Source organism: Myxocyprinus asiaticus, chromosome 27, assembly GCF_019703515.2.
Source record: "Myxocyprinus asiaticus isolate MX2 ecotype Aquarium Trade chromosome 27, UBuf_Myxa_2, whole genome shotgun sequence".
Lineage (NCBI taxonomy): Eukaryota > Metazoa > Chordata > Actinopteri > Cypriniformes > Catostomidae > Myxocyprinus > Myxocyprinus asiaticus.
This window is the reverse complement of record NC_059370.1, coordinates 13,015,543-13,151,467: the sequence shown is the minus strand read 5'-3', so window position 1 is coordinate 13,151,467 and position 135,925 is coordinate 13,015,543. Positions and strand designations below refer to the sequence as shown.

At 39.1% G+C, this 135,925-nt stretch overlaps 9 protein-coding genes and 1 long non-coding RNA gene across 23 annotated transcripts; 6 read left to right on the top strand and 4 right to left on the bottom strand.

Moving 5' to 3' along the window:
- Positions 1-17,273: 17,273 nt before the first annotated feature.
- mmp17b (matrix metallopeptidase 17b) lies at positions 17,274-29,296 on the top strand. 2 transcript variants are annotated; one of them, XM_051657734.1, is made up of 13 exons: positions 17,274-17,403; positions 18,388-18,417; positions 19,007-19,340; positions 20,267-20,399; positions 21,540-21,693; positions 21,897-22,005; positions 22,868-23,045; positions 23,446-23,622; positions 23,874-24,000; positions 24,291-24,361; positions 25,575-25,724; positions 25,834-26,091; positions 28,126-29,296. In XM_051657734.1, the coding sequence occupies exons 3-13, from the start codon at positions 19,176-19,178 to the stop codon at positions 28,464-28,466; spliced, it is 1,863 nt and encodes a 620-aa protein (XP_051513694.1). In that variant the 5' UTR covers positions 17,274-17,403; positions 18,388-18,417; positions 19,007-19,175; the 3' UTR covers positions 28,467-29,296. The 2 variants fall into 2 exon arrangements, with proteins under 2 accessions (XP_051513694.1, XP_051513695.1); XM_051657735.1 differs by lacking the exon at positions 18,388-18,417 and having other exon boundaries at positions 17,282-17,403.
- LOC127417664 (uncharacterized) lies at positions 22,885-28,257 on the bottom strand. Its single transcript, XR_007893304.1, has 3 exons — positions 28,133-28,257; positions 24,504-24,677; positions 22,885-23,008 (listed from the first exon to the last, which is right to left on the bottom strand). It is a non-coding gene; the product is annotated as an uncharacterized LOC127417664 (long non-coding RNA).
- A 1,762-nt stretch (positions 29,297-31,058) lies between the features above and the next one.
- Positions 31,059-33,210, top strand: LOC127417661 (saxitoxin and tetrodotoxin-binding protein 2). The gene is made up of 6 exons (XM_051657742.1): positions 31,059-31,225; positions 31,385-31,527; positions 31,744-31,808; positions 31,895-32,005; positions 32,131-32,235; positions 32,672-33,210. The coding sequence occupies exons 1-6, from the start codon at positions 31,109-31,111 to the stop codon at positions 32,737-32,739; spliced, it is 609 nt and encodes a 202-aa protein (XP_051513702.1). The 5' UTR covers positions 31,059-31,108; the 3' UTR covers positions 32,740-33,210.
- Positions 33,211-34,606: 1,396 nt separating this feature from the next.
- LOC127417658 (alpha-1,3-mannosyl-glycoprotein 4-beta-N-acetylglucosaminyltransferase B-like) lies at positions 34,607-69,532 on the top strand. 2 transcript variants are annotated; one of them, XM_051657739.1, is made up of 15 exons: positions 34,607-34,912; positions 36,204-36,371; positions 37,606-37,737; positions 42,750-42,883; positions 54,617-54,663; positions 54,780-54,893; positions 56,032-56,107; positions 56,210-56,324; positions 58,631-58,761; positions 59,325-59,432; positions 60,675-60,868; positions 63,932-64,010; positions 65,625-65,700; positions 67,075-67,187; positions 68,163-69,532. In XM_051657739.1, exons 1-15 carry the CDS (start codon positions 34,825-34,827, stop codon positions 68,178-68,180), a joined length of 1,593 nt encoding a protein of 530 aa, XP_051513699.1. In that variant the 5' UTR covers positions 34,607-34,824; the 3' UTR covers positions 68,181-69,532. The 2 variants fall into 2 exon arrangements, with proteins under 2 accessions (XP_051513699.1, XP_051513698.1); XM_051657738.1 differs by lacking the exons at positions 67,075-67,187; positions 68,163-69,532 and having other exon boundaries at positions 65,625-66,083.
- Positions 66,229-77,444, bottom strand: scocb (short coiled-coil protein b). Of its 5 annotated transcripts, XR_007893302.1 has the most exons (6): positions 77,103-77,261; positions 76,607-76,698; positions 74,424-74,504; positions 70,964-71,230; positions 69,532-70,141; positions 66,229-66,976 (listed from the first exon to the last, which is right to left on the bottom strand). XR_007893302.1 is itself a non-coding variant. In XM_051657744.1 (4 exons), exons 1-4 carry the CDS (start codon positions 77,135-77,137, stop codon positions 71,088-71,090), a joined length of 351 nt encoding a protein of 116 aa, XP_051513704.1. In that variant the 5' UTR covers positions 77,138-77,261; the 3' UTR covers positions 70,171-71,087. The 5 variants fall into 5 exon arrangements, 3 of the variants coding, with proteins under 3 accessions (XP_051513704.1, XP_051513705.1, XP_051513706.1); XR_007893303.1 differs by lacking the exon at positions 69,532-70,141; XM_051657744.1 differs by lacking the exons at positions 66,229-66,976; positions 69,532-70,141 and having other exon boundaries at positions 70,171-71,230.
- Positions 77,445-81,121: 3,677 nt separating this feature from the next.
- On the bottom strand, positions 81,122-94,253 carry si:dkeyp-121d2.7 (zinc finger protein 2). 2 transcript variants are annotated; one of them, XM_051657740.1, is made up of 4 exons: positions 93,157-94,253; positions 92,771-92,952; positions 90,743-90,824; positions 81,122-83,943 (listed from the first exon to the last, which is right to left on the bottom strand). In XM_051657740.1, the coding sequence occupies exons 1-4, from the start codon at positions 93,449-93,451 to the stop codon at positions 83,081-83,083; spliced, it is 1,422 nt and encodes a 473-aa protein (XP_051513700.1). In that variant the 5' UTR covers positions 93,452-94,253; the 3' UTR covers positions 81,122-83,080. The 2 variants fall into 2 exon arrangements, with proteins under 2 accessions (XP_051513700.1, XP_051513701.1); XM_051657741.1 differs by lacking the exons at positions 92,771-92,952; positions 93,157-94,253 and adding an exon at positions 92,093-92,749.
- Positions 94,254-95,360: 1,107 nt separating this feature from the next.
- Positions 95,361-100,096, top strand: mif (macrophage migration inhibitory factor). The gene is made up of 3 exons (XM_051657747.1): positions 95,361-95,619; positions 99,224-99,396; positions 99,860-100,096. The coding sequence occupies exons 1-3, from the start codon at positions 95,512-95,514 to the stop codon at positions 99,924-99,926; spliced, it is 348 nt and encodes a 115-aa protein (XP_051513707.1). The 5' UTR covers positions 95,361-95,511; the 3' UTR covers positions 99,927-100,096.
- Positions 100,097-102,640: 2,544 nt separating this feature from the next.
- Positions 102,641-105,940, bottom strand: LOC127417562 (selenoprotein H-like). The gene is made up of 4 exons (XM_051657563.1): positions 105,934-105,940; positions 104,970-105,093; positions 104,498-104,619; positions 102,641-104,304 (listed from the first exon to the last, which is right to left on the bottom strand). Exons 1-4 carry the CDS (start codon positions 105,938-105,940, stop codon positions 104,198-104,200), a joined length of 360 nt encoding a protein of 119 aa, XP_051513523.1. The 3' UTR covers positions 102,641-104,197.
- Positions 105,941-108,853: 2,913 nt separating this feature from the next.
- Positions 108,854-116,952, top strand: clp1 (cleavage factor polyribonucleotide kinase subunit 1). The gene is made up of 6 exons (XM_051658656.1): positions 108,854-109,141; positions 109,276-109,550; positions 109,630-109,737; positions 110,126-110,245; positions 112,376-112,513; positions 114,466-116,952. The coding sequence occupies exons 2-6, from the start codon at positions 109,278-109,280 to the stop codon at positions 115,159-115,161; spliced, it is 1,335 nt and encodes a 444-aa protein (XP_051514616.1). The 5' UTR covers positions 108,854-109,141; positions 109,276-109,277; the 3' UTR covers positions 115,162-116,952.
- A 134-nt stretch (positions 116,953-117,086) lies between these two features.
- LOC127417789 (palmitoyltransferase ZDHHC5-B) lies at positions 117,087-132,688 on the top strand. Of its 7 annotated transcripts, none has more exons than XM_051658020.1 (12): positions 117,087-117,535; positions 118,651-119,936; positions 120,559-120,680; positions 121,806-121,963; positions 122,904-123,076; positions 123,191-123,293; positions 123,407-123,498; positions 123,620-123,734; positions 124,201-124,309; positions 127,225-127,331; positions 127,899-128,647; positions 131,014-132,688. In XM_051658020.1, exons 2-12 carry the CDS (start codon positions 119,800-119,802, stop codon positions 131,123-131,125), a joined length of 1,977 nt encoding a protein of 658 aa, XP_051513980.1. In that variant the 5' UTR covers positions 117,087-117,535; positions 118,651-119,799; the 3' UTR covers positions 131,126-132,688. The 7 variants fall into 7 exon arrangements, with proteins under 7 accessions (XP_051513980.1, XP_051513978.1, XP_051513982.1 ...); XM_051658018.1 differs by having other exon boundaries at positions 117,087-117,597; XM_051658022.1 differs by lacking the exon at positions 117,087-117,535 and adding an exon at positions 117,615-118,519.
- Positions 132,689-135,925: the final 3,237 nt, after the last annotated feature.

The window sequence follows — 135,925 nt, the reverse complement described above, 5'->3', positions numbered from 1 at the left end:
CAACAGATGAAATAAGGGATTTGGATATAAAAAAAAAATCTATTCTAGAATAAATCTTATGGACTGATGAAAAAAATGTATAGTCCCTACTGGATGGGTTCAAAAGTCTCCAAATATCCAAAAGACCAAGATTTTTTACACATCCTGTGAAGCGTCAGTGTTGCTCTAGGAGGTTTACACACTTTAGCTTCACTATGATCAAGGACTGAATCCATCAAAAGATTAAAGTCTCCTCCCAATATTATATCATGAGGGGTGCCAGCGGTTTGCAACATCCCTTCAAGATCTATAAAAAAGCCCTGATCATCAACGTTAGGTGCGTAAATATTAGCCAAAATCAGACTTTGCCCCTGAATTTCAGCTAAAACAATAATGACTCTTCCTAATTTATCTTTAATCTGTTTGAGAAATTTGAATTGTAAATGTTTATTAATCAATATAATGACTCCCTTGCTCTTACTTGAGCCAACACTAAAGAAAACATGTCCACCCCATATCTTCCCAAATTTTTCAGCTTCCTGCAGGGAGAGATGTGTTTCTTGAAGAAACACTATATCATTTTTCTTACGTTTAAGAAAAGTAATAACCTTCCTTCTTTTTATGGGGTTCCCCAATCCATTTACATTCCATGTGGAGAGAGATAGTACACTATAGTAACATTTTACATATTGATATAATAAAAATAAAAAATTGTGTGTGAAAAACAAAATTATGAAGACCACATTCCCCATTAGTGAAACAATCAACCCCCGAACATCCCCTGGAACAAAACAAACAGAAAAAAGAAAAACGTGCGCATTAACCCCGCGCACGACAGCACCAACCGGCGTCAATCCCTCTAAACTCAAAAGGTCCATGAATGCCCACGAGCCCCCACGACAACTTTGCCATCGGATTGCTCAATTTTGCCTCACAAATTTGTGAGGCAAAATTCCATAACAGAAAATACTTTGTGAAATAAACCCAGTTAATAGGAAGAATGAACACAAAAAATGTGTAGATTCATTCACAGAACTATCTCAAGGATGTGATCTTCCACAAAACAAATTCCAGCTGATATAAGACCATTCAGATTCCTCGGACAGACAAACAAATGTTCAGTGAGCCGGCTGTTATGAGTTCAGCGGATGACGTAATCATTCAATGTCCCGTAAAACAAAAAAACAAAAAAACTACAGCCAGCAGGAGGAATAAGCACGAAGAACAAACAGATTAATCTACAGCTGTTCCAAATGAGTGTTATTCAGCAGAACATGCTCCAGCCGCTAGGCGGAACCAATACAAAAAGAAACAAAACCGGCATCCCGGTTCCCCGGATGGTCAAGTCAATTCACTCGGAGGCTGCATAAAAGTATATACCATGACTTACATAATCCATCAGCTTTATAAAAGACATCCTTTGTGTGAGCATGTAAATATTTTGCGGTCATCCGTAGTGTCCACTCTCAACTGGCCGGGAACTTCAATGCAAATGTAATCTTCCATCAATGCAAAAGTTTCTTTAAGGAAAAGTGTTATTCACAAAACAAGCTCCAGCCGCACGGCGGAGCCAACGCAAAAAACCCAAAATTTCATCCAGCTTCCTCAAGAGTTAGGTACAGCGAGTCAGGCCCACTCACATGAGAAACATCCAATGGTTTACTCAGCCATTGATTCTATAAAAGACATTGCCAGATTTGGACATGTGAATACTTTCCGACCATTTTTCGTTTCTATTCTCAGTTTGGCAGGAAACATCAGAGCAAACAAGATTTTTTTCTGATGTAAGAGTTTCTTACATTCCTTGAACCGATCACGTTTCTCTCTTGTCGAACTCGCAAAGTCTGGGAACAAGAAAACATTATGGTTCTTCCAAGAAAGCTTCCCTTTGCTCCTCGCCTGGCGCAACACAAGATCTTTATCGGATGATCTCAGAAATCTGGCCAGAATCGATCTGGGCCTATCTCCCTCAGCAGATCTGTGAGCTGGCACTCTGTGAGCTCGCTCGATTTCCAGCTTGTGGCCTGTTATGTCGAGCAGACTCGGGAAAAGCTCGTCCAGGAATTTCACCATATCTCTGCCCTCCTCATGCTCAGGAATTCCAACAATTCGAACGTTATTCCTGCGGTTTCTATTCTCAAGATCTTTGAGCTTATCAAGGAGATGTTCCAAATCAACTTTGGTTGCGGGCGGATTAGCGGATAATTCCCTCTCCGAAGATTCCAGAAAATCGATTCATTTTTCAACATCAGACACTCTTGTACCTAACTCAGAGAATTTTATTTCCATCGCCGTGATCGATCGACGTATTACAGCGAGATCCTCCAAGTCAGCAAGAATCTTCGTCAACATCACCGACATGCTGGACAACTGAAGCTGGATCTCCTCTCTCGCCGCGCCATCTAAATCGAGTCCCCAGTCTGTAGGCCTGTTGGGGCTTTCATCCTGAACATGTAAGTGTCTTTTAATGTCTCCAGAGCCCGAGGATTTTGACTTCTTTGCCATGTTTTGCAACAAAGGACAAATGTGTAACTGGGTGTATCAAATTTCACCAGATTATAACATGAGAATAGTCACAAATTCAGCAAAGTGTGCAGAGCTCGTCGCTCACACGTCTGCTCCTTGCATGGCGTCCATTTTCTCCTTCTGCTGTCTTTTTTTCTGACATTTTTTCTTTATGTCATGTGCTGTAACCCTCTGGAGACAGGATAAAAAATTTATCAAAGTCTCATTAAAAGCTGAAATTCTTTAAAACAAAAATATTAGCAAGAGGAGTGCAGAATAATCTTTTTTTATTGTTTCTTAAAATAAATAAATAAAAAAGGAAAAAAGCAGTGAAACAATTTTGTTTTAAAATATGATGAAACTTAAGTAAAAAATCAAAGTAATGTGGTGTAACCAACACATAGGTTGCCATTTTGCTGTCATGTGACACCAAAACAAAAAACAAACAAACATGAAAAGTCTCTGTTACTGCCGTAACCTCCGTTCCCTGATGGAGGTAACAAGACATGATGTAGTGACACTAGGGGTTGCCCTTGGGAGCCCCAAACACCTCAGATCTTTGAGAAAAGGCCAATGAGAATTGGCGAGTGGAATTTGCATGCCACACCCCCGGACATACAGGTATAAAAGGAGCTGGCTCGCAACCACTCATTCAGATTTGTCCTTCGGAGCCGAGAGGTTGTACTATCAGCGAGCTGAATACTACTGGTGTTCCATTCAACTCTTAAGAAGCGTATGTTGTTGGATATACGACGCAATTCCAGCGGCTTTCTCTCCTTCTACACAACGAGTGCAGATTTCGCCCCTGGGTGCTTCGACAATGCTAAAAGAGTGTATATTCCTGCTAAAGAGTATATTTTCAGTGAGCCTACTTGCACAGACCCTGTGCAGAGTCATGGAGGATGAGAAGCAGGTCACCCTCGTGGCCCTGTATTGGCCCACCCAGACTTGGTTTTCAGACCTCACGCTCCTCGCCTAGCCCCTCCCTGGCGAATTCCCCTGAGGAAGGACCTTCTTTCTCAGGGACGGGGCACCATCTGGCGTACCACCAGCAGTGGTAGACATGACCACTCAGGCCAGAGCTCCCTCCACGAGGCAGCTTTATACCCTGAAGTGGCGTCGGTTCGCGAATTGGTGTTCTTCCCAAGCTGAAGACCCTCAGAGATGTGCAGTCGGGTCAGTGCTTTCCTTCCTGCTGGAGAGGCTGGAGGAATGGCTGTCCCCCTCCACCTTGAAGGTGTATGTGGCCACCATAGCAGCACACCATGATACAGTGGACGGTAAGTCCTTAGGGAAGCACGACCTGATCATCAGGTTCCTGAGAGGCGCTCGGAGGCTGAATCCTCCTAGGCCACGCCTGTTCCCCTCTTGGGATCTCTCCGTGGTCCCCCTGGGCCTTCGCGGAGCCCCCTTTGAGCCGCTAGAGTCAGTCAAGTTGAAAGCCCTCTCCTTGAAGACGGCACTCCTGATTGCGCACACCTCCATCAAAAGGGTTGGGGACCTGCAAACGTTCTCTGTCAGCGATACCTGCCTGGAGTTCAGGTGATCCCCTTCAGGGATCAGGCAGTGAACCTGCAAGCGCTGCCCCAGGAGGAGGCAGACCCAGCCCTGTCGTTGCTGTGTCCGGTGCGTACTTTGCGCATCTACTTGGATTGCACGCAGAGCTTTAGACACTCTGAGCAGTTCTTTGTCTGCTTTGGCGGACAGCGGAAAGGGAATGCTGTCTCCAAACAGAGGCTTGCCCACTGGATCGTGGATGCCATCGCTATGGCATACCAGGCCCGGGCCGTGCCTGCTCCTTCGGGAATACGAGCACACTCCACAAGGAGTCTGGCATCCTCGTGGGCACTGGCCCATGGCACCTTTCTAACAGACATCTGCAGGGCAGCGGGCTGGGTGACACCCAATACCTTTGCAAGATTTTACAATCTCCGGGTTGAGCCGGTTTCGTCCCGTGTTCTGTCCGTTCGGGAATACGGACAGGTGGCCGGGTGTATCGCTTGCGTATAGCGCCTTTCTCCTCCAAGAGGCGAAGATGTGCGCTTCTTTTCCCACGCGAGTTCACGAACCCGTGAACCCTGGATGTCCTTCATCCCTAGCCCTGTGGCTTGCGAATTCAGTGGAGGAATTCACAGCTGGAACCATTATGTGTGCTAATATGCCCTTACTGAGGTAGGTGCTCCACAGGTGCCGGTTACTCTGGTAACCCCCTGTGATGTTTTTTCCCACAGTATGGTCTCCCTGTCTGCAGACCTGCGTCTCCCTTCGACAGAGCCCTCTCTGTCCCGGTCGCCATATTTGTAGAGCTCCTCCCCTTTCAGGCAGGACCTTCCACCGCGCCTCTTCCATGTGTGGCTCTGAGCCCACATGACGTGCTTGCCACATGTTACCTCCCCTCCAGGCAGGATGTGGTCTCCGCGGGGTCTTTTCCCCCTGAAAGAATAGGATAGGAAAAGAACACCTTCCCCGGCGCATATATTGAGCGTTAAAATGGCCCCAGCTGAATAACTGAATACTCTGTGGAGAGAAAACTTAGAGAGAAAAGGCCAAGGCTGGCGCAGCCTGCTTCCATACTAGATACGTCTCTTCCCCACACTAGGGATGTGGGGAACTATACAATGTTTTTTGAGGCATTGGGGGAGGCTACGTGCAGACCGGTGCACCTGCTACTATGCATGCAGCAGCTTGCTTGCACCTGCACGGGCAGTCCACGTAACACGGTTCAGCTAGTTGTGGCATTTCATATAGGGACCCCTAGTGTCACTACATCGATACAACGTTGAGTGAGTGATAGAAGGGGAACGTCTCGGTTACCATCGTAACCTCCGTTCCTTGATGGAGGAAACGAGACGTTGTGTACCCCCTGCCGCAACGCTGTACTACCCGCTGAAATGGCCGGGACCCTGTCTCGGCTCCTCAGCACAAAACCTGAATAAGTGGTTGCGAGCCAGCTCCTTTTATACCCGTATGCCTGGGGAAGTGGCATGCAAATTCCACTCGCCAATTCTCATTGGCCTTTTCTCAAAGATCTGAGGTGTTTGGGGCTCCCAAGGGCAACCCCTAGTATCACTAAATCGATACAATTTTGGACATTTTTATGAAAAGGCACATTACAGTATGTTCAGGTCATTTGGTGTAACCCTGAGAAAACGTATTGATATTCTTGACTCAAATTCATGATAAAAATGTATTCATGTATAAAAAAATACCTTGAATAATATGTTTGAAAACTTTGTTGAAATTTATGATTAAGTTGCGAACAGAAATGTATTCAAGGTGCAGGAATGTAATACCTTTTACTTGATGGTTACACAACATAATGTTTCAGGTTAAAGTCATTAAATTATTATTAATATGATTAATTATTTATTTATTTATTTGTAGAAAATGTTATAATTTTTTTAATTATTATGTGTGAAACCAACATGGACACTAAAATTTAATTTCTAAATTAGATTTTCAAACTAGATTCCTAATTTCTTTTTATCTCCTGGGACAACCTAATTTGTCAATCAGCCATATATGAAAATCACAACTGTTTATAACATCCATCCGTCCATCCATCCATCCATCCATGCATCCATCTATCTATCTATCTATCTATCTATCTATCTATCTATCTATCTATCTATCTATCTATCTGTCCGTCCGTCCGTCCGTCCATACATTTATCCATCTAGATTCAATCCAAATACATTCTTCTTCCTGAACAAAAGAATGAGTGATTCACTGGGTGTCTATATACTGTATATTGTGTTATTACAACATGATCATACCGGAAATCGGCACGTTGTTTCCGAGAGTTCTGGTACCCTAAGATCGGCCACAAATGCCGGCTCACTGACAAGCGGCATATTCCAGCATGTCTACCGTCCCCTGTGGCCAGTGGCTAATTCTCAGGGCCAGCAAAGCCTTCTCTGCTGGCCTAACATGCCAAATAAATAAATATTTTTCATCCTTTCATTCTCAATCACCTTTTTGCCTATGTATTTTTAATTGCTTTCCACTCTTAATTAATCTACAAACAAATAGAGAAAAACAAAAAGTTTATCCAGTCAGAATTTATTCCTTGATGCTTATAAGCGAAGTGTGACAACTGTTTTACAAATCGCATGCCCAAGCAGCACGTGAGTTTGAGCTCCACCCCGTCAGGCCTTCAGAATTTCCACAGAATCCCTCAACAGTGCAAATGAATGAGCAACTAAAGTCAGATCGTCAGATTCATCAGCCAGTCAGACTGGTCTGTTTGTTCTTGGTGGGTGTGAACTTTAGGATATGTCCCGGTCCAGGCCTTCAAGCTGACCTTGAGTGATGCAATCACGTTTTAAGTGACGGAATTTGAAAGCGAAGAGCACGAGATCTTGCTGACAAGTCGACTGTCATTACTGCCGCTATCACCATTGAGAAAGAGATCCTTATGGATTTACAAACGTGAGATGTTCTGCATGACCGTGTGATTGCTTAATTTATTAAACAGGAAAGGAGGGCTGATTTTCACTTCAAGTAAATTGGTAAGTGCTATTTGCATTGTTATAGCAACATCAGGAGTTTTCTAAGTGTAAATTAGGCTGCTTGAGCATTCAGTGTCGGATCAAGTTTTGAAAAGTAGTGCAACTTCCTACTAGGAAAAGTGCAATGAATGCATCTTGAAGTCAGAATTACAACTTGTAGGCTCGTGCAGAAATTCTCAACGAGATGCAGGGGCATGATGTCACACAAACATGTCGTCACTCAGGGAGATATACAAAGTAAGTGATAAACATTCACTTTATTAAGTAATATCGATAAAAATTATATTAAAGCTTGTTTAACAAATGCTTGCAGAAACAGGTGTATAAAACATTATAACCTCTTTTGATAATCGTTCATCTGAAGCACAAATGCTAGCGCTGCAGCATTGTTTATCAGTTGGGTTGCTAGGAGACATCTCTAATGAGAGTCAAACCCCTGCTAAGCTAACGGGAGCGTTGCAGTTTTGTTTTCTTAAACGTCATCTTCCGAATATCAGGGAATGGAATGCATTTATTGTCGGAGATATCAAGTAGGAATATCCCTTATCCAACTTGAATGGAACACAGCATAACCATGTACCCTGATGAAATGAAATTTATTGCAAGCAACATTTAAATCACAAATATTATTAGATAGATTTTTCCAGGTATTATAGACTTTCTTGGTAGATTCATATGAAGAATTATGATTTTTGAATGTCTGTTCAGGAGACTTTCATTTCACAAAACAGTCATGCTGCAGTTAAAATTAGGCTTGCTTGAGCATTAAGTGTCGTTTCAAGTTCTGGCTTTCGTGCGTGGACATGTTTTTAAAATGTCAATTGGTATTATTAGTTAGCTGCGATATAATATGTGATGCCCAAAGGCATAGGGTGTGTTATTCATTAAGAAACTGTGTTTTCTTAATTGCATGAATCACACTGAAGGCCTAGACTTTTAATGCATGGCCCGCCACTGCCTGTGGCGCAACCTGAAGTGTGTTGCCTTAGCAGCATTGGAGACCCAGGGTGCTTCTCATTTCTTAAATTGTGCATCATTGTTTCCTCGCTCTTCCGTCCTCGAGCTTGTGACCCGAAAACCGATCAAAGTCCGCCATTATTAAGGACGTATGAATTATCTAAATGCACTGCAATGAGGCAAGGATTGAGGATGGAGGAAGCTTACCGAGGACGCTTGAGCGAGAAAGCACAGGTGCATCCTATGCTGAAGACTTTTTGGTCGAAGCACCTGACCCACCCTTAAATTCTCCTCCCCTTTCACATCTGACGCGACAGTTTTAATTAATGTTTCACCTTTACAGTTTAAATAAACCATAATTGTCACACACTTAAACAGTGCATCTTTATTTATTTGGATTTCTTATTAATGTATTAATAAATAAACATAACGGTAAGCAGGGTTGGGGAGTAACGGAATACATGTAATGGGAATATGTATTTAAAATACAAAATATAAGTAACTGTATTCCACTACAGTTACAATTTAAATCATTGGTAATTAGAATACAGTTACATTCAAAAAGTATTTTGATTACTGAAGAGATTACTTTGCATTTTATTGTCATTTGTTTCATTTAATTATGCGATCCAAAGTGCATTTAAACAGCAGTGAAACACTTTCTTATGATGTGTTACATTCATACGAGCAGACAGAGAAGTAAGTCTGAAGTAAGTTTGGAGCAGAAGAAATAGAAATAAACCTTGTGTAAATTGTCAGCTTTACGCTAAGCTAAAATGCTATTTCTAGTCATTTTACATGCACATGTTATCAGGCATGATCCTATTTTTTCATCAAGAAAATTCATGTTGGATCATAATTTCTTTTTCTCTAGTAAGAACTTTGACATTAGGGCAAAAATCTTATTCTTGATAAAAACATTTTTTATTGTTTTCCTGTAAAAATATCTAAAAATCCTTAAATAAAAAAAGATCAGTTTGATTTATTTTGTTTTAGATACAACACTGCATAAGATATTTAGGTTTTTCAGAGAATGTATTTTTTGTAAGGACCAAGGTTCGAACTAGACTGTGAGTGCTGAATGTAGGAGAAGGCGGAGGACCCAGTTGCAGAAATGAGAGCTCAGTCAGGGAATACACTAAATGTCTTTTTAATTAGTCCAGAAAGTAACTCCAGAACAATCCATAAAGCAATTCCAAACTGAAACTTCAAAACATGCCAAGAGTCAATAGAAAAAATGATAAAGTAATTCCAACAGAAGATTCCAAAATGTTCCACAAAGTCAATGCAAAACATGATAAAGTAATTCCAAAACAGAAACTCCAAATAGTTCCAAGGAGTCAATACAAAAAGCAAAAGAGGGTTTAGAACCTCAAAGGGGAAATTAGTGTTTCCCAAAAAGGTAAATAAAAAATCCAAAAAAAAAAACTTTTTTTTTGGATTTACCAAAAGACTGGAGAGGTCAGTCTCAACATATCAAACACAGAGCATAGAACAGAGGAACAGAGCAACTTAAATACACTCACAGAAAATTAGGCACAGGTGAGGACAATATCACATAACACAATGGCGGGAAACTGAAATGAAACACAGTGAGGGCCTCTAGTGGCCAAAACTAGTCCATAAACCTAACAGGACCCCCTCCTCTAGGAACGGCTCTTGACGTTTCTTCCAGGATGATCAGGGCAACGGGCATGAAACTCCCTGATTAACTCCGGGTCCAGGATGTCCCGGGAAGGAATCCGGGGCGCTCCTTTGGACCATAGCCTGCCCAGTCCACCAGATACTGAAGAGACCTCCGTACTCGTCGAGAGTCCAGAATCCAATGGACCGTGTACGCTGGCTGACCTCCGATAATGCGAGGCGGAGGGGGAGGTTTGACTGCGGGAACAAAAGGAGAAGATACAACAGGCTTTAACAAGGAAACATGGAAAGTGGGATGAATTCTTAGAGACCTGGGCAAATATAGACGGTAAGTAACAGGGTTTACTTTCCTTGCAATACGAAATGGGCCAATGTAATGCTGGGCCAGTTTGCAGGACTCCACTCGCAAAGGCAGGTTCTTTGTCGAAAGCCACACCCGTTGGCCCGGGTGCAAGGTAGCTGCTGGTCAGCGATGATGATTGGCCTGGCGCTGATACTGCTGAGACACCTGGAGAAGTGTGTGCCAAGCCTTCCTCCAGGTTAGGTGGCAGTGCCGAACAAAGAATCGTGCCGAAGGAACCCCAACTTCCTGCTCTTGATCTGGGAACAGTGGGGGGACGAATCCAAACTGGCACTCAAATGGAGACATCCCAGTAGCAGATGAACAGAGTGTTATGAGCATACTCATCCCACATGATGAAGGATGCCCAGGTGCTAGGATTATTCGCAGCCATACACCTCAGAGTGGTCTCTAGATCCTGGTTCAACCTCTCAGTTTGGCCGTTGGACTCCAGGTGGTAGCCAGAAGACAAACTTGCCGACGTCCCTAGCAGCTGGCAGAAGGCACGCCAGAAACGAGAGGAGAACTGTGGACCTCTATCCGTGACAATGTCCTGTGGAATTCCAAAGACTCTGAACACATGGTTAATAATTATCTCTGCAGTCTCCTTGGCAGAAGGTAGCTTAGGCTAGGGGATAAATCTGGATGCCTTAGAGAACCTGTCAACTATAACAAGGATGGTAGTATTACCTTGGGACGACGGGAGGCCAGTAACAAAGTCCATAGAGAGGTGAGACCAGGGCCGTCGAGGGATGGAGAGTGGATGGAGCAATCCTTGAGTAGATTGATGAGGCACCTTTCCTTGGTTACATGTTGGGCATGCAGCCACAAATGCCCGGACATCCTCCTTGATGGTAGGCTACCAAAACTTTCTTAGGAGGAACTCAAGGGTCCGTGCAGAACCAGGATGGCAGGTAAGGCAGGAGCTGTGACCCCACTGGAGGACCTGAGAATGGACAGATCTTGGGACAAACAAACAGTTAGCAGGCCCCCTCCAGGGTCATGTTCTTGAGCTTGGGCCTTTCTTACTGTGGTTTCAATCTCCCACCTAACTGGAGCCACAACCTTAGAGCTAGGGATGATGGGCCTCACGGAATCCTCACAATTAGTGGGTGAGTAGACTCGAGACAGAGTGTCAGGTTTCAGATTCTTGGAGCCTGGGCAGTAGGACAGAGTAAACTGAAACGGTTGAAAAACAGAGACCACCGAACTTGGTGAGGATTAAGCCGTTTAGCCTGTTGGATATACTCCAATTTTTTGATCAGTGAGGACTAAAAATGGGTGTTGAGCTCCCTCAAGCCAGTGTCTCCATTCTTCAAGTGCTAGCTTGACGGCCAGAAGTTCCCGGTCTCCCACATCATAGTTTGTCTCAGCAGGTGTTAGACGTTGTGACAGCTTGTTGTCCTCTCCTCACTGAGAGAGAATAGCTCCCAACCCCATATTCAAGGCATCCACCTCAATCTCAAAAGGCCTTTCTGGTTCAGGAAGAGTCAGGATGGGGGCAGAGGTGAATGGTGCTTGAGGTCTTGGAATGCATCCTCGGCCTCAGAACTCCAAGTGAATTTGGAACTTTTACCCTTTGTTAGAGATATAAGAGGAGCTGCTACACCACTAAAGTTGCGCACAAACTTGCGGTAAAAATGTGCAAATCCTAGGAACCGTTGAATGTCCTTCACTGAGGTGGGGGTGGGCCAATCAGCAATGGCCTGGACTTTCTTAGGATCCATTTGAATGTTGCCCGGGCTGATGATGAATCCTAGGAACTGCACTGTGGACACATGAAATTCACACTTCTCTGGTATGATGAACAAATGATTATCCAGGAGGCAACTGAGAACCTTCTGAACATGCCCACTGTGTTCGTGCAAGGACCCTGAGAAGATAAGAATAACTAAGTAAACAAACACAAATTTGTTGAGCATGTCCCGAAGGACATCACTGATCAATGCCTGAAACACAGCAGGGGCGTTTGTGAGGCCGAATGGCATAACTTGGTATTCATAATGCCCTGTGGGGGTGTTAAATGCTGTTTTCTATTCATCTCTTGCCTTATGCGCACTAGGTGGTATGCGTTGCGCAGGTCGAGTTTAGTGAAGATAGAGGCTCCTTGAAGCAATTCAAAGGCAGTGGACATGAGAGGTAATGGGTAGCAGCTCCAGAAAGTGATCTTAGTGAGGCCTCTGTTATCAATACATGGGTGAAGACCACCATCTTTTTTGCCCACAAAGAAAAATCCTGCACCTGCGGGAGAGGTGGAATCCCGGATGAATCCTGTGGCAAGGAATTCCTTTATGTAACTGTCCATGGCTGCCCGCTCTAGGGGGTATAGTGCCCGGGAGCAGGTCAATAGCACAATCGTAGGGATGGTGGGGGGGTAACGTGGTGGCCCTACTTTTACTAAAGACCTCCTGGAGATTGTGATATACAGGGGGATCTCGAGAGAGATCAGGGAGTTCTTGGGACTTGGGAGTGGTGTCAGGGGAACTCGAAAAAATACAGGTGGCATGACAAATGGGACCCCATTCTAGGACTGTGTTGGTGGACCAGTCGATATGGGGATTATGCTGCAGAAGCTAGGGGTAACCAAGGACTACAGGGAAGTTTGGGGACTGAATGAGATGGAAAACCATCTCCTCCTGGTGTTGAAAAATGGAAAGGCGTAGAGGGAATGTTTGATATGTTATCTCTCCATGGCCCAAAGGTCGTCCATCCAGAGCAATAGTAGCCAGAGGAAAGGGAAAGGATTCACAGGAAATACAGAGCTTCTTAGCCAGGGAAAGATCCATGAAATTTCCAGCCGCACCTGAATCCACCCAGGCCTGCAAGGAGTGGTTATGGTCTTACCAGGAGAGTGTGAATGGAAGAAATAATCCTAAATTTGTGAGGGGAGTGGTTAGGGAAGCTCCCGTCACAGACCTCCCCTGTCTGCATGGGATGGGGCTTTTCCCAAGAGCTTGGGACAGGCAGCTCGAAAGTGCCCTGATAGGCCACAGTAAAGGCAGCACCGCTTCCTCATGCGACGGTCATGTTCAGCAGGGGAAATTCTGGTACCTCCCAGCTGCATAAGCTCAGAGAGTTCTTGGAAGTCTTGAGTCAAAGGGCATACAGGGGTTGGGCTGACAAGCTTATGGCTACACACTCTCACGCTTAGCCAGTTGTCCAAGCGGATGGCCACATCTATGAGGACCTCGAGACTGTCAGGCAGGTCTTTGGTGGCAAGCTCATCCTGGATGGCCTCTGAGAGACCGTCCTGGAAGCAAACGATAAGGGCCTCTTGGCCCCAGCCACTTGTTGCTGCGATGGTGCGGAACTGAATGGCATACTCCGCCACACTACGATTGCCTTGCTTGATGGAAAGAAGCTCCTTCGAGGCTTCTCGGCCTTGGAGAGGATGGTTGAATACTCATCTGAATTCCCCAACAAATGAGACATAACTGGAACAGAAGGGGCTGCGTGCCTCCCAGACGGCTGTGGCCCAGGACAGGGCTCTTCCAGAGAGGAGGATGATAATATAAGCAATCTTGGCTCTGTCAGAGGGAAAGGATGATGGCTGCAACTCAAAAGTAAGGGCACACTGAGTGAGGAAGCCATTACGAGCACTAGGGTCTCCTGAGAAGTGCTGAGGTGGAGGTAGTCTGGGTTCAGCCACAGGACTGGGGCTAGGTGACCCTGGCTGACGCACAGGGACTGAGGCTGGATCAGGGGTGCCGGGCAGTTGCCAAAAAATCTCCCATGGCCATCGTGTTTAGCCATCAGGGTCTCATGCTGGGCTAAGGCGGCCCCCTGAAGGGCAACTGCCCTGAGAAGATCCTGTGAACTGGATGAATCTGCTGGGTCCATTTTGTGGCTCAGTGTTTCTGTAAGAACCAAGGTTCGAACTAGACTGTGAATGCTGAATGTAGGAGTAGGCGGAGGACCCAGTTGCAGAAATGAGAGCTCAGTCAGGGAATACACTAAATATCTTTTTAATTAGTCCATAAAGTAACTCCAGAACAATCCATAAAGTAATTCCAAACTGAAACTTCAAAACATGCCAAGAGTCAATAGAAAAAATGATAAAGTAATTCCAACTGAAGATTCCAAAATGTTCCACAAAGTCAATGCAAAACATGATAAAGTAATTCCAAAATAGAAACTCCAAATAGTTCCAAGGAGTCAATACAAAAAGCAAAAGAGGGTTTAGAACCTCAAAGGGGAAATTAGTGTTTCCCAAAAAGGTAAATAAAAAATCCAAAAAAAAACTTCAAGGGAAAAAATTTGGACAACAAAAAGCAAAAGTCAGAAAATCAAACAGAGCAAAAATATCCAGAGACAAATCACAAGAGGGATTTACCAAAAGACTGGAGAGGTCAGTCTCAACATATCAAACACTGAGCATAGAACAGAGGAACAGAGCAACTTAAATACACTCACAGAAAATTAGGCACAGGTGAGGACAATAACACATAATACAATGGCGGGAAACTGAAATGAAACACAATGAGGGCCTCTAGTGGCCAAAACTAGTCCATAAACCTAACATTTTTAACGTGTATTTTGTCTTACTGTACTGGCAGAGTTTTTATAGTTAAAACAAGTGAAAAAAATCTACCAGTGCTGAAGAAGTAATCCAAATTATTTACAATACGTTACTGACCTTGAGTAATCCAAGGGAATACATTACAAATTACATTTTACAGCATGTATTCTGTAATCTGTAATGGAATACATTTCAAAAGTAACCCTCCCAACCCTGACGGTAAGCGCTCCGATGTAATGCAGCTGTGCAGAGACAGTGCTTTGAAGTGAGAAGGACATTCCATTATTCCATGTTTTAATGGATTTAAAATGTTCAGAGCCATGATATACTGGAAGTTTTTAATGCAAACATTTTATTCAGTGTGTACAATATGTAGCGTTATGTGTAAATAAAAAGTCAGAGAGTGCAATAATGATTGTATTTCCTTAAACATTTTTATGTTATTAGTATAGTATAGCGTATTAATAACTTTTGAGCTTCGGGATTTTTAGTCTTCTAATGAGTATGTGAGGTTGCTGAGTATTTGGAGTGAATTTGTTTGGAATATGAATGATGACTATTTTATATATATATATATATATATATATATATATATATTATTCATTTGATTCTGTTTCGAGAACATATGCAGTCCTATTTATTCTTTAATTTGATTTGGAATTAAAATATTATTTTTGTATAACATGTTTTTCTTATATCACAGAGGGACAGAGAAATGTAGCCTTTATTTGATTCATACATTAATGATTATTACATGCTGATGACTGCTTCTACATATCTATGAAACAATGTCTCTATAAGACAAGAGAATAATTATACAGGCACAGACATATATTTTCAGTCTCTAAATTTTACATTTTGGTTAGAAAAACATTATGGACAAATAAATATAGGCAAGTAGACTTTTATTTCCAAAACCAAGTTTTATGGATTATGGACAACACATATATTTTTATAAAATACGACTTACTTAAGATGACAAGAATAAAAAGAAGAAAACACTTATCTTTATGTATTCTGCAATGGCCGATTTCGATACATTTCGTGGAGATAAAATACAAAACAATGCATATATCCAGTATTTCAAATAAACACCAAACTTTGAAGCTGCCAGAGAGAAAATAACATTTGTTTTATGAATGAATTAAAACATTGAAGCTTGTACAGACACAGATGTCTACCAGGAGTAGATAAACTACTAACTTTTAGTAGCCACTAGGCTAATATAGCCTGTCAAACAAAATTGCGTATAGGCTATATGCCGTACTGACAACACTAAATAATATAATATTGTAAAGAGAATCTAATAATATGTAGCTGTGCACATGCACATTAAAAACACCCAGTACTTCATTGAAGTCGACTACATATCGCGCTACAGACCGCAGTGAGGACAGTCTCAGAAAATGTTGCTCATATGCCCAACAACACTTACCGCTTTGGCCTCTGGGGGCAGTGTGTCGAATTTCAGTAAGCTCAGACCGATTTCAGCTAAAGAAAAGTCAACCAACTGTTTCCGATTACACTGTTAGTCTGGTTTTTAGACAAAGGTGGCCATTTCGCCCGTCCCCAGTGTGAGCAATGCTAAGGCATGGCCTGGGTATACAATGAATGTCTGTATTGCTGAGGTCCTCAAAGGAGATCTCAGTTGTGTTGTAGTCAAGGAAGTTCACTTGGACTTTTGTGGCTGTTGACCACTCTCTGCCTAACACACACATCCATTCACACATAAACTTCCTGCCATGTGCATCATTCTAAAAATACAGTGAACACCCAGCTGCCTTTCTAGCCTGCACACTTTGACCTATCCTATACATGCGGGTCAAAATCGTCACCAGGACAACAACGCAACAATGCGCCCCTTAACTTAAGCTGTTTTCTGGATATTGGGGAGTATTAGCTGAAAAATCACTAGCAAAATGCATTTTAAAGTTATTGGAGTGTAATATCTGTAAGATCACCCAGGTGATAAAATTTCTGTCCTTTGGGGTTCCCTTGGACAGGTTTTACTCTGAGAAGTTTAACAGATCAGGGTTGGTCAAGTTACACTTTAAACATTCAGCACACGCCTCAGCTGCCCTTGTAAGTATGCTTTTCTAATCCAACCATTCCCCTGGGACTCACCCAGAATTATCCAGCGAAAAAGACAAATAGCCCATCTGGAAATGTGCTTTCTCTATCTTGCTCTCTGTCACTTATCTTATGGTAGTAAGAGCCCTTGCACAAATATCCTTACAAATATCCAAGTATCTTTATCACTAGAAATAATACATGTTTTATGTGATAACTCAATGTTTAATTTTTTTAATGAGGAGGTTAGTAGGGTAGAATGCATCTCAAAGTGATATGGCATAAGAACTCAAACAGTAACAATGCATTTAGCTAGATCTGTTCAGATCTTCAGTTTTAATTTTTTTAATCCCTTCGTTAAGAGGATTTAATCCAAATGTATCCATCCGTTGCAACAACACACAAGCCCATGAAAGATATAAAGTGAAGCACTAATCCGGCGGGTAGATTTAGGTTTCACATTAAAAGATACATATCTGTATATGCAAATATTGTGTGTTTAAAATCACTTAAATTTTGTATCCATTATGTGTTAAAGACTTTGACACGTTTTGAACTGTTTGAATGTGTAGTATGGTAAATTTTCCATGTACAAGTTAACATGATCGCTAAATCTGCACCCTGGATATAAAGAGAATTTTCCTAACACATAGAGTGAGAGTGATGCACTTAGCAGGGGCGGGTGGGTGTGTTATTGGGGGGGGTATTAGGAGCCCATTGTGCAAGCGCAGAGGCAGAATGAGAGAAAGGGGGTGAGGGGTTGAAGAGATGAGAGGAACACATCTGTTCAGGGATAGAGAAGGAGGGCAAGCAGCACGACAGAGCGAGCAAAGAGTGCAAAAGAGGAAAGAGAAAGAAGTTGCTTGAACGTGAAGAAGGTAAACAAGTCTTATTATCACTGTTTTTAATCAGATCATTCCTTTATTTTACAATACTCCTGCTTGGAAAATTATTTGAACTTTAATCAGTGTTTTTGAAAGTGAGACATGTAGTTAAAATGATGTATGATTTGATCTATTTTAAAGAAAAATATGACAGGTTGATTAAATAAAAATGACTTAAGGAAAACATTTTTACCCAGAGAAATGTCCTGGTTAAGCTTAATAGACAGCAATTGTGGCATAATGTTGATTACAACAGAAAATTATTTCGACCCGTCCCTCAGATTTTTAAAAATGAGCACGGGTCACAGTTATAGTAAAGCATTTACAATGGAAGTGAATGGGGCCAGTGCATAAACATTACAATACACACTGTTTCAAAAGTATAGCCACAAGGCTAAACATTACATGTGATAACAAGATTTTAGTGTAATAAAATATTTTCTACACTATTTTAGTGACAAAATGGCTTAGGCTACTACGTTTAGCAGCGTTGCATCATCATGGCAACGAAGCTGTAATATTGCAAATAACTTTACACAGATAATGTTAGTTATAGATTTTATTACACCACAATCATGGTAACATGTAAAATGTTTACATCTAGTGGCTATACTTTTGAAACATTGTGTACTTTTAATGTTTATGGACTGGCCCCATTCACTTCCATTGTAAAGTAAGTGCCTTACTGTATCTGCAGATTTGGCTTTTTTTAAATAAGGGACAATTCGTAATATATTTTCCGGTAATCAACATTATGCCATACATTCTGTTGCTTGAATTAAAGTTGTATTGAACATGGAACATTCCTTTAAATCACTCAAAACAAGTTTTTTATTTTTTTATGTTTGTCGATTGTTACTAAAACTGTCCTGTTATTTTGGGAGGAGATTAAATTGCACATGCACAGACCTAAAATGGCAACACTGTGTTCATTGTGTACATTATTACCAAAATTTATTGAGCATTACATTTATGCAGGTTCTCCACTATAACTATAACTTGGTGAAGGTATGATTTCTCTGACACTTGCATACTTTCAAGCCTATTCACATGTGTCTCTTCCCATTTTTCCCATTCATTCTCATCACACTAGCTCCTTTCTTACACTGTCCTCTGTCCTTGTCCCTTGAGATTAGTAGCATTTTACTTTAATTCCATTATTCCATAACTCTTTCTTTGCACGCGCCACCAACCCCTCCGCTAATTTAATTAAAGCCTCACATTCTACTTGGATGCCCTGTTCTCATCCTCTTTTCCATTCCCCTCACAATGAAACACATAAAACCTCAGCAGCCTTTTCATCCTTCTCTCTTTGACGCAAGCCATCTGCAATTCAATCATGCATCTTCACAACCACACCAATCATCAATGTAATAAATATAGTAAGCAAGAAAATGGTCTGAAAGTACTAAAACTTATGCTCAAAACATCACTTAAGTGGTGAGAATAAATTCTAGAAAATATGGTGACCAGCAGTGTTTTTGCAAACAAATACAGGGATGAACTTGCATGTCTACAATATATCTACTATACAACACAATCTTGTGTGGATGATGTATGATTATCACTAAAGGAGCTCTAAATTGTGAATTTACAGTGCTGGTATGAACCCTCCAATTCCTCAACAATCAAGGGAGGCCACTATCTCAGATTCAGCAAAGATGACGTCATTAAAATCACTTCTGGAATGAGGGGGATTGACATTTCTTAATCTCTATGAAGAGATATAGTTTAAGTAAGCAGATGATACATGCACTGTCCATAAGATGGTGATTTTTTGGACAGTAGTTGTCTTCTACATATGTGGACATACAGTGGAAGTTTACGGAACAGCTGGTAAAGATGCACTGCCAGCCAGTTTGGCCAGTACTGTGATGTCTACTGCCTTACCCACTGTGACACCCACAGAAGATGAGAGCATTAAACTTGTGGTGAGAATATGTGTTTCAATGTGAAGTTTTACTATTCAACATGAATTTTGAGCTGGAAAAGAATTCCAGTGTTGCAAGATTCCATTTAAAGTCAACATGAAATCTAAATGGACCCTATTTACTTTCTCATTGTAATACATGTTCCTGGTCTTATTGTGCATGGTTCATCTGTGCATGTTCTTCTAAATAAAACAAACGTTTGTCATTGCAATCTTTTATCAAAACCTGAAACCATTTTCTTTTACAGCTGACTTCACGAACTTACTTTAGTATTCACCTTCCCTTCCCTCCAACCCCCTAGCTCCATTCTGGTATGTAATGGCAGAGACTGTATAGACTGAGACAGGATAGAGATGTCACATGTCATTTTTTTATCAAGAACGCATGCGCATAGGCTGAAATTGTATTTGTTTAGCGCAATCTAAGCTAAAGAAGAACAATTTATGAAATGTCAGATTTGTCAGATTTTATTACTGATTTGAAAGATGTTATGTTGATATTCTTGACGCACCATTTTGGGGATGTTGGTTTTTCCCCATTCAAGTTGATAGAATCCATCTTTACTTGCATTCATTGAAAATAGCTTCCCGCAGGCTGCCCGGAGGTGTTACGAATCTGTAGTTGAATATGCTGTTTCACACTGATTACAGAATTAAACTGGGTTGCGAATGACATTTCATGTTGACTTTAAGAAAAATAAATAGAATATTCTGAAAAGAAAACTGTTTACAATTTGTGGTTGTCTTGGCCTTTGATGTATTTATAAAAGTAATGAATATTCATGCTGCAATAATGTCCCGCTGCTTTCATTTTATATTCGTTTATGACCCTGCATTGCATAACATTTTACAATGAATAATTCAAAAATTATATACAGTATATGAAGGTTTTAATTTCTTCTTAATGGTTTCATGTTATTCCTGCAGGACTGGCTCACAAAGTATGGATACCTCCCACCCCCAGATCCCTCTACAGGTCAGTTACAGGCCTGGACAGCTGTCACTCAAGCAGTTAAGAAAATGCAGAAGTTTGCTGGCTTGGACGACACTGGAGTCTTAAGTATGTTTCACTCTTTTTTTCCTTCTCACTATAAATCTTAGCAGGGGCATTGTCAGGGCCCTGTGATGAGGGGGTCCCACTAAGATCCTCTGTGTTTTAGCTTACTCATGGGGCTCATGGGAGTGGGGGCCCACCAATAAAATTGTAGTCCTTGGCCTGTGAATTGAAGCGATGACCTGGAATGTCAGTCTAATTTCTGGAAGGTGAAGAGTGTTACTTTTTCAACATTAAAATACTTCCTCATACCCTGCTTAATATGCTGAGACAACTCTAAGTAAGCCATTAATAGGTTGATTTCCACAAAAAGTTCAAACACTATGTTTCTGTTACGCTAATAAGATATTGCTCTATTTGTTTGAGCATTCTGACTAGCCCAATACACCAAAAATGTATCAACCAATGGTGTGAGTTTGGGGCAGGACTATTTGTCCAAGCAGTGGCAGGTGGGGGAAGTGTTCTGGATACCTGTTTGAAAACATTCAAATAATTGTAAAATAACATTCAAATCATGTCATCCCAGATGTGTGACTTTCTTTCTTTTGCAGAACACAGACAAACATTTTTAGAAGAATATTTCAGCTCTGTTGGTCCTTACAATGCAAGTGAATGGTGTCCAAAATGTTCAAGCTCCAAAAAGCACAAACAGACAGCATAAAAGAAATCAATTTGACTCCAGTGGTTTAAGCCATGTCTTCTGAAGGATTCAATCGGTTTTGGGTGAGAACAGATCAAAATATAAGTGTAATCGAACTTGAAATCATGAACGTACCTAGAGAATGCAATGGCAATATTTATAGTGAAAAAGGAGTTATATTTTGGTCTGTTCTCACTCAAAACCAACTGGATCACTTCAGAAAATGTGGATTAAACCACTGGAGTCTTATGGGTTAATTTATGCTGCCTTTATGTGCTTTTTTGAGGCATTAAAGTTTTGGTCACCATTCACTTGCATTGTATGGACCTACAGAGCTGAAATATTCTTCTAAAAATTTTTGTTTGTGTTCTGCAGAAGAAAGAAAGTCATACACATCTGGGATGACATGAGGATGAGTAAATGATGAGAGATTTGTAATTTTTGGTGAACTATTACTTTAACTCTTTTATTGTCCCTTCCTCTTTCCCCTCCTTTTCCTCTCATAGATGAAGAGACTCTTCAACTGATGCAGACACCCCGCTGTTCACTACCAGATGACGAAGACCAAACCATTCAGTCATCAGCACTACACAGTGAAATGCAAAGTCAGAGGACGAAAAGGGCGGTGTCTGCCTGGGCAAGGCGAAATATCAACTGGAGGTCAGACTGATATTATAAGCCCTTCACCACCACTATGTGGGAAACCTGAATGGAATAGGTCAAATTCAGAGATCAGAATCCTTTGAGGCACATACAGTATAAGAAGGCATATTTCTATGTTAGTCATTAAGAATTAAAACTTGTGATCATTAAACATCGTTCCAGTTCTTAGTCTTAACTGTGTTATTCTTTGTTTTCTTTAGACTGCGCTCTTACCCAGCATCCTCTAAACTATCCCGTGAAACGATTCGCTCCCTTGTGTACTATGCACTAAGAGTGTGGGCCGATCCAACATTGCTTGAGTTCCATGAGGTTGTTGCTAATTTTTTTAATTACCTTCACTTTGTGTTTATGTTACTACCCTGTAAAAACCTGCAACTGTTACCTTAAGGAGCTATTTAAACCTGATCAAATTAGATTTGATGGTGTAACATAATGTAGTTAAATACTATTTTGACTTGAATCAAACTGATTAATTTAGATGTTACCACACAAAGCACATTTTTAGGTTAACATATTTTTTCAGTGAATAATAATGTTGCTATCACCTTACTTTAAGGTTATACTGTACAATAAGTCAACCCATTAGATATCATGAACTAGGAAATTTTTTACAGCATTTATTTTTCTTGGTTTAATTTATAAATATACAACACTGAAAAAAATGTTAACCTAAAAATGTGCTTCATGTGGTAAAATCTTAATTAACTGGTTTGATTCAAGTCCAAAATATAACGTAACATGTCTGACCCTGAATACATTAGGTTACACCAACAACATTCATTTTTAAGTTTTATGTCAGGGAGAAATAGCTCCTTAATGTAACAATTGCAGGTTATCACTTTTTACAGTGTATTGTTCATTTTTAGATCATCTTATTTCATTTTGTATGAAGAAACATTAAAGTGTACAACTTTTAAAGTTAAAATGTATTATTATTATTACATGTTGAAATGAACATTAACCAAGTTTAATAAATGTTGTAAAAGTGTTGTTAATTATGAATGATATCTATTGAATTAACTATTGTTCCCATACTGTATAAAACCTTATTGTAAGGTGTTACCAAATTATTATAATATAGTCAGTGAATCTCTGCAAATTTGTCCATTCAGTGTCTGACTACACTGTCAAAGCTTTAGTAAGGTGTCAAATGATGCTGGATCCCCAACAGGTGAGAGGACCAGAGGGGGCAGATCTCCAAATAGATTTCTTGCTTGGATCCCATGGAGATGGATATCCCTTTGATGGGGCAGGTGGATCTGTTGGCCATGCCTTCTTTCCATCAGATCCAGACAGGGCAGGTGGAGTGCACCTGGATGCAGAGGAGGAATGGGCCTTCAGACAACCAGGTAATTCTTCAAATTACTCATAGGTAGGGAAAATATACAGTCAGACTTGGCAGGTCATTTCATATAATAATCCAAGATCAATCAGGTCTTGATTATTTTTAATTAATTATGGGCTGACTTTACATTATCCCACTTATGACATGGCTACTAACCAAATAGATGAATAAATGTATTGAATTGCATTGAAATAATTGTATTATTACGAGAGACATGAATCTATACAGCAATGTAGGAAATCGATTACCTAAGACAATTATACAGTTTAGCAGCCATTGTCCAAAAATATTTGACAGCAGAATACTGCGACTGAACAATCAGAGTGAAGTATGACAGAGAGCCATGCTGTAGATAGTCAAGTCAAGTAATTTGGTTAATTCAACATGTGTACATTTGCACACAGCAACGGAGGGTACAGATCTGTTCACAGTTCTAGTACATGAGCTTGGCCACGCCCTCGGATTGACCCATTCATCAGTGCGCCAATCTGTAATGCGGCCATACTACCAGGGGCCCCTGGGAGACCCACTACACTTCAGCCTAGGCCATCACGACCTTCAGCACGTCACAGCCCTTTACGGTAACTGTCATTACTTACCTTCATTAGAATCTTTGATTGCCAATTCATGGCAAACATAACTCAAGGAGTTCATGCTGATTACATTTGAGCAGAAATTACACAGGCTTAACCATTAGGCTGTTTTAACATGTTCACAAACATTTCAAACAGTCTGATATTTTGTAACGTTCATTCTCAGCATTACTCATTTACTGTATATAAATGAGACTCGAATCTATTCTGTATGTGCATATGTCTGTTTATGAATTCAGGTAAGAGGGGTAACCATATTCCAACTGACAGACCTCTTCTTGTAACGGAACCTGAACTCCGACAACGACATGGAGGCATACACAGACTCACACACATGTACAGACACACACACAGCCATTTTGACAGGTAGGGGGACTATCATGAAGTAAACACGAAATCAAAATTGACCCTTATTTGCTTACTTAATACACACTCCTGGTCTTATTGTGTATGATTCTTCAGTGCATGTTACTTCAAAAACATTAATATCAAAGAGTAATAACTTGATTGTGCATATCTGAATATCTTGGATAATTTTGTTTGTTATTTTTTCTTCTGAATGTTTGTGTTAAAACTATTTCAAGTTAGTTCAAAATAATGTTTTTAAGAGAAAACATTTTGAACTGCCTCTCTCTTTCATCTTTGTCTCAATCAAGTTCTGTAGATCGTTGTAACACCAGTTTTGATGCAGTTGCCAAGATTCGAGGAGAGATCTTCTTCTTCAAAGGTAGATATTTGAAGTATTAAAATATTTAGGTTAATTAATTAAACACTACTGTATGGTTCTGCAAGTAAAAATCCCATAAATTTTTTTCCATAGGGGAATTGATTATTAATGATAACTTATAAACCTTTACAGACAGACCTACCGTGAGCTTCGAGGTTCTTTATCGATGGTAGACGCTTTTGCTGAAGCCATCAGTTTGCATCATTTCAACTTCTTTTTAAACAATTCCTGGCGAAGAACTAATAGTACCCATGAATCAGGGCTATTTCTAGCTATAAGCGGTATAAGCAGCTGGTTAGGTCCTCCTAAGGGGTTCCTGCAAAAAAAAAAAAAATATATATATATATATATATATATATATATATATATATATATATATATATATATATATATGTATATATATACTAAAAGCTGCTCATGCAGCTGTTATGGCTCAACAGTTATAGTTATAGTACAGACAGTTATAGTGGGCCACCTTGTGGCCTGAGAGGGAAGGGAGAATGTAACTTCAAGCAGAGAGTTGTAGCTAGTTGTGACAGGCACACGCACGCTCAAAGGGTTTATCGTCATCATGAAGGGCTCCTACAAGGGGGGGCTCCAGGTAGGATGTCGCTCAGGGCCCCCATATGCTCAGAAACATCCCTGCCGTGAATTGTCTGAAGAAAAAATCAAACAAACACACCGCGGCAAAAGAGCTCTTCAGCGACTGTCCACTTGACATGCTGCAAATGACTCAACCGAGTTGGTATCCCTTCACCCTCAAAGTAAAACTAATTATATATTTGTATATATCTGAAAACTTTGCAAATAAACCTAAAATGTATTTTTTCTAGACTTATGATAAATAACTTCAAATCAATAGTTTTATATTTTTCCATCTTTTTTTATTTTTTATTATTCAGTTACGTCATTCACAAAAATGGCGTACATACAATTGTAGTTCACTCCATTAAAAACTTTAGAAGCACACAGTCTTTTTTTTCCACTTTTCAAATATTTTTTGGTTTAAATCAAACTTTGTAACATTGTGATTCAAGTCAGAATCTATGATCAGTTTAAGCTTATGATGCTTTTGGGAAACGCAGCCCTGGTTGGTTTGGTTCATGGCTTGGAACACGTTTATAAGGTACACTTCTAGCCAAGGATTTTCATCTTATACCATCAGTAGTATAATTTCATTATAATTTCTCCCTATCTCTCACTCATTTTGCAGGGCAGCATATGTGGCGAGTGAGCAGAGGTGGTCTCGTTTCAGTCAGAGCTGTTAGTGTGCAGAGACTTTGGTCGGCTCTTCCCTCTTCCGTGCCTCCACTGCGAGCTGTTCTGGAGAGACACTCAGATCATGCCATCATCTTTATCAGTGGTCAGTCTCAAAGCATCACAAACCCTTTCAACGTCCATTTTTACTCTGCTTTTATGCATGTGTGCATCAGTTCCACCAGTGACTTTCTTTGCATTGTACATGTGTGCAGGTTCCCAGGTTTGGCTGTTCAAGGATTTGTCACTTCAGGAGGGCTTCCCTCAGCCTCTGTCAGCTCTAGCTCCAGAGGACTCAGAAGGCTGTTGGCAAGGACTGCACTGGGACCCGACACAGGGTGTGGTGTGGGGGTCTCTGAGGGAGGACCGAGAGAGAGGAGAAATGCCAGAGGAAAGTGAGGTCTGGAGAGAGCTCATTGAAGGAGGAGTGAATGGAATCATCATGGAGAATGACGATGGTGGAGATTTTAAGGGTGGGCTTTTTCATTCTGCATTTAACTCTGGGTTAACATCTTTTAAACCCCAGGATAGCTCCATTTTTAACAGATTTCAGGTATATGTGAGTTGCTTTCATTCGTTTTTTGGTTTTGAAATGTTAAAAGAAAACCTAAATCATGCGTTCATTGTTGGTTTTTCATTTAAAAAGAAATAAGAAAATATTTTTTTTTGTTTCTAACGAATTGCTGTGCCAAAGGCATCCAGTGGGAAACCGTGTGGTCCGAGAATGTTACCACGAGTTAATTAGCAACAGACAACCAATCATAAACTAAAAAATGCTCACCTCATTAAATATTCATAAGCTGTGTACAGTCACAGAAACGTTCATGTGCACGTGTTGGGAAATGGTTAAAAATGTCGAACAGTAAGTGCTAACCTGTTAACAGTAAAGAGACAACATTATTTTCGCAATTTATTTCAGAAGGTTTAAGACAACCAGAGCATTTACTCAGGGTTTACAAAAGTACAGTGTTGGGCATAATCTGATTACAAAGTAATTATTTACAGTAATCTAATTACTTTTTAAAGGGATAGTTCACCCAAAAATGAAAATTCTGTCATCATTTACTTACCCTCATGCCATCCCAAATGTGTATGACTTTCTTTCTTCAGCAGAACACAAACAAAGATTTTTAGAAGAATATCTCAGCTCTGTAGGTCCATACAATGCAAGTGAATGGTGATCCGTCCTTTGTACCTCCAAAATTTACATAAAGGAAACATAAAGTAATCCATACAACTCCAATGTTTAAATCCATATATTCAGAAGTGATGTGATAGGTGTGGGTGAGAAACAGATTAAAATTTAAGTTATTTTTGTACTATAAATCTCCACTTTAACTTTTACATCTGAAAGTCACATGTGATGCCTGTTTAGTTTCAATTTCACATTTGAAAGTGAAAGTTACAGTGGAGATTTAGAGTGAAAAATGACTTAAAATGTTTTCTGTTTCTCACCCACACCTATTATATTGCTTCTGATTACATGGATTTAAACACTGGAGATGTATGAATTACTTTTATGTTTCCTTTATGTGATTTTTGGAGATACAAAGGTCTGATCACCATTCACTTAAAATGTATGGACCTACAGAGCTGAGATATTTTCTAAAAACCTTCATTTGTGTTCTACTGAAGAACGAAAGTCATACACATCTGGGATTGCATGAGGGTAAGTAAATGATGAGAGAATTTTCATTTTTGGGTGAACTATCCCTTTAAGTCAAAAAGTAATATATTGCATTACATTGGTGTAACTACTGGGAAGGCAGGGTGGGCAGCTGCCCTAAAGCCCCGGATGAGATGGGGCCCACAACGGCAAACCGAATGGGAATGAAAAAAATGACAGCGGGCCCTACAGGCGATGAAAAACACCAAGAGGGAATCCTCAGCAACACCCCCTCCCCGCCTGCCAGCAGGAGAAAATGGCTGAGAAGGATCCCCACCCCGAAGATGAAAAGGAGCCTGACAGGGGCTTTGCACTGGGGCCCGTACGATCAAAGTTACGCCACTGATGCATTACATTTTAAATTCTTGTAATCAACATACAGTTACTGACTTTCGTACTTTACTTGGGTTACACATTTTCCTAAATATTATTATACTACTAATATTATTTACGTAGAATACATGTCTGTTTGGGTTTCTGTGGCAACTGAAGGTTGTGCATCCCCTAACAGTCCATTGTAAGAGAGAAATGCGTGTTGCTGACTTGCATGCGACAATGAACAAGGAGGAAGTATAGACATTATTTTTGAGTTTATTAAGTGGAAAACATTTTTAAAACAGATAATTTAGTAATTAGATTACTATTCTGATGAATTACAGTAATCAGTAAAGTAGTCTGATTACAATTCTAGAAAAATAATTAGTAATTTGTAGTGGATTACTTTTGTTGAGTAACTTACTAAACCCTGCAAATGTACAGTGTGAAAGCTTTAGAGTGGGAAAAATGCCCAGGATTACGTTTCAGAACTCTACTGACTTTTGTTATCCTTTGTATCAATCAGGTTTCACCTTCGTTTTCAAAGGCAATTCCTACTGGAAATTTAATCACCCAGGCTCCGCCCCTGAAGAGGGATACCCCCGACCTCTGGCCACTGATTGGCTGGACTGCCCTCAGCCTTCCTCATACAGCCCTGGCGACATCTCTTTGATCTCTGACTTCGGTCGACAGGAGCTTCGTGAGCAGACAGGGCAAAGAACGGTTGACCAGATTAGACACAAAGACAAAATCACAGAAAGAGACAAACCCCACCACTGGGAATGTCCATGCCAAAACAGGGCAGTGGCTCATAATGGACCTCATTTACTACTGCCTGTTTTATTTCTCATGACTATGACTTATTAACTTTTAGCCTACTTTAATTTTCACTGCTTTTAAGTTCATGCTTTCACTCACAAACACAACTATGAGCTATGTTCGGAATGGAATGCTTCCTTACAACTGAACAACTATATATTGAATACTGAATGCTATTTTTAAATGGAGTATTTAACAGACTGCATCATGCTAAAACTTTCAAACAGTAATATGCCATATGTCACATGACCTCCTTACATTTGTCACATGACCTCATCTAGCATGTTTAATTCAACAAGTGGCATCCAGTTACAATCTTTGAAAAAAAAAACTGTTATTTTGCCATTATTATAAAATTGTGTGTAGTTATGTCTTCATTCGTCATTCTGGAAATGGAGTGTCAAGTCAAGAGCTTTGCATTGTGGGATACAGTGTTGTGCGCTGTGTGCTCTGTTTTAAAATGCATATTTTGGCAAATGTAGATGGTCATTCCATCAGGAATTCCATAAACAGTATTCAAACACTGTAGAAATAGGAGTATTATGGCAGTAAGCTATTCTGAACATTGACATGTTTCCTTGACTTTTAATCTCTAACCAAAGTAATAGGTAACTAAATATGTTAGTATTATAAGAATTAATTGGCAATATGATTCTAACAACCACCATACTTTTATTAGCACATTAACTCCATTGTGTTATCATATGCTGTTTTCTCTCAAAGTAATCACAGTAAATCATGTTTAAATCAAATAATTCCACTCATTGTTACTACTGCAAAAGGGCATAGGTTTGGTTTAAATGCTGGTAGGGACATATTGCAAGCATAATTTTATAAATGTTGGTATTAAGAAAATAAGAGAAAGTCAGTCTGGTCATAAAGGCAAAATAACATTATTACCTCAAATAACATGTCTCGTTTCTTATTTCTCTGCCCCACCACATTAAATATAAGCCTATTTTTATTAAATAATTTCTAAAGAATAAACAAATTAAGAACTGACCACTAGGGCTGTACGGTAAGGAGGAAAACTGGGAATTGTGATAAATTTAATTAATGTGACAACAATATGTGATGCGATAAACCTAAGATTAAAGGGTCAAAATCAAAAGTTATCTTTTTCAAGAAGATTTACCTTGAGAAAATGATATCCAAGACACATGAATTGCTGTTCTGTAAAATGTATTATCCAGCATTAAACAAATGTAAATCTAAACAAAGGATAAATTAACAATTTACATGTGCAAAATGACATCACGATATTATGGGGATTATATAAACAAATTATGGGGAGAATGGAACATTTACATTTTTCCCCCACTTTCTGCTTTTCAACTCCCATCACTCCCACATAATCGTTTCTCATATTGCTTATTTATCTGTACTTATATTTTTATCTGAAAAAGTAGGCCTCCTGAACAAAGTAGGCTTTTGTCTTAGCATACAACTAATGACTTTTTTTTTTTTTTTTTAATCACAAATGCCTTATTTTATTTACAATTTATTTTTTTATCAATCCCCATATTCTTCTCCATTGTGCAAAAATTAAACATTTATTGGGAGTTATACTGGCATCTTAAAATCCTGCACCTCTGACAAAGTCGTTCAGATTTTAAGATGTCTTCCTTAAGAGGGCGCTTACCGGCCGAAAAAGCAGAATCCTTCATTGGGCTGCATGCAAAACTCAGGACATTTTGTACACGAAAAGTATGCTGGCAAAAATCTATTAATTTCAAGGATTGGACTTGAAATCCAAAACCAATGGAAATCCGCCCGTGTAATCTCCAGAAAATATTTTTTTGAAATCTAACAAAAGTTTGTGAATGGTGCATCCTGAACAGCGCTGAGAAAAGTAACATGTGCCACGTGGCAACACCATTTATGAGCTGCTTCAGAAGAGATAATTTACAAGTTAATTATACTTATACTAAGGACCTTTAATAGATGTTCAAATGAAAATAAAATCATAGTATAAAGTTAAAGTATTTTCTGTGTGGTAAAACTGCCCAAATGTTGGTCAGGACATTTCCAATTTTTCTGAAAGTTGGTAGGAACACGTCCCTGTCATCCCTACCTAAATCCACACCTATGCTACCGCATAAGAGCACCTTTCTTAGGTAAGTTATACTTCAGTATATTCCTTTCTTCTTCAAGAAGTTTAATACAAATATTAACAAATTACCTATTGCTAATGATTTACAGTTTAGTGTGTCTGTCAGCTAAATAAAGCTTATGAGAAAGGCAATAATATTATGTGCTGTGTTTCAAAGAATAATAAGATATCCATGTAATTTATTGCACATTTGCAAACTGTGGAAATGTCCAAACTCTTATTAATAAATAAATAATAAATGCTATGTAAATTTAATTTTGTTTTAAGGATATTAGCCCTAATTTTGAGCTGATATACAGTAACTTTAACATTGTTGTTGTTTTTTTAACCATACATGCAAAGACAATTCTATTTAAAAGAATAGTAAGAACATTTAATTGCATGCATTTGTTGTATTTACCTCAGGAATTTCCAGCTCCCCAAAGTCCACAGATTTCCTTGCTCTAGTTTACTGGCACTGGCGTAGCAGAATCTGTTGCATCACTTCAGAAAAACCAAACATGCACATACAGTATATAAGGTATTTGTGCCGCAAAGGTAATGCAGCATTATCTGAAAATCTTTCTTTGGTTCTACAATGTTTAATTTGGTGCTCTCGACTGCTGTTCTCTGCCTGTTTCGTTTGAGTCAGGCCACTCTGCCGGACTGCAAGGGGATCACAACACCACTAATGCTGGAAGATGACAACAAAAGTGTAAGTGTGATTTTGCAGCAAATACTGTATTCCTTTGTGGTAAAAGAAGATCTGACAAGTGTTGAGGAGAATACTCCAAGTGTTTGTCTATTTCTCCTTTTCTATATCTGAATGATTGTCAAAGAGTGTTATTGCATTGATGTATTTTGTTAAAAACAGATCATGGGTAAATGGATCTTCCTTGAAGGCATAGCAGATCACCACTTGTTCACATATATATTGAAGACAGTGAACAGCTCGTGGATAGAGTTTGGCCCCAGATCTCTTGCAAACTCTGTATCCCTCAGTCAAGGAAACATGCTGTAAGATTCTTGAACATTATGATTGACCTTTTTGTGCATGTTTTGTTCGATTTGAGAAAAAGGTTATTGCTCAGACTTAATAGAGTTCTGTTTTTTTTTTTTTTTTTTTTTTTTTTTGGTGTTTTTATATTAATAAAGTTATAATGTATAGTAAAGTACAGGTAAGATATTAAAGAGATCTCATTTGTGATTTTTCATACCTATGAAACTCCTCAGACGTGGAAAGTGTGAGTTCAGAGCTACAGAGGCAACTGTACAAGATAGCACTTTTCATGCCATTGGTAAGTTAACAAAAAGCTAATTTATTTAAGCAAAGACTCATGGGTTCTAAGCACTAATTCATGTTATTTTTTTATTTGGACTATAGAGAATGACACAATTTCAGAGGGCAAGTTCCTGCCATCCTGTCCGGACTGTCTCACCATGAGCTTCATCAGCCAATATAAAAATGTCACCATAAATTCACTCTACCTCTTCAGTAAGTTACACAGCCCAAAGACACACACATTGACAGTTTTTCTCATCGATGAAGTTTTCCAACATGCTAAAATAAAGAGATGTGTGTGTGTGATGTTAAATTATATTTCTCCCTTGACCCTACAGAGCGGGAGAGCAACAGAACTGAGTCAGATATGGACATGTACTGGAAGCAAGCTGAGTGTCTTGGATTTAAAAGAGAAGCCCAGTACTCCTATGATGGTGTAACAGGTTAGTGTGCATGGGTTTGTGTAAGACTTTCCAGCACCTGCTGTTTTATCATACTGCTCAGTTTTTAAGAAGAGTAAAGATCCCTAGGCCAAATAATAACATAAGGATTTGTATTTAAGTTAAATATAAGCCAATAAAATTGGTTAACTCCACTTGGTTGCTCAATTCAGTCTGGAAGACTAAGTGGACAAATGGGTAATACTGTAAAAGGGTGATGGGAAATATTCACCCCATTGGGATCAGATCATTACTGTGCCAACTGATTTACTACTGACCTTGCTATAAATATAGAACTATTCAGAACATGTAATCAATTGTATTGTACAGTTGTTGTGCTAACTCACTGGCCATCATGTTGTAGAGAGCTGACACACATATTCAGTAAATGTTTAATTATATGTTTTTTTTTTTTTTTTTTTTCACATTCTCATTGCAGAACTCTGTCATGAGGCCAAGGACAACTCATCTGACCAGAAGTCCAATTTGGACAAGTCCGATCAATAAATAATGAACACTGAAACGTTTCTAATGATTATATACTGCAGATTTTTATTAATGGAATATGAAAAACCTTGTTCAAGACAAACACTGTGCAAGCATCAAAGTATATATATTCGCAGATGTTAATTCTAAGAGACTCTAACAAAACATACTGTATGTTTAATTGATATGATATGTATGTCATAATGGCCACTAAAAGTATACATAATGACATAACATGGGGAGAATATATACCAAGTATACATTGTGGTTTATTTATTTTTAAACACCTTTGACCTCCAAATGGTTATGTTTATTTCTATATGAGTACTGCTCTTTCATCCACCCCTTAGTTTTTTAAATAAAATCTATTATATCATATATGATCACAAAACCAGAAAATACCTGATTGCACCAATGATCAATTATTACGGCCTCATAATGCACACTGTATAAAATAAAGTTGTCCAAAATAAATATTTCTTGAAATGTCAAGTTTTGGGCTCATAACTTAAATATTTAAGTTAAGTTCATTGAAATTATGTATCTTAAAAATCTATAGCCATAAGATTTTATGTGTTAATAATTTGGATGTTTGAGTACAAAATTGAGGCTATGGGAATACTTGTAATCCCTTGCACTTGAATGATTTAATTATGTTTCCAAAGGGAATTTATGGGGGCTAAAATTTATAAAGGTTTTATCTATTTTGTAGTATTTATGTTGTTTTGTTGCAAATCGTTGTTTCGTGTAATGTCACCATTAGGGTGATCTGTTCCTTTTGTTCAAGTTAGTTCACATTGTGCATGTGCAGCTAAAGTACAGGTAATATATGCATTTCAGTGGAGAATTAAGTTTATTTAATGACTGACCTAGAATTGGTTATAATCTTCATTATTCAAGCTGTGTTATTGTGTGATCTAAATTTGAGTCCATTCAACTAAAATTATTAAGTAAAAAACACTATTTATTCAGAAAATCTGAGTTAAGTGTACTTGCATCTAGTTACTTTAACTTATAGTTAAGTTCATTCTGTATGAACATCAAGTTAAGCGAACTGAATTATAGAAGTTATTGAGACACCATTACTCAGTTAAATTGAGGTAACGAGTTTACTCAATCAATTGAGTACAGTCAACTTATTAGGGTTTTTAGTGCATGCAATAATTAGTTCCATCTAGATCTCAGCACATAAGCATCAGAAGTGGAGGAAGATGAAGAAGTTCATGAGAAACAGGTATATATGCAAAACATGTCCAAAATCGCAACGGCAAGGGGAAGAATTTTGCATCATTTTTCACATGTCTGTTACTCAAGGTCATTAAATAGTCTGTTCAACTCCAATCACATAAACACAAGTGAATCAAAGAAACCAGACCTACAGTAAAGACATGAATAAGTTTTACAGTACATGTTGTTTGTTAATGAATGCACCACAAGGAGTCACTCTTTCCACATAGTTTACAGGAATTTCTAAATAACCCGACACAACAGTCATTATGGAAATTAATAGTAATGAATTATACAGTACACTACTATAGATGTTTTACAGGCTGTGATTTCGCACTAGTGAAAAAATAATTGTTTAATGATTTTTATTTTGTGCAATTCCATCTCATTCTTCAAGGCTGGCTGATAGATGGATGGATGGATGGATGGATGGATTTAAACTTCTTTTACGTGGTATAATATATAGTGTAGTAAATACAGGCAATATATTGTCTATTTGCGCGGCTCACAGCTTGGATTTTACTGACAGGTTTTGGACAGTAGGAGCGTCCTCATGAATATGTATTAGCTGGACAGGTAGAGGGTGGAGCTTCTCGTGTCTGAAGGTGTGAGCGCACTATAATTAAGCGCATGTGTAAGTTCCTCATGTTGTCTGAAAGCATCAACTCACTACCTGTTTCGATACGTAAATGAGAGTGAATACAGCCGGCCTGGTTTGGAGAAATGAGTAGGACAACTTTTTAAAATGAATCTTGTCAAAAGTCTTTGATTGCGAGCAGACGTTACGGAAAAGTAGCAGCCACTCACTTTCTACTATTTTGAGGAGTTTAGCCTCCCCAGGGGTATACGTGTTTTTGTATTCCAGTGCAACGAGATGAGATGAGGGTCTGGCATGGCAAACTTGTATTCGTCTTGGGGTTTTTTGGTTGCGCGTTGATGTTAACATCCTGGCGCGCGCCACAACCAGGTGAGTGAGAGGTCAGCATATTATAGGACAGTGTGGTAGTGTGTAAATGGTGTAAGATGTTTTTGCCAATCTGTCATTTTGTATCTTGTAAATCAGTGACTGGGGTCTCATATTGAGACGTTTTTTTATTATGAGAAAAGAAATAGAAAATAGTCTCGGTTTCACGTCATGAGGACTGATAGCTGTAAGAACTGTCACGAGCACTAACACTATTCATTACTCTCTGTTGAACACCAGTTGTAGAACTTGTCAACCTTGTGGCGGGGAGTGCCAGTCTCTAGTCTAGAGAGATAGCCTAAAGCCCCTTTACTGGACCTGTTAGTAGAATTTTATGTTTCCCATACATCAGGAAAACTGGTAGAAAGAATGCCTTGTAGATTCCATTTCAGTTCCTGAATTCGAATTTATGAAAGCGGAATTAAAATGGATTGAAATTCAAATAACTGCGTGTGTGGCCCGTTAAATTTGAAATCCATACATCCAACATCTATATATTTGCCGTATACCCATACAGATACGTGATAAAGGTAATTTGTAATATGTGTTTTTGTATGGTTTTCACTGATATAAAAAGTGTCACATAGGCTACTTGTACATATATGCAAGATATATTTCAAAATATATGTATGAACATGTAACATTTCCCTAAATAATAGTGGAATTTGAATATGTACATATTCCAAAATTATTGATGAACTATAATTTACAGTATGTCTTCATATGGCCATATACAGTATAACATTTCTGTATGGGTACACAATGAGTTTTTGTATGTATTTTTTATTATTATTTTTTACATAAAATGTTTAACGGGAACAAAACACTTATATGCATAGGGTTATTGTACAAAATAATATAATGCCACAGTTAAAAAATACAACCACTGCCACACACGTGGTTGAAATTATGTTTAAGACAGCTTTAAAACAATTTGCCACAAAAAGTGCTAACTTTTGTAATGTGGGAAGGAGATCACTGTGGAGAATTATGGCAGCATATGCCAAACAACATCAAAGTGCAACAAACAAAAGAGTAACGTTTGCTGCTCATTAACAGGTACAGATGAATTTATAAGCAGCTTACCTAATAAACATCCAAACTTCAGCCTTAAAAAATATGAATCAAAACTACAGTAATATGGCACAAACAGTTTATAAAACAATTCTATCAAACTTTTCCTTATTGTTAAGTCTTGTGGTTGTACTTTAGGATTTAAAAAAAAATCATTGTGTTGCTCTATTTACTTCCATTCTAAGTGTCTTACTGTAACCATGATTGTTGCTTTTTTTAGGGTTCTATGTTCCAGTTAACTTGCCATTGCAGCTCAATTTAGTCTATAGCAGGTTAATACGAGCAGAGCAACAAGGGGAAGCCTTATCACAAGAACTGCTTAAAGTGCTAGGTCAACTTCAAAACCGCAGAAACGCTTTATTTAATCTCACATCCAGCAACTCCTCAGGTGAGTCCACACACACACACACACATATGAAACCCATTCTGTTATAGAGCGCAACAGTGCCTGCCCACTTATTCAGCCGTCTGGGTTCCGAAGTATTTTCCCCAATCATTTCTTTCATATACTTTTCTTAAAATCCTTCTTAAAAGAGTTGTAAGCCATGAACCAAACCAGCCAGCTCCGAGGTGAGTCACAACATCACAAACTTTGTTTTGAGGCAAAAAAAAAAAAAAAAAAAATTAGAAAATCGGACAAAAAGACAAAGTTACAAGACTGTGTACATACCATCTTTCATGAGGGCACGGACTACAATCCCATGAAGCATTGCGAATGATGTCATTGAATAAAGAATGATGGGAACATATAAAACTATTGATTTTAGGTTGTTGATTATAAGTATTTATGCTGCGTTCCATTCAACTCGGTAAGTCAGATTTTCCAACATCCTAGTAGGAAAAGTGCAATGGAATGCCACTTGAAGTTGGAATTCCAACTGGGAAACTCGTGCGGAAATTTTCAACTCAGATTTCTCTGAGGTGCAAGTGCGTGACGTAACATAAACATGTCGGCACCCTGGGAGATATACAAAGTAATATATTACAGCTGTAACTAATCAATTCTGGCAAGTGACCATGGTATAAGCAGGATAATCCACTGCTAGGTGTGCTTTAAATGATTTTAAATGTACGATGTGGAGGCGAAGAACCACCCAAAGAACCACCCGATGCAAAGCCGTGGATTATCCCTTACATAAACAAATCTTTTATCATATCACAAAATATTCCGATATGTACAAATATATTTAGTAGTTTAAGTTAGTTTAATAGTTTAAGTGTGAAGAAACATCAACTCGATTACGTCATTCACAGTGCGTCATGGGAGTGGGCGGTCGCTCTGAGGCACGTTTCGTGGACTTCGTTGGCCGTGGTTCTCTGATTGGTGAAGCTTTCTCTTCTGTACCATGAGTAAAGTTGTTTGCCATAAATTCCACTTAAAACCCGATTTTTAAACAATGAAGTTCAAATAACGCAGACAAATGGCTTCATCGGAAGCATACACCATTGAGGAACAACCTTGTAGCTCGCGGTAGGTCTGATTCAAAAGGTTTATAAGTTATAGTTGAAAATCAATTAGTCAATGGTATAAATGAATGGGATTTTTACTTCCGGAACCAGACTGTTGCACTCTATATCTGTGTCCATTTCATTATTCAGTACTTTGATTATCTGCTTTTCAGCTCTATGGCAAGAGAGAACACTTCGGCGCTTTTTGTCCACACAGCCAAATGTCCTCCTTTATCTGCCCCACCTGAAAGAGCACAAGGACAGTCTGAATCCCATCGTTCACCTGGGACAGGGACGCACTGGAGGTTAACTTCTCTCCCTCATCTCTCTCATTGTTATATTCTCCAGACAAAAGTTTGCTGTGTAACTCATTCTAGTACCATTTAGGCTACATACATGTATGATACCTCAAATCAAAGCTTATTGAGTAGAGGTGTGTTATAAAAATTGGAGCACTAAGCAGTTGGACTTACAATGTTGCCTGGTGGACAATGGGACAAATCAGGCCAGTAAGCAACAATTTAGTAATGAACTAGCACCCTAGTATCCGATTATTGACGTGCTTGGAACAACACACAACACCCTAGTAATCGCCTAGCAATGCCCTAATAACAACAAACACCCTACTAACCAACGAGAAACAACCCACGACATCCTAGCAACCGCCTACCAATGCCCTTGTAACCACACAGAACACCCTAGTAACATATACCAACGCCTTGTAATAACAAAGAACACCATATATACAGTTGTGCTCAAAAGTTTGAAATTTTGGCATTGATTTTGTAAATATGACTGATCATGCAAAAAACTGTCTTTTATTTAAGGATAGTGATCATATGAAGCCATTTATTATCACATAGTTGTTTGGCTCCTTTTTAAATCATAATGATAACAGAAATCACCCAAATGGCCCTGATCAAAAGTTTACATACCCTTGAATGTTTGGCCTTGTTACAGACACACAAGGTGACACACACACAGGTTTAAATGGCAATTAAAGGTTAATTTTGGCTTTTTAAATTGCAATTAGTGTCTGTGTATAAATAGTCAATGAGTTTGTTAGATCTCACGTGGATGCACTGAGCAGGCTAGATACTGAGCCATGGGGAGCAGAAAAGAACTGTCAAAAGACCTGTGTAACAAGGTAATGGAACTTTATAAAGATGGAAAAGGATATAAAAAGATATCCAAAGCCTTGAAAATGCCAGTCAGTACTGTTCAATCACTTATTAAGAAGTGGAAAATTCTGGGATCTCTTGATACCAAGACAAGGTCAGGTAGACCAAGAAAGATTTCAGCCACAACTGCCAGAAGAATTGTTCGGGATACAAAGAAAAACCCACAGGTAACCTCAGGAGAAATACAGGCTGCTCTGGAAAAAGACGGTGTGGTTGTTTCAAGGAGCACAATACGATGATACTTGAACAAAAATGAGCTGCGTGGTCGAGTCGTCAGAAAGAAGCCTTTACTGCGCCAATGCCACAAAAAAGCTCGGTTACAATATGCCACCTCACAGCTTCTGGCACACTGTAATTTGGAGTGACGAGACCAAAATAGAGCTTTATGGTCACAACCATAAGTGCTATGTTTGGAGAGGGGTCAACAAGGCCTATAGTGAAAAGAATACCATCCCCACTGTGAAGCATGGTGGTGGCTCATTGATGTTTTGGGGGTGTGTGAGCTCTAAAGGCACGGGGAATCTTGTGAAAATTGATGGCAAGATGAATGCAACACGTTACCAGAAAATACTGGCAGACAATTTGCATTCTTCTGCACGAAAGCTGCGCATGGGACACTCTTGGACTTTCCAGCACGACAATGACCCTAAGAACAAGGCCAAGTTGACCCTCCAGTGCTTACAGCAGAAAAAGCTGAAGGTTCTGGAGTGGCCATCACAGTCTCCTCACCTTAATATCATCGAGCCACTTGGATTTGGGGCCTCATAGACAACTATTACAAAAGACAGCACACTGTCATTGATGCTAAAGGGGGCAATACACAGTATTAAGAACTAAGGGAATGCAGACTTTTGAACAGGGGTCATTTAATTTTTTTATTTGTTGCCATGTTTTGTTTTATGATTGTGCCATTCTGTTATAACCTACAGTTAAATATGAATCCCATAAGAAATAAAAGAAATGTGTTTTGCCTGCTCACTCATGTTTTCTTTAAAAATGGTACATATATTACCAATTCTCCAAGGGTATGCAAACTTTTGAGCACAACTGTATTACCTAGCAATGCCCTAATAACCACTAACGCCCTAGCAAACACTCAGCAACCATTAAGAACATATTAGCAACCGCTTACCAACAACCTTGTAACCACACAAAACACACTAGCAATTTCCTAGCAATGCCCTAATAACCACTAACACCCAAGCAACCACCTAGAACACGCAAACAACTGCCTAACAACTCCCTTGTAACCACACAGAACACCTTAGCAATGCTCTAATAACAATCAAAGCTCAAGCAACCACACAGAACACCCTAGCAACCACCTATCAATGCCCTTGTAACCACACAGAAAACCCTAGCTATTGCCTAGCAATGCCCTGATAACCATCAACACCTTAGCAACAACCCAAAACCTGTTAACAACTGCCTACCATCTCCTTTGTAATCATGCAAACACCTTAGCAATGCCATAACAACCACCAACACCTTAGCAACAACCCAGAACATGCTAACAACTGCCTACCAACTCCCTTGTAACCACACAGAACACCCTAGCAATGCACTAATAACCACTAACACCCTAGCAACCACCCAAAACACGCTAACAACTGCCTAACAACTTCCTTGTAACCACACAGAACACCCTGGCAATGCTCTAATAACAACAAATGCCCTAGCAAACACACAGAACACCCTAGCATCTACACAGAACACCCTAGCAAAAACCTAGCAATGCCCTAATAACCTCCAACACCCTAGCAACCACCCAGGACACCCTAGTAAGCACCTACCAATGCCCTTGTAACCACACAGAACACCCTATCAATCACCTGGCAGTGCCCTAATAAACACCAACACCTAGCAACCACATAGAACACGCTAACAACTACCTACCAACTCCCTTGTAACCACACTGAACTCCCTAGCAATGCTCTAATAATAACCAATGCCCTAGCAACCACCCAGAACACCCTAGCAACTACCTACTAATACCCTTGTAACCACACAAAACACCCTATCAATCGTCTAGCAATGCCCTAATAACCACCAACACTTAGCAACCACCCAGAACACCCTAGCAACCACCAACCAATCCCCTTGTAACTACACAGAACACCCTAACAATGCTCTAATAACAACCAGTGCCCTATCAACTAGGGCTGAACGATTTGGACAAAATTCTAATTGAGATTATTTAAAAATAAATTGCGATTGCGATTTGAACTGCATTATGATAAACATAAAACAAAAAAACGTGTGATTCCTTTTAACCAAAATTAAACCATGTTTTGCCCATGCTTTACTGCCAACCGGAAATAATGTTCTAGAAAGGGTTCACACTTGAGTCCTCTTAAAAAAGAAAAAAAGAAAACACTAAAACAGAGGGTGGAAAAGCATCACAATCACTTTGAACTTGCATCTACTTGAATTTGATATTATTGCAATAATAATAATGTTAAGAAATTTTTATAGAAATATGTTATTGTATAGTAATAATAATTATCATTATTACTATAATAAATTATTATTCAATAGTAATTTATTTCTTTAATAATTTCTTAACTTACTATGCAGTCCCGGTAAACACTCAAGCCTTTATTTCAGTGGAAGCTTTTATATTGAAAACTGAAGGGACAGAAGTTTATGTTGTTTGAATTTCAGTTGACAACAGCCTTTTAATGCAGTGAAATGCTCTCAACAAAAACCCACTCTCATGGGGTTATTTTAAATGTGTATAGTAAATTGCAGCGGCCAAACATAGAGGTATGTGAAATTATGCAAATGGATAATTAAAGTACTCTATGCACTCTATGCACGGTAGCACACCGAACTGATCTTAGAGCATATCTGTCACTCAGGGCACCAGATAGATTGAATTTGTGTGTATGGAGCATAGAACCACTCTGAAACCACATGTGTAATACAATGATCCCGTTACATGTATTTAAGAAAGCACTACACACTACAGACAAAACCATTGAGACTATTTATTTATTTATTTAATTAAATCGCAGCTCTCGTGGTTTGAAAATCGCATTGGGTCATATCGAGATTTCATTTCGGTTAATCGTTCAGCCCTACTAGCAACCATCCAGAACACCCTAGCAACCCCCTACCAATGCCCTTGTAACCACACAGAACACCCTGTCAATTGCCTAGCAATGCCTCGATAACCTCTAACACCCTAGCAACCACCCAGAACACGCAAAAAAACTGCCTAACAACTCCCTAGCAACCACACAGAACACCCTAGCAAAAGCCTAGCAATGCCCTAATAACCACCAACACCCTAACAACTACATAGTAACTACCCAGAACACCCTTGAAACCGCATAACAAAGTACCCCAGGTAAATCAGGGTACCAGAACATCATACCGACAAGGAGTGGGGCTCTTCTGACTTGGGGAAGTGTATAGAGGCAAACTCCAGAATCGGCAGCGAGTTTTGCACTGGCAAACACCACTTTAGAAATCTGGCTTTCATTGTGTGCTTTTACCTTGTTAATTACACTGCCTGGCCAAAAAAAAATGTTGCATACTCTAATATTTCGTTAGACTACCTTTAGCTTTGATTACGGCGCGCATTCGTTGTGGCATTGTTTTGACAACCTTATGCAGTGTCACAACATTTATTTCTGTCCAGAGTTGCATTAATTTTTGGCCGAGATCTTGTATTGATGACAGAAGAGTCGAACCGCTCTATAAAGTTTTCTCCAGCACATCCCAAAGACTTTCAAAGGGGTTAAGGTCAGGACTCTGTGGTGGCCAGTTCATGTGTGAAAATGATTCCTCATGCTCCCTGAACCACTCTTTCACAATTTGTCGCCCCGGAATATGCCCATGCCATCAGGGAAGAAAAAATCCATTGATGGGATAACCTGGTCATTCAGTACATTCAGGTAGTCAGCTGACTTCATTTTACTGCCGCATAATGTTGTTGAGCCTAGACCTGAACAATTGAAGCAACCCCAGATCATGACATTGCCTTAAATCTAAATGGCAACTTTTTTTTGCCAGGCAGTGTATATAGGTCCTTATTGTTTTACACTTACACAAAAGGTATTTTATTTTGCTCCATAACCATAAAGCATGGGAATACACAAGCTGACACACAGCGTTAACTGTTTACACAGTGTCCCTGGTGTTAGGAGTTCCCACTGTACAGCGGCAGAAACAGAGTTATCTTGTGAACACACTCCAATCTCTACTGTATGACCTTTCAACTGCAGAGAGGAAGGACATTGTCATTATAGTCTTTGTTGCTGAGGTAACCCTGCTCTTGTGCTCTTTGGTCTCTTATCATTTTCCTTGCTTTAACTGTTTTATTGCACTAGTAAGGAGGATACATTCAGAAGTATGGTATAATATCTACTGTGTCTATATTGTATAATATAAAGAGGATTCCATTTGCACTCTTTTTGTTCTCTGTGTTCCTCATTTTTATTTGTTGTTTAAATAATGTAAAAGCTTTCTTAGTTCTTAAAGGGGTCATGACATGAGGAATCAAATTTTCCTTGATCTTTTGACATAAGAGGTCATTGTACTATACAAAACACCTTCATGTGCCTATTTGGATTAAAATGTTTTTCTACACTAGATGAATTGCTTTGTTATCATGCACCTTGCACCGCTTTTAAAAGACTTAAAAGCGTGGATTTTATGTGTTTTTTGCTCATATCAGCGTGGATTGTTTGTAAACCAGTAACAGTATGATTCAGGCTTTGCAAAGGAACTGTTATGAAAGATGCGGTAGTTAAACACTACCAGACCCGTGAGTACACAGTTTAATTCACGAATGTTTCAAATGTCATGACTGTTTGATAGTTGCTGTGCTTTAGGGAAAACTTTTATACATTCAGATGTGTTGGGTGTACGTTATGTGTTAACCCTGAAATGTAGTTTTATAAATTATAATGTAAATGTTTGTTCATTTTCTTTAGATTGAGTTTCAAATATAGTGCTAGTTACATAGGTAACTGTGAATTCCAGATGACTGGCAGAGGCAGTGCTTAAGCACTAGTGGATTATCGCAGCACCAGCTAGATAGGTCGAGAGACTATACCAACAAAGTCAAATAGTGACGCAGGCTGAGCCTCAAGGATAATAGCTACATTAGCTCAGCATTCAGCCTCAGGACATCTTTCTCGTGCATTCCGAGTGACAAATAACTCTGGCGGTCATCCAGAATTTACAGAACCACAGTTACCTACGTAACTAGCATTCATTCCTCCTAACTGCCAGAGGTGGTGCTTAAGCACTAGTGGATGACTACTACCAACATAGTCATGAGGAATGCCACTCACCTGAAAAACAGTCAAGGCTGTCCCTGAAGAACCGCTGAACTCACAGCATGAGGGGTAGCAATATTGACCTTGTAGAAGCAAGCAAAGGTACATGGAGAAGCCCAGGTAGCAGCTGCACAGATATCTGCCACTGAGACTCCTCTAAAGGCAGCTCAAGATGTAGACACAGCTCTAGTAGAATGACAAGAGATACCTCCTGTCAAGGGCTTTTGGGCTTTCTTGTATGTCAGAATGATCACCTCCACAATACAATGTGACTATCTCTGCTTAGATACAGCGACACCCTTCTGGACACCACCATAGCAAACAAATAGCTGACCTGTTTGTCTAAGACGAACAGTAGCATCCACATGATGGACTCAAGATGGCGCCGAGTATGGCTGCTGCGTTGCGAGCTCCGACACAACATAGTAATGTTTTGTTTGTTTTGTTCACAATTCTTATGTTTTTTGTCTTGGATGTTGTCTGCCTTATTGTCTACGACAGACAAACACTTTTGGACATTGGTTCAGCAATCTCACACCGTAAACCGGACTTCACATTCCTCAATGCCGACCCGCTGTTTACAAACACGACAGCGGAGCCCTTTGTCTGGGCAGCATGGCCGCGGAAACGCAGGAGGTAAAGGGGAAACAGAGCCGGCGTCCTTATCAGAGTAAGACCCCCGCTACCCACTATTCTACTGGCAAATGTTCAGTCTCTGGATAACAAGCTCTGCGAGCTGAAAGCGCGGATCTCTTTCCAACGAGATACAAGGGACTGCTGCATTATCTGCCTAACAGAAACTTGGATGTCTGCGGAGATTCCAGACTCAGCCATTGAACCCGCGGGGTTCTCCGTGCACCGAGCGGACAGAGCGAAAGACCTCTCCGGTAAAAGCAGAGGTGGTGGTGTATGTTTTATGATCAACAAATCCTGGTGTGATCAGAGGAATGTACATTCTATCAAGTCTTTCTGCTCTCCTGATCTGGAATTTCTTATGCTTCTGTGTCGACTATTCTGGCTACCGAGGGAATTCACAGCGGTCATTATCACTGCTGTGTACTTCCCCCCACAAGCCGACACAGACCGGGCACTCAAGGAACTGTATGGGAGTATAAGTGAGCAGGAAACCCTGAGGCCGCGTTCATTGTGACCGGGGACTTTAATAAAGCCAGTTTAAAATCAGTCGCACCAAAATATCACCAGCACATTAGTTTCAACACACGAGGAGACCGGGTTTTGGACCATTGCTACTCTCCATTCCGGGATGGCTACAAAACCCTCCCCCGCCCACCATTTGGCAAATCGGACCACTCTTCCATTCTGCTTCTGCCCGCTTACAGGCAGAAATTGAAACAGGAAGCACCCACCCTCAGAACGATCCAGTGCTGGTCGGACCAATCAGATTCTACGCTACAAGACTGTTTTGATCACACGGACTGGGAGATGTTCCGGTCCGCCTCTGATGACGACATCGAGCTTTACGCTGATAGCGTAATGTGTTTCATCAGAACGTGCGTAGAGGACGTCGTTCCGACCAGAACTGTACGAATCTATCCGAATCAGAAACCTTGGATCAATAGCAATGTTCGCGCGGCACTTAATGTGCAGACCTCCGCTTTTAATTCCGGGAATGTGGAGGAGCATAAACAAGCCAGTTATGCCCTCCGAAAAACTATCAGAACCGCAAAACGCCAGTACAGGAGTAAGATTGAAGGACAGTTTAACAACACCAACTCTAGAAGCATGTGGCAGGGAATTAACATCATCACGGACTTTAAAGGGAATAAAAACTCCGCCATGAACACCGCTGCCTCTCTACCGGATGAGCTAAATACTTTTTATGCTCGTTTCGAGGGAAATAACACCACCCTCGCAGAGAGAGCTCTCGCGGCTGAAGCTACAGAGGTTAGTTCATTCTCCGTCTCTGTAGTGGATGTAACCCGATCCTTCCGACGGGTGAAAATCCACAAAGCCGCTGGCCCAGACGGCATTCCGGGCAGCATCATCAGAGTGTGTGCGAACCAGCTGGCTGGTCACTTTGTCTGTAGTCCCCACATGCTTTAAAACACCCACCATTGTGCCTGTTCCAAAACAATCAAAAATAACTTGTTAAAATGACTGGCGTCCTGTTGCTCTGACCCCCATCATCAGCAAATGTTTTGAGAGACTAATCAGAGATTACATCTGCTCTGTATTGCCTCTCTCTCTTGACCCGCTGCAGTTTGCTTACCGCAACAACCACTCCACTGATGATGCCATTGCATCTACAATACACACTGCTCTCTCCCACCTGGAAAAAAGGAACACTTATGTGAGAATGCTGTTTGTAGACTACAGCTCAGCATTCAACACCATAGTGCCCTCCAAGCTAGATGAGAAACTCCGGGCTCTGGGCTTAAACAGCTCGCTGTGCAGCTGGATCCTGGACTTCCTGTCAAGCAGACGCCAGGTAGTTAGAATAGGCAGCAACATCTCCTCACAACTGACCCTCAACACTGGAGCCCCGCAGGGCTGTGTTCTCAGCCCACTACTGTATTCCTTGTACACACATGACTGTGTGGCAACACATAGCTCCAATGCCATCATTAAGTTTGCTGATGACATGACAGTGGTAGGTCTGATCACTGACAATGATGAAACAGCCTACAGAGAGGAGGTGCACACTCTGACACACTGGTGTCAGGAGCACAACCTCTCCCTCAACGTCAGTAAGACAAAGGAGCTTGTGGTGGACTTCAGAAGAAAAGACAGAGAACACAGTCCCATCACCATCAATGGAGCACCAGTGGAGAGAGTCAGCAGCTTCAAGTTCCTGGGTGTCCACATCACTGAGGAACTCACATGGTCCATCCACACTGAAGTCGTTGTGAAGAAGGCTCATCAGCGCCTCTTCTTCCTGAGATGGCTGAGGAAGTTTGGAATGAACCGCCACATCCTCACACGGTTCTACACCTGCACTGTGGAGAGCATCCTGACTGGCTGTATCTCCGCCTGGTACGGCAATAGCACCGCCCACAACCACAAAGCACTGCAAAGGGTGGTGCGAACTGCCAGACACATCATCGGAGGTGAGCTTCCCTCCCTCCAGGAAATATATACAAGGCAGTGTGTGAAAAAAGCTCGGAGGATCATCAGAGACTCCAGCCACCCGAGCCATGGGCTGTTCTCACTGCTACCATCAGGTAGGTGGTATCGCAGCATCAGGACCCGCACCAGCCGACTCTATGATAGCTTCTTCCCCCAAGCAATCAGACTTTTGAACTCTTGATCTCCCACAATCAAAATACATCAGCACTGCACTTTATTACCCTTACTCTTATGTCTCACACCGGACTGTCATAAATTATATTATTATTATTATATTATGTTCTCTCTTAACAACTGACTATCAACCGACAGCCTGAATGTCAATACAGTACAATACTGTACATTCTATATATATATACTTCTTTATATATTTTTATTTTTTATTTTTTATTGAATAATGTGTATCTATATAGTGCGTATTGTATACTGTACAGTGTATGTTATTATTTGTATATTGTTGAGGGTAATTATGTGTATAACAGATGTTTAAATTGTGTTGTGTTAATTTGATGTTATTGTAAATTGGTATATGTCTCATCACTGTCACGACTGCTATGTTGATCGGAACTGCACCCAAGAATTTCACACACCATTGCACTTGTGTATATGGCTGTGTGACAATAAAGTGATTTGATTTGATTTTGATTTGACATAACACCTCAAGGCTCACACTCATCTGATTGGGACAAACACTGAAAAGCAGCTAGATTAATGGACTGATTTACGAACTGAGGAAACAGAACTTTAGGAAGAAATTATGGATTTGGCCAAAGCACAATGCCAGAATCAGCTGGCAGCCAATGCAACTCAATAACAGACAGTGCATGTAACTCACTGATTCACTTAGTAGAAGGCCAACAGAAAGGCAGTTTTCAAAGATACCCACTTAAGGTCAGCCGTCTGCGAAGGTTTGAATGGTGGCAAACAGAGAAAGTCAAGCACAAGTGGTAAATCCCACACAGGAAAATGGAGGATACGGGCTGTCATAAAACATCTCGCACCCTTTGAAAAACTACAAAAAAGATTATGGGAACCAAGAGTAGAACCATTAACTGGTACATGATATGCAGAAATGGCTGCAACGTATACCTTTAATGTGGAAGCTGCCTTGCCTGCATCCAAGAGATGTTGCAAAAAACTCAAAACTCTTGGAACTTCACAGTGTGTAGGATCCAACCCAAGATCCCTGCACTATGACGAGAAAAAATTCCAATGTGCAGTGTAGAGCTGACATGTGGATGCAGCCCTAGCACTCACAATAGTATGAACAACAGCAGTTTCACAATCAGTTAGAAGAGGGTTTGACCCAGAGGCCAAACCCAAAGCTGCAGACGGGCTGGATCCAGGTGCCAAACACCACTGTCCATCTGCAATAGCAGCTCCTTCTGGAATGGAAGCTGCCACGGTCTGCCCACCAATAGTCTCAGAAGTATGGGAAATGAAGGCCTGGCTGGCCATCAAGGTGCTACAAGAAGCAGCCTTTGGTTGCACAGGGAGATCCTGTGTAATGTCTCCCACAACAGTGGAATAGGAGGAAATGCATAAAGTAGGCAGTTCAGCCACTGGTGAGACAGCGCATCCTGCTCTGACGGGCTGGATGTCTCTGTCCTCGCAAACCACAAGCAACAATGGGTGTCGCCTCTGATGCAAAATTGATGCCATATGCTCTGCACCACATCTGGGTGAAGCCTCCATTCTCTTGGATGGAGAAGATCCTTTTAAGAGAGCATCTTCTACCTGATTGCTCGACCCCAGGAGGTGAACCGCCCTCAGTAATGCTAGTCAGGGAAAAGACCAGGTGAGAATCTTGTGAATGAGATGCAAGGACTTCAGTGACTTCGTGCCACCCTGATGGTTCAGGTGGAACACCGTCGAGGTGTTGTCAGACCAGAAATATTGCACATAACTCCAGGAGGTTGATGTGGTCCGTGGACTGATCTGGAGACCAATGGCCACAAATACCCCTGCAAATCCATGATGCACCCCACTCCCAGAGGGAAGCATCGGTCATGACCACTTCCCAAAAAGAAGGAATGACCCCTAGGGGTACACCTGTCATTAAAAACTCCCAGCGATTCCCTTGTGTCAAGTCAACACACGAACACAACGGTGGGAAACAACAATCAACCGCAAACTGTTTTTCCACTGCTGGAGAGGTCTGAGGTGGAGCAAGCCCAGTGGAATCACAGAAGTGGCAGCAGTCAGGATCCCCATAAGCTGTAGTAACACTCTGTATGGCAACATCGTTCCCAGCAAGAAACGAGCAAGGAGCTGCAGAACATTGCCTTCCCGAGCATGTGACAGAGTGGCAAACATTGCACGAGACTCCAGAGTCATTCAATGAAAGTAATCGATTGCGCCGGAATCAGGAAACTCTTTGTCTTGTTTACAGTGAGACCCTGTTTCTCCACATGCTCGAAAAGCAGTATGGTGTCACGGACAGCTTGATGCTTTGAGGGGGCACAAAGCAGCCAGTCATCCAAATAAGGAAGGATCCGCATTCCTCTCGATCAAAGAGGATACAGATCTGCACTCATACACCTTGTGAAAACACAAGGGGCCAGAGACAGACCAAATGGTAGGACCTTGAATTGGTAGGCTTGGTTTTCGAAACTGAATTGAAGAAACTTCCTGTGCTGAGGTGCAATCGGAACATGAAAGTATGCGTCCTTCAAGTTGATGCTCGTATACCAATCCTCCCTCATGACAGACCAAAGAACGTCAGTTGTGCATAACATTTGAAAGAGCAGAGTTTTCAGGAAAAAGTTTAGATGCCTTAAATCGAGAATTGGATGAAAACCACCGTCTTTTTTCGAAACTAGAAAATAAGTTGAATAAAAACCCTCCCTTTGAACAAGGAGATGAACCTTTTCCATGGCTCCCTTCTTCAACAGAGAACAAATTTCCTAAAAGAGAGAGCCACTGAACGAACTGCATCCCTGACCACTGTAGGGACAATCCTTGAGAACTTGGGTGGCCGGCATCGAAACTGTAGAGCATACCCCCTGCTCAGGGTAGTCAAAACCCAGGGATCTACTGTTGTGCTCCTCCAGTATTGTAGGTGTTGCACTGAAAAACGATCGGCCAATGGCCCAAGCACTTCAGGTTTTATGGTGCGACATTTGGTGGGGGGGTGCACGCTGCTGTGTTTCCCCTGACAACTACCGATGAGGAGGCCGAAAACATTGAGCATCGTCAGCAGCATGGGGCCTCTGAGGCGGTGGTGTAGGATGCTGGCGGAAATGTTGTTCTGGTGTTGATTAGCGATGGCAAGCTTGAGCTGTCGTCACCTTAAAGGCAGGATTGCGCTGCACCTGTGTCAGCTGCTGAGTGGCCTCAATTTTACCCTCTTTTCCAGCAGTTCTGGAATGTTAGACCCAAAGAGGTGCCCAGGAACGATTGGGAGGTCTCGCAGAGTCTGCTTACAATCTTCAGGCAGTTTTGCCTGAGCAAGCCACACTTGACGGCGGGCTGCCAGAAGTGTGGCGGTAAGAGTACCTAGTTCATGGTTCACATGGCCCATAGTCAGAAGAGCCATCTGCAGGAACTGAGAAACTGAGGGGTCAACATTTGCTGACTCCAGTGTACTGGTTGTAGTGAGGAGTAATTGACAGATTGTATTCTCAGCACGGGTTGTATAGGCAGCAGATTCGTATGCCTTTTTCAGCAGCGAGACTGTGCAACTACATAGGACACTGGGGCATTGCACATTGTCCCATAGGGCCTCGTCAGGTGACACCACCAGGGCTGTGACAGTCTGCTCTATTTCTGGAGCGCAGCCCACCCCGATGGAATCTGCTTCAGCCATAGATGCTAGTGTACGAACAGTCTTTGATCACCGCTTAGGTGCACTAGACCCCGTGAGGGCGTTAGAAAATTCTGATACAAAATCTTTGCTTGGTAGCATAGCAAAGGTAGTTGCAGCTGAGGACTGTCTAAAAAAGACATTGGACTGGGCTGGTTGGGCAGGTGACTTGTCCAGCCCTAGATGAGCAACCGCCATCCGATGCACAGCCAAAGTGTCATCCGAAGAGGACAGAGCCTGTCCGAATGAACATCCTGGGGGAAGGTTGAACAGTAACATCCACAGCATCTATCTGATCATGAAAAAGAGAGTCATAAGCACTAGTAGAGAGCACGTCCAAGTCAGAATGATGTGAAAGAAAAAGGGGAGTCAGAGGCTCTTCCCCAATTATTTTACTTGAACTATCCTCATCCTCCTGTATTATAGTTACAGAAGTGGCAGGCACCACAGGCAGAAGCGACTGCAGGAGACGTTTTAGCTCTGACATCTCAGAAGAAAGGACAGCAACTGTCTTAGAAAGTGAATTCTCCTCCATACAATCGCTCTGTGAATTTGCCTTTTTCTTACAACCCTAATTCCGAAAAAGTTGGGACAGTATGATAAATGCTAATAACAACAAAAAGGAGAGATTTGTAAATTATATTCACCCTTTGCTATATTGAAAGCACTACAACTACACATTATATGATGTTTTCCCTTGTGAATTTCATTGTTTTTTGAAAATGTACAGTAATTTCAAATCAGATGATTGCAACACGCTCCAAAAAGTTGGGACAGTCAAGTGTTTACCACTGTGAAACATCACCATTTCTTCTAATAACAATTATTAAGCATTTTGGCACTGAAGACACAAGTTTAGAAAGTGGAATTTTCCCCCAATCATCCATTATGTAGGTCTTTAGCTGCACAATTGTATGGGGTCTTCATTGCTGGATGGTGTGCTTAATAATGCACCACACATTCTCAATTGGAGACAGGTCAGGACTGCAGGCAGGGCAATCTAGCATCCACACTCTCTGCTTACACAGCCATGCACTTGAAATCCGGGCAGTATGTGGTTTGAAGTTGTCCTGCTGGAAAATGCAGGGAGGTCTCTGGAAAAGATGGTGTTGGATGGCGGTATATGTGCTCCAAATTTTGTACATATCTGTCTACATTCATGGTGTTCTCACAGATGTGTAAGTTACCCATGCCATGGGCAGTGACACATGCCTGGCCCATACAGACACTGGCTTTTGGACCTGATGCTAATAACAGCTTGGATGGCCCTTTTCCTCTTTGACCCTTGTAACACAATGGCTTTGTTTTTCAAAAACTTTTTGAAATGTGAACTATTCAGACCAAAAGACTTAGTTCCACTGTCCTACTTTCCATCTAAGATGAGACCGAGCCCAGTGAAGTTGGCAGCGCTTCTGGACAGTGTTGATGTAGGGCTTCTGCTTTGCATAGTAAAGTCTTATCTTGCATCTGTGGATGCAGCGGCGAGTGGTGTTGACTAACAAAGGTTTACTAAAGTTATCCCAAGCCCTTGTTCATGATATTCATAATGAATGCTGTTTTATAAGACAGTGACATCTGAGGTATCAGAGATCACGTGCATTCAGAAATGGTTTTCGTTTTGCCCTTTACACACCGAGATTTGACCAGCTTCCTTGAATCTTTTAACTATATTGTGCACTCTGGAGGGTGAAATGCCCAAAATCCTTCCAATTTGTCTTTGGGGAACATTGTTCCCAAAGTGCTGGATTATTTGCTGAAGCATCTGTTGGCAAATTGACAAGTCTCGAATGATCCTTGCTCTTGAAGGACTAGGCTGTTTTTGGAGGCTCCTTATACACTATGACATGATTGCCTCACCTGTTTAATATCTCCTGTTTCACATCGCCTTGTTATTTCAACTCGTCAAATTGTTATTAGTCTTAAATTGCCCCTGTCTCAACTTTTTTGGAGCGTGTTGCAGTCATCAAATTACTGTACATTTTCAAAAAACAATGAAATTCACAAGGTAAAACATCATATAATGTTTAGTTGTAGTGCTTTCAATAGAGCAAAGGGTGAATATAATTTACAAATCACACACTTGTTTTTATTACTGGAGGCCAGTGGCAATAGAACCGTGAGCCATGATCACTTCGTTAACAAAAACACCCCTGCACAGAACCAAAGGAGCACAGCGTATCACAAAAATCCAAACAGAGATTAAGATAATTAAGTTAGCGGGGGACCGCCAACTTTTCAGCGTGGTAAATACTAGCCACCGAATAGCACCGAGAAGCATGAAGTGATGCTGACAGATCGTGAAAATATATCCAATAAAATACAAAACTCACCAAACGGCGACAAAATAAACCAATCTGGATCCAAAAGGCTTAGGAGCACACTGTCACAGCTTGCGAGGATGATACTTTACTGCTCTAGTAAACTGCAGTTGACAGCGTGGAATCAAATGAAGAATAACGACCTATCTCTATCAGGCGAGAAAGCGAAAGAGGCTGAACGCTAAGCTAATGTGGCTATTATCCTTGAGGCTCAGCCTATGTCACTACGTGACTTTGTTGGTATATTCTCTCGACCTATCTAGCTGGCGCTGCGGTGATCCACTAGTGCTTAAGCACTGCCTCTGGCAATAAGGAGGAATGAAACAACTGTATTTGAGGGACTGCATGAAGTTAACCAATATGAACACATTTAAACTGAAGTCTTATAGGGCCAGATAGCTTTAAAACATACTTTCAGACTGAGGGCCAGAGACAGGGTGGAAAAAGATCATATATGATCAAATTATAGTTTTGGTGCATGTCATGACCCCTTTAAAACTGTAGATCAATTATGTACATCTTTGTTCCATAGCATTCAATTAAGAAAGTAAAATTCTTGTGACTTTGAGTCCATGAAAAGTCCTAAAAATGTGTCCAAGTGGTCATACCTGCTCAGTCATAATGTTCTTCTTAGGTTCCCAACCAGTCTGGTGTAAAATTATATTTGTAACACTTTATATTACTGTTCCCTTCATTAAGGAAGCAACTCTTGCCAAATAGTGGGCCATTTTATGGCATGATATGTTATAAATGCTTCATATCACTTATTGAACATTAGAAACCTAGGAAAATGTACCTTAATGTAAAGTGGACTCATATGAAGAATTAATTAAAGAGTTGCCAACATTAGAAATCTATGTACGTAAAGTTCAGAATGGTTTATGTTCATCAGGCTTTATGCTATGACACAGTATATACTGTGAATGAGCATGAAGAGCCAAGAGAACTTTAGGTAACTAGGACAAGGTAAGTTGGGACAGCACTCAGAGTAGCACCATCCTTTTGACATCAACGTGACAAGGAAAATGACAACAAAGAGTCAAGACATAACAGTAATGAATATAAACACAAAGCAAACTGTTGCAAAATGACATTATCCCTCCTTTATTCTCACTATAACAGTCTATTTTTTTGCTGCATTGTGACATAAATCATGGAATTAGGGCATTTTAATTTTTTTAATTATTAATGGAAGTTTAAATAAGTGTATTTATTAGGCATTTCTTACATGTAAGTGAAATGCTTACTGTTTGGCAAATAAAAATCTTTTGATTCATGTTGTTATATCTGCATATAAATGATTGATAATGCATTTGTAAATTAATAATTAGTCATTAATGAACACCTTTATAAACCCTTAACAAAGGGAACATTAATGTAAAGTGTTACCTTTTTATTTGTAGTTCATCAACTGCTCTTTTTGAGATAAAATAAGCTACGTGGTTCATTCTTTCTCTGTTTTTTTCATGCACTTACTCCATGTATTTTTGTTCTTCTCTTAGACAAATGCAACATTTGTCAATGCTGTTGCACAGAGTATACAGGACAAGTGAGTGATGCATTATTTACTCATCTCTTTTATTAGAGATCATTCTATTGTTCAAATCTCAGTATCACGGTGCAATTAATTGTCCAATAACTCCTTGTGTATTTCTTTCTCTGTAGTCTCCCAGATGCTGTGAGTTCTGGATTGATAGAGGTGATCTCCCCTTCACCTTACTTCTACCCAGACTTCAGTGCCCTGAGGGAAACCTTTGGAGACTCCAAAGAGCGAGTCAGGTTAGAGATTCAGCTTTCCTACCCTGTTTACACCTGGTATTAACATGCATCTCTAATGCAAATCCTTTGATTGAATTTCAAGGGAAGGGTCGCTGATTTTGTGACAACCTAATTCACTAAGTCAGTGGTTGTTGGCATGTTGATAAAGTGCAAAAAAAACCTAGAATCAGCCACATTATGCCGACTAACTGACAAGCACCCTCTTCTATCACTCATTTTGCATCAGCTCCAGCATGTTTACCTTCCCTTGTGGGATGACCAGAACTGTGTTGTGTCAGCAGCGTGGGAGACATGGGTTCGGATACTACGTTGAAACCAGGAAGTAATTGCATTTGCATAATCAATGACGAGCGCGATTCGGAATGCATTTTTCGCTCTAACATTACATTTGTACTCCACTGATGGATAGGTTTAGGTTTGGGGGTACAGTTTATAAAGCATGCATTACTCTTCACTGAACAGCAAAAAAAAAACTTGCTTCACAACTCGCTTTTGGCGCCCCTCTGTGGACATTACAGCCGGAAAATGCAGCCCACATTTGCCCAACAACACTTACCGCTTTGGCCACTGGGGGTAGTGTTTCACTTTTCAGTAAGCACAGACCGATTTCAGCTAAAGAAGTCAACCTACTGTTTCTGATTTCATGCTGAGTCTGGCGTTTTAGAATACCTCAAAATGTGGTTTGACCGATCAGATCACAAAATTTGTTGGACCCCTTTTACATCTGTATTTAGTGTTGTCTACTTGTAACTGGATCACTGCAACTGCACTTTTAGTGGTTAATTAAATACTATTGATTCAAAATATAATTGCTTTGTTACAATATACAGAATTTTGAAGGTAGTTGTGTGCTACACTAAAAAGTGGTAACCTGCAAATGTAACCTTAAGTATCTGTTTCATTGTTTAACCTTTAAAATTACTTTTGTTTGTGTAACCTAAAGCAGTCAGGTTAATTCAGTCATTTTAAATAATATATTTGAGTAAAAAAAAACTATATTGACTTGAATATACCATTTAATTTATACAGTATATTACTACTTGAAACACATTTTTTAGGTTACCTAACAAAGAATTTGTTACAGAGTATATTGTAATGTACTGGAAATAATGTCAAACATGAATTATTTTGGTTTTAGGTGGAGGACCAAGCAGAACCTGGACTATAGCTTCCTCATGCTGTATGCCCAGAATAAGGGAACATATTATGTTCAGGTGAGGGCCCAAATACTGTCGTGTAAAGGCACCAACTAGTTTACATTACTTTTCCTTTATCATTACTTGTTTGTTTTTTGTTGTTTTTTTTATGTATTTCAGCTTGAGGATGATATTGTCGCTAAGCAAGGATATTCTGAGTCCATTAAAACATATACTGGAAATGTGGTTGCCGAGGAGTGGCTTTACCTAGAGTTCTCCCAGCTGGGATTCATTGGTCAGTGTGCTGTCTATTTCTGTTCAGTGCTGTCCTGCCCTTTTCTAACCTCTCCCGTTCTCTTTTCTCCAGCTACATTTGTTTGTTTAGTAGTTCCACTTGTGCAGCTTTTTTGTACACGTGGACCTATGACTCATTGTAAAACTATGGATATTGTGCAATGTGGTTGTTACTTTATGGATTTAGCATTTACAATAATGATAAGATCCATTTTCTTAGTCAATGTCAAGAGTGTTGAAAATGGAAAGTAATGGGGCCTGTGTAGCTCAGCAAGTATTGATGCTGATTACCACCCCTGGAGTTGCAAGTTCGAATCCAGGGCATGCTGAGTGACTCAAGCCAGGTCTCATAAGCAACCAAATTGGCCCGGTTGCTAGGGAGGGTAGATTCACTTGGGGTAACCTCCTCGTGGTCCCGATTAGTGGTTCTCGCTCTCAGTGGGGCACGTGGTAAGTTGTGCGTAGATCACAGAGAATAGCATGAGCCTCCATATGCGGACTCTCCGCGGTATCATGCACAACGAGCCAAGTGATAAGATGCGCGGATTGACTGTCTCAGAAGTGGAGGCAACTGAGACTTGTCCTCCGCCACCCGGACTGAGGTGAGTAACCGCGCCACCATGAGGACCTACTAAGTAGTGGGAATTGGGCATTCCAAATTGGGAGAAAAGGGGATAAAAATTAAATAAAAAAATAATAAAAGATAATGGAAAGTAATGAAATAAGAACTATCTTGGTAAGAAAACCAAAAAAACCTTGTTCTTCTTGAATAATTCTTAATATAGAATAGTTAGTTCAGGTCATGTAATCTGATTGGACAAACAGGGATTTCTGATATTTAGGATAATAGCACTGAGACACTTCACTGTTTGTATTACTCCTCTTGTATGTGTTTACAGTGACACATAACACACAATGCTTGATTGTACTTTGACTTTGTTTGGAACGGTTGTTGTTATAATAGACAAAATAGCTGGCCAAAATGCATTACTTGATATTATTACACAGGCCGCTGGAATACTCGATTCTGATTGGTCAGTGGCGCCATCTTGCGGTCTGAGATTTCTCAGTAACAATCTCACATCCACGTATCAGACCACTCGTCCAGATATTGCGAGCCATATTTAGTGGTTCTTGGATCACTTTGCGTTCACTGCAAGTAAGCTAATAAAATAATTTCAACGCAAAATAAGTTTCATGTGCATTTATTTAATTAATTGGCAAGTAGTCTTGTAACAGGCTGAATAATGAGGAATCAGACAGTCATTTTTACAAAGTAAACAACAGAACTCCGACGCAAACCAGAGGTTGATTACAGCTGTTCAGCAATTTATTTATTTAATAATTACATAATTTCAATGCAAATCAATATTTTATGCCCATTTATTTATTTATTTGGTTAGTAGCCGCTTTGCATCAGCGTCCTGATCATTTTCGGGTTTATTTTGCAAAAACAACCAGCTGACTAGACATTATCCCTTACTTAACTTTTTGTTTATAAAAGATAATCGTACTTGCAATCAAACTGTTGTACTAAATATCAGCACGGCTGTAACCTGTGCCCTTGTGCAGATGGCCCAGTCACAGCCATGCTGTTATTCAGTACAATAGCGCACTTGTGCTGTAAAAAAAAAAAAAAAAAAACATTGTTACATTTACAGCAAAATACTGGCAGCTGTGGTTGCCAGAAATGTACCCAAAAAATACAGTGACCATGTTTCAGACTTTACGGGATGTAATTTTTATGTCTGTATTTAAGTTTCACCATTTATATTATTAAATGATATAAACTTGATATACTAACTAATTACTATACTAAATGTTAAGACAACTACACATTAACCTGTTATAATTTTTTTACTGTAGCATTTTTAAATTCATTTACCGTTAACATTACAGAAATGTATTACTGAATTTTCACTTAAAGGCAGCTTTGAGCAAAACACACTCTTCATAGTGTTTTGTTTTATTTGCTATATTTGAATTTATCTGGAATCGAAAAAGAAAAACTAGAATTCTAACTTGTATGGTCCATTGTAATTAAAGTAACCTCTTTCATTTCCTCTTTGCACATCTTGGTTGAAGTCATGTGACAACATTGTATTTGAGATTTGTACACACTCTTATGTAGTTTAAATATGTTGTTGTAGCATCCCTAGTGTTTAATTCACCAGAAAAGTACTATGATACGAGCAATGAGATACGTAAAAATCTTTTTGCAAAAATGTAGGTATAGAAATATGATTTTATTAGACCAGGTTGCAGAAATTGAGTCTATCACTCATGTGCTCATATTTTATATTTCAGGCAAGCTTTTCCGGACATCGGATCTGCCAATGATTTTGGAGTTCATTCTGATGTTCCACAAAGACAAGCCTATTGATTGGCTGCTTGATCACATCCTGTGGGTGAAAGCATGTAACCCAGAGAAAGATTTAGTAAGTCTGGATGATAATGTTTTTTTCCCCACCCATTTTTAATCTCAGTTCATTTGATGTAGGGCATTTCACAGTTTTTTTTGTTTGTTTTTTTTCTCCCAATTTGGAATGCCCAATTCCCAATGTGCTTTTTAAGTCCTCGTGGTTGCATAGTGATTCGCCTCAGTCTGGGTGGCAGAGGATGAATCCCAGTTGCCTCCACGTCTGACCAACAACCCGCACATCTTATCATGTGGCTTGTTGAGTGCGTTGCCATGGAGACATAGTGTGTGTGTGTGTGTGTGTGTGGAGGCTTCATGCCACCCACTGCAGCAACCATGCTCAACTCATCACGCGCCCCACCGAGAATGAACCACATTATAGTGATGAGGGGGTTACCCCATGTGACTCTACCCTCCCTAGCAACCGGGCCAATTTGGTTGCTTAGGAGACCTGGCTGGAGTCACTTAGCATGCCATGGGATTCGAACTAGCGAACTCCAGGGGTGGTAGCCAGCGTATTTTACCACTGAGCTACCCAGGCCCCCCATTTCACAGTTTTTTCTTTTTACTCTTTTCACTTAGAAACACTGCAATAATGAGAAGGCCAGACTGAAGAGAACTCACAAACCCTCCCTGTTTCAGCATGTCGGTTTACATTCCTCTCTACCTGGAAAAATTCAAAACCTTAAAGTAAGTCAAACTTCCTCTTCCTGTCAGGCTTCTATGCAAATGCATATATAGTATGCATGTAATGGCTACCTACTGAACCATCATAAAGTAGTGTAATTCTGTAGGTGTAAACTACAGCACATTTGAGGACACATCTACATTGCAAACATGATATTTACGTTGATTAATTTACATTACACAGATTTAAATGTATAAATCTTAGCACACGGATTTATACAAAACAGCTTACAAATTAGGAATACTACAACGCAATCGATTCATCCTAAAGTGAAGTGAGTTACTACGGCCCTGATAGCGGCACCAAACAGAATCACAATTTTTTTCCAAACAGGTCTCCCAAACACTCCTTCCGCCCCTGTCTTCAAATGTTTGGCAAAAAAGCTATTTCCACCCCAAACTCACACCATTGGTTGTGCCGGAAGACCATTTAAAGAAACAACATTTTAAAACTGCCAAAGGACACCATGTTTATACTTTTTGGGAAGTCAACAAACGAATTACTTATAATCGCTTCACTTAATTATATTACACATACTTACCGCTATTTGGTTTACTTATTGACTCATCAAACTGGGATAGAAGGAAGCATTTTGATATTAAAAACAATTACAAACTTAACCTTAATATAAGTGATTTTAGCCAGTCTAGAATTTCCACAAGCTGAGCCGTTGGATTAGCCACGCCCCCTCTTTCCATAACCCTGCACTCCAAACATACCAAATTAGCTTTATTGAAACCAACATCGAGCAGAAGCGGTTGTCAAATACAACAGCAGCAAAATAGCGCCCTCAACTGACAACTGTTATGAGCAACATGGCATAAAAATGGTATTAAGACTCAATAATTTGCTGCAACTACAACACTATGAGAACATGCAAAAAAAAGCCCGCGGACACATTTTTGTTTGCTGATTACAGGGTCTAGTTTTGTCACAGAGACTGGTGAAATATCTCATTACACTTATTTCATTAATATCTTTCAGGGAGTAGGACATTTGTTTGCATACTTTTCCGTAAAAAAAAATCGCTTACAGCACTTTTAAGGGGAGAGTAACATTACAAGGGCAGCAATACACATTTGGCCAGAAAAGCTGGGACAAGCTAGTACAAAGCTGTAAGTGTTACAATGCAAAAGTAAACAGTAGAAAGAAGAACATTTTTAGTAAGGAGTGTTGAAAGGTTGTGTTAAAATCTCCTGCCCACAGTCTGTACACTAAGTTTTGTGCTTATATGTGATGTGCAGGATAAAGAATTCGGGAAACAGGTGCTGTTCAAAGGCCACCCTAACCCGTCTGCAACACTCAGCAGCAGTCTGAAACACTATCAGGTTTACACTTTGGAGAGGGCTTATAGTGGGGAGGACTTCTTCTGGGGCCTCACACCTAAAAAAGGAGACTACATCCTCATCACCTTTACCAAACCTGAAGCTGTCAAAGGGTGAGACAATAGAAATGGACATATGTTTGCTGAGTGTACAAGCAAAAAAACAAAAAAAACAATAGAGTACAAACAGTGACCAAACTCTTTTTTAGTTGCATTGGTTTTCGGAAGATTTTCCCCTTCAAAAATTCCTCATTAAAGTGTTTTATGACATGAACGAAACTGACCAGCTCTGAGATAAATCACAACATTACAAACATTGATTTGAAGCAGAATTGTGTATGAAAATTTGAAAACAAAACAAACAAGTTTCAAGCCTGTGTACTTAAATTCTTTTATGAAGTTGGAATGGACCATTCATCCTGTGGAGCAGTGCGAATGACTTAATCAGATCAGAAATGGTACAACTAGACCGGTGGTGCTGGGGAGGAGGAGGGTTTCAGAGAGAAAACTCTTGTAACGCGCTGTAGTGCAGCCAGCTTATCTTCAGACAACTGAGGCGATTTAAATGTTAGACAAAGAGAGAGTACGCAAGTTGATTGGCTAACAGATTACATGTCAGAGACCTGTAAGCTTGAGCCATTGATTATGTGAATCGAACTTCAGATATATACAAATTTATGTTTTTTGAGAGTGTGAACTCAATTCAGAATTGTTCCTGGGAGGGAGCGGATGCTCTGTTGTTGTGTTGTCGGTTCCATGGTAACAGTGACTTCTCTGATTGGTGGATTTCTCATCAGGATTATGGGTAATGAAGTTCTTCACTGGGAAATTGGCTATTTAATCAAAATTTTAAGAAATGAAGTTGAAATCACATTGACTTGTGGCTTCTACAGAAGCATATATGTTTGTTTAACAATCTCCAAACTCATAGTAGGTCTGTTTTAAAGTTTTTGGGTTTTCATTGAATATGAATGGTACTTTAACATTCGGACGCCGACTGTTGTGCTCTGTGGTTGAAAATTAATGTTTGTGAGCTAACCACTGTCGTATGTCATACATAATCTCTATCTGAGGCCATATCTCACTCATTGACTATATAACTAGAAGTAAAAACCCTTTAGCAGTGTATATGTACCCAACTGTCAGCTTGAGTCCTCTAATATTAGACAGAGTTTGCCTGCTGGAAGAATGTAAACCAGTAGGTTCTGTTTCATTTCCTCAGAGCAGGATATTCCATAGTGGCCACGTTAGTTTATGAACTGAATGCACGGTGACAGTTCTATTTTTCCAGATGCCCCTAATCAAAAATATAGTTACATTTGTGTTATTTTAGAACTTCTCAAAACTTAATTATAACCTAGTTAGGGTTAGCTGTTGTAGGCATTACATTCTCAATACCAGCTTTATTAAAACTGTAGGTAATCTGTCACTTGAAAAAAGAGTGATATCATGGATTCTGTGCTGTATGTGAAATGCAGCAGTCCCAGTGACATGTTAAACAAATATAGCTTGCTACTTTTACTTACTGTTTAACATAATTACACAGTTTTTAATGCATTGTTTGAATTGCATATGTGACTTTTTACCTATTCATTTAGTACAATTTGTAAGCTCCAAAACAGCACCAATTGTCCATTTCTTTGTCACCACTTAATTTTAAAGGAAAGTTCTGGGAATACAAGTTATAAAACAGTTCAGATAATTCCTACCATAGATTTTGACTGGAAGGAGGTGTGTTCAAAGCTGTTGTAAAACGTTCTGTACACATGTTGTTACAATGCTTGGCAACTGTGAACAGCCAACAGTTAAGGCTAATTAATTATATTACTTGGTGGAAGAATTGTTTAATTGTCTTTTATTATATTGTAGTTAAAACAAAGACAGAAGTTGACAAAAATTGAATTGGAAATCTTTGGGGAAATCATTGTATGTGCATAACCGATGCCTTTTTGAATGTATAGAATAAAAAAAAATTGTATTATTATTATTATTTATTTATTTTCAAAATATAATTTGTATATATATATATATATATATATATATATATATATATATATATGATGGCCAAAAGTTTGGAATAATGTACAGATTTTGCTCTTATGGAAAGAAATTGGTACTTTTATTCACCAAAGTGGCATTCAACTGATCACAATGTATAGTCAGGACATTAATAACGTGAAAAATTACTATTACAATTTGAAAAAAATGTTCAGAACTTCTTAAACTACTTCAGAGTTCTCATCAAAAAAATCGTCCACGTGCAGCAATGACAGCTTTGCAGATTCTTGGCATTCTAGCTGTCAGTTTGTCCAGATACTCAGGTGACATTTCACCCCACACTTCCTGTAGCACTTACCATAGATGTGGCTGTCTTGTCGGGCACTTCTCACACACCTTACAGTCTAGCTGATCCCACAAAAGCTCAATGGGGTTAAGATCCATAACACTCTTTAACAATTATCTGTTGTCCAATGTCTGTGTTTCTTTGTCCACTCTAACCTTTCTTTTTGTTTTTCTGTTTCAAAAGTGGCTTTTTTTTTGCAGTTCTTCCCATAAGAAACTCTGATGTACTTATCCTCTTGTTTAGTTTTACATCTGGCCTTCCACATCTCTTTCTGTCCTTGTTAGAGCTAGTTGTCCTTTGTCTTTGATGACTGTACTGTACACCTTTGTTTGAAATCTTCAGTTTTTTGGCAATTTCAAGCATTGTATAGCCTTCATTCCTCAAAACAATGATTGACTGACGAGTTTCTAGAGAAAGCTGTTTCTTTTTTGCCAATTTTGACCTAATACTGACCTTAAGACATGCCAGTCTATTGCATACTGAGGCAACTCAAAAACAAACACAAAGACAATGTTAAGCTTCACTTCATGAACCAAATAGCTTTCAGCTGTGTTTGATATGATGGCAAGTGATTCTCTAGTAACAAATTAGAAATTTAACATGATTACTCAAGGATAAGGTGTTGGAGTGATGGCTGCTGGAAATGGGCCTGACTAGATTTTATCAAAAATGACTTTTTTCAAATAGTGATGGTGCTGTTTTTTACATCAGTAATGTCCTGACTATACTTTGTGATCAGTTGAATGCCACTTTGGTGAATTAAAGTACCAGTTTCCTTCCAAAACAGCAAAATATATATATTTGTTTTTTGTTTTTACTCCACTCACATCTAGGTACCTTTTTCGGAGTGGTAGTATTGAAACAAATGGTGACAAGTTTTACAACACAACAGTGGAGGGGCTTCCTTCTGATGTAAGTGTCATTCCACAGGAAACATTTCATAGACTTCCAAGATATATTACAAAGCATGCACTCCCAATCCCTGTGTATCTTTGTACATTCATGTCTGCATCTGATGTGTGTGTGTGTGCGTGCTATGTAAGATACATCGGGGCATGATGTCACTTAATGGGGTAAGTTGTCACAATGGAACCTGCGATTAAAGAACCTAATATGTAGGCTTTTCTTTTTTTTTTTTTTTTTTGCATAAATTAAAACGTGATAAATTGCCCCAACTGTACATTTATGAAAAAAATACTCTTGTTCTGAGAACACAGTTTAACTTCTACATTAAAATCTAGCATTATTACATAGTTAACCCTTGTCTTAATGTATGCCTTGTGGTTTTATTATATTCACTTGTTTACCCACAGAAAATAGATATTGGAATTTTAGTTTTGGAGGATTAAATTAAACAAAAAAAGTAACCCTTTAAGTGCAGATGGGCCTGCATGAAAAAACTAAAATTATCAAAATATTAATAACTACAGTCTTCTTGACCAGCACAAAATAGGTATCATTTTAATCTAAAAAGCTCTACTTTACAATGCATGTAGGCATTATGACCAAAACTGAACAAGTGCTTTGAAATTTGCTGACAAATCAGAAGTGTTCCATTTTGATAATTTATTTACATGTTATTGCAATGGGTAAAAACATCGAACTCATCGAAAAGCCATATGTCATATGTTGTTGGAAAGCTCTCAAAGAGTAGAATACAACTAAATCTAACATTATTATATAGTTGACACTTGTCTTAATGTATGTTTTGTGGTTTTATTATATTCACTTTTTTACCCACAACTACAGAAACAAATTCAATTCACAAAAAAATAAAGAAATTACAAGTATTTTAAACTAGGTGTTTGAAACCAATATACAAACCCTTTTCTAAAGAAAACACACATTTGAGAAATTGGACTTTTGACTCAGAACATAGTTACTGAGATATAGCCCTGGTAGTCTCTTAATATTATGTACTGCATTATATCAAAAGGTGCTTTGTTTGATGTCATATTTTCAGACTTTGCATTGTATGTTGGATGTATGTGACCTCACCCTTTCTCTCCTTCCTTTAATTTCATGTGCATTGACAGACCAAGCACCTGTCTAAGTAAACAGAAAGCTGACATCCAAATCTAAAACTATTTCTTTAACTTCTTTCAGAGCTTGTTTAAGCTAAATCCACCTTCAGACCTGCTGGACAAGGATTTTTGCATAGCCTTCCTGATATGTTAAAGGGATAGTTCACCCTCATGTCATTCCAAACACGCATGACTTGCTTTCTTATCAGAAACTCAAAAAGAGGAATTAGTAACGAATGTCCCATTGGTTGATTTCAATACAATGACAGTTAATAGTGAGTGACTCGCTTTTAAGCTTTAAAAAGCACTCAAAAGTGCCATAAAAGTCTTGTGTATCATATTAAAGTTTTCTGCTTTAGAAAAGATTTGAGGGTGAGTAAATGATGACAGATTTGTCATTTTTGGGTGAACTATTCCTTTAAGAAATGTCTTGTCTGTTTCATTCATTTGCACTGCGATATAAAGGGCTGACTAAGAAGCACATGTCTGTATATTTTTACAGAGCTCTGTGATAGAGAGTGTGGAGAGAGGAGAATTGCCCTGCTGTAAACCCTCAACCGATGGCTTTGTCGTGATAGGTATGCAACCAACATTTGTTTACTTTTTGTTTTTTTTCTTTCCTATATTACTGATTTGTAAAATTTTGCATAACTACAAGCATCTGAATAGCACCCATTCCTTTGATAATGAACTTGGGTTATTGATTTGTGGTCAAACGTCAGTTTGAATTTAATGACACACCAGCTTCTTGTCTAGTTTTATGAATATTAATGATCAAACAGGGCTATTTACTCTTGTCTCTCACTGATTAAAAAACGTGAGTGTGTTTATGGCCATTATCTGAGAACAGGATATGTGTAAGTGTGAAAACCAGTGTTTTCCAAGGAAAGTGAATAAGCAACATGGCTGTAGAACATGGTCATGCAATATACAATACTGTTTGCTTTGGAAGAAATTACATAACACGTTAAAGCTTTGTTTTTGTGAAGACGTCAAGAGGTTTCAGTGTGATTTAAGATAAGTCAATTTAATTACATGATATGCATATTTATTATTGGATTTATTAGCATAGCATATATCAATATTTGCTGAAAAAGCCTGAAAAGTCAGTTTTAGTTTTGTTTATTTTCGTATCATTAAACATAAGCAATCCATTTTGAAATCAAGTTGTCAATCTATCTGAGACAGACTAAAGCCGGCACCACACTAGCCGATTTTCCAGTGATTTTCAGATGTAAGCTTCATTAACATAATCGTCGGCCAGGCATAGGGAGACAAAGCGTGCATTAGGGTCTGCCAGTGGGAGATTGTTAATCACTTGACTGTCAGGGCTCCCTGCTGAGTTAATGGCTTCAGAAACTGATAAAAACAAAAAAACAAAACAAATCCAGCTCTGGGGGGTCTTGTGTTCTCGTCAAGTGACCAATGAGCTTCTTTTACTGAAGAACTGACAAGACGTCAAGCTGATCTGAAAATGTTCATTGCTCTCAGCTGCATATCATCGCATACTGATTGTAATCCAAAGTGATTCTGTCACCAAGCGTTTTTCCTGCACTAACATGACATCAGAAAACGGAGCCACAACAGTCTGTTTTTATTCAACGTTATTTCTTCATTCAGTAAAAGCTGCATATGGACATACGTGTTCTTCGGCAAGCCTTGAGGTGATAAATACACAGTCACACACTTTCACAAGGTAAAGTTATTCCATGAATCGCTTCCTAAGGGTGTTTTCACACCTGGATCGTTTGGAGCATTTGTTTCAGAACCTGGTCCGTTTTCTCCCATGGTTCAGTTCAGATGAACATGGCAATCGCACTCGAATGCACACCAAAACAATCGGTCCGAGACCACCTGGATGGAGAAGAAATCTGTAGGTCAGCTCATCACTGTAATTCATCATCAAAATGTCATTCATCAATGTGTGTGTGTGTGTGTGTGTGTGTGTGTAGGTTCTTTCAAGAATGGAATAGCTGAAGGAGATGTGGATGGGGCACTGCAAAAATTATCGGCCATACGACTCATGGTTTACTCCGATTCTGATGTCTGGGTTCTTCTCAGTGAGGTAAGCTGTTCATAACAGATAGCCGCACTTACAGTATATCATCTACAGTATATCCCATAACAGGCCTCACCTTCTCCGGGAATGACATGAACTAACAGTAACTTAATTACACTTAGTTTAAGGTTGTAAGGAAAGATGTGCTGTTAAGCATGTTCACCTCAGTTATGTGTTGCCGTAACACAGTAATGTAGTTTGATATCAACAAAAACCAGACCAGGTTTTTTGTTTGTTTTTTACATATCTCCAGAGGAATACACAAAGGCAAGTGCTTAGTTACCACAAACAAAGTAGGTGGTCATCAGTCTTCTGTGTGACAAACAAAACCAGTGTTGCACCAGTAGGGCTTGTTTGAACAGTTTGTTGTGTCTCATTAAAACTTTATGCAAATGTGGTTGAGCATTCTCCAGATAATCAGAGAGCTTCCAAAAGTGCACCTGATTTCCTTCACGTACAACAGTGGAACATTTTTAGCAATTTGATATCAGATTATTGGAGTTCCTCAAGACTACTTACAGGAATTAGTTCCTCCAAACATGAAAATTCTGTCCTTATTTACTTACAGTGCAATACAATTTACAAAAAAAGTCAGGGCAGTTCATGTTAACTTCTATTTACTTAGAAACCTGACCATATCATTTTTTTATTCATACAACTGTTCGGAGTTTGAAGCTGTCCACTTTCTTTAGTCAAGAACTCAACAAGACTCAACAAATGAAAGGACAAATTGTCTTTGTTTGTGAATGTACTATCTAATTTGCATTTGTTTCCTATGCAAAATTTTTGGAAATTATTTCCATCCATTGATTTAACAAGTTCTTTCATTCTTGTTCAATAAATTAAAAGGTCTTTTTAACAGTCTTTGCAACCTGTAACCCACTGACAGCCAGGTCAACTGTCAGTTTCATTTAAGTCTTGTTTGCAGCTGTGACACAGTATCTAAGGTTTGCTTAAAAGTCACGTCTCTCTCATTGACAGATCTTTATTAAAGTTTGATGAGCAGAGTGGAGAAATTTGAGCAGCATTGTGACCGGGACATTCAATACCTCGTGCGATGGACAACAGCGCACCCTGTTGTTCTGGACAGGAATCTAATTTCTGTGTGCCATTCATCTTGCTATGTGAATAATACTGAATACCAGGATGTTTCTCTCATAGAATTGGGTGGAAAAAAGTGTTTACATTGTCATTTTATTAATGTGGTCCATTAGGAGTCTTCGATTGTCTGTTTATTCATATTGTTTCCTAAATTATTTTTGTGAACTACAGTAAAATGCTCAGAGGGACCATGCACAATAGAGACCATGTTGTTATGGTATTGAACAGAACATTTGACTGAAATTTACATTTTTAAACCAATGTCACTGCACAGGTAATTCCAAATAAACGGCAAAAACATCTACTGTTTACAAACCAAACTTGTCATGGTATCATTATGTGTCCATTCCTGGTGATTGCATTTTTTTGTTTCATTCTATATATATATATATATATATGATTATGGGCGGCATATTAAGGGAGGGTTTTAGGGCAGTGCTGCGGTGCTTTTGGCCTGATGGTGGGAATGCGGATCTATTTCGATCTCGCTGCTCGAGGTCTGAGGCTATTGGCCCAGGATGACTAGTTGAAAGCCCCAGTCACACTGGCCCAATAGTGGAAAAGTGGCTTTTGATTAAACCGCTGGAGTTACGGATGGATTACTTTTATGCTGCCTTTATTTGATATTTGGACCTTCAGAATTCTGGCCACTATTTTCTTGCATTGTATGGACCTACAGAGCTGAGATATTCTTCTAAAAATCTTTGTGTTCAGCAGAAGAAAGTCATACACATCTGGGATGGCATGAGGGTGAGTAAATGATAAGAGAATTTTCATTTTTGGGTGAACTATCCCTTTAAAGGGGTCATGACATGAGGAATCAAATTTGCTTGATCTTTTGACATATAAGAGCTCATTGTACTATCAAAAGTCACTAAGTTTCAGAACTTAAAACTTCCTCTTCACTGCAAAAAGAGCATTTGTTGAAATCAAGCTGCCAAAACGACAAATTCTCTACTTCCTCCACATTGTGATGTCACACTGTGGAAGACATTAACGCCTACTTTATCTTATTACTTCCGTAGCCCCGCCCAGTAGCGGTGAGCAGTGAGATGACTTTGAGAGAGCAGGTCAGTCAAGAGCAGAGAGCCAATCAGAACAGTGGGAGTTTACTGTCAAGTCTTAAAGGAGAAGCAGCACCAAAACCGAGCGTTTCTGGTAGAGGTTCAGAATGAAGGTGGAAAATGATCATGTTTTACAAATATACAACAGTTTTTTTGTGCAAAAAAAAAAAAATAAAGAAACTTACCTAATCTTATGTGACCCTCAAGGAATACAATGAAATAATAATAAAAATGCATGTTATGACCCCTTTAACTGTATTAATATAATCATGAACTGCACAGAGCCAGCAGATGCAAAATTAATGACCTAACAGGGTGAATAGGAAAATGGACAATTTTTAAAATGCATAAACAGCAGGAGTGTAATTTAACCAGGCTGATGCATGAACACTGGGCAAAACATTGCATTAGTTGTAGGCAATTTACAAAGTGACAAAGAGAATTTGTGCCAAAATACCAAAGCGTTTGATTGGATATACGGCCTTTGCCATTGTCAACAAAAGACATGGTTGTTACATTTTATTATTTGTATTTAGCATTAATTCATGAATTTGTTTAGCATTGTTTTAACCAGCAGAGGTACACTGGTCTATGCCTATAGCAAAAATACTTCCAAAACATTAGAAATCTACAACATCACAATCCCCTGGCAGAGCATATACTCGATTTATGGCACGATTGTGAATTTTAAGCTGGGCTCGCCGTAGGTAATTGTTTCAGGAATTTTACTTCATATTCAATGCACATTTAGAAACTAGCCTGTCTCATTTGTCCTTCCGCACACCTTTGGTAACCCTGTGAAAGAGAGAGACAGACATTCAGATGCTTTTTCAAGATTAAAAACAAGGATGGAGGAGAGGAAGGCACTTGGATTAATGCTACTCTATGGGTGTCAGTTCCTCACTCCTCTGATCAAAGCAGATGGGTGATATTATCCACCAAAATCTGGTAGAACACCTCCAGACCCTGAGTCCCAGATGAGGTGAGGGGACTGAATGAAGAACTAATGCACAAGGTTCTAAAGAACCTAAACAGAAGGACCTCACTCACACTACAGCAATTCATATTTTCTTTATTAAAACAGGCATTTCCAGTGCCACGCAATGGTAAGATTCTACACATACAAACGACAATACTAGTTGATGATTTACAATATTTAAGGGCACAGACGTAATGCATGTCAGAAAACTTCCTTCTGTTGATAGCACCAAGAAAAGGGTCTAATAGATTTCATTCCCTGATCAGAATGACCTGAATTGTTTTCTACCAACTTGAGTACAATCAGCGCTGATACAGACAAACAAACAGCTCAGCGGGAGAGAGCAACTGTCATGGCATCACAGCTGTGCTCTACAAAGCAACAATACATAAGAAATTAAATAAAAAATAAATATGTATTACATTTTTAATTGAAATCTTAAATTAGCAACTTATTCAAAATGTCATACCCTTCTGAACATTAAAAAAAACTAGAATATGTAAACAACATTCCTATAAAGTCATAAGCATAATCTCTATGTATCTTCTTAAATTTTAGTATGTGAGAATATGTTGGTCACAGAAGATCACATTGAAATAAACACAAATAGTGATAATAAAAATTATGTAAACATTTACCATTTTAGTGGCATAGGGATCAAATGAATCCCAGTGGAAACTTGAACTTAGCTGATATGGCAAGGGTTTGACTGCGTGGGGTTGTGGGTCTACAGAAGGGGGTTTGGGACAGAGGGATGCTCTCTTACTTCCGTTTGCTCTTGGAGTCAGTGGTCTGAAAGACACTAGATGCTGACATGAGGTTCTCAATATACTGCCCAAGAACCTGATTCTCTGATTTTAACTTTAGATTTTCTTCTTTTACTGCATCCACTCGAGCCGAAAGGTCTACAGAGAAAAAGACGGCGAACTTAATATATAATTTGCATTGCAATGTTGTAATGTGATTTGAGATGATTAGTGGACACATACTCTCATAGTCACATGGTAGATCAAACTCCTACAAAGAGTGGCGCAATGACTAAAATTTGGAATGTAAAGTGGCCCCACGAAGTATTTAAAATGTCTGAATGTCATTGCATTAGAAAACAAAATATCAAACCAAGTGGCTTCTGCAAACAAATGATGCTGACCTGGGGCCCTATTTTAAGAGCACTAAAGGCTAAGCGCAGCACTATGTGTAAAGTCACACACGCAAAGTCAGTGGGCATGGCCATTAAGTTTTCGTGCAAGTATGCGCTAAGTCTAGGTGCAAGTGGGTTTGTCAAAATTGTGCGTGCAAAGCACTAATGGGCTGGGTCAAGTGTAATTTAATTCTGAGGTTCTTGCTATTATGTAGTCCATTCCCTGTCAAGCACCAGCGATATAAACCAAGACAGCGCATTCATAAGAAGTTGGTAGTGTAAAATGTACTATATGCAAAGAATTAGAAGAATAGAAATATGGACTTTTGTGTTCTTTTGTGCATTAACCACGTCCTTGTTGAATATCTGGCACATTGATAGTGACACACTCCTTTTATATGCATGGAAAATTGGTTCTCGTCTGAACTTGAATGTAGGCTCCTTTACATTACAGAGAATGTAAGCATTACTAATCTTATTGATCTACGGACACTTAAATCATGGCTAGAATTAACAATGATTTTATCAGCCTTATGGGTTAGGCTGTGGATCAAGAGATCTTTTTGTATGCACTTCACTTCTAACCATCGATTTTGCTTTAAAAATTAAGTTCATTTATTGAAACACGAAAAACAAACCAAAAATATCTCTAAATTAAAATTAAATTTCGAACGAAATGAAAATGTAATAAAAATAACGAAGTGGTAAAAAAAATCCTATATAACAACCAAACATTTGACCCTCTCCAACTTCTTCCACCAGCCTGTTTTGCAGTGACTTAAAAATCACTCCGCGACAACAGGTGGAAAAATACCATTGCAAATTAGATCACAAATACAATTGTTAAAATGAACACAATAATAATGATCATTGAAAAATAAACCAAGACCTCTAGAAAGTTTAACAAAAATCTCACACTTTTGTTTCATAAAATGGCAACAACTGCGATTGTCTGGGACATTATTTGATGTTCTCTTGTATTTTCAGAGTTTGGACATTAACTTTATTACCACCTGCTGGTGCATTCTCCAAACTGCAAATGAAGGAACTGAGTTTAAACTTTGCGCTGAAAACAGACCTGCTTTTGAAATGTCTTATAGCAATGACCCACTGTATTTCTCAGAGAAATAGCAAATTCCACTTTGCGCCACTTTATTAACAAACAATACACCCACAGTTTGCGTGCATACACCCACAGAAAGCGCAACCACTGCCATCCACACCCACTTGCGCTGGCACGATGACTGTCCTTAATTAGCACTCTCACAAAAATTAGACGAGGTGCTGCATCTACCGTGGACACGAAAATAGAGCTCCTGATGTCTAATAGACTGTGGCTCTTTTTGTGCATTTACAATGAAAGGGAACTGAAGCTTTTAGCTTTAAAAAAGGATTCAAAAGAACCATAAAAGTGGTCCATCTGACTACATTCCAAGTCTTCTGAAGCTATATGGCAGCTACTATAATTGCATGAAAAAGAACGACCAGCACTTGGGTGGCCAGACGTCCCGTTTTTCCCAGGACAGTCCTGTATTTCAGCACTTTTTCTAATGTCCCGACTTACTCTGAAAAAATTGTGTTTTGTACTGTATTTCCCCTTTCCTAAAATTTCTCTATCGCCTATGCGGCATTCTCAGTCACGTGAGTATTCTAATCAAAGGTAGCCAAGGATACGGCTTGTAAAACCAATAAAATCACACCATATTATTTGAAGTACATGATTGGATTAAACTATCCAATCACAATCCCCTATCAATAGACGTCTAGTTAGTGAACTGATTGAAGAGTCAGTTTGAAAGAGCACACAGATGAAATTGTAGCTGGAAAAATGTCAAGGAAGCATGCATGTACATTTAATCAGCATCTGTAACTGTTGTCACCTTGTACTTTTCGCTGGCAGCAATTTTTCTCAGTGGGTACTTGTCTTTCAAGAGTTTATCATAAAATGCAGAGCAGTCCAGTCCAAAATTAAGACGTACGAAAAGCATTGTCTTCATTGACTGTTACACTGAGTCGAGATTTATCCGGTGTCCATGCTGCATTCATTAATGAGTAATGACAACACACACTCCACAGATCCAGATGTCCCAGGCAGGCTTAAAACAAACTCCACGACCTTGGATAAGACTCTGAAGTTGGTGGTCTTGCTCTCCAGCTCACAAAAACGTCTGTCCATCTCTCAGACACGGACGTCTTGTTCATGTTCCACTCAGTCATGCGACGAGTGACAATGATTTTCACGCAAGCCCACTCGTCAAAGTATGCACGCAGACCATTGAAAATGTGTAGTATACTTTCAAGAACTGGACCAAGAGAGAGGAAACTTGTGTTGCCATGCTGCAGTAATTTCTGATAGTCCAGCTTTCGTACGTCTTAATTTTGGACTGGACTGCTCTGCATTTTATGATAAACTCTTGAAAGACAATCGCACACTGAGAAAAATTGCTGTCAGAGAAAAGTACAAGGTGACAACAGTTACAGATGCGGACGCACCCTCTACTTCTCATTGATTTGCACCTAGGTAAGGATACATCAATTTCATTTTTGCTGGGAGGGGGCTGTCCCGTTTTCCACAAGCAGGAATCTGGTTTTCAGATTTGAAAAGTGCTATACAAATAAAAATGACTTAATAAAAAAAAACTCCTTTGGTGTTCCTCGGGAGAAAGTTATACTGGTTTAGAACAACAAAAGAGTGTTGGCAGAAATGAAGGAATTGTCAAAATTTTAAATATTCCTTTAAACACGGGCATGTTTCCACTAAGTTTATCAAACAGAAAATGTTTAAATGCTTTTTGTCTGTTGTTTTATAATGTAAAACCAACTTATTTTGTGACAGGTTTTACTTTGTTTAAAATAAATGCCACTTGGTTTGATATCTTATTATTGATTGCAATCCATAAATTTTTAAGTGTGACTTAATACTCAGGCCAATAGTTGTATGAAATCTGTTTAATCACCCTCAAGAGTATTCTGCAGCTCAAGGACTTGGTTAATAAGTCTGGTCTTCTCCTCTAATTCCACTTGATTTTCCATGTCACCTGGAAGACAAACTAGAATTAAACATGTGACAATTGACTGTTGTGTCAGATACTCTAAAGCTGGGGTTTTCCAGGGGGCCGCAATGGGGTGACAGAGGGTCCGCAAAACTGTGACAAAATTAAAAGATTTTACAAAAATAAAAAAGGAAATTGGTACTTTAATTCACTAAAGTGGCATTCAACTGATCACAAAATATAGTCAGGACATTACTGATGTAAAAAACAGCATCACTATTTGAAAAAAGTCATTTTTGATCAAATCTAGACAGACCCCATTTCCAGCAGCCATCACTCCAATACCTTATCCTTGAGTAATCGTGCTAAATTGATCATTTGGTACTAGAAAATCACTTTCCATTATATCAAACACAGCTGAAAGATATTTGGTTCATTAAATGAAGCTTAACATTGTCTTTGTTTTTGAGTTGCCACAGTATGCAATAGACTGGTATGTCTTAAGGTCAATATTAGGTCAGAAATGGCAACAAAAAAAAAGAAACAGCTTTCTCTAGAAACTCGTCAGTCAATCATTGTTTTGAGGAATGAAGGCTATACAATGCTTGAAACTGAAGATTTCATACAAAGGTGTACACTACAGTCTTCAAAGACAAAGGACAACTAGCTCTAACAAGGACAGAAAGATGTGGAAGGCCAGATGTACAACTAAACAAGAGGATAAGTACATCAGAGTCTCTAGTTTGAGAAATATACACCTCACATGTCCTCAGCTGACAGCTTCATTGAATTCTACCCACTCAACACCAGTTTCATGTACAACAGTAAAGAGAAGACTCAGGGGTGCAGGCCTTATGGGAAGAAAAGCAAAGAAAAAGCCACTTTTGAAACAGAAAAACAAAAAGAAAAGGTTAGAGTGGGCAAAGAAACACGGACATTGGACAACAGATAATTGGAAAAGAGTGTTATGGATCTTAACCCCATTGAGCTTTTGTGGGATCAGTTAGACTGTAAGGTGCTTGAGGAGTGCCCGACAAAACAGCCACATCTATGGCAAGTGCTACAGGAAGTGTGGGGTGAAATGTCACCTGAGTATCTGGACAAACTGACAGCTAGAATGCCAAGGATCTGCGAAGCTGTCATTGATGCACGTGGACGATTTTTTTGATGAGAACTCTTTGAAGTAATTTAAGAAGTTCTGAACATTTTTTTCAAATTGTAATAGTAATTTTTCACATTATTAATGTCCTGACTATACTTTGTGATCAGTTGAATGCCACTTTGGTGAATAAAAATACCAATTTATTTCCATAAGAGCAAAATCTGTACATTATTCCAAACTTTTGGCCGCCAGTGTGTGTGTGTGTGTGTGTGTGTGTGTGTGTGTGTGTATGTATGTATATATATATATATATATATATATATATATATAAATAATGCAAAAACAATATATTTATGTATATAATATGCACAAAAAAAAAAAAAAAAACATTTGAAGTGTTCATTTCTCCTTCTTTACAATACATAGGCCTACATATATGTTCATGAATAGGTAACATATACATACTGAACATATAGTATTTATTGTCTACAATGTATTATTTTAATCGCCACCGTTGTTCGTGTAGCTTGCTCAGTGGTAGAACAGCACTATTTCCTGTAAAGCTGCTTTGGAACAATAATAATAAAAAAAAGCTACACAAAAATGAATATATAAATATAAAAAAAAAAAATCGAATATTCTAATATTGGGAAGAAAACAAACTAATATATATATACTTAGATTATTAAAATGTCATGCGCGTGCGCGCGCGCGCGTGTGTATATATATGTGTGTGTGTGTGTGTGTGTGTGTGTGTGTGTGTACATACACACATGACATTTGAATAATCTAAATTTTAGCCTCAGTACAATAAAAAATAAAAGCTAATTATTTCATTTCAGAAACAACATTGTCTTAATATCACTATTTTCCCCAGAGAGTATAAATGGGTGTACATAATATATATAAAAATGTATACTGTAGCTGCATTTATATTTTAGGAAGGGGGTCCCTCGCAAGGGAAACATCATATTTGGTAAGGCACAGATGGATGCACATGTCCCGTTTGAGAATTCTGCAACATTACCTCCACCCAGTGTCTTACCATCCATGTCGGGGTTCATGGTGAAATCCTCGTGTTCTTGTTTGAAATGCAGGGCTGACTCGAGTGGACACACTTCAGGATGAGTACAAAGCCTGATCGAAATGATAAAACATCACATTCAGAGATCATCACAATCAGACATTATTTCGCATTGCTATATGCTACATATCTGACTAAATCGCATTTTACAATTATTACAAAATTACAGTGCATTGTTTGTGTATTTGGACTGTTTAAATGATATATTTTGTGGATGACCTGAGGCAAAGTGCTCAGATGAAGAGTCAAATAATAATATTCTGGCTGTGAATGAGCTGCTAGCGAGTTTATCTGTCGTTAGCTGACACACAGCTGATTATGTAAACAAACCATACACCGCCCATAACGGTCCCATCTAAAGCACAACTCACGCCCATCATTTAAAAGTTAACTTATATAAATCTACAGGAAAAAGAAAATATATTTATGTCCTAAACTATGAAATGGAAAATTATACCGGCCGAAGAGATGTCTTCTACAGTTTGACGTCATGGATTATAAATTAAACCAAAAGGTTTTTAGCAAGTCAGTCCACTCGGCGGCCATTTTTGGAACGCTCTCGGGCAGCTATTTTTCTATGCAAACATGCCAGTGCAGCTCTTATCTATTTTAATGTGGAAAGATCGAGATCATCAAAACGGCTGGTCAAGGTTACGATCAAAGAACATATTTAAAACCAGCAGTAAAATCTGAAATCACTGGCATCATAAATTGTGCTTCCTTACCTCATATTACATGGCTTGTATCGCTAATGCGCATGCACATTCTCGAGTTGATTGACAGGCAATGTCTCTATCTCAAAGGTGATTGGCTCTTTTATCTGTAAGGCGGGACTTCCTTTATACATCATTTGACAGTTGGCTGCAGTTTTACTTTCTAATTTTTCCAATTCATTTTAATAGAAATGCCCGTCTCTGCTAAATATTCTCAGATTTAACCCATTACACGCCATTACGAATTCACTGAGAAACAGTGGTCAGAACTGAAATCACTGATAGATTTCTACGTTATTGACATTTCTCCAGTTCTGCCTGAAAAAATAAAAAAGTTAATTTATTTTTAGAGTTTTATACAGTATAGGCTATAGTAATAATAATAATTGCATATGACATTGGAATGTGAATGCTGGTCAAAATGTATTTACTTCCTTCTTTTTTATCTTTATTTATTTATTTATTTATTTATTTATTTATTTATTTTTTGCATTGCCCTCGTTTTAATTGCAGCTGCCAACAAGAGAGGTAATAGAATTATAGAACAGCAGTATTTATTTATTTTGCTCTATTGAATAGACTATATTCTATCTACAGGAATAGAATTATAGAGTAGCAGTATGTTTTTATTTTGCTCTATTGAATAGACTATTCTATCTACAGAAATAGAATTATAGAGTAGCAGTATGTATTTATTTTACTCTGTTGAATAGACTCTATTCTATCTACAGGAATAGAATTATAGAGTAGCAGTATTTATTTATTTTACTCTATTGAATAGACTCTATTCTATCTATAGGAATAGAATTATAGAGTAGCAGTATTTATTTATTTTGCTCTATTGAATAGACTCTATCTACAGAAATAGAATTATAGAGTAGCAGTATGTATTTATTTTGCTCTATTGTATAGACTCTATTCTATCTACAGGAATAGAATTATAGAGTAGCAGTATTTATTTATTTTGCTCTATTGTATAGAATCTATTCTATCTACAGAAATAGAATTATAGAGTAGCAGTATGTATTTATTTTGCTCTATTGTATAGACTCTATTCTATCTACAGGAATAGAATTATAGAGTAGCAGTATTTATTTATTTTGCTCTATTGTATAGAATCTATTCTATCTACAGAAATAGAATTATAGAGTAGCAGTATTTATTTATTTTGCTCTATTGTAGACTATTCTGTCTACAGAAATAGAATTATAGAGTAGCATTATTTATCTTATTTTACTCTGTTGAATAGACTCTATTCTATCTACAGGAATAGAATTATAGAGTAGCAGTATTTATTTATTTTACTCTATTGAATAGACTCTATTCTATCTACAGGAATAGAATTATAGAGTAGCAGTATTTATTTATTTTACTCTATTGAATAGACTCTATTCTATCTACAGGAATAGAATTATAGAGTAGCATTATTTATTTATTTTACTCTATTGAATAGACTCTATTCTATCTACAGGAATAGAATTATAGAGTAGCAGTATTTATTTATTTTACTCTATTGAATAGACTCCATTCTATCTTCAGAAATAGAATTATAGTGTAGCAGTATTTATTTATTTTACTCTATTGAATATACTTTATTCTGTCTACAGAAACAGAATTATAGAGAAGTATTTATTTTTATTTTACTCTATTAAATAGACTATTCTATCTGCAGAAATAGAATTATAGAGTAGCAGTATTTATTTAATTTACTCTATTAACTAGACTATTCTATCTACAGAAATAGAATTATAGAGTAGCAGTATTTATTTATTTTACTCTAACTACTGAATAGACTATCCTATCTGCAGAAATAGAATTATAGAGTAGCAGTATTTATTTTATTCTATTGAATAGACTCTATTATATCTACAGAAATAGAATTATAGAGTAGCAGTATTTATTTATTCTGCTCTATTTGAATAGACTATATTCTATCTACAGAAACAGAATTATAGAGAAGTATTTATTTTTATTTTACTCTATTAAATAGACTATTCTATCTACAGAAATAGAATTATAGAGTAGCAGTATTTATTTATTTTGCTCTATTGTAGACTATTCTGTCTACAGAAATAGAATTATAGAGAAGTATTTTTTATTTATTTTACTCTATTGTATAGACTCTATTCTATCTACAGAAATAGAATTATAGAGTAGCAATATTTATTTATTTTACTCTATTAACTAGACTATTCTATCTACAGAAATAGAATTATAGAATAGCATTATTTATTTATTTTACTCTTAACTGTTGAATAGACTCCATTCTATCTTCAGAAATAGAATTATAGTGTAGCAGTATTTATTTATTTTACTCTATTGAATATACTTTATTCTGTCTACAGAAACAGAATTATAGAGAAGTATTTATTTATTTTACTCTATTAAATAGACTATTCTATCTACAAAAATAGAATTATAGAGTAGCATTTTTTATTTATTTTACTCTATTGTATAGACTCTATTCTATCTACAGAAATAGAATTATAGAGTAGCAGTATTTATTTTACTCTATTGAATAGACTATTCTATCTACAGAAATAGAAATATAGAGTAGCAGTATTTATTTATTTTACTCTATTGTATAGACTCGATTCTATGTGCAGAAATAGAATTATTGAGTAGCAGTATTTATTTATTTTGCTCTGTTTGAATAGACTATATTCTATCTACAGAAACAGAATTATAGAGAAGTATTTATTTATTTTACTCTATTAACTAGACTCTATTCTATCTACAGAAATAGAATTATAGAGTAGCAGTTTTTATTTTATTCTATTGAATAGACTATTCTATCTACAGAAATAGAATTATAGAGTAGCAGTATTTATTTATTTTACTCTTAACTATTGAATAGACTATTCTATCTACAGAAATAGAATTATAGAGTAGCATTATTTATTTATTTTACTCTTAACTATTGAATAGACTATTCTATCTACAGAAATAGAATTATAGAGTAGCAGTATTTATTTTATTCTACTGAATAGACTCTATTCTATCTGCAGAAATAGAATTATAGTAGCAGTATTTATTTATTTTGCTCTATTTGAATAGACTCTATTCTATCTACAGAAATAGAATTATAGAGTAGCAGTATTTATTTTATTCTATTGAATAGACTCTATTATATCTACAGAAATAGAATTACAGTAGCAGTATTTATTTATTTTACTCTTAACTATTGAATAGACTCCATTCTATCTTCAGAAATAGAATTATAGTGTAGCAGTATTTATTTATTTTACTCTATTGAATAGACTCTATTCTGTCTACAGAAACAGAATTATAGAGAAGTATTTATTTATTTTACTCTATTAAATAGACTATTCTATCTACAGAAATAGAATTATAGAGTAGCAGCATGTATTTATTTTGCTCTATTGAATTGACTCTATTCTATATACAGAAATAGAATTATAGAGTAGCAGTTTTTATTTATTTTACTCTGTTGAATTGACTATTCTATCTACAGAAATAGAATTATAGAGTAGCAGTATTTATTTATTTTACTCTTAACTATTGAATAGACTCTATTCTGTCTACAGAAATATAATTATAGAGTAGCAGTATTTTATTTTACTCTATTGAATAGACTATTCTATCTACAGAAATAGAAATATAGAGTAGCAGTATTTATTTTACTCTATTGAATAGACTATTCTATCTTCATAAATAGAATTATAGATTAGCAGTATTTATTTATTTTAGTCTATTAAATAGACTATTCTGTCTACAGAAATAGAATTATAGAGTAGCAGTATTTATTTATTTTACTTTATTGCATAGACTCTATTCTATGTACAGAATCATAAAAAGTAATGCTTTATGTACAGTGTGAATTCTTTTTCCATGACAGCATTCAGAATTTAATTTTTTATGCAGAATTTGGAAATGCAGTTTGTTGAAATGTATAATACATTCTTGGGTCAAAATAAGGTACATAAGTGTGTACATTTGAGAGGGATTTATTCACATTTACCATATTGTTCCATCAGGTAAGAAACTGGTAAAGTAACTAGACTATAACATGGAAAAATACCAATTTTAATGGCAAGACCTAAAGCAATACAACTGATCATCACAACAAATATTTCACTTGTTTTGAGTGAAGATTAGTAGAAAAACATGTGGGATCTTTAAGAGTTATATTTACTGTAAGACTGTATGCATAAAATGTCATAGACTGTTTGCTATTAAAAAGGAAATGAGCATCTCTAAATGTCTTTTCACAAAAAAAGGTATAGGTAGCCTGACATAAAAAAATGAAGTTATTTGCATTTACACATTCTTGGGAGTTGTAACAGGTGCTTGTTACATTGTGCAATAAATAACATAAGTGAAAATTGTGCATAATGGGTAAATAGTTTCTTAAAATTAATAATAATACTACAATAATACTACTTATTTAGGTGGTTCTGGCACTGCTTTGAAATATCGTTGTCATTGCACTGGATTAAGTGTGCTTTGCTTTAAAGGTGAAGGATTTGTGTTCAGTTTTACATTGCGATATCTGTAACAAGTCATGTTTGGGGTTGGTAAAGGTGGTGGAAGGCATGTGATCAGATGCTTACCAATTATGTGAGTCCAGTGTGTTAACAAAAATATTATTCTAATAGGATTATGAAAAATGTCTTATGAGAGCTAGTCTGACTAGTTAAGTGAATATTTTCCCCGAAAATTAAAATTCTGCTTAATTTGTATTAAAATTAAAGTATTAAAACTACTTACTCACCCTCATATCTTTTCAAACCTGTATGCTGGTAGTTTTTTCCATGGAACAATTTAATTTTATTCTAGTAGAAATGTTTATTTAATTCTTTATGATGCTCTTTCATATAACATTAATAAAAGCACCAAATAAGTACGACTCTTGCTTTATATTCCAAGTCTTCTGAAGCCGTATGATTGCTTTATGTCAGAAACAGACTGGAATTTTTTTTATTTTCACACAAAAAAAAAAACATTTAACTGTAGCCGAAGCTCTAAAATCTCATTTGCTTTCACGTTCAATTTAGTAATATACTGTAGGTTATACTTCACAATAAAGTTCCATTTGTTAACATTACTTAACAACGTAAGTTAACATGAACTAACAATGAACAATACTTTTACAGCATTTATTAATCTTGGTTAATGTTAATTTCAACATGTACTAATACATTTTTTAAATCATTTTTTAAACCAAAAAAACAATTGTATTTTTATTCACTAACATTCACAAATATTAATAAATGCTGTAAAAACTATACTGTTCATTATTTGTTCATGACACCTAATGCATTAACTAATGTTAACAAATGGAACCTTATTGTAAAGTGCTACCAAAATAAATATGTTTTATAGTGTTGTGCTAGGTTTGACGTCAAACACCATTGATACACACATCTTATAATAATTTACTATTGGCCTGATTTCATACAAAGCTATCGTATGACTTCAGAAGACTTTCAATACAGCGCACAAGTCTATAATTTTATGCAATTTTATGTTGTTTCCTTCTCGGAGCTTAACTGTTTTCGTCACTATGAATTGTTGCTGTATGGAAAATAATTCTGTGAAAATTTTTGTGTTCCACTGGGGGGAAAAAAACAGTACACAAGTTTGGAACAACGTGAAGGTGCGTAAATAATGATTTTTGTGTTTCAGGTCTAGTTTTATCTAAGAGCAGGATTTAGAGGAGCATCACATTATTGGATGAGCACCTGTACACTGATTAACATTAAGTATTGTAAGAACATTGATGCTGCTTGAACTGCTCAGTATCACTGAACGTCTGGTTGCACTGAGAGCAGTACTGGGAGTTCCGCTCGGCTTTTTCTCCAATATGGATCTGCTGATGCCGTTTCAGGTATTCCACTCGACTGAATCTTTTCCCACACTCCCCGCACTCATACGGCCTTTCGCCTGTGTGGATGCGCTGGTGCCTCTCCAAGTTTCCAAGACGACTAAAGCTGCGGCCACACTGCGGGCACCTGTGGGGGCGCTCGCCAGTGTGAACCAGATGATGGCGCTCCAGGGACCGCGAGTGCGTGAATCGCTTGCCACAGAGTTCGCAGCGATGCGACTGCTCTCCTATCTGCACACATTCATGACTCTTGAGGCTCCAGGCATGGCTGAACGCTCTCTCGCATGTAGAGCACTGAAAGGGCCGCTCCTCAGACACGGGGCAAGAGTGCGCCGCCAGGTCAGAGGCGGAATTGAAGCCGCTGCTACAGCGTGGGCAGAAATGCAGGATGTCTCCACCCTCTCCTCCTGACTCTTCCTCCTCTTCCTTGTTCGTAGGGGCTGATGGGAGTTGTAGTTCAGTAGGGTCGGCTCTATGTAATGATGATGACACATCCTGCTGAGAGCTGCACAGACCGTCTAGTCCAATGAATGCCACACCTGCGGTCCCACACCCCTCATTAGAGGGGCTGCCCAGGCATGACTCCGCCTCCTCCCATTCACGCTCTGACTTGAGGGCAGTCTCAAGTCTGCTGAGCTCATCTCCACTGGCCATTGGTTCCTCTAGCATGGGTGGCTGCTCCTCCCACACTTCTGCAGCAGCCGATTCAGGACCAGTAGAGGCAGTGCCCATTTCTCCTGAAGTCATATACAGACATATATACTAATCCTTTATACAAAAAAAGTTCACCCATAATGAACATTCTGTATTTATTTTCTCACCCTCATGTTGTTCCAAACCCATATGCTGTTATTTTTTCCTTGGAACACGAAACATTTTGAAGAATGTACACACTCCTCTTTACCACACATCGAGAGTTTTTAAAGACAACACACTGTTAATCTCCAAACAGGACAAAAAAACCTTTATAAAAGTATGGACTATTATAAAGCTGTCCACAAGACTAGTGTGCTATCTTCCAAGTCCTCTGAAGTCATAAGATAGCTTTGTGTGAGGTACAGACATTAATTACAAGCTGTTATTCACAGATAATCTTTCTCCTTCTCTTTCTCCTGCTTAAGGCTGTACAATATGGAAGAAAAACGTGATGTACAATGTGATCAGGGTCAGAAATTAACATGGGCTCCTGGCGAAAAGGCCAACAAAAGTGACAAAAATGCCTCTGAAATTAAAAAGGTTAGGCATTGTAAACAAAGCATTTATTTGTAATATTTGATACACAGTATTTCTTAATATTGTATTCTAGGCATAGATATACATTTTATGGCATAAAACATCTCCGGTTACACATGTAACCTCGGTTCCCTGAGATGAAGGGAACGAGACATTGCCATAAGCACTATGGGGGAAGTCCTTCTAGACGACCTTGTTGAAACCGTTATTCAATCACGGCAATCTTCCGATTGGCAATGGTGTCTGAGCCCCGTCACTCTAGGTGCGCAGTTGGCCTATATAAGCGGGCACTCAGTCACCATTTCTTCAGAAGTTTCTGACAGGGACAAGAGTGAGTCACTCATATTATGAAAAGTAGTAGTGCGGCCAGCTTTGGCAATGTTCGTTCCCTTCATTTCAGTGAACCAAGGTTACATGTGTAACCGGAGACGTTCCCTATTGATTCTGTTCTCTCGACATTGCCGTAAGTACTATGGGGAATGGTATCCCATCACACCGCACTATGTGACATTACACTCCCAGAGTTATAACTCCAAATAGAGATATTCATAAGGAGTCACAGGCCACAGGTCGATGATTTATAAGTCATATTAAAGTGTATATGAATAATCCCACATGGTGGTTGCCAGATGGAAACTAATGTAGTCTGGGATCTATATGAACCACATAGATATACACAGTATGGATTATTAACCCTCTCACAACAAGGTTGGGAAAGTAGGTTTTATTTCTTATGGGAGTGCTTATGACTTTAAAAGAAGCAGTTCAACAGCATATAATTAGGTGGCTGTGTTGATTATAGTCGGTAGCCCACCCATAATAAGGGCTTGTGCTCACCCGCTTGAAAGTAAGAAGCGCTCTATACAGAGAGGACTTGTGAAGAGATGGATGCCATGTCCAGGTTATAAAACCTTGCAAACATGTTTTTTGAGGACCATCCTGCTGCCAAACAACATCCTGTAAGGACACACCGTTTGTCCACGCCCATGAAGAGGCCATGCGCTTTGACACCAATAGGGCAATTCACTCCCTGTGATACGTAAGCAAGGGTGATCGCATCAACGATCCAGCAAGAGAGCCTTTGTTTGGAGATGGACATTCCTTTTGTGCATCCTCCATAACAAATAAAGAGCTGATCCGACAGCCTAAACTGATGGGTGCGCTCAACATATGTATGCAATGCCCTCACCGAGCATAACATATGCATAGATTGCTCTTCATCTGAATTAAATGGTGGGGGAAAGAAGGCTTGTAAATGAACCACCTGAGCCCTGAAGTGCGTTGATAAAACCTTAAGCATGTAGCCTTTTCTAGGTTTATTGGTGGCTTTTGACAGATCTGGACCAAACTCCAGGCATGAGCTGTCAGTCAACAGCACCTGCATGTCACCCACCCGTTTAAATGAGGCCAAAGCCAATAGGAGTGCAGTCTTTAAGGAAAGCACCCACAGCTCAACAGATTCCAGTGATTCAAACAGGGAGTTTGTGAGTGCCTTCAGCACCAGATTCAAGTCCCAAGTCAGCACCATAGCAGGGCGAGGGGGGTTCAAACGCCTCGCTCCCCTAAGGAACTTTATCACTAGATTATGTTTGCCAATCGAAGAGTCAGCCTCCAGGGCGTAGTATGCGGAGATAGTCGCTACATAAAGCTTGAGCATTGACGGGGTAAGACCAGCGTCCAGCCGCTCTTGAAAGAATGTCAAAATGGGGTGATTCACCAGGTTTTTACCATGTGAAGAGCACCAATTTGCAAACATGCACCATTTAAGTGCATAGAGGCATCTCGTGGACGGTGCTCTAGCATTTAAAATGGTATTCATCACCAACTGAGCCAATTCTGGCTCGTCCGATGTGCTCCATTCAGGGGCCACACGTGTAAATCGTGTCTTGTGCTTGAGAGAGAAGGTCTCTCCTCAGCGGTATTTCCCACGGAGGGCTGTCTATTATTTCTATCATCTCCGGAAACCAGGACTGATTGGGCCATTTTGGCTCAATTAACAGAACTGTTTCCATGTCCTCACGGACTTTGAAGGAGGCACACCAGGGGAAACCTATATTTGCATTTCGCCGGCCATTTGTGATCCAGCGCATCCACGCCCAGCAGAGCTTGGGACATGGAGTACCAGAGGGGACAGTGGGCGTTTTCTGCGGATGTGAATATGTCAACTTCTGTTTTGCCAAATATTTCCCAAATCCTTATCACTGTTTGAGGATGAAGTCTCTATTCCCCTGGTAATACTCCCTGGCGTGACAACAGATCCACTCCGAAATTCAGATGGACCAAGACATATGTTGCATGCAACGAAAGGAGATGATGCCCACTCCATTGGAGGAGGCGTTGTGTCATGCTCATTAACTGTGGTGATCGGAGTCTGCCCTGGCAATTTATGTACACCAATGTGTTGTCCGAACGAATCAGAATGTGGTGATTCGCAATGTCGGAATGAAAAGCTCTTAAAACTAGAAAGACAGCCAGTACTTCTAGGCAGTTGATGTGCCACACCTGTCTCGCACCTGTCCAGGTGCCGAAAGTCGGCCGTACATCGCACACTGCTCCCCAACCCGTGTTGGATGCATCTGTGGTCACCAATTTTCTTCTGAAAATTTGACCCAGCATAACACCCTGTTGGTAGAAGACTGCCGCTGTCCATGGTGCTAGAGCAGCCAGACAGCAGTGAGTCACCATGGTGCGCATGCGCCCGAGGCTCCAGGCGCAATGTAGAACGTGCCGTCTGAGCCAGTACTTGAGAGGTCTCATGTATAACAGACCTAACAGTATGATGGCAGATGGTGCCGCCATAAAACCCAGCATTCTCTGAAATGACATCAGTGGCAATGTTTTCCCCAGTTTGAACTAAGACAAACTCTGAAGAACGGTCTGTACGTGCTCGTTCGTGAAGTGCGTGCGCATGCTCACGAAGTCGAGACGAACCCCTAAAAGGAGATTTTTTGGCTGGGAAAAAGTGTGCTTTTCGCCAAGTTGACATTCAGACACAGATTTTTCAGATGGCAAAGCAGCAAGTCTATATGTTCATTCAGTAGTGCCTCTGATTGGGCTAGTAATAGCCAATCGTCGAGGTAATACAAAACATGCACACCATTCATTTTCAATGTGGTGAGCGCCGCATCGATACACTTCGTGAATGTGCGGGGAGCCAGAGACAGACCGAAGGAAGGACTTTGAATTGATAAACAGTCCTCTCAAGCGCAAATCTCAAAAACTGCCTGTGACGCGGTGCAATTGGAACATGAAAGTATGCGTCCTTCAGATCTATTGGCGCAAACCAGTCCTGAGGACGGATGTGCGATAAGATCTGTTTCTGATTTATCATTTTGAACGGGTGCTTCGTGAGCGCACGATTCAAGCATTTCAGATCTAGGATCGGCCAAAGCCCGCAGTCTTTTTTTGGAACGAGAAAATAACGGCTGTAAACCCCGCTGTTTGTGTCACAGTCTGGGACAGTCTCTATTGCGTTTTTTGCAAGGAGACTCATCCGGCGCATCCTGTGGTCGGACCACAGATTGCAAAACATGGGTGAAGCGAGGTGGCCAGTGTACAAACTGAATCATATAACCGTGCACGGTCACTTTTAACACCCAGTCTGACACACCCGTGAGAGCTCACCACGCGTTCGCGCAGCGGGACAGCGGGCTTATTAATTCGCTCGCTATAGGAAATAGAGCGCTGCTCACCATAGGAAAGCGGTTGAGCATAGTGTGTGGGATGTATGATACGTGAAGAGGAAATGGCCCTTTTCGCTGTGTGAGCGTCCAGTGTTTGTACAACGGGCGCTTTTTCTTTTGCGAGAACAACCTCTGTTAGTAATAAACACAGAAGCAACATTTTGAACAATGTCCTGTTCCCACTGAACAGTAATGGGGAAGATGGGAGAAACACTGTGCGCCTCGAATCGAGCCTTGTTTGGCTCTGGGTGATGAATAATGGCGAGCTCTGTGCTCCTCTTCACAGGGCTGGGCATGTCTGGAAAGTTTCTGCTGCATGGCCGGGGTTTTTCCGTCAGCAAGTTTTTCGCGCAGAGACGTCGGGTGCTTATGCTTGGGCCACGGTTTGTGTGGCCTCACAGACGGCTAAACAGTAGCTTTCGGCTGCGCTGGGGCAGCCCGGAATTAGATCAGGAGCATGCCGGGAAAGGGTAAGTGATACATCTCTTTGGAAGAAAATGTTTCATCACTTCAGACTGCTTTTGTGCCACGATGAAGCGCTTTAAAAAGCCTTCCACGGTGTTGCCAAAGAGACAGTTGGGCGACACCGGGGTGTTGAGGAGGGCGGCTTTCTCTGCATCACGCATCTCTGTGAGAGTTAGCCAAATATGCCAGTCCAGAACCACCAGGCTGCTCATCGCTTTGCCAATGGCCTGAGCGGTAGCTTTTGTGGTTCGCAGAACCAAATCTGTAGCAGTGCGACAAATCTGGATCGGGGCCTTGCTCATCCATTGTTTGACAAGCTTAGCTTGAAAAACCTGGAGCACCGACATGCTGTGGAGGGCTGAACCATCTTGGCTCGCTGCTGTATAAGCTCTTCCAGCCAGTGCGGTCATCAGTGGACACGGCTTGGAGAGGTGGGCGGGGCGGTATTTCCATCCCATGGCAGTATTATGGCAGAGGTGAGCTGCAACCGCCTGTTCCACTGGGGGAAGCTTTGAGTAGCCTTCTTCCTCAGCATGGTCCACTTAATGAGGACAGCAGCATCTCCGACCTGAGTGCACGAAAAGTAGGGCACATGCCAGGTCTTTGTGTGCTCCACGTGGACCTCAGGGAAGAATGGTGCACTCCTTCGGACCGCAGTCTGTTGAAGACAGCCGGTTTGCAAAACCATTCATCCAGGCAAGACTTTTCTGGCTCTTCTGGAGGGGAACACTGAAGACCAAGCTCTTCAACCACTCTTTTGAGAACGCGAAGAAGCTCCTGGTCTGTAGGGTGTGCATGTTTTTCACCCTCGCTGGGGGAAAAGGCAGCAACATCCCCCATGAACCACTCGCCTGAAGCTGCGAGTGATACAGCATCATCCCCATCGTCAGAGCCACCAAACGTAATGAGGCCGTGCACTCCAATAGAGGGTCTGAGCTCATCGGAAGATCGAAAGTTTGGGAGGCTCGCAGGGTTTGCTTCGGCACAAGATCCTCCTCTAATTCTTCCAGCTCAACCTTACTGCCCCGCCGTGCCTCCTCTTGTGGTTCCTCAGGACATCACACAGAAGAGGTGGGTGGGAGGGCACGAGAGGCTGGATCTTCCCTCAGAACGAGGTTGATCCTAGAGCGCAGCGTCCGGAGATTCATGCCCTCGCAGTGAGGGCAGTCTGTCTCCATGAGAGCTGCTTGTGCATGGGTGCGGCCCAGGCAGTGAAAACAGCTCTCATGCTCATCAGACGGCGGGATGTGTTGTTCGCATAGGAAACACTTGCGGAACGACATCTTTAAAAAGATGCGTCACGCTCCATCATTTGAGTCGGAAGCAGTTTTTGGAGAAACATGATTTTAGTCTCAGTTTAAAAAAGAAGTCAATTTTATCACATAATTCAAACAATAAATATTGTTTAGATGCTCTAGAATGCTGTGCGTGACAGATCGCGGTAGCTGCCCATTCAAATGGAGCGGGGCACAATGCTCTCTCTCTCCGAGTTCTCTGACTAGCACAGAAGAAACGTGAAAGAACATCTGAGGATAGGTTGAAAAATACTGTGTAACTTACTGAAATGTGACTTCTCTCATGTAATCGCCCAATCTATTAATGTTAAAATGACATGAAGAAAATGAAAATTAATATCTCGCTTTTCCGTGGGTGCTTGAGCCCCGGGGCTCACTCACGGGATCATTGGCTATTCACACTGCACGCACGCACACACACCTGCATCGCCATAATTACATTATGGCAAGCCCTTCATTATCGCGATATGTACATTTGCAATATTTCGATAAATGCGTGTGCCCCTACCTCTGCTGCAGCTTTCAAAGGTCATAATTATTTAACCATGTCATATGGACTACTTTCATTGTGTTTTGTTGCTCTTTATAGAGCTTGACAGCCCATGATCACAATGAACTGTTACTGCATGGGAACAAGGAGTACATTCTGTAAAAATATGTGTAAATTCTTCAAAATATCTTCTGTTGTGTTCCATGTAAAAACAACAAAAACAGCATATGGGTTTAAAACAACATGAGGTCAAGTAAATTGTGGCATAATTGTAATTTTTAGCAAACTATTCCTTTACCAACGCAACTCATAAAAAAAAAAAAAAGAAAATGTATCCTGGTTGTCCCAAACAAGGTATTGTAGTGCTTACCACAAGAAGGGCTGGTTTCACTTTGGTTCATCTGTAGGGCCTCTTGCAAAAGCCTCAACGAGTCTAGTCTGTAGCTTCCCACCTTAAAAGAGCAAAAACATAAGGAGATGGTTCCCACACCTTTTGACCAATTAATTTTCAGGACTTCAAGTCGTTCATGATTACTGGATGAGGCTTTTTAAAAATGATTGTATAAAGATTGCATTAAAAAACAAAAATCCCAATGAAATATTTTAGAGCTGAGCATAACTACAAATATCTATTCACTATAGAATTTCCAAGTCTTTTTGATGACCTTTTAAAATGTATTAATTTCCTTGACTTATCCAGGCCTGATATTTCCAGGTTTTCCATTGTCGTGGGAACTCTGTTTGAAATGAATAATTTTTACCTAACAAGGACCCATTTCTTTTAATACTGATAGTGAATAATAAACAACAATAACACAAAAACACAAAGGTTGTAGGTTTGGTCTCAAGTAGGGGTTACACAATCAAAAATGTACAAATATCAGATCACTATTGCACCCTGGAATGGGGCACAACATATTGGTTCCAAAAAAAACATTGAATGAAAAAAAAAAAATGCTTCTTGACAAAGAATAACTAAATAACAAGTCTTAATGTAGAAAGAGAAAGTGATCATCTCAATGTAAAAAGAGAATGGAGACACCAAATTCTGCACTGAAAAAGATGAATTACAGTAATTATAATTGATGTCAACAATGATAGGATAAAATATGGATGTCTGTCACCCTGGTGCAGTTTTTGTGATTGAAAGTATCTCTTCGCATCAACTGAAAACGTTAACTCACTTTCAACCGAACCACTGTCAAAATCAAACTGCACAAGTGAAACCCAGCGTGTGTGAGGAGGACCTGGCCGTTCAGCAAGCTGCAGACAGGTATACTTCCAGAGACTGAACGGCAACCAGAGAAAATAATAGTTTTGATATTTTAAACTTCAGCCTATTAAACTTCAGCATTCAATATGTTTAATATCTGTATGTATAGTGTCTAATAATTAACTGGCAATGTACACTTCAGTTTCTCTTGCCAATAAAGGTTAATGTAAATTAGATCTGCCCATTTTATATATATATATATATATATATATATATATATATATATATATATATATATATATATATATATATTTTTTTTTTTTTTTTTTTTTTTTTTAAAGTCCACTGGAAAACGGCAGAGGATTTTTTTTTAAATAATGGATTCACAGCCCTAATATACAGTATATACACTGCCTGGCCAAAAAAGTGTCACATACTCTAATATTTCATTGGACCACCTTTAGCTTTGATTATGCCATGCATTCATTGTGGCATTGTTTCAACAACCTTATGCAGTGTCACAACATTTATTTCCATCCAGAGTTGCATAAATTTTTGGCCGAGATCTTGTATTGATGACGGGAGAGTCAAATCACTCTGTAAAGTCTTCTCCAGCACATCCCAAAGACTTTCAGTGGGGTTAAGGTCAGGACTCTGTGGTGGCCAATTCATGTGTGAAAATGATTCCTCATGCTCCCTGAACCACTCTTTCACAATTTGAGCCTGATAAATCTTGCCATTGTCGTCCTGGAATATGCCCATGCCTTCAGGGAAGAAAAAATCCATTGATGGGATTACCTGGTAATTCAGTACATTCAGGTAGTCAGCTGACTTCATTTTACTGCCGCATAACATTGCTGAGCCTAGACCTGAACAATTGAAGCAACCCCAGATCATAACACTGCCTTTTTTTCAAACTGCAACTTTTTTTTTTTTTTTTTGGCCAGGCAGTATATAAATGAAAGATGAGTCAAAATAATATTGTGATAACCAACATTACTCTACAAAATGCAGTCGATTGAGCTTAACTTGTATTGAACCTGGAACATTCCTTTAAGGTCCAAGGGGCCTCTCCTGCTCATCTTCAAGCCGATGTCCTTCCTCCCTCCAGTCTGTTCCCCTCTGCATCCCCACTATCTCCTTCCTTCCCTGCAGCTGCTTCCTCACATCTGATTGGCTACTCACCTCCTCTTTAATGCTGGCCGCCTCCTTCCTCTCCCCAGAGATGTGTCTCCTGTCCTCCTCCTCCCCTCCACCTCCTCCTCCAGTTGGTAGATGTGCTCGGAACACGTCCCTCCTCTCATCCCTCACTCTTCCAGTCCCCTCCTCCCACGCATCAGCACTCCACTCCTTCCCGTGCTTGCCTCCTGAGAGAGAGAAAGACGGGAGGGGGAAGAGAGGAGAACAGGAGGGGGAGGGAGGAATGGAAAAGAGGAGAGGAAGGAGAGAGAAACCTGAGAAGTGAGGAGCAGGTCGCCATTATAGGTTCCCACTCCATTTTGACTGTGGAACAGCAATGCACGACAGAAAACCACACTATCTAATGAGAGTGAGCTGCCCAGTGCGCTTACTTTGGAGATCCACTTTGCGCGTTTTGCGCCCGGTGTCGTCCGTGCCAAGCAGAGCTGCGGCGCGCCGACTGGCCGCCCAGCCCATGCCATATTTGCGTTCATTCCTCAGTTTATTCTCAGTCAGCCTCAATCTCAATTTCAGAGCTTCGTTTTCTTTTCTGTTCAGTGATATTTCCACCAGGTAGTCGTTCACCGTGTCCTGAAAGAGTTTGGTGATCTCGCACACTGATGCGCGAACCAAACTATCCATGACAGCGGTCAGGTGCGCTTGAAAGGTCTTCACCGATTCCGCCATGGTTTCATAAGTGTACAGTTACACATGCACGGTGCAAATGAGATGTCACAATAAGTTTAGTTTAGTTTTTTCATCAAAACTATGTGGGGAAAAAATCACATTAGTAAAGAAAAAGAAAAAAAAATCCCTATTATGGCATATATCAGCACCATGTTTTTACCATCGTTTCTGCACACATGAAGCCGTGTTTAGGTGTGCACTTGGTCAATTGATTAAACAAATCAACTGTTCAAGATTTATGGCAGCGGTTGTCACCCGAAGTAGCCCAACTTTGCGCACAGCCAATGGATCAGACAGACCCACAGCCAATGGATCTTTCCCAGTCTACCTTCTCGAAGCTTGCAACCCAAAATTCAAACCACGAATATATCGACGAGGTGGTCCTGGGTTAAAATAGATCCGTGGTCATGCCTGAAGAGCCGTAAAGAAGCGTTTTCATCAGCAGAAATGTCACCGTGTCGCGAGCAGCTCTCTCAACTCAAGTGCTTTTTGCTTACTGGTGTGTCCGATTCGCGAACGAACGCGTCTTTTGAACCGAATATTTTAAGGACTCGATCGAACCGATTCGCAAAGTTTTGGTACATCACCCGATTGACTTTGCTTAGGAGTAAAACTGTGAGATGGGAACAGTATTGTTAACAAAATGGGAATAATAAATATGAGGCTACGTTCTTAACAATGTTATTAAAGGTATGCCTATAATCCAAGTTCAATACAAGTTAAGCAATCGACAGCATTTATGGCATAATGCTGATTACCACAAAAATGTCTACGTGTCCCTCCCTTTCTTAAAAAAATAAAAAATAAATCTGGAATACAGAGGTACTTTAAATGGAAGTGAATGGGGCCAATCCGTAAATGTAAAAATTAAAATTAAAATTAAAATAAATAAAAATTATATATATATATATATATATATATATATATATATATATATATATATATATAATTTTTATTTATTTTAATTTTAATTTTAATTTTTACATTTACGGATTTTAATATATATATATATATATAGCCGTTTCAAAACTATAGCCACAAGACGTAAACAATATGCGTGTTAACATGTTTTAAGCATTTACTTTTCTGTGTAAAGTTATATTCAATTTTACAACTTTTTGCCATGACAGCCTAACACCGTTAACCCCTTAAAACTACCATACAAATGACGATTTAAACAACTTTATAGCTCAATTAATACTCGTTTAACAGAAGAACTACTGTAAGTGCTTTTATAAGATTATAAGCTTCACGTTTCTGCCTTTAGACCCTCCAAAACTGTACCACACTTTCACTGTAAGTGCCTCACTGTAACTTCGATGTTTGTTTGTTTTTTTAAGAAAAGGGAGGACAAATTGAAATTAACTGTGGTAATCATTACTCCACAAATGCTTTCGACTGAGCTTAACTTGTATAAACAAAATATTGAAACGATAATGACGCAATCTACAGTAGGCCTATATAACCGAAATACCGTGACAAACAGCATTTTTACTACAAAATGAAACGTAAAATGCCACGCGGGACCGTCTACGAACACTTTAAAAGATAACTCGGTTGTGAATCGTTTTTGAACCGGTTTCATGAAACGAACTGTCCGAACGAACCGATTCACTAAAATAAATCGGACTTCCCTGCGTTACAATATTATTTCCGGATGTCTCGCTCTGCTTGTGCACGAGGCTACCGTAATCACCCGAATCAATACGACCATGTGGTCGTTTGAAATCGGTTAATATTTACTTTACCGTTACTCGTTTAAAAGTGAACAATCCCACATATGTTGCTTATCTAGAAATATAAATATGTTCATCTGGTGTGGTTGAGAGTTTTACAGTAATATGTGGCTTTTAGTTGCACCGACAAATCACCATTTGGGTCAAACGAGCCGTGTGTACGCAGGTTTACGGTAGCCTAGAAAAAGTACTGGCACGGCGGTCATTTCCCTTGTTCTACCCCGTCCTGCTCAGGCTCGCAACTGTATACATTCCCGAAGGTGACTGACCCTTCCAGTCCTTCTTATTGCACTTTTGTAGCAAGTTTCGTCTCTCGTTGCAGTCATGCCGATGTTCGTGGTGAACACAAATGTCGCAAAGGACGCCGTTCCTGCAGAGCTGCTGTCGGAGGCCACGCAGGAGCTCGCCAAAGCGATGAGCAAACCCGCGCAGGTGAGCAATTGTAAACACGTCTTATAAACGTGGTATTATTTCTAGATTAGTTTGCATAAAGTGGGTTGGATTTGAATGTTAGCTGTTCATCCAGCAGCACGCCCACCCTAAAAATGATCTATTCCTTCAACTGTAGGGATGGGCTTCCGATACTGATGTGGAATATCGATCCTCACATAATAAATATCGATTCTGAAGTTGTTGTTTTTTTTAACTAGTGATCTTCTTATTTAGATAACATGAATATTAATGCATCTCACAAGCTTCGAAGTGGAAAATAATAATTATATGAGCGAATTGCTGCATGGCACCGGAACTATTTTGCTCTTCCTTTCAGTCATAGCACTCGTTCAAAGAGAGAGCAGTGCTTTCCTGAGGTAATGACAGAAAACAACATCTGGAGTTATTCACACTAATTACAAATCTAGACATGACATGTATTATAATGGGCCATTTTTGTGACCATTTTTACAGGCTTATTTAAATTCAGACTTATTAAAACATTGATAAAGATCTTTAATCCTCGTTAATAAATAAGGTACCCTTATGAAAACTACCCATGAGTTTACTGTAGTAATATTATATTAACCATGACTAGTAACTACGACTGTAGTAACCATGTTTTTTTTTTTTGTGTGTTTTTTTTTTTTGGCAGTAACCAAAGTTTTGCTACAGCATTACTGCAGTATCCCTATTGTAACTTGGTCTTAGTAATAGTAACCATATAATAATATTTATGGTTAATTTTGTGGTTTTATATGTTGCTTATACTTACTAATTTTAAAAAGGTAAACAAAGCAGCCTAATAATTTTCCAGTTTAGGCCCATACATATAAAAAAAAATATATATAAGTAATAATTTAAGTTACTAATTTTATCCAAAGAATTTGTAAAAATTCAATTTATTCGAGGTATTGGTATTGGTATCGATATCAGCAATACTGGCCTAAAAGTACTTGGTATCGGATCGAAAATAAATTCTACTGTCAGTGACGTTTACAACCGCGGTAAAGATAGTTTGCGGTTTGAAATTCAGACTTTGATTGGCTATAAACCAGCTATGCGCTGTCGTGGACATCTAAATAATGTCGCATGTTATTCTTCTTGATTTGTGAAATGACAAAAACTGAACTGTGAAAAAATTCACATCATGAAGGTCAATTTGAGTCTAGAATGACCCGTCTACGTGCTCAGTTTTTAGAGTTTAAGACCTTTTATTACTTTTTTGGCTTACATCCTTAGTTTTTCACAATGGCAATATGCATGAAGCCATTAAAATGACTAACATCAATCTGAAAGTTTTCACAAATCCAGTTTTGTGTGAAACTAGTGTTTTTCCATCATAATTATCGTGTTTCCAGAATGTGACCTCTCAAATCCTATAACACTGACCCATCCAGATGGTCATTTTGTAGAATTCTAAGAAGTTTATTGGTTTATGGCATATTTTATTCATATTCCACAATGCCAATATGCAAGCCATGACAATGAGTCAGATAGATTTATGAAAGTTTTCACAAATCCAGTTTTGTCTGAAACAAGTGTTTTTCACTGATTATAAACAGTGTGCTTTATAAAAAATGGCCTAAATAATCCCAAGGCCTAAATAATAATTTTTCTTATGAATTGTTGACTCAGAAACTTAAACAATTAGTTAACTGATATTAACTGAACTGTGAAAAAAATTCACATCATAAAGGTCATTTTGAGCCAACTATGACCCATCTAAATTTCACTTTTTAAAATTATAAGCCCTCTGTGGCAGGGAGGAGGGCGGGGCCGGGTCGTGATGCTGCACACCGGCCCCTAATCAAGCCCTCAAGAGGGATAAAGGCGACCAGAGGCGGCAGTTCCAGGGAGAGATAGTTACGGGCAGCTGCCCGACATGTGTTTGTCTTTTTGTTTAAGTTTGTTATTAAACTATTATTTATATTGTCAAGCCGGTTCTCGCCACCTCCTTTCCCTTTTACCTTGTTACACTGGTGCCGAAACCCGGGAAGGATGTGCCGTAGCTTGGTCCTCGGCCACTCCTCCGCCCTCTAGTGGACGACAGCCGCGCCTCCCCGGGCAGATTGGAGGCAGTCCTCCAGCCCCTGGCGGACGGAACGCCCCGCCAAGTCTTCAGTGGATGGAAGGGGTCTCCCCCGCCCCTGGCAGTGGTTCTCCCTCGCCCCTGGCAGTGGTTCTCCCTCTCCAGGCGGTCGGCCAGGAGCCCCTCCCCGCTCGCGGTCAGCGGTCCTCTCGACCCCGCCGTGTTCTACGGCTGGTAGGGGGTCTCCTCCACCAATGGCAGCGGCCCTGATAGCTCCAGGCGGTTGGCTAGGAGCCCCTCCTCCCCTCGTGGTCGGCAGCCGTTCCTCCGCTCTTAGGCAGCCGGGCTCCTCAGTCCCCCGGCGGGGCTGCTCCGTTCTCTACTCTACTACGGCGCATCCCTCCTCCTTCCCAGGTTGCGGCACCAGTGTAACAAAGTTCAATGGAAAGGAGGAGGCGAGAACCAGCTTAACAATATAAATAAGAGTTTAATAACAAACTTAAACAAAAAGACAAACACATGCCGGGCAGCTGGCCATAACTCCTCTCTCTCCCTGGAACTGCTGCCTCCGGTCACCTTTATCCCTCTCCAGGGCTTGATTAGCCTGATTAGGGGCTGGGTGTGCAGCATCACAACCCAGCCCCGCCCTCCTCCCTGCAACACCCTTTATTACTTTTTTGGCTTACATCCTTAATTTTTCACAATGCCAATATGAATTAAGCCATCAAACTGAGTCAAATCAATCTGAATGTTTTCACAAATCCAGTTTTGTGTGAAACTAGTGTTTTTCCATCATGTTTCCAGAATGTGACCTCTCAGAGCCTGTAACACAGATTTTTCCGGAAAACTGTTGACTCCAGAACTCAAAAAATGGTTGAGACAAAAAAAAAAAAAAAATTCACAAATCATCATGGTCTTTTTGAGCCTACTGTGACCTATGAAGATTGTCAGTTTTTAGAATTATAAGCTGATTTACTATTATTAATCAAGGCAATGGGGGTCGAGCAGTAAGATGCAATCAAACATGACCAAATCTGATTGTGAAAGAGCCTGATTTGTGAAAACTATCTAAAACAAGTAAATTTGCATGAACTCAGACTGCGTGTTTGCTGGAAATGTGAAAGTGAAGAACGCTTCCTGACTCATGGACTTAAAAATTATTGACAGGAAAACAAACTGCTGTTAAAAAATTCACAAATCAGACTGGTCAAGATGAGACAGGTTTCAGTCATCTAGGTGTTCAACTTTTGGAGCTGTTTGCATTAGAAAATGAAGAGTCGTCAAATTTAAACAACGATTGCAGAGTGGAGGATGATGTCATCTGAATTCACAAATCATGAAGAATGACATGCAACATTATTTACATGTCTACGACAGCGCATAGCGTGTTTATAGCCAATCAAAGTCTGAATTTCAAACTGCAAGCTATCTTTACCGCAGTGACATTACAGGGCATTCTGCCTGTATATAATAACATAATATGTGCATCCAGCCAACATATGTATCATTATTTGCAACGATGGAAGCATAATGTTGGAACCCTTCCTGTCTTTCTCTCCGTGCTTGTGTCAGTACATCGCCGTGCACATTATCCCAGATCAGATGATGATGTTCGGGGGCAAAGGAGACCCGTGCGCGCTCTGCTCTCTCACCAGCATTGGAAAGATCGGGGGAGCACAAAATAAGAAATACTCCAAACTTCTCATGGACCTGCTCAACAAACACCTTGGCATTTCACCTGACAGGTATGAAGACATATTGCAGCTACAACACAATACATACACATCAGGTTACTGGCAAATACCATGGCACCTAAGAATACACAAAGACAAAAAGCTCCTTAGAGCTGCACATAACAATGAGACCTCAAAAGATATTAATTCGAATTCATTATGTTAGTGCATACAAATAGACGAGTCCTTAAATGCTTTGTACTTGTGTATACATAAATTAAAGGGATAAAAAGTCTCATCATTTTACCCTCATGCCATCCCAAATGTGTGTGACTTACTTTCTTCTGCTGAGCACAGAGATTTTTAGAAGAATATTTCAGCTCTATAGGTCCATATATATATATATATATATATATATATATATATATATATAATTAATTACAGTAGGTGTTGTTTTGGTGAACATGGCAAATGCCATAATGATTTGTTGGTTTGGTATCCTTCTTACATTTTTTTTTTTTTTTTTTTTTTTCAGGATCTATATAAACTTCATTGATATGGATGCGGCTAATGTGGCCTGGAACAGCACCACATTTGGATAAAGAAAGACAGATTTATGGCCTGTTATAAGGCTGCAGTTTCCATCTCGGCTCTGCTCAGCGGAGAGCAGTTAGGAGTGTAATATTACCAGTTGATCAAGTATTAACACAGCACTTACAGCTTACAGCACGTACCAACTTGCTTTGACAATAAAAAATTATTTGAACTGTAATGATTTAGTTGTTTTTATTTATGGCTCTTTAAAGTACAAAACATTGCATTCCTCCCATGCTATCCTGTTCTCTGTACCCGTGGTCAAATTGTGATGCTGATAAAAGGGTTATGTGTTATGGCGCACATGCGTTCGTTTGGAAATATCATGATCTACCAATCATGACACCAGCAGTTGGGGTCTAAATAATTGATTCTGAGAGCATCTAGAGTTAAAGATATCTATCCAAAAAAATCAATAAAAAATGTATAGTCCACTAAGTATTTTAATCAAGCTCCCGGACAGTCCCCCAAGAGTAACTTTGGAAAAGAGATTGGCCTTGTAACTTTTTAATCATTACTTCTAAAAAAAGTAGTCTCATCATGAGTGAGTTCACAGCATTTTCCCAAGCCACACCCCCACAGATTAATAGAAATAAAATTAAAAAAATACCATGACAAATTTGACTGATTTTAAGTCTTTTTTGCTAATGAGCCCTCTCATGCAAGAGCACAATCTAGACTGTTGCTTTATATAGCTTTGATTTCACAAATAGCTTTAGACCTTTTACTGGAAACTGGCACAGCGAGGAAATGCATGCTCTGAAACATTACAAAAGGAAACAGAGTATATGAGTAGTTGATGATACACAAAGTGTATTTTAGGTTAAAATCTATATATTTTGTAAAAGGGAAAGTGAGTGTTTTTTTTTTTTTGTTGTTGTTTTGTTTTGTTTTAAATACCTTTTTGCCTGCACTAGTTTATTTTAAGGCAGATGCTATTTACACCCTAGTGCAAATAGTGTCAGATACTATTTGTACCCATTTTTAAATACTAATATACAGTATATGGGCATCACTGCAGTGTGTTTATTTAGAGTCCCACAGACACATTACATTAACCCCTAAACCTAACCTTACCTTAGAAAAAATAACCTTGGTTTTCCTACAGTAACCAGTTTCACCATGGTATTTTTTTGTACATTTACAGTAACCACAAAATTAACCATGGCAACTATATTACCACCATATTACTGTACTAACAACACCATGGTTAATTGCATTAAAACTATGGTTTCTGCCAAAAACATGGTTACTACAATATTACTATAGTATGATCTACACACAACGTTGCCGAGCCGCGGGAATGAGTTCGATCGACAGACTCCAGATCAAACCCTTCTCTGCACTCCTCAACATTCACTGTGACCAAAATCACTGCTTGAAATCAATCTTTATATTCATTTTTATTTATTATTGTAAGCAGTATTAAATAAAATATTAAGAGTGGAAACAGGTAATCGGATGGGGAAAAAGTGTGACAAAAGCCGGATTCAAATCGCATTCGCTAAGACAACATTACGCACACCATCCATCCACCTTTTTCCTACGTCCCATGATGCTTAGTGAGAAATATGGGCGTTACTTCCGTTGTCAAGTTAACACAGCTGTTGTTGCGGCGTATGTCCATTCATTCTTTCGTTGTGGTTTTGAGGAGAGCGTGTATGATTTCGTATGGACATACATCAGTCTCACTATATCAGTGTGTTACTGAACTATAATAAACTGCAAAAAAGTCATAAAGACAAAGAAAGCGCTAACAAAACTAGTTCGCTATTTCTCCCAGATGCAGTTGAGATTTAATCTAAGCACAAACGCAACATTTCGAGCAGAATTATTGGTTGTTTAAGTGGAGTACTGTGTTAGTTCAGCATCAGATGTGTGTGCTTGTCACCGTGCATGTTCAAATCAGACAGACACACCAAGGAAGAGCCCTGAAGTTCTCATACTTGGATATGTAAAACTTTTTCAAGTTTTCCAATCGGACGGTTATTTCCTTTTAAATCCGCACATAAGTTTAAACATTTGTTCGGCAGGTGACTGGTGAGAGGTGGTGCTTTGCTGCTGTCCGGGACGCATCAGGACACCGTTTTAAACCTCAAATGCGATGTGGTTTTTGATTACCTCTGTATGTGTTTTTTGTGATCCAATCACAAAACATTTTGCACCTCGTTTACAACTATATTTAGCGCTGACCATCTGCGATCGGATCATCCGAAACGCATCTTATTACCAGTTGTAAACAGGGTCTGCAATGACTGCGGTCAGAGCTAGAGAATGCTATAGAACAACTTCCGGCGGAAGTCCCACCCACATTAGTTTCCCCAGTAAGACCCCCCGGAAAAAGGTGGTATCCACCGCACGCACACCGCTGACTTTATTCACGCTAGCGCCATCTTTGATTTTTAATGGGAATGACAACGAGGCTGTGAGGGATAGACTTGCCATCTCTTCAATGTGCAGTTTAAAGTGTTTTTGGATCATCCCGTGGACAAAACATTGATAAAATATCTGTCCAAGAACATTCAGTATACAAAGAACTCCAGACAACATGAGTTATGGAAAATCTAGGAGCTTTATACAGCTTTATACCGTTCGTGCCATTGAAGAGATGGCAAGTCTATCCCTCACAGCCTCATTGTCATTCCCATTAAAAATCAAAGATGGCGCTAGCGTGAATAAGGTCTATTGGGGTGCAAATAGCTGCACTGTGTGGCAGATGCTATTTACACCAGGGTGCAAATAGACACTCCATTATTTTAAATGGTCCTGTGGCAACAAATGCATTTTTAAAAGTGCAAATATTCCATGTAGCCTCTTATGAGTTCATAAAAGCTTTATGCATAATAATTACAAAAATTGTTAGGTGAAGTATTGAATGTCACACTGTGAGATACAATATTCCGTAAATAAAAGTATTTAAAGTCAACTACCCAAGTGAAGCCAGGTATCTCACTTAGAAAAACCCAACCTGACTTCGATAGCTTCCACTATCAAAAAATAAATATATAAAGAGTGCACACTTAACTAATCTTAATTCATCAATAATCTCAGTAAAGTTACTTAAAATAATTAGTCAGTGTAATCTCATGTTTGCCACAAAAGAATGAGACCCCATAAGGGTTTCACATTTTAGCCACAACCAGCACAAGCGACAATGCATTTGGAAACAAGACCTTACCATTGTTCATGGTGACAAAACATTCATTGGGAAATCTGTCCTTAAGACAAAACAGCTGATTCTCATCAGAAACAGTATATATATGCTTTTGAGAAACAGATCAATATTTAAGTCCTTTTTTACAATCAATCTCCACCTTTGACCAGCCCCAACCAGTGGGTGTCTGAATGTGAAAGTCACTTCTACACCAGAATGTTAAAGTGAACATGTAGATTTTCAGTAAAAAAAATAAAAAAAAGAGGGATTAAATATTGACTCTTCATAACACTTCTGAAGACATGGATTTAGCCACTGGAGTCGTATGGATAACTTTTATGCTGCCTTTATAAGCTTTTGGAGCTTCAAAGTTCTGTTCACCATTCATTTGCATTTGGACCTACAGAGCTGAAATATTCTTCTAAAAATCTTTATTTGTGTTCTGCAGAAGAAAGAAAGTCATGCACATCTGGGATGGCATGAGGGTGAGTAAATGATGAGAGATTTTTCATTTTTGGGTGAACTATATCTTTAAAACTAGGTCAGAGGCAATTGTGAATGGCACACATCCATAATTTACTCCAAAGCAAACTGCATTAATTTACTCATGGAGTGCTGGACATTTATGTATAAAATTATGAGTCATGAACCCCAAAAGATCCTGGATTTCAGTAGCCAGTATTTAATGTATGAACATGCACTGATCACCATTTATGTTAAATGCAAGACCCCATTTTAAAGTATTTTAAAGATAACACCCTAAACAGCATAAAACACAGAAACTTTATTTGCATAAAATCAAATCAGTAAAAAAGAGATTAAGAAAACTTCAACACAATTAAAGAGAAAGGTCATAGTAATCTAAAACTAATTTTGTGAACAAAGAACATGAACAATAGGTTTGAGAAGAAACAAGATGTGGTCAGCTATCCGGTCCAGGACAACAGAGCTGATCATCAGTAACAGACAGGGAGGTTTTCCCATTAGTCCATTTACATCATTATGCATCCAGTGTCCAGGAAGATGATTGACTTAAGGAAGAAAATTAGATCAGAGAAAGATCCAGAAAGATGTTTAGAGAGCTAACAGCCACAGATGCATCTCTCACCTGTCTCATCTTAACCTCTACTTGCTCTCCAGAGCTTCCTCCAGGGCCGTCACCACCTCAGCTGGATCAGGAAAATTCAGTTTGCAAGGAGGACCCTTCTTAATGCCAGACCACAAAAGAACCTCTACTCAGGAGAGAGATGGGTAGACAGAGATGCAAACAAAGATGGAAGAAGAAATAACACATGTAAGAAGCAGACTGAGGAAACAATTCCTTAGACATCCATTCAATTTCTACCGTTCCTCTTCCATGATGTTTAGAGAACAAGTTCTGCATACTGTAGTCAAAGTCTGGGCCTGTTCCCAATTCAGACATACCTTCGTCCCCCTGCATCAGAGTGACCTCAAAGCTGTTCCACCGAGGTTTCTGTGGATTGAGCACCACGCAAAGTTCAGGGTGAGATGCCGCAAGTGCCTCACGCACACTTTCAGCATTCCGCCTGTAGACTCGTCAGCTTTTGCTGAAAAATATCACATAAGAAGTCAGAATATGAACATCAAATACAATAGTAGCTGTTTCATGTTTTCATTTCATGTTTTGGAGTTCCTTTAAATCCAATTCGTATTAGCTCAAAATTCAACAACAATTTTCTTGGGCAGTTTGATCACTTTCACTGGCATTTTTGCCCTGAGCCCTGGTTAATTTCTGACACTGAACTGTTCTCTGTTCAAGACAAATTTGTATTTCACAAGTTAAGACTTCCAAAATACTCATTTAACCTCCTCCTATTCTAAGTGCAGTGCCCATATTAGTCTGGCAAAACACTGTTCTGCCTCATTGTGCCTTTACCAGTGTTCGATGATCACCCTTTGACCCGTTTCTTCCTCTTTCTTCTCAACTCCATCAGGCTTTACTTTCTTCTCCACTGCAGCTCCTTCTGCATCCACTTCAACCTTGTGCTTCCAACCACGACCTGCATATTCACAGAATGAATCACAGCACTTCAATTTTGCAAAAATTTGGGCCCTTGGGATGTACAAAAGATGGATGTTTATCAATCTTGCGAAATGTAGGAGATTGTGAAGCGTGACCTGAAACAACCACATGGACTTATCATTCATTAATATCAAATACGACTGATACAAAACAAAATATAGGGTATAATGGGGCTAAAGGCACACCTTAAGGAATATGTGTTTTTTTCTGTTCACAAGGTGTTTCAAGATTGAAAAAAGAAATTTCTTTTAATTAAAAATTGATAACGGAAGGTTGTTTTGATGAAAATTATTCAATAAAAGAAAAGAATGAGGCGAGGGAGCCGATTAGCCCACACTTGGAGTACAAGGCCCCCACGTTTGGGGTAAAAGGCCCCCAGGGGGGTTATGGTAATATAATGTAAATATAGGGGCAACAGTTATAGGGTCAAATTTGTCAAATTAGGCAGATACTTTTGAGACAGCAACATGCCTTTTTGAGTAAAAAATTAAGATCATGCTTATTCACAAGTTGAATACAAGGTGTTTACAAGGACTGAAAATCTATTGCCCTCTCTGTTATTGTGTTGTATACATTGTGTATTTATGGCCATTAATGTCCTTTGCACTGTTTGCCATTTTTGCACTGTCTGTATTGTTGCACTATGTGTAGTTACATGTAAGTAAAATTGAAAGTATATGTTTAGTTAAATTACTCTTTTGTCTATATATGTAGCACTGTGGTCCTGTGAGGCATGACATTTCATTCCTTTGTATGTCTCTACATAGAGCAGAATGACATTTAAGTTCAACTTGAACTTGAACTTGATTCAAAATACCTATCATTTTGCCAAGCATTTTGTCATGTACTTAATTTGTACCTAGAAAATAAAAAAATGTGCACACTGTCTATAATTTGTCATTAATGTAAACATTTATTTGTGTTCCTTGTCAGAGAAAGATATTTTACCAAACAATTCATGATATATATATATATATATATATATATATATATATATATATAAACTGGTTATAAAGTTTATCCCTCAGTCTGAACTCAACCACGTCACACCAACCATTTTCAGCCCATAAGATTTTTAATTCCACCCATATGTGATATTATTAACCAGAAGTGACACCATTCAGCTTTCTTCAACAGTGTGGAGCTGTGTATATATATATATATATATATATATGTATATATATATATATATGTACAGGTGCATCTCAATAAATTAGAATGTCGTGGAAAAGTTCATTTATTTCAGTAATTCAACTCAAATTGTGAAACTCGTGTATTAAATAAATTCAATGCACACAGACTGAAGTAGTTTAAGTCTTTGGTTCTTTTAATTGTGATGATTTTGGCTCACATTTAACAAAAACCCACCAATTCACTATCTCAAAAAATTAGAATACATCATAAGACCAATAAAAAAAACATTCTTAGTGAATTGTTGGCCTTCTGGAAAGTATGTTCATTTACTGTATATGTACTCAATACTTGGTAGGGGCTCCTTTTGCTTTAATTACTGCCTCAATTCGGCGTGGCATGGAGGTGATCAGTTTGTGGCACTGCTGAGGTGGTATGGAAGCCCAGGTTTCTTTGACAGTGGCCTTCAGCTCATCTGCATTTTTTGGTCTCTTGTTTCTCATTTTCCTCTTGACAATACCCCATAGATTCTCTATGGGGTTCAGGTCTGGTGAGTTTGCTGGCCAGTCAAGCACACCAACACCATGGTCATTTAACCAACTTTTGGTGCTTTTGGCAGTGTGGGCAGGTGCCAAATCCTGCTGGAAAATGAAATCAACATCTTTAAAAAGCTGGTCAGCAGAAGGAAGCATGAAGTGCTCCAAAATTTCTTGGTAAACGGGTGCAGTGACTTTGGTTTTCAAAAAACACAATGGACCAACACCAGCAGATGATATTGCACCCCAAATCATCACAGACTGTGGAAACTTAACACTGGACTTCAAGCAACTTGGGCTATGAGCTGTCTTCCTCCAGACTCTAGGACCTTGGTTTCCAAATGAAATACAAAACTTGCTCTCATCTGAAAAGAGGACTTTGGAACACTGGGCAACAGTCCAGTTCTTCTTCTCCTTAGCCCAGGTAAGACGCCCCTGACGTTGTCTGTGGTTCAGGAGTGGCTTAAAAAGAGGAATACGACAACTGTAGCCAAATTCCTTGACATGTCTGTGTGTGGTGGCTCTTGATGCCTTGACCCCAGCCACAGTCCATTCCTTGTGAAGTTCACCCAAATTCTTGAATCGATTTTGCTGGACAATCATAAGGCTGCGGTTCTCTCGGTTGGTTGTGCATCTTTTTCTTCCACACTTTTTCCTTCCACTCAACTTTCTGTTAACATGCTTGGATACAGCACTCTGTGAACAGCCAGCTTCTTTGGCAATGAATGTTTGTGGCTTACCCTCCTTGTGAAGGGTGTCAATGATTGTCTTCTGGACAACTGTCCCATGATTGTGTAGCCTAGTGAACCAAACTGAGAGACCATTTTGAAGGCTCAGGAAACCTTTGCAGGTGTTTTGAGTTGATTAGCTGATTGGCATGTCAAAATATTCTAATTTTCTGAGATAGTGAATTGGTGGGTTTTTGTTAAATGTGAGCCAAAATCATCACAATTAAAAGAACCAAAGACTTAAACTACTTCAGTCTGTGTGCACTGAATTTATTTAATACACGAGTTTCACAAATTGTGTTGAATTACTGAAATAAATGAACTTTTCCACGACATTCTAATTTATTGAGATGCACCTGTATATATATATATACACACACACACACACACACACACACACACAATAATTAAAATGGAAACATAATTAAAAATCAATGTGTTGTTTGCTCAGCACAGCTTGACATGTTTAGGGCTGGTACAAAAAGGCAGGGTTTTGGTTAAAAATCAGAATGTAATTTTTTTAAAAAACAAAAATAATGAGACCACAGACACACAATTTGCTAGTTAAGCTTCATCACATAAAAAATGAGAAAACTGTCATAAATGTTGTATTTGTAGTCATAAAATTGGTATTAAGGGACACGTGAGTAGTAGGTAGATGTTTATACCCAGTATTGTGTAGAATCATTTTCAAACCTTTTTCAAAACTTCCATTATTCAAATCAGAAAACAGTAGGAATAATAAAAGGTGGGAAAATGTTTAATATGTGCCTAATGTTGTGGAGGATTCAGAAACTTAAATGTAGTTAAAAATAATAATAATAATTCCAAGTTGATCCAATCCCAGGAATGACCCAGGTGTGTGAGATTCACACATATTTTGGCTCATGAAAGTTAGATGAAAGCTCCTTGAGGTTTTCCATATAAATGTAAAATATTAAACAAGAATTAAACAGTCATTGAAAAGCTTATATTGATCAACTTTACCTGAGAAGGGTATGTCACAATGCTCAGTTAAGCTACTGGTAACAAATTACTTCTCACAGAGAAGATGTGCACATTTATAGAAAACTGACATCACATGTTTGAACGGCATTGTGTCATTTTCTTAAACAGTTAAATATTTGACTTCTGTTGTTTTTAAATATACCAGATATTTGATGAAATTGTGTACAGGTAGTTCTTTATTTGCTGTCACAGATACCCGTGAGACTTTCAAGCAGCAAATAAAAAGTAATTTTACTGTATTTTAACATTAATTTACATTATTATTAATGTTAAATTATTTAATTTTGGTTTTGGTTTTTTAGAGGCAGAACCGTCATTGTGTGATGTCATCTACACGCGACACGTAAACATCACTGTGGTTTGAAAAGACATCACGATGCTTTGATAAAAGGAAAGATTTGTTTTAAAAGAACAAGTCACATCGCAAACTGTGGATGTTTGAGGACTCAGTTTATGTTATGATATATTTATCACAAACGTTATTTACAAAAGCCAGACCGCCATCTGTTTAATTATATCGACACGCTAACAGTAGCAAGCTAACAGTGTGCCTCATCTGTGTAAATTCTTATTAAACACGCCATCCGCTGAGAAATACCACACCGGGAACGAGTTCCAACAGGTATATCACACTCATTAGAGACCCATTAACTAATTACCCGTCTTTAATAATGCAAGCATCTCTAGATTACTAAAAAGTAGTACTCAACGCGAACGAACATACTCTCTAAACATTACGTTCTTTCTCTATCACAGTCATGACTGCAGAAGCCCCAGAGAAGTCAGCCGAGGACGGCTTAAGCTCGTCGGGCAGTGCTGGGACAGGGACACGTTTCGATCTGGAGAAAGAGACTGAACTGCGCTTCGAGGTCGAAGCAGGAGAGCGAGTGCAGCTCGAGCTTCTGTCCGGTATGGCAGAGGTGTTCGGGTCCGAACTCAACAAGAACAAGAAGTACACCTTTGGGGCAGGCTCTAAGGTCGCTGTGTTCACTTGGCAAGGCTGCAGTGTGTCACTCACGGGCAAGACAGAGGTGAGAGATCTCATAGCACTGCTCATGATAGCAGGGGGATGGATAATGAAATTAAACATGTCTCTCCCCATGAATATAGGTGGCTTATGTCTCCAAAGATACGCCCATGCTACTGTATCTGAACACTCATGCAGCTCTAGAGCAGATGAGACGGCAAGCAGAGAAAGAGAACGAGAGAGGTCCTCGGGTATGTTACCAGACATGTATCTCAGACAGTTAATGTATAGATTTAAAGTGACACAGACATGTCTAAATCATAGTTACAAGGACAGTTCACCCAAAAATGAAAATTCTGCCATTGTTTACTCGCCCTCACCTTGTTCCAAACCAGTATGACCTTCATGAGGCACAGGAGGAGATGTTTGGGACTGACAGCCTTGGTCATCATTCACTTTCAGTGCATCTTTTTTTCTTTATGATGAAATTGATTTGGGATTGAGGCTGTCAGTCCCTAACATTCTGTCGAACATCTCCTTTTGTGAGTTCGGATTTGGAACAATACAAGGTTGAGTAAATGATGGCGGAAATTTAATTTATGGTTGAAATTTCCTTTTAAATGTCATGCGGGATTACAGGTAATGGTTGTTGGACCAACTGACGTGGGAAAGTCAACAGTGTGTCGACTGTTGCTGAACTATGCTGTGCGGCTGGGACGAAGGCCTACGCTGGTAGAACTGGATGTTGGCCAAAGCGGTGTAAGTAAACGATGCCTGAAATACAGATCACTGCAGCATCTTCTAAACATTACAGTCTTGTAACAAATTATGTGCTGTCTGTATATTTAAAGGACAGTTCCAGTTTCTAGACCAGTTAAGCTCAATCGACAGCATTTGTGGCCAAATTGTCACCACAAAAATGATTTTCGACTTGTTCCTCCTTTTCTTAACACTAAATTGATCATTTTCTAGTCCAAGTTTCACAACCTTTGATTACACAGTGTGTCCACACTTTGCTCTGCCATTATTGTAAAGCCCCGTTGACTACCAGCATAGCCTGCTATAAATTTTGGATACCGGTAATTTGTTACATGTGCTGTGTGCACATTTTTACATCGTATTTTCTGTTTATTGTCTCAAAAATATATACATTTTAAATAAAATATTAATTGTGTGTGTGTGTGTGTATATATATATATATATATATATATATATATATATTTGCATTCATAAATTAATAACAAAGATATCCACATCAGATTTTCCAGGCTGTTCTCTGACCGCCCACTCCTGTGTTCAACTCGGAAATTTAATCCTGCGCCACAAGAAATTGAATTGGGTCCTGCTGGAGTGCGGGAATGTAGACCTCTGCAGTAAGGCACTTACAATGGAAGTGAATGGGGCCAATCCGTATCCCAATTTTACAACTTCATTGCCATGATGACGTAACCCTGTAAACCCTAAACCAGCCGTGAACTTTACAGTTCAAATAATACCCAATTTTTAACAGAAAAGTGTATGTAAGTGCTTTTATAATATACAGTTGCAATTAAAATTATTCAACCCCCCTGACCAGCAATACATTCTGGTGATGTGAATTAAAACACATCAACTAAAACCTCAGTAAACAGTCAAAGTTTTTAATACACATTTGAGTGATTTTGAAAACAAAGAGTTCAGTTTACCCAAATGATAAAATAAAAAATAACTAATTATCTCCACAAATGTCATGTCAAAAATAGTAAGTCAATCATTTGTGGAGCATCCTTTATCCTTAATAACAGCAAATAAATGTTTCAGGTAAGTGTTCTCAGGCTTCGGACACCTCTCTATTAGAATTTTTACACATTTCTCATGAGCAAAAGCTTCCAGCTCATTGACATTCTTTGGTTTCTGTGCTGCCACTGCTTCCTTGAAATCCCAGCAAAGGTTTGCAATAGGATTTTAATGGTGGACTGAAATGGCCATTTAAGGACGTTCCACAACCTATCCCTGAACCAGATTTTGGACAACTTGGATGTATCCTTGGTGTTATTGTCTTGCTGGAAAGTCCAGTGATCACCGAGCTTCAATTTACACACTGAAGGCATCACATTTTTCATGCCAAAATGGCCTGATACCTGAAAGAATCCATGGTGTCAGTCACATAGTCAGGATAGCCGCTTCTTGCAGCCGCAAAACACCCCCATAACAGGACTGACCCACCTCCATGCTTGACTGTGGGGATGATGTCGTTCTTGTCATCACCTTGTCATCTTAATCCAGACGTACTGCTGACCCATGGGTCTAAAACTCATTTTCAGTTTAGTGTCATACGTCTATAAAACCTTCTTTGAGACAGCTGATTTTTAATTGCATTTTTTGCATAGAAATACATTTTTGCTTACAACGGTAAACTTAAATTGTAAAACTTTGTGTGCCATTGCAGATCGATGACTTAATTTTGTTTTAAAACAATTACTTGTGTAGCCTTACATATTTAAGAAACAGTTACATGCAATAGGGGTTGAATAATTATGACATGGCTGTACTTTTAAAAAATCCTGCTACTTAGAAATATTAGGTTATATATTCAACTGATATAGATGTAAAGTTTAAAAATTCTGGGTCATCAGAAAAGCTTACATTTGTAAATCCTTACTGTTTTGGGTGGGGGGGGTTTGAATAATTTCGATTGCAACTGTATTAAGCTTAATATTTCTGCTTTTAAACCCTCCCCATTCACTTCCATTGTAAGTGTTTCACTGTAACCTCTATTTTTGCTTTTTCTAAAGAACAGGGAGTCAACAAAATAATTTTTGTGATAATCAACATTATGCCACAAATGCTGTCAATTGAGCTTAACTTGTATTGAACCCAGAATATTCCTTTAATTGTCCTTGTTTGTAGGTGTCTGTGCCTGGAACCATGTCAGCTCTGTGTATTGAGCGTCCTGCTGATGTAGAAGAAGGCTACTCTGTTCAGGCTCCTCTTGTCTTTCACTTTGGCTCCACGACACCAGGAACCAACATCAAACTTTACAACAAGGTATTGACAAAATTGCACTTAATAGAGTGGGCTCCTTAAAAGATTTAAAACAACAAGGACTGCTGGTAAACTGAGCTTTAGCCCAGAAATTAGAAAGACAAAAAGGGAGCACTTAAATAGAGAGTAGTGGGTGACCGATATATCGGACAAGCCGATAAATTGGGTGATATTCTGAATTTTTGAAATTATCGGCATCAATACATTTTCCTGTTTGGCTGTTTTGTTTTTTAAGGCAGCAGAAACGCCATTGTGTTACTACAACACAGTCTCATTTAAACGATCCACATAAGAGCCGCGGCAGACGTGTTCGAGCTCATAACATTAAAGTGCTCACCTGTTTCATTCTCCCTCTCTCTCCTCAACAGTTCTTGTCTAATGATACAAAGGCAAATATCAATAAAACTTCTGTCATATACCATCTGCAAATATGAGGATATCACGTTTAAACATATGTACTTCACGAGCCTCACAAAAATCCAGCGTTTTCTTCCCGTCAAGCACTCATATAATATCTTCCTCTGAACTGTAGCTTGTGTTCTGTCAGCTTGGATCAAAACTCAGTTCCTCGAATTTACAAATGTTTCATGACAGTCAGTCCATGACAATCCAGTGCAAACTGATAAAATTACATCAGTGAGCTTATGTTTGGCGTGGTCAATCCTTCAGACATATATTTACATTTATGAGAAAGATCATTATGTAAAAAAAAAAAAAACGCTTAAAGCTTTTTAGAGGCTCTTCAGTATGAAACCGATCTAAACATTTAACTTTCCGGTGTCCATCGCCCGCTGTCACTGGCATGCTAAGTTTTAACACATACAAATTATGTGGGAGTCTACTATAAATAAAAGTCAATTCTTCCAGTCTGTTGTCTTAGTATTTATTTACTGCCCCCTTTTTTTTTTTCTCCCATTTTCTCCCCAATTTGGAATGCCCAATTCCCAATGCCCTCTAAGTCCTCGTTGTGACGTAGTGACTCGCCTGAATCCGGGTGGCGGAGGACGAATCTCAGTTGCCTCCGTGTCTGAGACCGTCAATCTGCGCATCTTATCACGTGGCTTGTTGAGCGCGTTACCGCGGAGACGTAGCGCGTGTGGAGGCCCACGCTATTCTCTGCGGCATCCACGCACAACTCACCACGCACCCCACCGAGAGCGAGAACCACACATTATAGTGACCACGAGCAGGTTACCCCATGTGACTCTACCCTCCCTAGCAACCGGGCCAATTTGGTTGCTTAGGAGACCTGGTTGGAGTCACTCGACACGCCTGGATTTGAACTCTTGACTCCAGGAGTGGTTGTCAGCGTCAATACTCGCTGAGCTACCCAGACCCCCATTTATTGACCCTTTTTAAGTTTAGATGCAGTTTCTGATATTATTTACATATTTAAATGTATTATTCATTCTATCTCTTTTTTACATATTTACATACAGTATTTTACATATGAGTCAGTATGTTTGTCATCCCTCCTCCATTCTTAACAGGTGTGTCAAACCTTCGACTTTAAGTGGCACTGTTAAAGTTAACATGTAATCCAAACCTATTTATTTCTTAATGCACATTCCTAAGATCGGTGATCTTGTGGTCAGCGCAAGTGCTCTGAAATATTGAGTTATGTGCTCATGGGAGACCAGGGTTTGAGTCCAACCCAGGCCATGCTCTCATCCCATTCACCTCTCACTTGCTGTACCTTTTGAAATGACTTTCCTTTTTGGCTAATGTCACGAATCCCTCTTACATTTTCAAACCCTGTGCTCCAATCACCTGGCTCCATTTAATCAAATTCCGATTTATAAATTCAAGTCATGCCCTGTATTTTTTGTTTCACTCAGATAAACATTAGTGAACGACATTTCACGTTGACTTCCGTATGTGGTATGCTTCATCCAGACACTTTAATAGAATGTATTATAATGCATGTCCCTTTCTTTCTCTTTGTGGGTGTGTAGCTTACTTCATGCCTCGCAGAAGTGTTTTCTCAGCGCTGTGAGGTGAACCGCAAAGCTAGCGTGGGCGGCTGTATTATCAACACCTGCGGCTGGGTCAAAGGTTCAGGTTACCAGGCTCTGGTCAACTGTGCTTCAGCCTTCGAGGTGGATGTTGTTCTAGTCCTGGACCAGGAACGCCTCTACAATGAGCTGAAACGTGACCTGCCACACTTCGTTCGCGTAATCCTTTTGCCGAAGTCTGGTGGTGTGGTGGAGCGCTCCAAGGACTGCCGGCGAGACACACGGGATGAAAAGATCAGAGAATACTTCTATGGCTTTCGTGGAACCTCTTTTTATCCTCATGCCTTTGATGTACGCTTTTCAGATGTGCGCATATACAAGATCGGAGCACCCTCTATCCCAGACTCTTGCCTGCCGCTGGGCATGTCCCAGGACGACACCCAGCTGAAACTTGTCCCGGTCAGCCCCGGGCGGGATTTGACTCATCACGTGCTGAGCGTGAGTTCTGTGGAGGATGAGGCAGAGTCGGATGCTGGTCAGAGCAGAGGAATTTTAGAGAGTCCCGTCTGCGGCTTCATAGTCGTGACAGCAGTGGACACGCAAGCTCAGGTGATGACGGTACTCTCACCAGCGCCCAGACCACTGCCACGGCACACTCTGCTCATCATGGACATTCGTTTCATTGACCTTAAGTAGATGGCTTGCAATGGAATGGGGATTAAGGGACTGTATATGGCAAGCCGAATTTACTTTTAATAACGTGCAGGATATGAATTATGAATATCAACTATTTAATTTTCACTAGTTAAAATGCTAATTCTTAATTTTAGGAACGTAATTACTACTAGTGAAAGTGCACATTTTTTATATCAGTTATTACATTTGCACTAGTAAAAACATTAATTCTTAATAAAAAAAAAAAATGATGTCATAACTCACAGAAATACACATACTTGATATAAAAAATGGAATTTCAACTACCAAAAGCAGTGTTATATATATATATATATATATATATATCTGTAATTGCATTTTCACTAGTAGAATTTCACAGTGAATCTGTCATTCACTCCTATTTGAAATGCAATTACAGAGATCTAGAGTTAATTTTGTACTTGTTGGAATTCCAAATACACATATTAGCAAAGTAAATCTTATTAGTAAAAATGAATATTTATGATATCATTAATTACATTGTTACTAATACAAAATATCCTTTCCTGGTGTAAAAAAATTAATTACAAATAGTGAAGTTTTTTATCTCTGTAAATGTTTTTCAACATGTTAGGTTTGGTATTTCAGATATCTGGAAATTTATTTTAGATATCAATAAATTTGAGAGTAATTAAAGATGTTTAAAAATGCCTTCTTACTAGTTACAATCACAGATATCAGAAATTAGCATTGCCGCTAGTGAAAACCATTTTACTTATATCAAAGATTAGCTTGTTTAATAGTTGCAATTTAGTTGGTGATATCAGTAATGGATATTTGCACTAGTAACAATGTTATTATTGATATCAAAAAGTATAATTTTACTAGTAAGAAGTTTATTGCTGATATATGAGATTGGAATTTCAACTTGTAAGAAATTAATTTTAGAGATCCGTAATTGTGTTTTGTATAGGAGTGGATGACAGATCATTGTGAAATTCTACAAGTGAAAATGCAGTTACAGATATCAAGAATTGCTGTTTTAACTAGTTTAAATTTTTGATATCAGGAATGTTTATTTCTGTCAGGAAGACACGCAGACTTGAGTAACGTTTAAGATTACATTTATTTCATGAATATGAAACAGGAATGTAATATCTCTTTGGTGTAAGCCCGTCTGGCGGTCCAAAGAAGTTGTACTTGGAACCGTCATATCCTGCCAGAGATAGGAGGCAGGGGCGAGGAGCCTAGCACTCAACCGGTGGTGGTGGGGTGGTGGAGGTTGCCGTGTTAGCACACTGAAACAGCAATGTGATAGATTGTAAGCAGACTTATAAAGCTATGTCTGACGCATGATTGGCTAGGAGTTACCTAACAAATGGTGCGATGACGACATTTATTACATTAAGAATTCCCGTTTCTTACATGTACAAATATAATCACTGATATCAAAAATGTGCACTTTCACTTCTAGTAATTCCATTCCTGATATCAAGAATTAGCCTTTTAACTAGTGAAAATTGAATCGTTTATGTATTAACAATGTATGTCCTGCACGTGATTAAACTGTAAGTGAAAGGGGTAATAAAACAGGGACATTATGTGAAAGATACGTTTGTCATAACAGTCTAAACAGGTCTTGGAGATCTCTACTGAAAGGGGAGTTTATAAAACCATATCTCTAAAGTTCTTCAACAGTATTTTAAGATATATTTAGTTCAAAGGGCTCATTTTAACCATTTTGTACGTTTGTGAAAGCTGTTGTGTTTATATATATAATCAGTTGCATTTTCATCTGTCCCTCTGAACAAACAATAAAACAAACCAAACCCAGTTTGACTACATATTATTCTGCATACCATACTAGATCACTTCAATTATATTGCATCCTCTGAGCAAATTAATTGAGCTATTACTATATTGACATCTCACACTGCTGGTATGTTGTGCACAAAACTCTACTGGATGTCCCATACCGGTGTCCTTAAATGATGCTAGGGCCGAAGATGATTATGCCTTGTTAGGAGGATTTATTTTTGGCTTATCAGACATTGCACTAGGGGAGTTCTCAGCCCCGGGCGTAGACCGATCAAAAACAGTTTCCCAGTCCGTAGAAAGAGATGGAGATTAGAGAGGATAGACAGAGCTGAAGCTCTTCTCCCATCAGATAATACTGCTGCTGCCGCCGCCTCGGGCCGGGGTGGAAAGAGAAACCGAGACTTCAAATCACAGGATGTGTGAATAAACCAGCCATTTAAAGTACGCAAACAGCGGGGACCTCCGGAGCAGAGCAAGTATATGTTAGCGGATGCTGTTCATAAAGTGTCGGTTATTGGTTTGATTGTGTTTCAAGCCGGGCTGTCAACTGGTTTCGTTTCGCTCGGACACCGAGTTTGAGCTGCATCAGGCCGCGGAGGTAAAAACTCGAGGCGCAGGCTTCACTTTCCACTCATTTTCTAAGCGCCTTACAATTGAAAGGTAAAGTTAAATGTATTTTTAGTTTTCAAACACCCTTTTAACTGTGCTGAGTAGTATTTTGGTGGACGATATCATAAGCTGAGGCGGTAAGCTAACCAAAGACGGACAATTTGCAATACACACATACACACACACACACAGTTGTAGACATCTTGCTTAATATTATTTGCGTTTTTACATAATTCATGTCAGTACATAATTAACTAATCTTAGTTTGTGTTTTTGCTATAATCTATGGCTGTGTGTCAAAATCTAGTGAGCTGCCTACCTAGGCAGCATTATATCTGCTACCTGTATGATGTCTTACAACGCTGACTATCTAGTGAACTTGACATCATGCAATTAATAGTTGCCCATGCTTAAAAACCTCATTTTTATGTGGTCAGTGGCTTTTTCCAATACATTCTCTTTTGCAAGGCTTTTGTTGAAATGACTATCGACCTGATCTGTGGGTCAGTGACAATATAACACATTTTCCAGGTCATTATTGATTATGAGGGTTGGTAGTCATATAAGGTGATGTTCAGATATCATCTTTCATCTATATAAGTGTGCAGTTGGATCACTCATTAGGATGTCCTGTGAATGAAACCGTGTTGGACAGCAGGAGATCCTGGAAGAAAAGAAGATTATGTCTTGTGTAATGAGGCTTGTGTACAAGTGACTCGAGGTCACTGGTTTCGGTCAGTGTGTGACAGCAAACCCAGGTCAGGGATTGTAGGGGGATGGGGTTTAGAAATTGTATACAGAAAACTTTATAGAAGAGAATACAGGAGAGCATACTATATTTAAAGACACACCCTTTCCTGGTGAGTCAGATGTTGTGACATAGGGCAGCAAGAGAATGATCAGGTTTCAACACGATGTGTACACAGAAGTAGTTTTCACAATGCAATGCAACTGCACTTTTTCACACATGATGGTATGTGTTATCTTGTGCATATGATTAAGCTGCTTGTACAGGACATGGAACAGGTACCTTCAAGAATGGTAGGTGCAAATATGTGGTCAGATCATGTCAATTCATATCTCATGTGTGTATTTATCTCCTAGATACCGATCAGGCCTGCTAATAGGAATCAGAAATGAGGAAGGCAGCTTTTTAGAAGCACACACACTCATCAGTTTCATCCATGTGCCTTGGAGGAAGAGGAAGGGCTGCGTGGGACACTAAGTAGGGTTAAAGTGGTTTTGGACGCTGATGTGTCACCAAGACTTGGAGTTTTCGGCCCTGGACATGGATAGATCACGTGCATTTACGATGGTGGATACACACTCAGGTGCAGGCGCAACATTTTTGCGTACATAAACCTCTGAAAACTGGCACATTACCATATGGATATCCAAACCTACAATATTCACGAGATTGTAACCTGGGAAACCCATATTTTCTGCTCTTTTTTTTTTTTTTTTTTTTTTTTTTTTTTTTTTGTGGCCAGTTGAAGTTTCCTTTATTACTAAAGTCTGAGCATAGATCACCTTGGGCTGGAGAATGAGTTCTCATTCAGGACACGAGACATCAAGAGCTGTGTTTGTTTTTATTTTGTATTCCTAGTTGCTGTCTTTTTTTAGACGGATTGTTCCAAGGGGAATCTCGACTCCCATTGAGTCATATTTTCTTTTTATTTTCTTTGGTTTTTGTTTCATACTTGTCTCAAATTTCTGTTATCTTTTCCTTTTTGTAGTCTGACGTCATGCTCACATGCACTCATCTGCTGTGATGCTTTGAGAGATATGAAATCAGTCTCTGTGCGGATGCCTGAACTCAAACTGCTGCTTCCCCTTGAGCTCTTTTCTGTGTAACCTGCACTAAAAGAGCTTTGCTGTCACTAGATTTTCTTTATATCAACCAAACTTTGTTGCATTCAAGCCATATGAACTTATTTTTGATGAAACTAGAGCTATTTTTATATTACAGTGCAGTCATAGTATCACATATTACGTATATATAAATGTAATCTATTTTTTATGTTTTGGCACAGATATCTGTGGAGAAGCACGTGCACTATTTTACGTTCACTTTTTATTTAGAAAAGGAATGCACCTTGGTTTGTAAGAACATAATCCTATGTATACACAATTTTTGTTTTTTTGTTTTTTTTTTGCAACATCTGTTCCACAGAAGTTATTGTTACCATGGCTACACGCTGTTCTCTCTCTCTGAGCCCTCCTCCCATCCCTCTGTTTTTGTGACGCCTCCAAATGCCTGTGGGTCTCAGTGTGGGCGGGGCTCTCGGAGACCCCTCCCCATCCCTGCCGTTCCGCCCCAGCCGCTATGTGCCTGTGTCAGCAGCAACAGCCTTCCTTGTTGGGGCCACGACTCTGTTTCTCTGTTTCACGTAAGCAGAGTTTCATAAATTCATACATGAAAAAAATTATTGACTTATTGGCTCACAAGCATAATGTATAAAAATAAATAGATTCTACTCAGAAATGAACATATAACATCTTTAGCTTAACTTAATTTTCATTCATTTGTACAACACAAAATAATTTTAAGGTTAACTTAAAGGGGAAGTTCACCCAAAAATGAAAATTCTCTCATCATTTACTCACCCTCATGCCATCCCAGACTTTCTCTCTTCTGAAGAACACAAATGAAGATTTTTAGAAGAATATTTCAGCTCTGTAGGTCCATACAATGAAGTGAATGGTGACCAGAACTCAGAAGGTCCAAAATGAACATAAAGGCAGCATAAAATTTATCCATAAGACTCCAGTGGTTTAATTCATGTCTTCAGAAGCAATATAATAGGTGTGGGTGAGAAAAAGATAAAAATGTAAGTAATGTTTTACTGTAAATCTAGTGGAAGTGACTTTCACATTCAGCCACCTACTGGTTGGGGTTGGTCGAAGGTGGAGCTTTATAGTAAAAAAGGAGTTAAATATTGATCTGTTCAAAAAATATTTTTTATTCAGTGTACAAAACTCTTTGAATTAATGAGAGCCATCTCTTTGCAGGTGTCCTTGGCTATCAGAGCGTTTCTCCTCTTCCATTCTGCTTTATAATGCTGTTGTCTTCCTCTTTACACTGGCCAATTTCTGTATGGCCACATTCATGGACCCAGGCATCTTTCCCAGAGGTATGCACTTAAGTTTATATGCATTTAATGTGAGTAAACCCTGTTTAGATGTGACACGAGGTGTGTGAAGGCGTTAAAGCAGTGGCTTCCAACCTGGGGTCATATGATTTGCTGCAGTCAAAGATCCATAACATGTGTCCCACTAAACGTAAAACCAGTAGGACAGCATGTCAGCGTCCTTGTCTTTTTCAGTGTGATATAAGCAAAATCTCAATTAAAACATAAAAAGTGTCCCACTGTCCCAAGACATTGACATCTTGGCAACTGTAGCAAAACATTAAATGTTGCTCTACCAATCAGAGTCCTAAATGGCACTCTACCAACAGTTTGCACAACCGTGTGAGGATGAAGCGTACCAAACATATTCTGCTTCTAATTGAGGTGCGCTGACTGTCACGTGGCCAAGTGTTGTGAGTTTCTTGAATCTTAAAAATTAATGAAATTTCTGCAAAATCATAACTACGCACTGCAAGATTGCATATTTAAGATGTATATTTTGTTGACATGCTCACACTTGTAATGAGACTGTTAAGCAGCTGCAGGGCTCTGAATGGGGGTGGACAGTATACTAGTAGAAATGTGTCAACACGTAGAAGTTTCATTTCCAAATGATGATTATATTATTTTATCCTCCACTATACTTTTGTGATATTTTTGCATTTTTCACAGTCTTCTATGAGAGCGCTCTACATATATGTATATAATGTATATATAGGGAGATGTATATACACACAAACATTATATATTAATAAGTATTTAATGGGTGGGGCTTAAACGTTCATAATTCTGTCATCTACTCTCTCATGTCATTCCAAAGCTGTATGACTTTTTTCTTCTTCTGTGGAACACAAAAGGAAAAGTTTGTCTGAACATTGACACTGCTCTTCTCCATACAATAAAAGCATACAGTGACAATGGACAGTCCAGGTCTAAAAAGTCCATAATCGATGTTTATGCAACCTATTTCTATAGACCTAGACATGAATGAGATTTGAGAAGTCATACAGGTTTGAAACGACATGAGGGTGAGTAAAAGATAACATTATTTTAATTTCTGCGTGAAATTACCCTTTGATGAGGAGTACTGAAATAGATGGCATGTTGGTTTGCACATGTGTTCTGTAGCTGAGGAAGACGAGGATAAAGAGGATGATTTCCGGGCTCCGCTTTATAAGACGGTGGAGGTGCGGAGCATTCAGGTGCGGATGAAGTGGTGTTCCACGTGTCGCTTTTACAGACCACCTCGCTGTTCACACTGCTCTGTGTGTGACAACTGTGTGGAGGTACACAATGGATTTTCACACTGAATAAAGTCTTCAGTGTCTCGTCTTCAGTCTTGACCAGGCCAACACAGAATCTGTGTACGCAGAAAGCTTGTTTATTCTATTCTATTCTAAATTCTATTTCAAAATAATTTGGCTAATTTTGTTGTTTTAATTTGATATCAATAAGACTGTAGTACTCTCAGCTCAGTTTAACACATTTTACTGTTTAAATCTATTCCATAGAATTTTGAAATTTATAGAATTTCCCCAAAAAATTAGCGTCCACTGATTTCTGCGTATTTCCCAAAATAAATTGTCAGAAAAAGTAAAAAAAGTGCCCAAAATTTAACTCAGAATTTTTTTTAAAAATCTGCCACCCAAAATGAGTGCAGAAAATGTGGAAAAATCCACTGAATTACACATATTTCCCCAGAAAAATTAGCACAGAGCATATGAAAAAATAATTCCACAGATTTCACCTCAAAATTAGAGCAGAAAATGTAAAAAAAAAAAAAAAAAAAGTCAGCACAATTATAAAGATTTTCCCTCAAAATCAGCACAGAAAATGTAAAACATTTCACAGAATTCTGCACATTTCCCCCCAAATTTAGCACAGAATATATATATAAAAAAGTCAGCACAGAAAATGAGAAAAAAGTCTGTAGAATTCCGCACATTTCCCCCAAAAATTTGTGCAGAAAATGTGCAAAAAAAAGTCTGCAGAATTCCTCACATTTCACCCCAAAAAACGCTGCAGAATTCCACAGATTTCCCCCCAAAATAAGGGCAGAAAATGTGAAAAAAGTCCACTGAATTCTACAGATTTCCCCCCAAAATTAGCACAGAAAATTTGAAAAAAGTCCACTGATTATGTCTGTGCCTGGTCTTGACTTATGTTCTCATATTTTTATTGTCCATTCACACTGTGTTGTGTGTTTGTGTGTGTGTATGCATCTAGGAGTTTGACCATCACTGCCCATGGGTAAACAACTGCATTGGGAGGCGGAACTATCGTCATTTCTTTCTGTTCCTGCTCTCTCTCACTATTCATATAATGAATGTGTTTGGCTTCAGTCTGCTCTACATCCTCCATCACACTAAACAACTGGACCAAGTCCACTCTGGAGTCACGTATCCTTTGTAACACACTCACGTATATATATGCATGTTTCTTTCACATACACATACACAAATACACATTGCCCAGTTCTACAACATACAGCACATCCTTAACACTCCACTCAGTATGGCAGTGATGTGTGTAGCTGGTTTGTTTTTCGTCCCGGTTGCGGGACTCACTGGGTTTCACATTGTTCTTGTAGCCAGAGGGAGAACCACCAATGAACAGGTCAGTGGTTGTGTCCTGTGTCCACACTCTATGTTGTTGGTCAAATAGATTGATGCTGTTTTTGTGTTTAAATTCCGAGGGCATGTTCTCAAATTTCATCTCCCTACCCTTAGGTGACTGGGAAGTTCAGAGGCGGCGTTAACCCTTTCACGCACGGATGTTTGAAAAACATTGCACATGTGCTTTGTAGTTCACAGGCTCCAAGGTTCACAAGTTTTTTTTTTTTTCCGTCAAACAATTGACTGACATTGTGATTACCCCTGATTATGTGTTGTTTGATCTCTTTGTATGGCCTTGTAATTGTTTATCTGTCTTTTTGTGCAAAGGTATCTCGGTCGGTTGCGAAAGCCTCATTCTGTCCAGGTCCAGCCGCCGTTCCTGCGTCCACCTCTATCTGAAGCCCAACTAGCAGCTAAAGTCCTGGATAATGGCATCCAGCAGGTACAAACACATTGCCACACTCTTTCATTGTGATAATATTAATGGTTGGTTATTTTTAGAAACAAAAGCTCAATTTGGGTAAAGTTTAGCACCTTGTAGGGTGTTTGGAGGGCAATGTGTTTCACTGTGACACCAATTGTTTTTCGACTCAATCTCAAGGTTTGAAGAGATCATTTTAAGAGGTGTAGCCAAGTGGTTAATGGTCTGGGCTGGTAAATGAAATGTTGTTGGTTCAAAGCCCACAAGGGGTAAATCTGTGAACCAATGAGCCCTTGCACAAGGCACATAACCTCCAGTAGCTCTTGGATGACAGTCCCAGCAATAAGTGTGCTAAAAGTCATTTCATCAGTTAAATAACTAGTCTCTTTATTATATAAAAAGTAGGTTCAATTAAATCCCTTTAGTCGAGGAGGCTATTTTTGCCAAGAGTTCCCATGTATACTGTATATGTGTGTGTGTACCTCAGTCTAAAAGTAGTCTGGAGATAATGGAGAGCCAATCCACCGATGCTGATCCCCCTCCACCACCTAAACCAGAGCACAGATACCCAGGGCTGCCTCACACACAAAATGAAGGTTAGTGTACAGACATAAATGCATCACACACTACCATCAAATTACAGTGCACTTGCAGTGTGCCTGCAAACCTTAGTTGCCTGTACATGGTGTCCACTGGTTGTCTAATGATTCCTTACACAATTAGTCAGAATCTGGGCCCGTATTCACAAAGATTTTTATTGTACCACAAGGAGTTCTCCAAAGAGTTCCTAACTAAGAGTTTTTTCTTAAAAGCTATTCACAAAACTGCTAGAGCAAGTTTTCCTTAGGAAATCTTCATGTAAGAGTAAGGTGGAGGTGACCTCATTGCTATGGATGATGTCAGATTTTATTAGCATGCTCTTTTAAATCGCCCAAAGTGATTGGTAGACAGGGAAGCGCAATTTAGCCAACAGATTCTTCGGTTTTCGGTTGTTGAACACTAAAATATTTTTTCTCTTTTCGGTTGTTGAACACTTTTTCATCCTGTGTTGGTGCAATGAAACAAGCATGCATCCCATCTATTAACTACACCGGTTAGCCCTGCGATGGCCTTCAATGTCGCCTTTTTTCTCTGAATCCGCAGGAAAAAATGCGCTCTGAATTGTTGGACGATGTGGGGTCTGGAGAGGGCATATATAGTTTGATAGATGATTCTGCTGATGGATAACAGAACTTTCCAATTTACCCTTTGCTAAGCCCCGCCTGAAAAGCATTTCTGGCCAATCCTGTCTTAGCAACTGTTGCCCCGCCACCATTTCTCTGACAAGCGCTTGCCTTTTTACAATGAGAGCTTACTGGAGTAATGTGTGTTTGAGTAGTTTTAAGCGGGATCGAAATGATCCAAAAAATTAAAAAAACTTTGCTGGTCACTTTTAATAGTGACACGAGGTACCTATAGAGGATACATGCAGTGTTTTTCCTTCTTTTAAAAAAAAAATCTTTATATAAATGTTGAGAAGAGCATGCTATGGATTAAAGTGTGTCATTCCTCATTCCCAAATGAGCATAGATAACATCAGCAAGGACACCTACATTTACTCCAAGGTAAATTAAAGCTAACAACCAAACATTCATTCATTTACGTATTGATTCTGGTCTTAGTACAGGTGATAGTAAATAAAGAGATCACCGCATCAAAATTAGTGTGTTATAAGACGTTTTAAGCAGTTCTTTTCACTTACACTAATGTTATGAGGTTTGTAATCGCTTTCAAGTGACGCTTTTCTCTTTTTATTTAACTGTGATGATCGTTTGCCTCAGTTCTGATTAACAGTCTGCACAGTTTTCAATCAAATTACTGTGTAATTTAACAATTTATTTGACAAAACACTTCAGATAAATATGCTTTACAATGTCACTCTTGATTCCAGCCTGTGTAGTAATATTATCCATTCCATTTATGAGAATATTTTGCCAAATACCGCACGGTTCACAGCAATCTCCCAATCATTCCAATGAGGAGTTCTGCAGAGCTTGTCAGAGTACGCAACAGTAGCCAAGGGGGAGGAACTTATCGAAGGGTCAGTTGATCATGCTTGACAGATTCTTTTTACTGTGGCCAGTTTCAACCCATTTACACTCTGGTGTAAATGGGTTGTTTTGATTTGTGGGAGAGGTAACTGCATCTCTTTTTTTTTTTTTTCTCCCCAATTTGGAATGCCCAATTCCCAATGCACTCTACGTCCTCGTGGTGGCTCACCTCAATCCAGGTGGCGGAGGACGAATCTCAGTTGTCTCTGCATCTGAGACCATCAATCCGCACATTTTATCACGTGGCTTGTTGAGACGTAGCACGTGTGGAGGCTTCACACCATTCTCACCATGTGCCCCACCAAGAGCGAACCACATTATAGCAACCACGAGGAGGTTACCCCATGAGAATCTACCCTTCCTAGCAACCGGGCCAGTTTGGTTGCTTAGCACGCGCTGGATTCGAACTCGCGACTGTAGGGGTGGTAGTCAGTGTCTTTACTCGCTGAGCTACCCAGGCCCGGTAACTGCATTTCTAACTAACTTGGCAATAATGAAAACATCTTCGAGACTCAGATGATACATTTTTTAAAGTCAATATTATAATGTTTGTAATGTTATATTATTAAAATCATAGACTCAATTGCCATTCAGGTGTTACCTATTTAAAAGATTTATGTCATAATAATATTCTAAAACATTGTTTTTAATGTGGATTGATGACACTAGGCATGCTTCAGATCATTTGTGAGTCACTCTTAGGGATGAGAAGTTCTCAGGGTGACTTCTAAGCTGTCGTGGGTTTAGGAGCTACTATAAGCAATAAAATGCTTCATGAATTAATCTTATATGAAAATTTTAAGAGTCCTAAAATAAGGAGCGTCACACCCCTAATTTTTAAGAGTTGCTCCTAAATGTCCACGTTAGGAGCTACATTTAGCCTGAAGATTTTTTGTGAATACGGGCCCTATAGACCAGTGCTATTCATTAACAGGCCATTATTGTAGTGTATAGCCTTCGGCAGGGTTTAAAAAACTAAGGATATCCCGATACCAATACTGTAGGTCCAATACCGCACTCATGTACTTGTACTCGTGCTCCTAAAAATGCTCCGATACAATCTGACATACGAATGTCATTCTGTAAACATTCAGCGCACAAATTAAAAGCACGTTATGTCCTATTGTGATTATTAAACTGCGAAAGCTATGATTTAATGAGATGAATATATAGTTTGCAAGTGCTGCAAATGTCGGTACTCATACTTATTCTCCAAAAAATAGTATCGGGACATCCCTACAATTGTACATTTCCAATGTACTGCACACCCACATGAGCCATGTGACATAAAGCAGTTTCTGTGTTACATTTTCTAGTAGAATTTTCTAGAAAGAAGAAAAGTGCTTGTTTATTATTTTTATATAACAATTCACTTTAATCCAGGATTTAGTAGTTTCAACCTGCTCATATCTTTCAATCAGAGTGCAGCTTGCTGACTGAGGCTCAGCCCACACCTTCATTATATAAATACAGGCCGGCTTACAGCAGCCCAGGAAAAAAACCCACAGCCTCAACACATTCCAGCAAGGTAAGTCAACATGCAGTACGTGTAAATACACACAAACCCCTATGGTGAAACTGTCACACAATGGAATTTACCATCTGATTTACAATCTGATTTTTTTTTGTTCAATCCAACTTTTCTTTACATAATATTTTTTTCTTTTTTTGTTTTTGTTAATGCATTGATTCCTTTCTTTTGTTATTTTGCTTGAATAACACAAATCAATGGCAGTCATTCAGCGAGTAAGTTTTAGATGTAAGCCATTCGTTGTTATGGTGTGTTTTGCACCGTGCTCTTGTGTTTTGTCATCTTGACTCTCCAATTTTTGCATTCGATTCAAACCGTTCTGAAGCATAAATTGAATCCCTCTTTTTTTTCTTCTTCACCCATTCTGTAAAGATGCCATGAATCTAGTGTCAAATCCTCCTCAATGTTTGTAACATAATACTTGTGCTTTCATACGTCTTCAGTCACTTTATACGGTGTGGTTTGCTCAAACTTTCAGTTTTGTGTCGTCATTCATCTCTTTGGTAATGCTTCAGCTGTCGGGAATGTTTGGTGTACTTTTTCTATCTTTCTTTTTCCTCTCAGATGAGCCGAGGGAACAGTATGACCGAGTCTCCCTCAGTTCCCATCACCACCGGCCAGCCCAGCTACCGCTCAGACCCCAGTTTGTCAAGCCAGGGGGGTGCAGGGTGCCGTGGGGGAGGGGAGGGGGCTAGAGTAGGCTCAGGGGGGCTGGGTGGGGCCTCTGCGTTTGGTGGGCGTTCTTATCCTTCTTTTACCGATACCTTCCTCCAATCAGCAGCAGCCTCTTGCTCCTCCAGCCTTCGCTCTGCCCACACGGCTCACAACGCCCTCGGGCCACTTATTTCTGAGGGCACAACCACCACTAGTTATAAGAGTTTAGCCAATCAGACGCGCAATGGCAGCCTGTCTTACGAAAGTCTGCTGACACCCTCCGAAAGCCCAGAGTTTGAGTCTGCTGCTCATGAGCTGTCCCCACCCAGACCACACCCTCCGAACTCTCTAAGCACAGCACCAGGGGCCCCGCCTATTTTGGGGTATACTTCCCCTTTCCTGTCTGCTCAGCAGAGGGAGGGCTCTCTCCAGGCCTGCCCTGCCCCCCTAAGACCCTCCCCTAACAGAGCTTTCCTGCGCCCAACAAGCTCACCCCCTTCTCGGGCTCCACCCCTTTCTCCTCGTGCCCGCTCATTGGGCTCCCCTCCTCCTGGTCCCGCCCCTGGCCATACACCTCTGGGCAAATCACTGTCCTACACAGGTGGTGCTAAATTACAACACCACCCATCTAGCTCAGGGGGTGGGATTCCAATGCCGAAGTGAGTAATCCCTGTGGATTTTAGTCGTCTCTCTTAACCACCCACCCCAAAAAACTTGCACGCCTGTGTCATGGTCATGTAGAAGTTTGAATTCATTTGGTTTGCTCTGTTTTCCTCTATTTGTTCAGTAACACTGTTTCTTACTCCCTGCAACCCATGGCCACTCTACTCTCCATTAAATTACTATATGCACCCTCCATTTTTCTCTGCCCTTCTGTCATTTTTCCTTCTCTGTCCTTCTCTCTTTTTTTTTTACGTTTATTTGCTCTCTTCTGACCTCCCACCTCTCCTGCCTTGTGGCCATAAGGATGACTCTGTGCTAAGGTTTGGCTCTTTTTGCTTCTGCAATTTTTATGTCTTAAAAGTCAACATGAAATCATATTTCATCTGTGCACATTATTACAAAGGAAAAAAGTGTATTTATTTGCCCTGCCTCTGAAACTAATTTCCTTTTCGGATGATGTCACCAAGGCAGTGCAGTCATTGGTTAATGAGCCCATTTACATGCACACCAATTCACTGACTACTCCCAAAAATCAGCTAATTAAAAAAATTAGCCAAAGCAAGAAATCTGCGTTTACATGATATTTGAAATAATCGTGCTATTATCCGCTTTTGACGTCAAACCATGAAGAGGCATGTGCGCAACATGTGTGCACATTGGATGAGCCAGTAAGAACGACAGTTAAGGTGTGTTGACATACAATGCAAAATCGGCATAATTAGCAAAAATCCACCCGTGTCAATCGGTTTATTCTTACACCGTTTATGACCTTACACCGATAAAGGAATGCTGTTTTATGCGTTTACATGACCACATATGTTGTCTGCTTATTAAGCATAATCGGTGTAAAGGCGTGGTCACATTAACCTTTGAACAACGGAATTCCACTGGCGAAGAGGGTGTTGGTAGACATTGAGCGTGTGTGAATCAAGCAAAAATGAACTGCCAAGCAGCCTCTTTTTAATGCTGCACTTTATACTCTGTGAGAGAGAAGTTAAAAAGAAACTCACCACTCAAATGATATTATTGTCCAGTGTCAGTATACTGTGTAGATGTGAACGAAGCAACACTCACACAGATGTCAACTGCCAAACCACTATAGATGCAAATTCCTATTGGTCAAAGCGGTAAATTTACCTGTAAAAATTAATCAAAAATTGACAAGTAAATTCTTTGCCACTGGAAGTCCATCGCATGAAATTCACGATGGGAAATTCCCAATGAGATGACTTTATTTCGCCCGTGGAATTTTGCCGTGCGAAGGTAAATGTTACCGCGCCTTAATAACATGCATGTAAATGCGCTCAATGTTAACCAGTAGCCAAATAGCATTAAAAAAATTTCGGCTGCTGTTGTAAGAAATGCAGCCTTTTTAAAATCAGAAGAAAATAATTTTATGCTGGTTAATGGTAATGTAATAAAGGTCACCACAATACTATCAAATAACAATAGATTCAGATAGATAAAGTCCAGACTTGCTCATCTAATAGATCTCACGTAATCTCACGTTCACCTCTCGGTTGAGACATCCAGGATAAGCACACAAACGCACCATTGTGAGTAAAGAAAAAGATAAATACAGATCTAAACCAAACCCAACGAAGCTTCTGTACAGTGATCCTCCTACTCAATTGTAAACAGCGCTGCTCTTCCGGGTGTGTTGCATGTGCGTCAATTCTCGTGTGAACATGCCAGCAGGATTATGTCACACGCACATACCGCTGCTGACTGGAAGCGATTGGTTTTTAGTTAAAAAGTACTTTTGATATTTTTCCCAAGTGGCCAATCATAATTCTTTTGAGGAAAGTTCAAATTTACCAACAGCGGCTGCGGGGCAGAGGCGATAACAATGACAGTGGATGGTAATATATCATAATTTATGTCAAATCCTGACTTTCTTCTGATCCAGTGATCCTGATGGAAATCTAAAGAAGCCCAAATCTCAAACGTTCTTTTACAATCGGTTAGGGTTATAAACAAACAGCACTTTTTTCGCCATTTTCAGCTTAATTTGAAGTTTTGAATAAAGCGCCCTTTTAAATCTTTTCTTTTCTGGGGTGCCTAAAGAACCCAGAGGTGCAGACACCAAGCATTTGTTTGTAAACAGCAACTGAAATATGTCATATTGTGGAAGTAGAATGGGTTGTGATGTGAATGCCATTTCATGATGACTTTATAACTAGTGTTTGAGAATATGTCTGTTGCTTACGTTGTCTGTCACATTTAATACACACATCCCTACCACACTTTCAATGCATCCCATGAAAGAGTGTGCTTGGTCGTATTATTATTTTTGTACTTTGTGCTCCATGTACGCAAGTTTACTTACATTTTTCTCTTTCCCCCCACTCCAACCAATCAGCTCGACTCTTAGACAAAACATGGCCAATCATAACACCTACTCACACAAACCTGCTGGAGGGGTGAAGAAAGTGACTGGTGTTGGAGGGACAACCTATGAGATTTCAGTATGAATGACTCACACCTGAGAATGAGGATTCACACTGCAGTTTTCCACTTTTGAGCATGAATCAGACGGATGTAGAGCTGCTCAACCACACATGCAAAAAAGCGTACAAGACATAAAAAAATACTGTTTCCAAGTCAAACTTCATCAGTCACTGTGGAGGACATTATCTGTGAAAATGGACCAGTGAAGATGAATCTTACAGCATTTTGTTTTCTGAATGTCAATATGGTACACAAATTACAACTTTTTTAGTTATTTAAAGAATCATTTGGTACCTAAATGTATTACCAATTTGTACACAGGACTGTCAGTTATCTCTGGACATTCAGCCTTAATAGGCGGGACCATGTGAGACACACAGTCATGTGTAATGATAATGTCTGATGTCTCTTTGACTTCAACAGAAACCACAGGCCTCACAACAGTCAGCCAATAAGCATTTGTAAAATTTACTACATTAGTCATTTTCAGTCCTCATATTCCACGGCCTCTATGTTACGCAGAATGTTTACATTGTTTACATTTCCATACAAAGTGAATGGGGATGGACACTGTCAATATCCAAAAATGACCTAAAAGCACCTCGTGTGCAGTATTCCAAGTCTTCTGAAGCAATGCTACAACTTGTTAGAGGAACAGACCGCAATGTACTGTAGGTTGACTGAAAATCGTCCCTTCCATCCCAGCTCTCAAATCTCATTTGCACTTTCACATTCAAAACTGTAACGTCACGTTTGGTCGTGACACTGAAGAACCAATACCATTCGGTATCATTGATGTCAAACCTGGGCTGGCATAACACATATTCAAGAATAAATGCGCATGAAATGACAGTTTTTTCATTTTTAGGTGAAATAACCCTTATCTTTTTTCTTTTCTCCATAATTTTATCAGAATATAATTTTATACAGGTACAGATGTATTATTATAAGTATTAAGTTTGATAAAGAAGATAGTAAAAATAAGATGCAGGCATATGATGTGTGATTGTTATTTTACTTGAAATGGTGTTTGTCTGATTTAAATGGCTGCATCAGCCGAATGGATTTTATTCAGCCAAAGAGATGATCCTGGTCATGGACCCTGTTTCACAGATAGCACACTTGGTAGAAGTTACTAGAGCACAATGTTTAATGGAAAGTTATTTTGTTATCTTAAATACCGAAGATATCATATGCAAAATGTAACTTTTAAGCATTGATGTGTCCAGTCCAGAGCCATACTCTCTTGATACACTGTTAACCAATCACAAGAGAGTTTATTTATTCAGATGAGGCCAGTCCTCTGGATCCCTGCGAGTACATGCTGGTTGTGCATGTAGATTGTGACTTTGTTTTAAAAACCTAAATTGATTCTTTCTTTTATGTTGTTTTTTTTTTTTTACTGGACATTAGTTGAAATAAACAGCCAGAGTACAGTGAAGCAGAATTCCATTCTTTATGTCCTCATACTGTAAAAGGTTGATTGTGTTTGTGTGTGTGATTGAATGATTGAGAGTGAAGTTGTGTGTTAACCTATCTGACTGTTGTACAAGAGCACATTCCATCTATAGTTTTGGTTCAGCAAACAGGTCACCCATGTATGGTTCACATATTTTGTCTGGATTTTGAGGTCTAAGAACCAGAGACTGCTCAGACATAAACAGCTAATGAGAGTGTTTTTTGTTGTTGTTGTTGTTGTTTAATCTTTTGACATTTCCACCATGGCCTTATGATGTCTTTTTAACTGTAATCAAGGGTTTGAGAATGCTCAGTCTGCATATTGGCTGTAAGAGGTGTTGATTAGAGGAGTGTGTTGAGGTTTAGGGGAAGAATGCCGACTCTTTTAACTCTTCTGTATTGCTGCTGATTCTGAGTCACACAAACAACACATTTTCAGCAGAATAATAAATAATACAAGTGAACACAAGGTGGGTTTCCTCATTGAACAAATGCATTTATGTTCTTGGCAGCATCTTTAGCTTAAACTTTACTATGAAGTTTTTTTAAAACTTGAAAACTTGAAAGTTTTTACTGAATACTGCAGCGAAAATGTAATCACATTATTAATTACTTTCTAAAACACTTCTCACAGAAAAGTTTTGGATTTTCAGCTCAAATTCAAAATAATATCTATATTTCCTCGTCCGTTGTCACAGAAACGCAAACCGATGTTCATATGGGATGGCGAAGATGGCCGCCTCGGTGTGGAGCTCTCCAATTCTTTTGTTGTTTTAGTTTGTTTGTCCTGTGTTTAGTCATTTTTTTCCGATCAGTTTTACCAGGGACAAACTGCTGAACATTCGGCAATACATACCAGACAATCTTTTCCCGGTTTTTGACTAGAGGCAGAAACGAAAAATCAGCTAAACCTGTAGTAAAGGCTGTAAAAAGATGGACCAATGAAGCAGAGCTGGAACTACAAGCCTGCTTTGACACCTCCATGAAGTTGGCACCCCCATATAATTAAATAATTACTAAATCTATACCATTCTTTTGTGCCGCTAAAACGAGCGCTTGTGCTGGTTTGGTGTTTTTGAGATATAAGACATAATTGTTTTGGCCTGTGTGACGTCACTGTCCACCCCATGTCATCCAAATCGCTTCAAATCGGTGTCGTTCGTTTGTGCTCGATTTGTGCTGGTTTGTGCCGTTAAAAGAAACACTGTATCAATTTCCCTGAATTGCTTAGAAATAAGAATTTGAATTTGGTAGCAGTGAGGCTACTCTCCACCCCATGTCATCCAAATCGCACCGCCGGTGTCGTTCGTTTGTGCTCGATTTGTGCTGGTTTGTGTTGTCAAAAGAAACAACGTTTTCCTTTCTTTGTATTTAACAAGATAGCTTTTGGGAGCCATGAAATCATTCAGGCAAAACCCCATGTCAATCACTTTCACCTGTCTTCATCGTTTGTGCTCGCTTCTGGTTTGTGCCGTGTTTGGTATCGTTGAAGCATAAATATTTGGGCAAAGGCCTAATTTTTACCCCATGAAACTCCAAATGCATAATAATAATAATAATAATAATAATAATAATGGCTATATGTGACATTAACCTAGTTTCCATCCTCTTTTCGTGCTGTTTTGTTATCGACAGTGAAAATGGGTGAAAAGATGTAGCGAAATTTTCCGTCTTCTGACTGTTTCCATTCAAATGACCTTTTACTGATAAAAATGGTGTGCGTGATGACGTCATGCTTAAAACACTTTGTAGCATACATTTTGGTTTATCGCAAAAGAAATCTGCCCTTAAGCCATTTCTATACAGAAATGTGTGTATATCGCTAATTGTGCCTTTCGCCTCCCAGATTTCCCCCGAAGTCTTTGAAAAATGGGGAGAGTATTGAGACAATTCATTTAAATTGCCAGCTTACTGTTATTTTAATTTCACAAATAAATGCAATCAGAAGACGAGGAATTACAATCAAAAGGGAACAGTTGCCCTTCTGATAGGACTGTAGTACTGGTCCTGATGTTGCACCTATTGCAGGTTGTTCCCGGTTCCAACCCGAAAGCGAATCGTCATGGCCCTGTTCAAGCTGGCAACCTGCACTAAGTAGTGGGGGAAATTTTCGGTCTTAGTATAAGGACCATCCATTGATGTGTATATGCTGTGTGCACAGCTATTAAAGAAACATTGATGTGGTGTAATATCAGGGTTTACATATATGATAAATTCTTGATATTCAATAGGCTTTTTTGAACAATCATCTAATCTAAAACATCGCCATCACAACTGAATTATGTCCCATATATTTGAATTATGTCCAGCAACTTTTAACTGAACAACTGAACTTGATTGTCATCTAAAATTAATTTTAGCATCATAATTCAATTTACATTTTCTGAAGAAGCTCAACAAATGCGATCTGAGGTAAAGAGGGTTAGATTTCAAATATTTAAAAGTTTTAAAAGGTTCAAAAGCTTTCTGAAAGTGAACTCAGCATTGGACAAATAGTTCTGATAGTTTATAGTCTTGAAAAAAGTGTAGAACATTTTGAAAATGTCATTCAGCTGAATTTTTTTGTCTACAAAACAGAGTAAGGCTAATTTAAGCTTGTGTAAAAAATAAGGCAATTATATAGGCCTAACAATATTATTTTTTCATTTGGTAATTTTTTTATTTTTTATTATTTAATGCTTTATTCGTTTGGTAATTTATTAAATTTAATACGGGGAATTTTGCCGGCATTTTTTCAAAAGTAAGCTTAACAATAATTTTATAGAATTGAGTGTTCCAAAAAAGCACACTGATGCTTTTCTCCGAGTATTGTGTATTTATTTTTTATTTAAAACTTCTTTGTTCACAGAAATGATATGTTGTTTTTTTTGTTTTTTTGTATTTTGGGCTAATTCCATGACTGCCGTCTATTATTTTGAATGGTGTGGAAAAGCAACTTTAATAAATAAACAGATGGTTATCATGATCAAATTAATCACAAACAGTGGCCATTCATTTGTTCTCCGTGTACTTGTCGATGACAGGTGTATGATACTACATATTTGTGTTGGCACTCCTGGAAGTGTCATAACGCAGATGTGTTTGCAACATCAGATCTATGCTGGTATGCCGTTAAGACCAATCCATAATAGTGTGAGTAATGCTTCACGTACAATAGATTGGTTTTCAAGGATGTATACCTTGTTGTCATGATTAACACAGGTTAATGATTGGGGTAAATTCCATCATGCGACAATATATTTTTGCGTTAATGGCAATTTTCTCGACAAAAAGTGTTTCCAAACCAGTTTTTCTCGACATTTGAAGTATCAACATAGAGTTTATGTACTAGAGTTAAACAGAAATGTCGACACTTGTGAAATTTT

Excerpts from the sequence above, each read along its gene's own strand:
- LOC127417661 (XM_051657742.1), top strand. The coding sequence starts at position 31,109 with ATGTTTAATTTGGTGCTCTCGACTGCTGTTCTCTGCCTGTTTCGTTTG. Across the intron at positions 31,226-31,384 it reads TGGAAGATGACAACAAAAGT|ATCATGGGTAAATGGATCTT; the intron begins GTAAGTGTGATT and ends TGTTAAAAACAG. Across the intron at positions 32,236-32,671 it reads CTCCTATGATGGTGTAACAG|AACTCTGTCATGAGGCCAAG; the intron begins GTTAGTGTGCAT and ends TTCTCATTGCAG.
- mif (XM_051657747.1), top strand. The coding sequence starts at position 95,512 with ATGCCGATGTTCGTGGTGAACACAAATGTCGCAAAGGACGCCGTTCCT. Across the intron at positions 95,620-99,223 it reads CGATGAGCAAACCCGCGCAG|TACATCGCCGTGCACATTAT; the intron begins GTGAGCAATTGT and ends TGCTTGTGTCAG. Across the intron at positions 99,397-99,859 it reads CTTGGCATTTCACCTGACAG|GATCTATATAAACTTCATTG; the intron begins GTATGAAGACAT and ends TTTTTTTTTCAG.
- scocb (XM_051657744.1), bottom strand. The coding sequence starts at position 77,137 with ATGACGTCAAACTGTAGAAGACATCTCTTCGGCCG. Across the intron at positions 76,699-77,102 it reads AGAAGACATCTCTTCGGCCG|GCTTTGTACTCATCCTGAAG; the intron begins GTATAATTTTCC and ends CATTTCGATCAG. Across the intron at positions 74,505-76,606 it reads CATGAACCCCGACATGGATG|GTGACATGGAAAATCAAGTG; the intron begins GTAAGACACTGG and ends TTTGTCTTCCAG.
- LOC127417562 (XM_051657563.1), bottom strand. Across the intron at positions 104,620-104,969 it reads AGGGTGATCATCGAACACTG|GCGGAATGCTGAAAGTGTGC; the intron begins GTAAAGGCACAA and ends ACGAGTCTACAG. Across the intron at positions 104,305-104,497 it reads TCTGATGCAGGGGGACGAAG|AGGTTCTTTTGTGGTCTGGC; the intron begins GTATGTCTGAAT and ends TCTCCTGAGTAG.
- clp1 (XM_051658656.1), top strand. The coding sequence starts at position 109,278 with ATGACTGCAGAAGCCCCAGAGAAGTCAGCCGAGGACGGCTTAAGCTCG. Across the intron at positions 109,551-109,629 it reads CACTCACGGGCAAGACAGAG|GTGGCTTATGTCTCCAAAGA; the intron begins GTGAGAGATCTC and ends CCATGAATATAG. Across the intron at positions 112,514-114,465 it reads ACATCAAACTTTACAACAAG|CTTACTTCATGCCTCGCAGA; the intron begins GTATTGACAAAA and ends GTGGGTGTGTAG.
- LOC127417658 (XM_051657738.1), top strand. The coding sequence starts at position 34,825 with ATGAGGGTCTGGCATGGCAAACTTGTATTCGTCTTGGGGTTTTTTGGT. Across the intron at positions 54,894-56,031 it reads GACTCCAAAGAGCGAGTCAG|GTGGAGGACCAAGCAGAACC; the intron begins GTTAGAGATTCA and ends TTTTGGTTTTAG. Across the intron at positions 60,869-63,931 it reads AAACCTGAAGCTGTCAAAGG|GTACCTTTTTCGGAGTGGTA; the intron begins GTGAGACAATAG and ends ACTCACATCTAG.
- si:dkeyp-121d2.7 (XM_051657740.1), bottom strand. The coding sequence starts at position 93,451 with ATGGCGGAATCGGTGAAGACCTTTCAAGCGCACCTGACCGCTGTCATG. Across the intron at positions 92,953-93,156 it reads GCGCAAAGTGGATCTCCAAA|GAGGCAAGCACGGGAAGGAG; the intron begins GTAAGCGCACTG and ends TCTCTCTCTCAG. Across the intron at positions 90,825-92,770 it reads CGGCCAGCATTAAAGAGGAG|GTGGGAAGCTACAGACTAGA; the intron begins GTGAGTAGCCAA and ends TGCTCTTTTAAG.
- LOC127417789 (XM_051658020.1), top strand. The coding sequence starts at position 119,800 with ATGCCTGTGGGTCTCAGTGTGGGCGGGGCTCTCGGAGACCCCTCCCCA. Across the intron at positions 121,964-122,903 it reads TGTGTGACAACTGTGTGGAG|GAGTTTGACCATCACTGCCC; the intron begins GTACACAATGGA and ends GTATGCATCTAG. Across the intron at positions 123,077-123,190 it reads CAAGTCCACTCTGGAGTCAC|TATGGCAGTGATGTGTGTAG; the intron begins GTATCCTTTGTA and ends CACTCCACTCAG.
- mmp17b (XM_051657734.1), top strand. The coding sequence starts at position 19,176 with ATGGTGATTTTTTGGACAGTAGTTGTCTTCTACATATGTGGACATACA. Across the intron at positions 23,046-23,445 it reads ATGGGCCTTCAGACAACCAG|CAACGGAGGGTACAGATCTG; the intron begins GTAATTCTTCAA and ends ATTTGCACACAG. Across the intron at positions 26,092-28,125 it reads CGATGGTGGAGATTTTAAGG|GTTTCACCTTCGTTTTCAAA; the intron begins GTGGGCTTTTTC and ends TGTATCAATCAG.